This window comes from Tachyglossus aculeatus, chromosome 19, assembly GCF_015852505.1.
Source record: "Tachyglossus aculeatus isolate mTacAcu1 chromosome 19, mTacAcu1.pri, whole genome shotgun sequence".
NCBI classification, from domain to species: Eukaryota; Metazoa; Chordata; class Mammalia; order Monotremata; family Tachyglossidae; genus Tachyglossus; species Tachyglossus aculeatus.
Window position 1 is genome coordinate 17,946,853 of NC_052084.1, and position 144,179 is coordinate 18,091,031.

The 144,179-nt window shown below is 44.5% G+C and overlaps 2 protein-coding genes across 2 annotated transcripts in view; both read right to left on the reverse strand.

The window, feature by feature from the left end:
* Nucleotides 1-9,734: 9,734 nt before the first annotated feature.
* KIF6 (kinesin family member 6) lies at nt 9,735-92,663 on the reverse strand. The gene is made up of 9 exons (XM_038761192.1): nt 92,624-92,663; nt 79,523-79,631; nt 63,560-63,615; nt 42,877-42,927; nt 31,091-31,175; nt 30,556-30,691; nt 26,957-27,045; nt 15,783-15,889; nt 9,735-9,971 (listed from the first exon to the last, which is right to left on the reverse strand). Exons 1-9 carry the CDS (start codon nt 92,646-92,648, stop codon nt 9,952-9,954), a joined length of 678 nt encoding a protein of 225 aa, XP_038617120.1. The 5' UTR covers nt 92,649-92,663; the 3' UTR covers nt 9,735-9,951.
* A 51,436-nt stretch (nt 92,664-144,099) lies between these two features.
* LOC119940649 (kinesin-like protein KIF6) overlaps nt 144,100-144,179 on the reverse strand; it is a 112,878-nt gene continuing 112,798 nt past the window's right edge. Inside the window, exon 12 of the mRNA XM_038760868.1 lies at nt 144,100-144,144. Coding sequence (XP_038616796.1) covers nt 144,100-144,144 — 45 coding nt within the window. The remainder of the gene's footprint in view (nt 144,145-144,179) is intronic.

Sequence of the window (144,179 nt, forward strand, 5' to 3'; positions counted from 1 at the left end):
TGCTACGCTAAGTGCCTCCAAGGCAAACAAGTCTGGGTCCCCTCTCGGGGTTTTATTGAAGCAAAATACAAGTCCAGACTTCTCAAGCAGAGTCCACCTGAGGTCAGTTCGTCCAGACCCTTGCCCAGAGTGCAAATGGCCTTCACCCAGTCATGCCGCAGGGCCCCCATTTTGGGGATGCAGCATGGCATAGTGGATAGGGCCTGTAGATACTGTACTAAGCGCTGGGCTAGATATGGCAAATCTGGTTGGATGCAGCCCATGTACCAAGTGGGGCTCATATTCTTAATCCCTATTTTGCAGATGAAGTAACTGAGGCCCAGAGAAGTGAAATGACTTGCCCAAGGTCACTCATCAGGTCAGTGGCGGAGGCGGGATTAGAAGCCTCCCAGGCTCGTGCTCTTTCCACTAGGCCATTGATGTTCAATCCACTAGGCAGCGCTTTTCTCCCCTGGTTGGGATCCAGGAGGCTGATGCTTTATCCCAGCCCCAGACATCCACCTCTCTGCCTTTTCTCTTCCTTCTCGGGACATCTCCGGTTTCATCTGCCATATGTTCACTTGCTTCCCACGGGTCTGTCCTGGTTCCGGGATCAGTGACTCCAGGCCCGTCTCCCTCTCCTTTCGGTCCAGATCCCAGTGCTGGTCTAGGCCCCTGGGGCTTCCTAATTCGTGGTCTTCTCCCATTCCAGCCCCCCCTCCTCCCCTGTACACAGCTGCATTCCTTCTCTTTCAAATCCAATCTTTCCCAGACGAACCCCATGGACCCTAGCCACTCTGCTTTCTCCAATCCCTTCGGCATCTCTCTGTCTTCACTGGGAGAGCTTCCCGTGCCCAGATCACTTTATTAAAGTGGTATTAAATGCTTTACTACGTGCTAGGACCTTAGCTAAGCACTGAGGTTGATACAAGCTACAAGACACAGTCCATGACCCCATGGGACTCATAATCTTAATCCCCATTTTATAGATGTAACTGAGACACAGAGAAATTAGGTGACTTGTCCAAGGTCACACAGAAACAGAGTGGCAGAGCCAGGATTAGAACTCAGATCCTTCAGATTCCCAGGCCCTAGGCCATGCTTATGTACTTATTCCATTTTCTGTCATTTCTACTGTTTGTCTGTCTGACTCTGTTTGTGCCCCCCACAGTGCACTGAGATCTTCCAAGGGCTGCTTGCCTAAGTGGCATTCAGTACAAACCTCGGTTCCCAAGGCATTTACACCAGATTAAGTCCCCTGTGGGAATTCAATGTCTGTTCTTCCTGTTGGGTTCTAATCCCTGCTCCATCACGTTTACTGAGTGACCTTGAACAAGTCACTTCACTTCTCTGGGCCTCAGTTACCTCATCTGTAAAATGAGGATTAAGACTGTGAGCCCCATGTGGGAGAGTGACTGAATCCAACCTGATTAGCTTGTATCCACCCCAGCGCTTAGTACAGTGCCTGGCACATAGTAAGCACTCAACAAATACCACAATCATAATTATTATTCGACTGTGAGCCCCATGAGGGAAAGTGACTGAATCCAACCTGATTAGCTTGCATCCACCTCTGTGCTTAGTATAGTGCCTGGCATATAGTAAGAACTTAACAAAAACCACAATCATAATTATTATTAGACTGTGAGCCCCATGGGGGAAAGTGACTTTGTCTGACCTGATGGTCTTGCATCTACCTCAGCGCTTAGTATAGTGCCTGGCACTTAGCAATCAGCGTTTAGCAAAGACCACGGTTATTACTAGAGCTCTGCCACCACACCATAGCCCAGCCGGTGGTGGCCTTGATAGTCACTGTGGTCTCTGGTGTCCACATTGGCTGGCTATTTTTCAGGATTTGGGCTGGGCCCCAACAGCCCCTGCCATCAGCCTATCTGCTTGATTGACAGATCACTTTGGGGGGTTTCTCAGCCCCAGGCCTGCCCCAGAGCATGCCCCAGGCTGCTCACAGCTGGTCAGGGGGTGGGCTACCAGGACCCCAGGGCTGGCTGAAAGGCACACACGAGGATGGATTCCCACTGCCAAAATACAACTCGACCTTTCATACTCCCAGTTTTCACTCTGCCTGTACCAAACTGCTGGCTAACGAGGTGGGATTAATTGAAAGGTTTTTGCAGTTGGTAAAATGCTTTCAACCTGCCGTTCAGTTCATGCCCAGAAGAAGTAGCCAGCGAGACTTCCCTGAGTGACATAGATCCTTGCTCTCTCTCCCTCCACCCCTCCCATTCATTCATTCAATCGTATTTATTCAGCACTTACTGGGTACAGAGCACAGTACTAAGTGCTTGGGAAAGTACAATATGACAATAAACAGTGACAATCCCTGCCCACAATGAGTTTACAGTCCAGAGGTACCTCCCACACTCTTTCTCCATCCCTCTTTCCCTTTTTCTTTCCCTTCTTCTATCCCTCTTTCCCTTCCTCAATCGCTTCCTTCAGCATTCCAGGTCTGGCTGAGAAGCAGCATGGCTTAGTGGGTAGGGCATGGGTCTGGGCATCAGAAGGACATAGATTCTCTAATCCCGGCTCCATCACTTGTCTACTGTGCAACCTTGGGCAAGGCACTTCACTTCTGTGTGACTCAGTTACCTCATCTGTAAAATGAGGATTAAGATTGTGAGCCTTATGTAGGACACAGAATGTGTCCAACCTAATTAGCTTGTATTTACCTCAACACTTAGTACAGTAATGAAGATGACTCGTTGGCTCCTTCAGGAGCTGGGATGGCTCAAACAGCAGCTTCCCTTCTAATTGTGGTATTTGTTAAGCGCTTACTATGTGCCAGGCACCATACTAAGTGCTGAGGTAGATACAAGATCATCAGATTGGACACAGTCTATGTTCTACATGGGGCTCACAGTTTTAACCCAAATTTTACATATGCGGTCACTGAGACACAGAGAAGTGAATAATAATAATTTCGGTATTTGTTAAGCACTTATTAAGTGCCAGGCACTATTCTTAGTGCTGGGGTGGATACAAGTAAATGGGGTGGGACACATTCTCTGTCCCACAATGGGCTCAGTCTTAATCCCCATTTTACAGGTGAGGAAACTGAGGTACAGAGATGTGCAATATCACACAGAAGATAAGTGGCGGAGCAAGGATTAGATCCCATGTCCTTCAATTTCTAGGCCCAGGTTCTTTCCACTAGGCCATGCTACTTCTCTACTTCCCATGATCCTCTGTGAGAAAAGAAGGAAATCCTCCTGACGCTCGGTGTGAAAGGGGATAAAGACTAAGAAATGTCAGAGATTGGAGGTGAGGATGAGGAGGATATAGGGAAGCACTGAGCACCTGCCCTGTCAGGGATGGTTTTTTGTTCATTACTGTTAAAGCTTTCTGGTTTGAACTGCCATATTTTTCTATGGGTTTGTCTCCCCTTTCAGAGTAGGGGGCAGGGACTGGTCTAAGCCATTTTTCTGCCATTTCCCAGGGCTTCCATCAGAGCCCAGTACAAAATGGGTCCTGAGATGATAATGGATGATAGCAATGATAATGATATGGTAGATGATCAGATGGGAGTTCCCTCAGGGAAAGGGGTCCATACCAATTATCAATACTGGATCATACGTGCCTTGCTCAGGGCCTGGAGGCCTTGAAACTTGCTGACTGATGTTTAGGAAAAAGGAGAAAAGGATCTGGGATTGTTTTGAATAGCGATAACAATAATGATTTTATTAAGCACCTATTATGTTCCAAGGAACAAGATAAATGGGTCTGAGACAGTCCCTGTCCCACCATAGGGCTCATGGTCGAAGGAGGAGGGAGAACAGGGAATCTAAGCTCCATTTTTCAGAAGAAGAAAATGAGGCCCAGAGAAGTGAAGTGAACTTGCCCAAGATCACCCAGCAGGCAGGTGGCAGAGCAGGAATTAGCACCCAGGTCCTTTGACTCCAAGCTGTGGGCTCTTTCGGCTAGGTCACGCTGCTTTCCTTATTTCATTCATTCATTCATTCAATCGTATTTATTGAGCACTTACTGCGTGCAGAGCACTGTACTAAGCACTTGGGAAGTACAAGTTGGCAACATATAGAGACAGTCCCTACCCACCAGTGGGCTCACAGTCTAGAAGGTGGGCTCACAGTCTAGAAGACCACCAAAGACCTGGTATTAAGAAGCAGCATCGCCTAGTAAATAGAGGAGGGGCCTGAAACTCTGAAGGACCTGGGTTCTAATCCCAGCTCTGCCACTTCTCTGCTTCTCTGTGCTTCAGTGACCTCATCTGAGAATTTGGGATTGAGATTGTGAACCCCACGTGGGATGTGGACTGTGTCCAACCTGATTACCTTGTACCTACCCCAGCCCTTAGTACAGTGCCTAGCACATAGTAAGCGTTTAACAAATACCATAAAAAAAATAAAAAATAAAAAATAAATTGGGCTCTGGGTGTAAGATCTAATGGAAATGGCCTGGGGAGTGGGAGAAAGAGAACTTATGGAAATCTCTAAGGGTTTGTCAAGGCTCCGAGGGTTCTCCCCACTCTGAAACTTTCTGAGTTCTGCTCAGTCCACCCCGAGACCTTCCAGTGATGGGGAGGGTCACCAGCAGCCCGGACAGCAGGGTGATTTACAATCTGCTTTTACGGGCTGAATTATCGCCCATAATGACCCGAGTCAGTGGGCCTTCCCAAGAGCGGGAGCCAAAATCAATTAATGGAAAATAGTCTGAAGTCAGCCATGCGGAGAGCTCTGCCTGACATCTGGGAGGTGATAAGCAATGTTCTGAGGCTGAATTAATCAGCAGGTTTGAGGAAAAAGAGGAAAAACAAAACTCCCAGATCGATTGAGTGTACGATGGAGAAAATGCAGAGTAAATACAGCAGGGTCAGAGGGGGCCCCTTCCATCTGAGTGACGCCCGAGATAAGGAAAAGGACAAAACCACTATCCCTCCAACGCTCCACGTTGGTATGCTCCCGAGGCACTGATCCGGCACACATATTCATACAAATGATCAAATCGGCAGCCATGGAGAAAGATGAGTGCAGCCTATTTTGGGTCACCACTGGGCTTCCCCAGATGTGAGGAGAGCCACGTGAAGAGAATCCCCATCTCGGGGGAGACTGGCCTGAAGAGAATCAATGGCTTGGGGGACACCTACCTGAAGAGACTCCCCTGTCCCTGGGGAAGAGCCTTCTGAAGAGAATCCCCAGCTCATGGGAGAGCCACCTGAAGAGACTCCCCGGCTCGGGGGAGACACTCCTGAAGAGTATCCCTAGCTCGAGGAGAGTCACCTGAAGAGAATCTCTGGCTAGGGGGAGAGTCACCTGAAAAGAATCCATGGCTTTGGGGAGACCTACCTGAAGAGATTCCCAGCTCTGGGGAGTCCCTCTGGAAGAGAATCCCTGGATTGGGGGAGAGCCTCCTAAGGAGAATCTTTGGCTCAGGGGAGAGCCACCTGAAGGGAAATCCTGGCTCAGAGGAGAGCCTGCTGAAGAGACAAGAGACACGGGTAGACTCAACAGGCAGAGGAAGGTTGCTTGAGTGAGGAAGGCTGGGAATGGGGAAGGAATCTGGCTTCTCAGGTGGGACTCACACTCGGGGGCAGCTGCAGATCTCCTTCTGTCTTCGTTTAGGAATCAGCCTTCTCCATCCAAGAGCTGTGGGATCTGGTGGGCATTGGGAAGCAGGGGAGAGCAGCCAGGACACGGTGCTCAAGTGTTTGGCAAGTCTGAGTTCCGGTAGGTGGACAGCACCTTCCGTGGATCAGGAAGGGAGAGACCTGAGGTCGATAGGGTAAGAGACAGGAGAGATTAGAGATTTTGGAGATCTCGCTTCATCACCATGGGATTGCCTGTTTAAATGAGAAATGCAAGCGGGCACTCAATGCAAAAGCTCATGGTATCTCCAGGCAATGCCAGACACCTGGTTGTTCTAGCTGCATGGTGGGAGATTGGAAGAGTCTAGACTCTGACCAGATTTCCAGGGCCAGGGACTACTTTAGCCCCAAGATAATAATAATAATAATGGTATTTGTTAAGCGCTTACTAAGTGCAAAGCACTGTTCTAAGCGCTGGGGAAGTTACAAGGTGATCAGGTTGTCCCACGGGGGGCTCACAGTTTTAATTCCCATTTTACAGATGAGGTAACTGAGGCACAGAGAAGTTAAGTGACTTGCCCAAAGTCACACAGCTGACAGATGTCGGAGCCGGGATTTGAACCCATGACCTCTGACTCCAAAGCCCGTGCTCTTTCCACTGAGCCACGCTGCTTCTCTAGATGCTTCTGCAAGATGAATCATGAAGGAGGTTGCCTGGATCTGAGGGGGACCCAGCTTCAGCATGGTGTAGTGGATTGATCACTGGAAGTCAGATGGTCATGGGTTCTAATCCCAGCTCTGCCACTTGTCTACTGTGTGACCTTGGGCAAGTCACTTTACTTCTCTGGGCTTCAGTTACCTCATCTGTAAAATGGGGATTGAGACTGGGAGCCCCACGAAGGACAGGGATTGTGTCCAACCTGATTTGCTTGTATCTGCCCCAGCACTTAGTACAATGCCTGGTACATTGTAAGCTCTTAACAAATGCCACAGTTATTATTATTATTATTATGAATTGGAAACCCTCACACCTCAGCTGGTTCAGACAAGCTTGAGATTCGAATGGAAATTTGCCACAGCCCCATTGGTGGAGAGAAACAAAGGAGAGCCAGAGACATTATCAGTGTGTCCGGGACAACATTTCCAGTTGTTTGGCACGGTCACAACAAAAGGGACCATTTTTTAGTCTAAGGATGGGGTGGAGAAAGGGTGGAGTGTTTAGGTAGGGTGAAGACAGCTGGCAGGGGCCTTGGTGTGCCAGCCCCCAGACCCGTGGGCACGATCACCCCAATGACTGGATACCCGTGGGGGCGAGGGTGCCCACCGTGCCCGTGGAGCTGACCACGGTGGCCGTACTTGGATCCATTGTCTCTATTTCGCCCTGGTCAGCCAACCCCTCAGTGACTTGACTCTCCGTTTGGGCCTTCATTTGCCCCAGGACAATTGGGAGAAAATCTTTGTGACACTAAACTAAACCTACCCAACACATCTACGCAAACAAGGCCTTTGGATTCGGAAGATAATTTTCCCCGCATGGTGACCTTAAATCAACAGCCTCTACACTACAGTATCTCCAGAGTACACAGCCGTCAGCTAGATAGCACAGACTGTGGGCGGCAATCACTAATGCAGAGAAGAGGTTCTTTTCTTAGGAAGAGTGTTTCCCAGAATTCTTGGCAGCTGGAGCTTTCTGCCTAGGTGCAGGGTATCATTATTATTATTAATAATAATAATGATAATGATAATAATGATGGTATTTGTTAAGCACTTACTAAGCACTGTAAGCACTGCACTATACACCAGGGTGGATACAAGTAAATCAAGTTGGACACAGTCCTTGTCCCCTGCTGGGCCCAAGGTCTTAATCCCCATTTTACAGATAAGGTGACTGAGGCCCAGAGAAGTGAAATGACTTGCCCAAGGTCACATAGCAGACAAGTGGCACAGCTGGGATTGGAACCCAGGTTCTCTGATTCCCAGGCCCACATTTTTGCCACCAGGCTACTCTGCTTCCTCCCACATGGAAACTTCTGTTCTCGGGAGATTCCCGGTGTGAGCCCACTGTTGGGTAGGGACTGTCTCTATATGTTGCCAACTTGTACTTCCCAAGCGCTTAGTACAGTGCTCTGCACACAGTAAGCGCTCAATAAATATGATTGACTGATTGATTAATCTAGAGGACAGCTGCACTTGCTGGACGGAGGGGGATCTTAAGCCCCACCCTCACCACCCGGCCTAGGGAGGTCTGATGTGAGGAGGAAAGCAAAGCTGGTGAACATAGGCAGACTCTGACTGGATCCCAGGCTCTATCCTGAGAAGCAGCATGGTGTGGTCGATGGAACCCGGGCTCGGTAATCAGGAGGTCACGGGTTCTAATCCCAGCTCCGATTAGCTTGTTTCTACCTTGTTGGTCAGTACAGTGCCTGACACAAAGTAAGAGCTCAACAAAATCATAAAAAAAAGTGCCACCGGGACTTTAAGTCCCAGCAGCCCCAAAGGGACAAGACCACCTTCACCCTTCTGGATTTGAGGTTGGGCCTGGCCAGCTTTCAGGCCAGGCGTGGACCTTTCACTTCTGGGGCTTCGCTCAGGTTAGACTAGACCTCGGTGATCGGGTGATGCTGAACTGAAGCCCATGGAGATCCAATGGGCTCATTCACCTTAGGAGTTAAAACCATCGCCTCCTAGATCACTCACCTAAGCTCCATTTCCGAGTTTCTCATCTTCATCAACCAGGCTTCTTGTGGACAAGGAATGTGTCTACCAATTCTGTTGTAATTGTACTCTTCCAAGAGCTGAGAACTGTACTCTCCTCTAGACTGCAAGCTTCTTGTGGATCAGGAACATACCTACCAATTCTGTGATATATCATACTCTCCCCTGCACTTAGTAAAATACTCCCCACTAGATTGGAAATTCCTTGTGGACAGGGAATGTGGCTACCAACTCTGTTGGTATTATACTCTTTGAAGCACTTAGTTCAGTACTCCCCTCTAGACTGGGAGCTCCTTGTGGGAAGGGAACATGCCTAGCAATACTGGTGTGCTGTACTCCCCCAAGCACTTAGCACAGTGCTCTGCACACATCAGATACCACTGGTTGACTGATTAATTGAATGGGCATAGCAGTTTACTCGGTGAGTATGAGCTTTCAGGGTGCGACTTCTTGAGAACCTTCACTGGGCCATATTTCTCAAAGGATCTTCCAGGGCACAGTCATGCTTAACCCCGTAACTGGTCAGACTATTGTTCCATTGGCATGAATTCTTCGAGCACCCAGTAGTGTGGAGAAACATTGCTGTGCTCCGCTCATCTGTGGTCTGACTGGATCCAAGTACGCTGGAGAACACAGAGATTGCTTTACTGACTTGGGCGAGCTCTGGTCCCAGGCATTTTGCCATCCCCATCCATCCTCAGAGCTTTCTATTAAAACATCGCTTTGGGCCTGTGGGGAAACAGCCCTCAGGGAGTGCAAAGGGGCTCCTTTTAGGGAGTTTCTTATAATAAAGGTTTCTGCTGAAGCTATTGCTCTGCTTTCCAGCATCAAAACGGGGTGGGGGGGTGGGGGAGAGGGGGAAAGAGATGCTGTTTGAATTTGAGTTGGTCTAAACCAGTGCTATGGATTTCTCAGGCTTCCAAAATGATCTGAATTAGCCATCACGATAGTGCTGGATGTGGGGATTGTGCAGTGTCACAGTGGAGAGCTGTGCACAACTGTCTTTCTGGGTTGGGACAGGGTTACATAGATCCTCCTTCTCTGTACGCTAGACTGTAGGCTCGTTGTGGGCAGGGAATGTGTCTGCTTATTATTATATTATATGCCCCCAAGTGCTTGCTACAGTTCTTTGCACACAGTAAGCCCTCAGTAAATATGACTGACTGACTGAATGAATGGTTTAAGGTGGGCAAAAGTGACTAGTGATATCTAAAGACAAAATTAAATTAGTGTCATCTAGCCAGTCATCTCACAGGCAGAAACCTTCTTTCTTCTTGGAGTGGATTCATTGTACAAAACCTCAAAGGCAAATTAGCCCAAGAGGAACATGACTGCTTCTCCAACAGATAATATTTTTCTACTTATGAACAGTGATTAGTGAAGTTCAAAAAAGCACAAATGTTTTTACACTCCCAAAGTTATATAAGCATAGCACTGTCAGGGAGGAACAGCTCCCAAAGATTCACTTCTGAGACATCGCGTTATTTTTCATTTAGCTCCTTTTCTTTCCTTACAGAGCCACTGCCTTCTGAGCGCCCATTAGAGGACTGGATCAAGTTTCTTTCACCTACAAGACATTCACTCCTCCCTGCCATCGAGGTGGGCAGGATCTCAGGGACCCAGCTGCCATGAGAGGAGAGGGACTGAGCTCGTGTCGGAACATTTCTCTCAGTTGACAGAAGGGCGCAGCTGGACTGAGCCTAGAAATTCTTCCCCAGACCTGAAAGGAGATGAAGGTGCCGTTAATCAGACTCTCCAAAGGAACCAGGGACAAATAATGAGGTCTTAAGGCCATCCGCTGGCTCTTTCCACTGGCTCTTTCCACATTACGTACCGACACTTCTCACCCTCCATCTCCCAACTCAAACGCTTCACTCTGCTGAAAACTCATCTCCCTTCCAAGTTGGGGAAGCAGTGTGGAGAGGGGGAGATGGTGTGAGCCTTGAGAAAGAGGAAGAGCCAGAAGGTTGGCTAGGGAAGACTAAAGGCAGATAACTGCTGAATAGCAGGTGGAAAGAGCAGAGAGATAAGGTGGGGTCCAATGGTGCACAATCCTGAAGCCCCTTTTCAACACCTGTACATACATCTACTCATTTAAGCTTTCAATTTTGTTTATTCTGATTCCGCTGTTAAAAAATACAATTCAGCTCCAACTCCTTCATTTGAGGGTCAGTTCCTTGTGGGCAGTGAAGGTGTCTTTTTTATAGTATTGGTTAAGTGCTTATGATGTGAGAAAAATAACAATAATTGTGGTATTTGTTAAGCTCTTACTATGTGCTAATAATAATAATAATTGTGGTATTTGTTAAGTTCTTACTACGTGCACTGTATTAAGCACTAAGGTGGTTACAAGTAAATACGGTTGTGACCGTTCACATCCCACATAGGGCTCACAATCAATAACTTTTGCTGGGCAGGGTGACCAAATCTTGGAACAAGTTACTGATTGAGGGTATAGCCTTATTGCGGTCACATCTCCTCCAAGAGGCCCTCCTTGATTAAGTCCTTTTTTCCCCGGCTCGCTCTCTCTTCTGCGTAGTCTCTGCACTTGGATCTGTGAACTTTGGACATTTGATATTCGCCCCACCCCAGTCCCACAAGACTTATGTACTCATCTTCAAATCATATATTATAAATTACTTATTCATATTAATCTCTGTCTCCCCCTCTAGACTGTAAACTCATTAAGGGCAGGGAACGTGTCTGCTAATTTTGTTGTATTATACTCTCCCATGAGCTTAGTACAGTGCCCTGCACACAATAAGCACTCAAGAAATACGATTGAATGAATGAATGAATGAATGAATAAATACCTTGACTGAATGATTATCTGAGGATATTTTCCTTGAGGATATTTTTAAAAAAAGAAAGGATGCCCATCTCTTCTAAATGGTTTAAACACTCCCCTATAGGCAAGGGACTGGGCTATATGGTCGCTCATGATCTCTCCTAGCTTTAGGATTCTAAGACAAGAGGACCAAGAAATATGGGTATAATGTACAAGGAGAGAGAGGTAAAGTCTCCAAACTCAGGAAGAATTCATCAATTCACTCATTCACTCCTATTTATTGAGCACTTACTGTGTGCAGAGCACTGTAGTAAGGGCTTGGGAGAGTACAATATAACTGTAAATAGACATTCCCTGTGAACAACGAGTTTACAGTCTAGAGGGAAAAAGAGGAACAGAAGACCTTAAGAAAAAAACAGTTGATAGTGTTGTCTTTGGTTTAAATAAGCCTGCTTGGAAATGAATGCAAATTTGACATATTTTATAACTAATCATACCTACGTGAGGGTGCGCTCACATGCATCTTTATTCTCCAATCATATGTGGGCAGGGAATGTGTCTATCAACTCTTTTGCATGGTACTCTCCCAAGCACTTAGCACAGAGCTCTGCACACAGTAAGTGCTCAATAAATGTCACTGATTGATTGCAACATACAGCATGCTTTTGTGCAAATCGAAAATTAAACAGATTGATCATGGATGTTTGAAAACGGAAAGCGTCGGAGAGTTTTCTCAAATTTTTTTATGGTATTTGTTAAGCGCTTATTATATGTCAGGCACTGTACTAACCGTTGGGGTAGATACAATCTAATCAGGTTGGACACAGTCCATGTCCCACGTGGGGTTCACAGTCTTAATCTCCATTTTACAGATGAGGAAACTGAGGCATGGAGTAATGGAGAGTAGTAGAAGTAGAGAAGCAGTGTGGCCTAGGGGAGAGAGCAGGGGCCTGAGAATCAGAATAACCTAGGTTCTAATCCTTGCTTTGCCACTTCTCTGCTATGTGACCTTGGGCAAATCACTTCACTTTTCTGTGCCTCCGTTTCCTCATCTGTAAAATGGAGAGCAAGGCTGTGAGCCCCATGTGGGACAGGAACTGTGTCCATCCTGATTTGCTTGTATTCACCCCAGCACTTAATACAGTGCCTGACACACAGTAAGCACTTAAGAAATACCATAATAATTATTATTATTACACGAACTGTTATATTGTAATATTGTACTCTACCAAGCGCTTAGTTCAGTGCTCTGCACACAGTAAGCACTCAATAAATCCCCCTTCCCAACCCCCGACCTTACCTCCTTCCCCTCCCCACAGCACCTGTATATATGTATGTTTGAACGTATTTATTACTCTATTTTATTTGTACAAATTTATTCTATTTATTTTATTTTGTTAATATGTTTTGTTGTCTGTCTCCCCCTTCTAGACTGTGAGCCCGCTGTTGGGTAGGGACCGTCTCTATATGTTACCAACTTGTACTCCCCAAGCACTTAGTACAGTGCTCTGCACACAGTAAGCGCTCAATAAATACAATTGAATGAATGAATCAATGTGATTGACTGACCTGATGACAACCTTATCAGCTTGTCTCTATCTCAGCACTTAGTACAGTCCCTGTCACATACTAAGCACTTAATATACCATAAAATAAAAGTGACTTGCCCCCAAGGTCACAAGCAGTAGACAAGTGGTGGAGCCAGGGTTGGAACTCACCCTCAAGTGTGCCCCCCAGGTTAATAGCCGACAAATTCAACTTAATTAAGACTCTAGAAGGCTTCTGCTCTTCCACCAGTTTGGCCGAGTTAAGACCAGAGGGAAATGGGAACTAAAGCGTGTGGACTATTTGCTTCGGCTAGTGGAAGGTGGTTGAGTTTGCAATAGGGGTGTTTATCTGACAGCTTTCTCCGATAAGCGGCTGAAGATAAAGTATTCCCGGCTGATATCTCCCATCCCATCTGCCAGCTGCGGCCAGAGCACTAAGTGATCTCGTCCTCAGCACTCCATCCCTGATGGAAAGCTGTTTCTTTCATTAATCGCGGGCTCTCAGCTTCTTCTGCTGTCCCGGCGGTCACTAAGAAACCTGCTTTTTTTTAAAAAAAACAAACCCTCCAACTCCTGTTTTATTTATTATGTGGAATTACTTCTGGGCCACTGCTGGCAGCTCCTTTTTTTATGGTATTTGTTAAGCACTTACTATGTGTCAAGCACTGTTCAAAGCATTGGGGGAGATGCAAGTTGATTAGTTTGGACATGTCCCTGTCCCGCATGGGGCTCACAGTCTAAGTAGGAGGGAGAACAGAAGTGAGGCTCAGAGAAGTTGTCACAGCAAGCCATTGGCAGAGCTGGATTAGAACTCAGGTCCTCTGATTTTTACTTTCTGGGAGGATGCTAGGGCTGGGCTGGGCCTACTGGATCTAGCCTTTCTGGCCACCAAGGGAAGGAGCCCAGAAAGAGACAGTTCATTTTGAGTATGGGGGTGAACTTGGGGTGGAGGATTGAGGGGGTGAGAGGCCGGGGCCTGGGTTTCACCGAGGGGACAGGACATTAAGGGGTGGAGCTTTCAGGAGGTGAAGCGGGAAAGGAGATATAGAGGAGAGAGAGCAGAAAAGAGAGAGAGAGGTGGGGAGGAAGAGAAGGAGGAGAAAGAGGAGAAGGCAAAGGAGAGAGAAGAAATAAGAGGACGAGAAAGAGGAGAAGGCAAAGGAGAGAGAAGAAATAAGAAGACGAGAAAGAAGAGAAGGGGGAGGAAGAAGAGAAGGAAAAAGAGTAGGAGAGGAGAAAAGGAAAAGGTAAGAAGGCTCTTGAGATCACGTCTCTTTTTTAACAGTATTTGTTGAGCGCTTACAATGTGCCAGGCATTGTTCTAAGTGCTGGGGTAAATGCAAGCTAATGGGGTTGAACACAGTCCCTGTCCCACATGGGGCACATAGTCTCAATCTCCATTGTACAGATGCGGTACCTGAGGCCCAGAGAAATGAAGTGACTTGCCCAAGATCCTACAGCAGACAAGTGGCGGAGCCAGAATTAGTACCCAGGTTCCTCTGACTCCCACGCCCAGTCTTTATCTACTTAGCTCACACTGCTTCTTTCTACTGTACCCTCTCAAATTGCTCTGAAATACAGAATGAAGCACTGAATTCTGAAAACGGAAGTGCCGATTGAATTCACTCGTCCTTCCTGCTCTGCTGTTGCTCACCTCACCTTGGTCCCCAGCCTTCTCCTCCCACACCGTGGCCACTCAGCTCATCCTCATCAGGCTGTGGGGCCAGCCAGAGGTTTCTTGTGCCCCTGATCCTGGTGCCCAGAGGGACGAGGTGTCTGGAAGTGTTGTACCTCCTCCCGCTCTGGCCTGGTCAGCAGGGCGGGGGTGGAAACAGCACGGCCCTGGGCTCTAATTCCAGCTCCACTGCCTGCCGACTGTGTCACCTTGGATGGGTCACAACTTTTCTGGGCTTCAGTTTTCTCACCTGTCAACTAGGCATTTGATATCAGTCTTCCCTCCTAATTTAACTTGGGTGGGACAGGTCCTGCGCTCGATCTGATTATCCTGTACTGTGTTCGGCACATAATAAACCCCCCTCTAGACTGTAAGCTCATTGTGGGCAGGGAATGTGTCTGTTTATTGTTGTATTGTGCTCTCCCAAGCTCTTAGTACAGTGCTCACAGTAAGGGCTCAATAAATACGACTGAATGGACTGAAAGAATGAAATGCTGGCAAGAAATGTCCGGCAGGCAGGTGGCAAGCTATGGGTGCCATGCTGCCATCTTGACCCACTCTCCAACATGGCCCATCCTGCCCCAATTGCTGTGGGGGCAAGGCCGATTGTTAGTCAATCATATTTATTAAGCGCTTACTCTGTGCAGACCACCAGACCAAGTGTTTGGGAGAATACAATATAACAGACACACTCCATGCCCACAATAATAATAATAGTACTAATTATATTATTTGTTTAGCATTTGCTATGTGCCAGACACTGTATTAATCGCTGGGGTGGATACAAGCAAATCGGGTTGGATACAGACCCTGTCTCATGTAGGGCTCACAGTCTCAATCCCTATTTTACAGATGAAGTAACTGAGGCCCAGAGAAGTGAGGTGACTTGCCCAAGGTCACATAGCAGAGTCGGGAATAGAACTCATTACCTCCTGGCTCCCAGGACCATGTTCTATCCACCACGTGGATGAGCTTACAGTCTAGACCCCTCTTTAATAATAATGTTGTTATTATTAGGGTGGGTTCCCATCAGGGAAGGGGCATGAGTCTTCCAGATGGTTCATCTCCAAGGGAGCAGGATTGGAAGCTAGAGGGACTGTGTCCTTATTCATTCCCCCTCCCAGCCCCACAGAGTTGGGCACATATCAGTCATTTATTTATTTCTGTTAATATCTGCCTCCCCTTCTAGACTTTAAGCACTTTGTGGGCAGGAAATGCATCAGTTTATTGCTATAGTGTATTCTCCCAAGTGCTTAGTACAGTGCTCTGCACACAGTAGGTGCTCAATAAATACGACTGACAGACAACTGGCATTGACTAGGCTGCAAACTCTAGACTCTAGACTGGAAGCTCTTTATAGGCAGGGGATGAGTCTGTTAATTCTGCATTCAGTATTCTGTATTCGATAGTCCCAAGTGCTAAGTACAGTGCTCTGCACAAAGTCGGTGCTCAATAAATACCACTGATTGATTGATCGATGGATGAAATGATTAGTTGACATGGGGTGAATATGGATTTTACCTTTTTTCTGCATCAAGTTCTGCCTGGCCCTGACGAAAGCCAGAATGTCAGCGTCCGTCTGGCTGTCTCCGGTGAGGGGGATGGATGAACTGGAACTCTCTGACACCCTGAAATGATCCAAAACCATTGGAGAGATCAGTGACTGAGTGTGTTTTTTTTTTTTTAATCCTTTTTCTTTTTCCTTCGGTCTGCCTCTTGAAGCTTCCCAGAGGATCTCAGAGGGATTAAGCCGACATGGGGGTAAATGTGGTGGGGTCGCAGCTAGCTCCTGGGCAACAATTCTTTCTCTCTCCACCACTTGTGTGCTGTGTGAACTTAAGCAAGTCACCTCACTTCTCTGTGCTTCATTTACCCTATTGGTCAGACTGTGAGCGTCAACCTGATTACCTTGGATCTACCCAGTGCTTAGACCAGTGCTGGCACATGGTAAGCGCTTAAGAAATACCATTAAAAAAAATGAAGGCAGGGTAATAGAGCGCTCTGGGTTTAGCCCACTGACAAACAACAGGCTTGCATTTGAGAAAATACTCTGACTCAAGCTTACCACCCTGGTTTTTGTAAATATTTTGCTAGAGCATTTCGAAGGGTGGAAACATTTCCATGCCCATAGCTAGGGTAAATTCCTTTCCAGAATTTGCCTGTCTGTTGCCTGTCTTGTCTCCTCCTCTAGACTAAAAGCTCATTGTGGACAGGGAATGTGTCTCCTAACTCTATTGCATTGAGCTCTCCCAAGCGCTTAGTACAGTGCTCTGCACATAGTAGGCACTCAATAAATACCACTGATTATTGACTGCCTGTAGGCCTGACTGGAGAAAGCCTATGTGGAAATGTGGCTGAGAAGTAAAATGCGGATCGAGTCGGAGAGGGAAACGCCATGAACACGGCCAACTTCGCAATTGTTCATTCGACTGTAAGCTTCTGGAGGGCAGTGGTCCTGTCTTGCTTCTGTTGCAGAGCCTGCCTCTTGAATACTCACTTTTGTGAAGCTCAAGTGCTTAATACAGTGCTTTGCCCTTAGTAGGTGCTCAATAAATGCCTTTGACGGTGATGTTCTTCATTTCTGTGTCACAACTGTTGATCCGAAGAACTCCCAGGCCAACCAGAAGGTATCCGTGAGGATAGAATTTCCCATAAAAAGCCCTTTTTCAATCATTCTGTGCCAAATTGAGAGCATAGGAACCAGGAGCAAATCCAGAGGCAAAATCTATAGGCCTTATAAAGTCTGGCCTAAAGTATTCTCCCAAGCACACAGTGCTTACTGTGTTTTGCACACAGCACTCAATAAATACCATTGATGATGATGATGATGACAGTGTAGCAGATGTTTTCGGCATGACAAGTTTTAAGGCCAAAAAAAAAAGGTAATTGTCAAAAAGACTGAAAACATCGACCCATAATACAAGGTACCTGAATTGCATTTTACAACAGTGCCCTACGGAATATATGAGTATACTGCCACCAAGTAAAATATGGCCAGTATTCCTCATCTGAAATGAGTCTGCCTTAGGATCGGTTGCCTATGTGAAAAGGAGCACCCTTTTCTTTTATTCATCTTAATAGTGAGTGATGGCATAAAAGGGTTGAGGGGACCTCAATATAAAATAAACTAGCTCAAGGAAAAGATGATAGCGTGAAAGATGTGTTGTGATGGAATTATTGTCATTGATTTCCTATAACATCCTCCATTCATTTGTTGCAAGGAAAGCAAGGACTTGTGCCTTATAAATTTCAAAGACCTCAATGTGTATGTTTATTTTTTAAATGGTATTTCTTAAGCGCTTACTATGTGCCAGGCACTGTGCTAAGCACTGGGGTAGATACAAGATCATCAGGTCCCTATCCCTTGTGGAGCTCACAGTTTTAATCCCCATTTTATAGATGACGTAACCGAAGCAGGGAGAAGTTAGGTGACTTGTCCAAGGTCACACACCAGGCAAGTGGCAGAGCCGGAATTAGAACCCAGGATCTTATGGCTCCCAAGCCCATGCTCTATCCACTAGGCCATGCTGCTTCTCAAGTTTCTACCGCAAATAACAAATCCGTAATTATTAAACATGGGTGGCAAATGATAAGCCTGATCCTGAGCCAATCTGCTCATTATCAGTGGGCTTAGAAAGTCAGATTTCATTAGAGCTTTAAATGATCTCTGCATGAAATCTGTCAAGCAATCGCTGGTATTTATTGAGCACTTACTGTGTGTAGAGCACTGTACCAAGTGTTTGGGAGAGGACGATTCCATAGGGCTGGTAGACGTGTTCTCTGCCCTCAAGGAGCTTACACTGTACAGCTATGCTCATATAGTCTGTAGGGAGGAAGGGGATAGGTGGAGTCTACCCCAAGATGGATTAGAGGTCACTGTAAAGGTAGGCCGAGTGAATTTCTATCGGCTGCCTGACTTTCAATAGGACTACCGCCTGATTTCCTTTAAGTCCTGGTTATATTTCCCTGGCAAGACACGATGAGAAGCAGAGTGGCTTCGGAGATAGAGCTCAGACCTGGGAATCAGAAGGACCTGGGTTCTAATCCCAGCTCTGCCACGTGACTTCCGTATGACCTCAGACAGGTCGCTTCATTTCTTTTGGCCTCATTTACCTCATCTGTAAAATGGGGACTATGACTGTGAGCCCCATGTGGGACAGAGACTTTATAATAATAATGGCATTTATTAAGTGCTTACTATGTGCACAGCACTGTTCTAAGTGCTGGGGAGGTTACAAGGTGATCAGGTTGTCCCACGGGGAGCTCACAGTCTTAATCCCCATTTTACAGATGAGGTAACTGAGGCACAGAGAAGTTAAGTGATTTGCCCAAAGTCACCCAGCTGACAAGTGGCAGAGCTGGGATTTGAACCCATGACCTCTGACTCCAAAGCCCGGGCTCTTTCCACTGAGCCACACAGCTTCTCTAACCTGATTAGCTTGTATCTACCCCAGTGCTTAGTATAGTGTCTGGAACATGTAAATGCTTAACAAATACTATATATATATATATATAGTATAAAGATCTATATATATATATATAAAGATCTCTCAGGGATTGTCATGGAATACCTCTGCCTGAGGAGTCCCAGATCAATCAATCAATCAATCAATCGTATTTATTGAGCGCTTACTGTGTGCAGAACACTGTAGTAAGCGCTTGGGAAGTACAAGTTGGCAACATATAGAGACAGTCCCTACCCAACAGTGGGCTCACAGTCTAGAAGGGGGAGACAGAGAACAAAATCAAACATATTAACAAAATAAAATAAATAGAATAGATATGTACAAGTAAGATAAATAAATAGAGTAATAAATATGTACAAACACATATACATATATACAGGTGCTGTGGGGAAGGGAAGGAGGTAAGATGGGGGGGATGGAGAGGGGGACGAGGGGGAGAGGAAGGAAGGGGCTCAGTCTGGGAAGGCCTCCTGGAGGAGGTGAGCTCTCAGTAGGGCCTTGAAGGGAGGAAGAGAGCTAGCTTGGCGGATGGGCAGAGGGAGGGCATTCCAGGTCCCGGGGGATGACGTGGGCCGGGGGTCGATGGCGGGACAGGCAAGAACGAGGCACGGTGAGGAGATTAGCGGCAGAGGAGCGGAGGGTGCGGGGTGGGCTGGAGAAGGAGAGAAGGGAGGTGAGGTAGGAGGGGGCGAGGGGATGGACAGCCTTGAAGCCCAGGGTGAGGAGGTTCTGCCAGATCTGGCCTGTGAGCTTTCTCAGGATCAAATGGTCCCACTAGATGGCAGGACCTACTTTATTTTCTTTCGAAAACTCTCATTCTGGTGCTGCCTCGTTTTGTTTCTGGAGCCACTGGCTTAGACAGGGTTATTTCCAGCACAGCATTTGAGGAGGGGCTCCTTTTACAATCAATACCACATCCTGATACCTGTGCCCAGAGCTAGGCCCCTGTCAAAGGGCGCTTCTTCTACTACCACCTGGTCCACACTCTAATGCCAAGCTTCTCATGGTACCCCCATCTCATAATAATAACAATAATAATAATGGTATTTATTAAGCACTTACTATGTGCAAAGCACTGTTCTAAGCGCTGGGGGGTTCCAAGGTGATCAGGTTGTCCCACAGGGGGCTCACAGTCTTAATCCCCATTTTACAGATGAGGTAACTGAGGCACAGAGAAGTTAAGTGACTTGCCCAAAGTCACACAGCTGGCAATTGGTGGAGCAGGGATTTGAACCCATGACCTCTGACTCCAAAGCCTGGGCTCTTTTCCACTGAGCCACGCTGCTTCTCGTCTCATCTCATCTATCTTGCTGCCAACCTCTTGGCCACATCCCACCTCTGGCCTGGTACACCCTCCCTCTTCATATCCATCAGTCAATCACTTTTCCCACCATCAAAGCCTTACTGAAGGCACATCTCCTCCAAGAGGCCTTCCCTGACTAAGCTTTCCTTCCCTCTTCTCCCACTCCCTTCCGTTGCCCTGACTTGCTCCCTTTATTCCTCCCCCTTCCCAGCCCCACAGCACTTAGGTACATATATGTAATTTATTTCTGTTAAAGCCTGTCTCCCCCTCTAGACTGTAAGCTCACTGTGGGCAGGGAATGAGTCATTATATTGCTATGCTGTACTCTCCCAAGTGCTTAGTACAGTGCTCTGCACACAGTAAGTGCTTAATAAATACAATTGACTGGCTGAGTGACTTATGGTTGAACAATCCCCTGAAGATTGTTCCTTAAAACTGGTATCTGCCATCTCTCAGAGATTCTTTCATTCAATTGTATTTATTGAGTGCTGTGTGCAGAGCACTGTACTAAGCGTTTGGAAAGTACAATTCAGCAATAAAGAGAGACAATCCCTGCCCACAATGGGCATGCTCTGGGTATACCTTGTAAACCCATTATGATAATAATAATAATAATGATGGCATTTGTTAAGTGCTTACTATGTGCAAAGCACTGTTCTAAGCGCTGGGGAGGTTCCAAGGTGATCAGGTTGTCCCACAGGGGGCTCACATTCTTAATCCCCATTTTACAGATGGGGTAACTGAGGCAAAGAAAAGTTAAGTGACTTGCCCAAAGTCACACAGCTGACAACTGGCAGAGCTGGGATTTGAACCCATGACATGTGACTCCAAAGCCCGCGCTCTTTCCACTGAGCCATACTGATCCTTCGAAATTCCCCAAATTCCCAAATCAAGAGCAATAAGAACTTCTCTGGCTAGTTGCTGCATTTTTCTTTCAAATGTTTTGAAAAAAATTTAAAGGTGTATTCAGTCACCATGGTATGATGAGTCCTGCTTGTGGCCCGCAGCTCTGGACGAAGGGCAGATGTTGTGTGTGAGCAGACCCTTATGACAAACACCACTCCCAGCCCCACATCACTTACATCCATATCCTTATATTCTGCTGCTTCCTTGATCTGTCATTTAATCATCACACTTCTAGACTGTGAGCCCACTGTTGGGTAGGGAATGTCTCTATATGTTGCCAACTTGTACTTCCCAAGCACTTAGTACAGTGCTCTGCACACAGTAAGTGCTCAGTAAATACGATTGATTGATTAATTTCATGTCTTTCCCCCATACCTGACTGTGAGCTCCTCTGGGGCAGGGATTGCATCTACCCACTCCACTATATTATGCTCCCTTGAGCTCCATTTATTTTTTTAATGGTATTTGTTAGGAGCTTACTATGAGCCAGGAGCTGTATTAAGTGCTGGGGTAAATACAAGATAATCAGGTTGGACACAGTCCCTCTCCCACTCTGGGCTTGCAGTCGTAATCCCCATTTTACAGATGAGGCAACCAAGGCAAGGAGAAGTTAAGTGACTTGCTCAAGTTCACACAGCAGGCAAGTGGCAGAGTGGGGATAGAATTTACGTCCTCTAACTCCCAGGTCCGTGGTCTTTACACTACGACTCATGGCTTAGTACAGTGCTCTGCACACAGTAAGCGCTCAATAAGTACCATTATTTGGGAGGCAGTGGGGGAAATCTGGCCTGTAGACAGAGCCCCCTGTAAGGCTTCGAAAGGAAGTGAAAGATTGTGCTCCTTCCACACATGGACCTATGTTCCTCTCCATCTCGGCTGTCCATCCCCTCGCCCCCTCCTACCTCACCTCCCTTCTGTCCTTCTCCAGCCCAGCCCGCACCCTCCGCCCCTCTGCCGCTAACCTCCTCACCGGGCCTCGTCCTCGCCTGTCCCGCCGTTGACCCCCGGCCCACATCCTTTTCATGTCCTCCCTCCGCACATCCGCCAAACTAGTTCTCTTCCTCCCTTCAAAGCCCAACTGAGAGTTCACCTCCTCCAAGAGGCCTTCCCAGACTGAGCCCCCTTTTTCTTCTCCTCCTCCCACCCTACCTCCTTCCCCTCCCCACAGCACTTGTATATATTTGTACATATTTATTACTCTATGTATTTTCCTTATACATATTTACTACTCTATTTTATTAATGATGTGCATATAGCTATAATTCTATTTATTCTAACGGTTTTGACACCTGTCTACAGGTTTTGTTTTGTTGTCTGTCTCCCTCTTCTAGACTGTGAGCCCGTTGTTGGGTAGGGACCATCTCTATATGTTACCGACTTGTATTTCCCAAGCGCTCAGTACAGTGCTCTGCACACAGTAAGCGCTCAATAAATACGATTGAATGAACGAGTGTTCCTGGCATTTCCGATTATCTGCCTCAGTACTGATTCTGTATGGGTCTGTCTTGCCTCTCCCCAAGGAGGCAAGTCACTTCACTTCTCTGTGCCTCAGTTACCCTATCTGCAAAATGGGAATTATGTCTGTGAGCAGGGACTGTGTCCAACCTGATTAGCTTGTATCTACGCCAATGCTTAGTACTTAAGTAAGTGCTTAACAGACATCATTAAAAAAAAAGACGATCTCTCAATCCTCACACAGCAGACGAGTGGTGGAGCAGGATTAGAATCCAGGTCTTTCAGACTCACAGGCCCCGTACTCTCTCCACTAGGTCAGGCTGCTTCTCTGTCAATCGATCAATCAACTAGTTTTATTCATTGAGCACCTTGTCATGGCAGAGCTCTGTACTAAGCATAAGGGAAAGTACAATAATCAATCAACTGTATTTATTGAGGGCTTGCTGTGTGTGGAGCACTGAACTAAGTGCTTGGAAGAGGACAATACAACGATTGGAAGACACCTTCCCTGCCCACAGCTATCTTACAATCTACAGACAATAGAGAGAGGTAAACACACTCCCTGCCCTCAAGGAGCTTCCAGTCTTATCGGGGAACTTACAATCTAGAGGAGGAAATTAACTCCACTGTCACCAGGCTATTTGGCAGGGGATGGGAAGAAGGGGATGATCAACTTCTCTTCATGAACATCCCGTATCTTCCCCAGCGCTTAGAACAGTGCTTGGCAAGTACCATAATTATTAAATCCATCCGCCATTCGTGTCTTACAACTCTCAGACTCCTGTAGCTGTTCTTAGATGGTTCACGGGGTCACTCTTTTTGGCTGCTCCTCATTTAAACTTGCAACCCCTGTGAGTGGAAAACATCTAGAGGGCGGGATAACTGCTACCCAAGAAAAAGATAAACTTCTCAAATGAAAATCAGGGAGGGAGCCAGAATTGGGCAGGAATCCACGAGGTTGATGAAATCGTGTCTCCTGGTTTCGTAGCGCAGAGCCAAACGTACACACTCGGAGACTTTTCACAGACGTTACTGGATGCCACACAAAAATGTCTTCTTTAAAAAAAAAAGAAATGAACTTCCGAGCTTTATCCTGGCGGCAGCAGGAACGAGCAGACATGTTATATTGCACGCTTTGGGAATGTCTTTGGCTCCCTGTCTTAAATAACATAGGCCGTGGTGGGTGCTGAGAAGTCTGAAGCAATGAGGGGGAAGAGGAATAGAGTGCATGAGGAATTAGTGGTATTTTGAGAAGCAGCGTGGCTCAGTGGAAACGAGCACGGGCTTTGGAGTCAGAGGTCATGGGTTCAAATCCTGGCTCCACCAATTGTCAGCTGTGTGACTTGGGGCAAGTCACTTAACTTCTCTGTGCCTCAGTTATCTCATCTATAAAATGGGGATTAAGACTGTGAGCCCCCCATGGGACAACCTGATCACCTTGTAACCTCCCCAGTGCTTAGAAGAGTGCTTTGCACATAGTGAGCACTTAATAAATGCCATTATTATTATTATTATGAGGAAGGAGTTCATCCAGGGCTGCTTTTCAACATTTGTGGCCTGGATCCATTGTCCCCCCTGCATACTGGGGAGTCCCCTTCCCCCCACCCCCCGGCATAATGGGAAAGGATCCATCACCTCCTCATGAGGATGGAACACGTCAGACAAGGCTTGGGTTGAAAATTCTGCTCCCCTCCCTTCAAACTGCTCGGATACTTAACAAAACACCCGAGAGGCCTTCGACTGCACAATAGAGAGTTCCTTTCCTCTTTGTGTCTTAAAGTTCCCTTTCCTGGAGAGAGGTCTGCTGTTTCACCAAACTTCTTGGAGACACGTTCTCAGAGGACCTGACCCATCAGGGAATCTGACTATTCCTGGTGATCTGTACAAACTGCCTGGCTACTCTCAAAATCAATCAGTAGTATTTATTGAGCACTTACTCTGTGCAGGACACTGTACTATGCACTTAAAATGGAATGCGAGGTTATGACTAGAGCTGGAGAATTCCTCTAGAAGCCCAAGTAAGATTTTTTTTAAATGCTAATTTTAAGGGCTAACTATATGCTTCCACGTGCTGGGACAGATGAAAGAGCAACAGGTTGGATCCAATCCATGTCGCACATGGGGCTCACAGTCTTAATCCCCATTTTACAGATGAGGCGATCGAGGCACAGAGAAGTTAAGCCCAAGGTCACACAGCAGGTATTGGCAGAAATGGTCCATTTTTCATGGTATTGATTAAGCACTTACTATGTGCCAAGCACTGTACTAAGCACAAGATAAGCAGCAGGTTGGACACAGTCCCTGTCCCACCTGAGGCTCACAGTCTAAGTACAAGGGAGTAAGAGTTAATCCCCATTTTGCGGGTGAGGAAACGGAGGTCCAGATAAGTTAAGGAATTTGCCTGAGGTTGAAAATAATAATAATATTTGTGCTGAGCATTGTACTAAGCTTTGGAATAGATACAAACTAATCAGGTTGGACACAATCCCTGTCCCACATGGGGCTCACAGTCTTAATTCCCATTTTACAGATGAGGTATCTGAGGCAGAGAAGTGAAATGACTTGCCAAGGTCACACAGCAGGTACCTGGCGGAGCCGGGATTCATTCAATCGTATTTATTGAGCACTTACTGTGTGCAGAGCACTGTACTAAGCGCTTGGGAAGTCCAAGTTGGCAACATACAGAGACGGTCCTTAGAACCTTGGTCCTCTATCTCTCAAGTCTATACTTTTTCCACTAGGCTGCTTTTCCTCTACCCTGCTTACTTATTCTCCGAACATCACTCTCTACCTGGGATAGTTTACAAATGTTCTGGCAGTGTTTACACACAGTCAAGGAAAACAGAAATACAGTGAGTTGGAAATATTTGAGATATCTTGGACACTCTGTTTCTGTTCCGCTACCTCAGCCACACATTGACCTTTCCATTACATGTTTTTGCTTTCCTTAAGCATTACATCAACCATCTGGAAGTGGCTCAGAAGTTTCTACTGTCTGAGTACTGCAGAATAGTCCTGAGAGATACAGCCAGTTAAGAAACATGCAAGCAAACTGGAGATCAAGAATATATATATATATATATATATATATATATATATATATATATATTGCTTGGCCTTACGAACTGCATGCTGTAATTTCTGAAACATCAGTTTCAGGACTCTATCATTGACAGGAAATTGTCAATACAAAAAGGCACATGTAAAGGAAAGGCAGAGTTCATAGGATTTCCTGCTCTGTGCTTATAGACAACAAAACAGAAAACTGGAAGCTAGCCTCACTTTGATAACTATGGGACAGAGGCTTTAGGACAATCTGTCAGGGCTGGGGAAATAATGAAGTCCTGGGAAGTTTGATGTCCCTGGTGAATGGTAACTTAATTTTCTAGTGAGTTGGAGCCAACCTGAGTTAGCCTCACAGTCGAATCTATTCCAATGGGAAGAATGTTAGAACTAGAATCTGCCAAATTTCTAGGTGTCACTGGGAGGAAGGGGCTAGAAAATAGAAATCTGGTCCCAGTTGGCAAGAGAAGAGGGAGGACCAGGATTTAATTTACTTTTATCACAAAGAATTGAGGAAAAGGTCATACTAGCCTGTTCTATTATCCAGCATAACTCTAATTCCCTCTAGACTGTAAGCTTACTGTGGTGAGGGAATGTGTCTACCAATTCTGTTACAGAGTTATATTCTACCCTCCCAAGCGCTTAGTACAGTGCTCTGCACACAGTAAGTGCTCAGTAAATTCATTCATTCATTCAATCATATTTACCATTGATTTCACACTCCTGAATATTGGAAACAGCTGCTCTTCTCCCAGCTGTAGTCAGACTGTGACAATGGATTGTAAAGCAAAGGGCTGTTTCTGTATTGCTGTAGGGTCCCTTGTACTTTCCCAACAGTTTAGTACAAGGCATCAAATTTGGCAGGCCCTCAATAAAATACCATTGCTACTACTAATAATGGTGGTATCTGTTAAGCGTTTGCTGTGGGACAAACAGTGTGCTAAGTTATGGGGCAGATATAATAATAATTATTATTATTATTATTATTATGGTGCTTGTTAAGTGCTTACTAAGTGCCAAACACTGTTCTAAGCATTGGGGTAGATACAAGTTAATCAGGTTGGACACAGTCCCAGTCCCACATAGGGCTCACAGTCTTAATCCCCATTTTACACATGAGGTAACGGAGACCCAGAGAAGTGAAGTGATTTGCCCAAGGTCACACAGCTGACAAGTGGCAGAGCTGGGATTAGAACCCAGGTCCTTCTGACTGCTAGTGCTCTATCCGCTAAGCCACACTGCTTCGCAAGCCACACTGCTGTTATGCTGAAAGCAAACTTTCAATTAATTGGCCACAGAAGCAAACTGGAGAGAGGAAGAAAGTTTTACAGCTCCAACTGAGAACATACCCGCTGAGCTTCTAAACTGTGAGCTCGTGCGGTTAGAAAATCCATCTGTTTGTTGTTGTATTGTACTCACCCAAGTGCTTAGTACAGTGATTTGCACATAGTAAGAGCTCAAAAAATACAATCGATGAATGAATGAATGAATGAATGCATTACCTTCTGCCTTCTGGCTGGTGCTGGGACTCAAGAGTGGAGGGTGAAGACTTCCAGGAACTTGTTGAATGAGTTGTTGGTGGTGGGTTTTCCTGTTGGACCAAAAACATTCAAAATATTGTTATCCCCCAGAAATCTAGTTTTCCTATAGCTGCCTGTCTGGACATTCTCATTGTCATTCCCACTGAGAGGCAGTTTGGCCTCGTGGAAAGAGCACAGGTTTCAGAGTCAGAGGAACCGGGTTCTAATCCCAGATCTGCCACTTACCTTATACAGTGAGCGTTCAATAAATACCTACTTGTGTGACCTTGGGCAAGTTGCTTAACTTCTCGGTGCCTCAGTTCCCTTGTTTGCTGAATGGGGACTCAATACCTGTGCTCCCTCCTGCTTAGATTGTGTGTCCCATGTGGGATCTGATTATCTGGTATCTACCCCAGCAATTAGTACAGTCTGTGGCACATAGTAGATATTTGACAAATACCATGTTTATCATTATTATTATTATAACCGGCATTTGTCGAGTGCTTTCTATATTCATTCATTCATTTAATCGTATTTATTGAGCACTTACTGTGTGCAGAGCACTGTACTAAGTGCTTGGGAAGTACAAGTCAGCAACATATAGAGACAGTCCCTAACCAACAACGGGCTCACAGTCTTGAAGGGGGAGACAGACAACAAAGCAAAACATGTAGACAGGTGTCAAAATCGTCAGAACAAATAGAATTAAAGCTATATGTACATCATTAACAAAATAAATAGAATAGTAAATATGCCAGGCATTGTACTGAGCTGGGATAGTCACAAGTTAATTAGGTTGGAATCAGTTCCTGTCCATCATGGGGCTCACGGTCTTAATCCCCATTTTACCGATGAAAAAACGGAGGTACAGAGAAGTGAAGTGACTTCCCGAGGTCACCCAACAGACAAGTGGCGGAGTCAGGATTAGAACCCAGGTCCTCTGACTCCTGTTTGCCGGTTCTCTATCCACTAAGCCACACTCCTTTTCTATTATTTCAAGGCCCTTTTGAAAGGCTGAGTCCACCTGGCCTGAATTTGCAGAATAAATCAGTTCACTGGCAAAGTTGCATGCAGTAATAATAGTGTTTATTGAGTGCTTACTATGTGTAAAGTACTGTACTAAGTGCTGGGAAAGAAATATATAGATGAGGTAAATACCTGGTTCCTAGCCCCCAAAGAGTTCAGTGCCCTGAGGCCAAGCTGGAGAAGGTGAGATTCTTGAGGATGCCATTTCATAAACTCCAGGGAGCTTGCTGTTCAGATTGACTGGTCTCTTAGAACCCTTGTTAAGACTGCTGTTTCAGTCAATCGTATTTATTTAGTGCACTCTGTGTTGCAGAGCACTGTACTAAGCACTTAGTAGAGTACAATATAATAACAGCCACATTCCCTGTCCATAACGAGTTTACAGTCTAGAGTCCCCCCAGGACTCCTCACCTTATCCATCAATCAATCGGTGGTATTTATCGAGCACTTACTCCATGCAGAGCACTGTACTAAGCAGTTGGGAGAGTACAATATACCAAAGACAGGTTCCCTGTCCATAGCCAGCTTGCAGTCTAGAGTGGGAGACAGACATTAACATAAATAAATCAATTACAGATATGGATGTAAGTGCTGCGGGGCTGAGGGAGGGGTGAAGAAAGGGAGCAAATCCAAGTGCTTGGGAGAGTACAATACAACAGAGTTGGCAGACAAGAACCCTGTCCTCGGGGAGTTTACAAGCTTACAGTCTAGAGGGTGATCTTCTTGGAGGGCGAATCTTGGTCACCTCTACTAAATATCTCAATGGGAGGAAGTTCCCTCCTATAGAAGCGGTATGGCTTAGTGGAAAGAGCACAGGCTTGGAAGTCAGAGGTCGTGAGTTCTAATCCCGGCTCCACCACTTTTCAGCTGTGTGACCGTGAGCAAGTCACTTAACTTCTCTGTGCCTCAGTTACCTCATCTGTAAAATGGGGATTAAGACTGTGAACCCCACATGGGACAACTTATTACCTTGTATTTATCCCCGTGCTTAGAACAGTGCTTGGCACATAGTAAGCGCTTAACAAATGCCATCATTATTATTACTAAAATCCCTCCTTCTGTAAAGTAGGGCAATTTCCCTATGGTCTATCCCTATTTTTGCCGCAGCCACCACTACGATACAGATATGAAAATCAGCAAATCCCTTAGATGAAGAAGGGTCTCTCCAAAGGACTACTCCTCAGGGGAAGCACAGCAGCAGTGTGGCCTAGTGGAAAGTTCATGGGCCTCAGAGTCAGAAAGATCTGGGTTCTAATTCCAACTCTGCCACGTGTCTGCTGTGTGACACTTGGGTAAGTAAAGTGACTTCTTTGGGCCTCAGTTACTTCACCTCTAAAATGAGGATGAAGACTGTGAGCCCTGTGAAGGCCATAGACTGTGGTCCAACCAGATTATCTTGTATCTACCTTAGCGTCAAGTACAGTGTCTGGCATATAGTATATATAGCGCTTGTACTTCCCATACACTTAATACAGTGCTCTGCACACAGTAAGCGCTCAATAAATATGATTGATTGATTGATTGATATAGTAAGCACTTAACAAATACCATTAGGAAAAGAAAAAAACAAAGAAAGGTGTGAAGAGCAAATAGCAGGCAGGGACATTTAAAAAAAACTCCCCCTTCCTCACTCCTCCACCTTATCATCAGCTTTTCAGCTTTGTTTTAGTTTGGCTTGAAATGTATTTTATCATATAAGGTAACTTACTGCCCATGTCCATGTACACAGAGATATTTTCCAGTAAACCATTCCTGTGATGCTAAGACTGAATGGATGTGGTAGGGATCTTGAGGACTGACTGACATCACAAAGATGCAATCAGGAAGATGCAAATTGGAGTGCAAGAGACAGCTTTTCCAAGCCCCCAATCATGGGATTTTCCCCCACCCCCAACAAACAGAGGGTCATATGGGGGTGGAGAGATCATTTCTCCTTGGTGGCATGGTGGCCTAGTGGAAGGAGCACAAGCCTGGGAGTCAGAATATCCCAGCTCTGCCACTTGTCTGCTGCCTTGGGCAAATCACTTAATTTCTCTGTGCCTCAGTTACCTCATCTGTAAAATGGGGATTAAGACTGTGAGCCTCATGTGGGTCAACCAAATTACCTTGTATCTACCCCAGTGTTTGAAACAGTGCTTGGCACATAGTAAATGCTTAACAAATATCATTATTATTCTTATTCTCTGTGCCTCAGTTACCTCATTTGTAAAATGGGGATTAAGACTGTGGGCCCCATGTGGGACAGGGACTGTGTCCAACCTGATTTGCTTGTAACCACCCCAGCGCTTGGCACACAGCATACGCTTAACAAATATCACAATTATTATTATTATCTCCTGCTCAGTTTTCCAAATCCAGCATCCAGGTGGATGGAGAAAAAATTGGCATTCAACCCTCTTGCTCCCTCTTCATGAGAAATGGATGGGACTACTCTTCATCTCCAGAGTGAGACGGTTTTATTTCTTCATCCTGGACTGCTGAGCTTGGAAATACCGCCTGGACATTTCTGGAACAACAGACACACAGTAGTGAAGAAAAACAGGGGACTGAGATACCTGCAGATTGGAAGTCTCTGCTGCCCACCAAGCTTCAAATTCTTTCTGCAGCTTCACCTTGGCTTTCTCCATAAGCAGTTGCAGATGTTCGATTTCTACTTTCAGGCCTTTTAGGCGATTGAACATTGTTTTGTAGCTAGGGTGAAATAAAAAGAAATTACCTGTAACTTCTGCTTAGAGAGCCATCAGTGGAAATAGACTCAGGGAAACAGAGCAGTACATCTTTATCAGATACGATACAGGAGGCAGCTGGCAATATAACACAATGTTTCAAAGCACTGAAGAAATCCTGTGACACACTTGCTTAGGATTTTACATTTCTTAAATGACTGACAGGTTGGATTTTATGAAACAATCTGCTATTTGAGAGAGGATACGGCAGAAAAAACACAATTCCCAGATGCAACTATTTTGAAAACATGACAGGAAGTCCGGGAGGGGTGATTTTGCATCATAAGATCGGGGGAGGGAGGAGGGAGGAGTACCCATTTAATTTTCTACTAATGTGAGCAGACACTAAAAGAATCACTGGCACCTTTTTTTCTCTTCCTCCATTTGCGCCCGGAGTTTCTCTTCCACTTGATCTAAATCCATCGATTCCATGGGAATATTCGCAACACCTGTCAAATTAGTTATCCACACATTACATAAGATGCCAGGAGAAAAGCAGGAAAGAGGACAAGCCAAAGAGAGCCCTTGCAAAGATCGTGCCCATCCTCCTGTCTTTAGACAGGACAGCACCTGTTCCAGCCTGGTAGTAGCAGTCATCACTTTAACCAAGTGTTTCTGTGCACTAAGCACTATGCTAAACTCTGGCAAAGAATACATGGGTGAGAATTAAACACTGTCCCTGACACTCAAGAGGCTCACAATCTAAAACTGTAAGTTACTTGTGGTCAGGGAACGTGTCTTCCAACTCCATTGTGTTTTACTTTCTCAAGTGCTTAGTATAGTACTCTGTATAGAGTAAGTGCTCAATAAATACTATTGACTGATTGATGAAGATGATTATTCATTTTATTTTTAAAGACCTCCAGAGCAGATTCCGCAATTTTCCTTTCCGTAACCTTTCTTGATAACCTATTCCGGTGGTTGACAACTCTGAATGACACAAAATTCTTCTTTACCTATGAACTGGATCCTACCTGCTACGGTTAATTGACCTTCTGTGGTAATAATAATGATGGTACTTGTTGAGCGTTTACTATGTGCCAAGCACCGTGGTCTGAGTGAGAGTCCTCCTTATATTTCTGGTCCAATTCATCCCATTCTTTCAAAACCTCTCCCTCATTAACTTCTTTTCCAACCTTTCAATCATTTTTGGGACTCTTCTCTGACCCCTCTCAATGTTTTCCATTCTCCTCTTTCAGTTGAGGAGCAAAGAACTGGTGACAGAACTAGACAGGGTCTAACTGATTTTAGTACAATGTGAGGGTGGTCCTCAGGTTCTCTAGCTATATTGTGCTGGGGAATTGGCCTATCCCAGAACTACATGGCTTGAAATGGCAGTTGAATGCTGCATGCTTCACAACTCCTAGAATCCCCTAACTTCATCTTTCTAGAAATTCCAGGGCATTGCATTTATTGTCCATTTAGAGGGATTCTCCATCTCACTAGACCATTTCTTGATACCAGCTACAGCTTGCCCTGATCAGCCTCATCATGGGTCACAAGCTAAGTAGATTCATCCATGAAATTCTAGGTGCCACATTTAGTATTCGAAGGCCATCAGATGCATATCAAATGGGAAGGGTCGTGCCATTAGACAGGACAAGATGCAATTTTCTGGGGATCCCAGTTGCTCTGAAATCGTCGATGGCATATCACGCTGCATGAAGAATTCCTCCTCGTTTTTTGCTGCTACAGAACTGGTGATCAATTTGATAAACCCTCTGGTTCTTTTTGGCATCGGGGTGTCTCATAAAACAATACATCACTTTGGTTGGCAGGAGAAACCAAAATGGCATTTTGCAAAGGGATGTGCGGTGTCAGAAGCTCAATTTCTCCGATGGCCTGCAGCTCTTAGCAGGGAAGCAAAGGACTTGGTTTTCTGATCACATCATCTCATAGTGATTCAAATTCACTGTCAGCTGGAGACATTGCATTCTACTGGTCCTACGAGCCCGATTAATCATGGTGTTGCTTTTGTTAAACATCTTTGTGTCTCCTGGCAAATCTGAGCCCTGGATTTTATAACTCTAGGTAGCAGTATAACCCCTGTGCACCTCAGGTTCCTCACCTGTAAAAATGGGGATTCAATACTTGTTGTTCCTCCTATTTAGATTGTGAATCTTGAGCAGGACAGAGTCTGTGTTCAAATCAATTTTCTTGTATCTCTTCCAGAGCTTAGGACAGAACTTGGCACATAGTAAAGGTTAAAAAGCCTTTTTAATTTCCCTACCTCTATTGGATGATTTTGGTGAAATTGCCTGGAGACACAGGGGAATGGGAGGATGGGGATATATATTATTATGTTTTATATTATATATGTTGGAATTTGTTAAAGGCTTACTAAGTGCCAGGCATTGTACTAAGTGCTTGGTAAATTCAAGCTAATCAGGTTGGACACAGTCCATGTCCCATGGGGGGCTCACAGTCTTAATCCCCACTTTATAGATGAAATGACCGAGACAAAGAGAAGCGACTTGCTCAAGGTCACACAGCAGACGGGTGGTGGAGCCAGGATTAGAACCCAGGTCCACTGAATCCCAGGCCCATGTTTGGCTTAGAAGCAGCATGACTTTGTGGAAAGAGCACGGGCTTTGGAGTCAGAGGTTGTGGGTTCTAATCCCAGCTCTATCACTTGTCAGCTGTGTGACTTTGGGCAAGTCACTTAGCTTCTCTATGCCTCAGTTACCCCATCTGTAAAATGGGGATTAAGACTGTGAGCCCCATGTGGGACAACTCTGTACCTACCCCAGTGCTTAGAACAGTGTTTAGCACATAGTAAGTACTTAACAAATTCCAACTTTATTATTATTACCCCAGCACTTAGAACAGTGCTTGGCACATAGTAAGTGTTAAACAAATACCATTATTATTATTATTATTATTATTATCCACTAGGCCATGCTGGTTCTCAGCTATTATATTATCCACAGAAATTAGATTATCTCTGGAGTCTCCACCTACCACTAGTCTTTTTTTTTTTTTTTACAGCTTATGTTCTGGAATTGGTGCTTTGTGTGAACTTTTCCATTCTAAAGTGAGTCCTTTTTCAATTGTAATCAATCACTGATGAATTAATAAAATGTAGAATTCTAAAAGGGATTCAAAATGACCTTGAGAGGAAACAATGTGAAACTGGAGACTCTATTTGGAGGGAGAGATATGGCAGGGGCAACACTAGAGGTCAGTGGAGGAATTCTATGAGCTCAGTGAACAGTATATTCTGAGGAACTAAGAACTAAAGAGCCTGTACTTACAACACAGAGCCAAGAGGAGAGAGAGAGGGAGAGAGAGAGAGAGAGAGAGAAATAGGGAGCGATAGAGAAATAAAGAGGGGGAGAAAGAGAAACAGAGAAAGAGGGAGGGAGGGAGAATGAGAGAAATAGAAAAAGAGGGAGGGAGGGAGAATGAGAGAAATAGAAAAAGAGGGAGGGAGGGAGAATGAGAGAAATAGAGAAAGAGGGAAGGAGAGAGAAAGAAGAGAGGAGAAAGGAGAGGAGGGCAGAGAGAGGAGAAAGGAGAGAGAGAGGAGAAAGAAGAGAGAGGAGGGAGGGAAGGGAGAGTGATAGATAGATAGATAGATAGATAGATAGAGATAGATAGATAGATAGATATAGATAGATAGATAGATAGATAGAGATGGATAGATAGATAGATATAGATAGATAGATAGATAGATAGATAGATAGATAGATAGATAGATAGATAGATATACATAGATCTACCTATGGACCAGAGAAGATCATTCTCTGTGGGACCAGAGAAGCAGCGTGGCTCAGTGGAAAAGAGCCCGGGCTTTGGAGTCAGAGGTCATGAGTTCAAACCCCGGCTCCGCCAATTGTCAGCTGTGTGACTTTGGGCAAGTCATTTCACTTCTCTGGGCCTCAGTTACCTCATCTGTAAAATGGGGATGAAGACTGTGAGCCGCCAGTGGGACAGCCTGCTCACCTTGTAACCTCCCCAGCGCTTAGAACAGTGCTTTGCACGTAGTAAGCGCTTAATAAATGCCATCATTATTATTATTATGATAGATAGATAGATAGATAGATAGAGAGAGAGAGAGAGAGAGAGAGAAAGAGAGAGAGAGAGAACGAACGCCTCATGAAAGCCCTGCTGCCTGAGGTTATTGCTAATGTGTGCACAGGAGACCATTCTGTGGATCCTGCCTCACTCAGGGCTGAGAAACGGATGCCACTTCTGGGTGGATTCATAAGCGGCATGGAAAGAGCCCAGGCCTTTGAGCCGGAGGACCTGAGTTCTAATCCTACCTCTGTCACTTGCCTGCTGTGTGCCCTCAGGCAAATCACTTACCTTCTCTAGGCCTCAGTTCCCTCATTTATAAAATGGGGATTAATAATAATGATGGCATTTATTAAGCGCTTACTGTGTGCAAAGCACTGTTCTAAGCACTGGAGAGGTTACAAGGTGATGAGGTTTGTCCCACGGGGGGCTCACAGTCTCAATCCCCATTTTCCAGATGAGGTAACTGAGGCCCAGAGAAGTGAAGTGACTTGCCCAAAGTCACACAGCTGACAAGTGGCAAAGTCGGGATACGAACCCATGGCCTCTGACTTCAAAGCCCAGGCTCTTTCCACTGAGCCACGCTGCTTCTCATGCTTCTCATTCAATACCTGTTCTCCTTTCTACTTACAATATGAGTCCCATGTGGGACCTGATAATAATAATAATAATGATGGCATTTGTTAAGCGCTTACTATGTGCAAAGCACTGTTCTAAGCACTGGATGGCAGTGTGTCTATCCCAGTGCTTAGTACAGTGCCTGGCGCATAGCAAGTCCTTAGCCAATACCACGATGATGATGACAACGGTGATTAATTTAGACCATTGATCAGTGCTGAATAATAGTAATAATATTTATGGCATTGGTTAAGGGCTTATTATGTGCCAGGCACTGTACTAAGCACCGGGGTAGATACAAGCATTCATTCATTCATTCAATCATATTTATTGAGCATTTACTGTGTGCAGAGCATTGTACCACGTGCTTGAAAAGTACAATTCAGCAATAGAGACAATCCCTGCCCACAGCAGGCTTACAGTCTAGAAGGCGGGAGGCAGATATCAAAATAAGTAAACAGGCATCAATAGAAATAAATAGAATTATAGATATGTACATATATACACAAGTGCTGTGGGGCGGGGAGGGGGGGATAGAGCATAGGGAGAGAGTCGGGGCAATGCGGAGGGGAGGATGAGATTAGAACCCATGACCTTCTGGGGATCACATACCTAAGCCCTCCTCATCCATTAGGATCTGGGGCAGAAGTTTGGCTTCACAGCAGACCCTGGGGCCAATAGTAATATTTTGACTTCTGTACATGGAATCAGCGTACCGCTGTTTCTCTTGGGGCTTGTAAATAGCATGCACAGTAACCACTCCTTTACTCAGAAGTGAGGAGACTAAGCCAGATCATTCTTATTTCTGAATAAAGCCAGTTCTCTCTGTGAACAGCCTCAGTACTGGCCAGAGAATTCAGGATTTGACTGAGCTTGTTGCCCACTATTTTGTGATCGAAAGCACTTGTGCCTGCTGTTTCAGAAGGTTTGGGATAGAGGATATAGCTGCATTATCACATGGAGAAATCTGAATACCATCATCCTGAGTGGTATTTACTGAGTGCTTACTATGGGTAGAGCACCATACTAAGAGTTGGTGGACATGTTCCCTGTCCACAGTGAATATCTGGCATAAGAATTGAGATTGCCTGAGTATTTGCTTCTAAATTATTTGGCAAATAGCATAAACGGTATTACAATTGTGATCCTAGATAGGAAGAAAAGCTACATTGCACTCTCCTAGTCATGATGCTTTCCTATACCTCATTCCAAAGCATTTTCTTAAAATTAGAGCCTGAAGTGGTCGACGACAGTCCAGGTTTTTTCCTTTCTGTACTACAAGTCGGTCAAACTGACTCTTACTGAAAAATACAATTTAATACAATTCAATTCTCCTTCCTTTGCAGTGATTTCCCCAAGAAAAATGTTGATGTACCATAATCCAGGGATCTCCTTACCTGTCCGGCATTATACTACCTAATGATAATGATGCTAATAATAATAATAATAATAATACTTAAGAGCTGACTATGCAGCCAGCACAGTTCTAAGTGCTGGGGTAGATACAAGTGACTCAGGGTGGACACAGTCTTTGTCCCACATGAAGCTCACAGTTTAAATAGGAGGGAGTAGGATTGAATCTTCATTTTATAGATGAGGCGACTGAGACACAGAGAAGCTAAGTGATTTGTCCAAAGTCACATAGGAGACACATGGCAGAGAGAGGATTAGAACCCAGGTGCTAAGGGGGGATGTTGGAGGCATATAACCTATTCTAGGCTAGCCTGGGGGCCCATATTTGTGGTTGCCATCAGAAGAATCCCCAGGATTGAAACTAACTCTCCCTGCTAATGAGGAGACAAGTGGAATTAATTGGAATGCATGACTCAATCTCTTTGTCCTCTTCTAGATCATGGGTCATGAGCTGGCATGACACAGAGAGGAACTTCTTCTCCCCCTTCAGGGGCTGTAGATATTTTAGGATCACTTTATTCCCAAATTGAGCCTCCAGTATGGTCCCAAAAGGACCTCCGAACAAGTATAAGGAAGTTTAAGGGAATTCCCTATCTTGGTGGCTTATAAGCTACAGTCCAAAGTTTGGCAAGCACACTGCTGAGCAGATTGCAGTTGACCCTTGAATAGCAAGCCATTAGCATGGACTAGTGGACAATCAATCAATCAATCAATCAATTGTATTTATTGAGCGCTTACTGTGTGCAGAGCACAGTACTAAGCGCTTGGAAAGTACAAGTTGGCAACATATAGAGACAGACCCTACCCAACAGTGGGATCACAGTCTAGAAGGGGGAGACAGAGAACAAAACCAAACATATTAACAAAATAAAATAAATAGAATAGATATGTACAAGTACAATAAATAGAGTAATAAATATGTACAAACATATATACAGGTGCTGTGGGGAAGGGAAGGAGGTAAGACGGGGGGGATGCAGAGGGGGGGCGAGGGGGAGAGGAAGGAGGGGGCTTAGTCTGGGAAGGCCTCCTGGAGGAGGTGAGCTCTCAGCAGGGCCTTGAAGGGAGGAAGAGAGCTAGCTTGGCAGATGTTGGGAGGGAGGGCATTCCAAGCCAGGGGGATGACGTGGGCTGGGGGTCAACAGTGGGACAGGCAAGAACGAGGCATGGGGAGGAGATTAGCGGTAGAGGAGTGGAGGGTGCGGGCTGGGCTGGAGAAGGAGAGAAGGGAGGTGAGGTAGGAGGAGGCGAGGTGATGGACAGCCTTGAAGCCGAGGGTGAGGAGTTTCTGCCTGATGCACAGATTGATTGGCAGCCACTGGAGATTTCTGAGGAAGGGAGTAACATGCCCAGAGCGTTTCTGGACAAAGACAATCCGGGCAGCGGCGTGAAGTATGGATTGAAGTGGGAGAGACACGAGGATGGGAGATCGGAGAGGAGGCTGATACAGTAGTCCAGATGGGATAGGATGAGAGCTTGAATGAGCAGGGTAGCGGTTTGGATGGAGAGGAAAGGGAGGATCTTGGTAATGTTGCAGAGCTAAGACCGGCAGGTTTTGGTGACGGCTTGGATGTGAGGGGTGAATGAGAGAGCGGAGTCGAGGATGACACCAAGGTTGCGGGCTTGTGAGACGGGAAGGATGGCAGTGCTGTCAACAGTGATGGGAAAGTCAGGGAGAGGGCAGGGTTTGGGAGGGAAGACAAGGAGTTCAGTCTTGGACATGTTGAGTTTTAGGTGGTGGGCAGACATCCAGATGGAGATGTCCTGAAGGCAGGAGGAGATGCGAGCCTGGAGGGAGGGGGAGAGAGCAGGGGCAGGGATGTAGATCTGGGTGTCATCAGCGTAGAGATGATAGTTGAACCCGTGGGAGCAAATGAGGTCACCAAGGGAGTGAGTGTAGATCGAGAACAGAAGGGGACCAATAACTGAACCTTGAGGAACCCCCACAGTAAGGGGATGGGAGGGGGAGGAGACTGAGAATGAACGACCAGAGAGATAAGAGGAGAACCAGGAGAGGACGGAGTCTGTGAAGCCAAGGTTGGATAGCGTGTTGAGGAGAAGGGGGTGGTCCACAGTGTCGAAGGCAGCTGAGAGGTCGAGGAGGATTAGGATAGAATATGAGCCATTGGATTTGGCAAGCAGGAGGTCATTGGTGACCTCTGAGAGGGCAGTTTTCGTGGAATGTAGGGGACGGAAGCCAGACTGGAGGGGGTCGAGGAGAGAGTTGGTGTTGAGGAATTCGAGGCGGCGCGTGTAGATGACTCGTTCAAGACTCATCCCAGACAGAACACTGGCTGGGAGTCAGAAGGATCTGGCTTCTAAACCTGGATCTGCCACTTGCCTGATTTGTTGCTTTGTTTCTCTGTGCCTCAGTTACCTCATCTGTAAAATGAGGGCCAAGACTGAGCCCTATGTGGGACAGGGATTGTGTCCAACGTGAATAATGCACATCTACCCCAGCGCTTAGTACAGTACATGGTACATAATAAGTGCTTAGCAAATACCATTAAAAAAAATCAATCCAACCATGGTGGAACACTGAGTCCTTCATCCTTCCCCCAATTCAGCATCTAGATTGTTCTCTTTATCACAGATGCCTGTCTGACTTCCTCTATCATCAATACCTTATCAGGGAGAGTCTTAGTCTCCTCAATCTTTTGGAATATCATAAATTGAGGTTTGGGGGATTAGGGGGCAACCTGGTCTTGAAAACCAGGAAGAGTTTACCTTCCATCTTCCTTTCAATCAATCAAGTAATTGTATTTATCGAGCGCTTAATGTGTGCAGGATATTGTACTAAGTGCTTGGAAGAGTTTGATAGAACTGAGTTGGCAGACATGTTCCCTGCCCATGACAAGCTTACATTCTCTTGATCTTGCCTTCTTTCTCACAGTCTGTCCCTAACACACATCTAAGAGGAGATATAGGCAAAAGTAATAATAATAATAGCATTTAATAAGCGCTTACTATGTGCAAAGCACTGTTCTAAGCGCTGGGGAGGTTACAAGGTGAACAGGTTGTCCCACATGGGGCTCACAGTCTTAATCCCCATTTTACAGCTGAGGTAATTGAGGCCCAGAGAAGTTAAGTGACTTGCCCAAAGTCACACAGCTGACAAGTGGAGGAAAGTAGGTGAAAGAGGGGAAGGAAGAAGAATATCGGGGAAATAGCAGAAATAAAGAGACAGCTAAAGAAGGGGTAAGGAAAAGAAGACAAAAAATACAAGAACTCTTTACCAAAATAGGGTAGGAGAAAGGAGGAGAAATAAAAGGGGCAAGAAATGTAGAAGGGAAAGAAAAATAGAAAAAGTCTAGGGAGAAAGAAGAGATCAATATTTAGCTCCTGATCAAGGGTTTAGTACAGTGTTCTGAACACAGTAAGTGCTCAATAAATACGTTTGATTGATTGATTGACTGATGGATCATTTCTAGGGGCGAAACCGACTTTTCATTACCTGGCTTTTGTGAACTTTCCAGAAGCAGAATCTGCTGATCTGATCCCAGGTTAAAAGCAATGTTTTTTAACAGGGCCTTAGCTGACCTTCTGCTCTCTAAAATGCAGAATTTAAAGCAGGCAACCTCTAGAAAAAAATCTGCTGAGGAGAAAAGTTTCCTTCACCGAGAAATCCACATCTAAAATGTGGTTCCTTGGGAAGCTCTGTTGGCTCTGCTTTTGAATCTCCCTCCCAGCGGCAGTTTAAATTTAGATCGCAAGCTTGTTTGGGGCAGAGAACATGCCTACCAACTCTGTTATACTGTACTCTCCCAAGGGCTTAGAACAATGCTCTGCACACAGTAAATGGTCAATAAATATGATTGATTGAATGACTCATTGACCTAACAGTGATTAACCCCCGTAAGGTGGTTGGAGGTGGTCATAGTTCTTCTGTAATTGGAAGAGGATGCCTTTTTTAGGAAAAAAAGGGTAAGATGCTCTAAATGATCTTTGGAACCCAAAATTTTCATCATCAGTCATCATCAGTGGTATTTATTGCACACTTACTGGGTTCATAGTCCTGTATTAAACGCTTGGGAGAGTACCACAGAGTTGGTAGAAATGTTTCCTGCCATGGGTATTTTGAGTCTTTCATGACAAATTCTGGGTCAGCCAGTCAGTCAGTCCATCATATTTATTGAGTGCTTACTGGGTGCAGAGCGCTGTACTAAGCGCTTGGGAGAGGACAACAGAATAATAGAACAGATACGTTCCCTGCCCCGATGGTCCCCACCGTTCTTGGCTGACTTTCTGACAGTTTGGAAGACACCTCCTCAGCGGGATGAAGTAAAGGCATTTTGAGTCCCACTCTACGAAATAAACGATATGCCAGCCCAGAGACTGCTTCAGGATGCCAATGTTAACGGGGCAGTGTGAGTCTGGAAAATATTTTGTGTGGTCTGGAGTTGGTGATTGAAAACACACCGTTCCCAGGGCACTGAGCATTTACAGGGTCTGTTTCTGGCTCACTGAGGCAGGCTCACTCCAGCTTGCCTGCAACCGGGGGAAAACTCCATTCTTACCTTTGGTTTAATGAAAAACACTTAAATCGTTATTTCCAACTGTGTTTTCCACCTCGTTTTCTATATACAATATAGACTCATTAAATGTCCGAGACAAGGCCAGATGTTCCCCAAAGAGAGAACTCAGACCCTGAGATGCAGAACTGGAAATCACGTGGTTCTTCTTTCTTTGACTCGCTGCCCAGAGAATGACCTTGCATGGCCATGACAGAGCTCATCTTAGAGCAACTTCCAAATCCTGCCTGTGTCTGTCTCCTTCTACCGACCATTCCCTGGACTGGAGAAAATTGGGGTTCTTGCTGGGGAAACCATCATCATCCTCATCATCCCCCTCTAGTCTGTAAACTTGTCATAGGCAGGGAATGTAGCAGTGTGGCTCAGTGGAAAGAGCCCGGGCTGCAGAGTCAGAGGTCATGGGTTCAAATTCCAGCTCCGCCAATTGTTAGCTGTGTGACCTTCGGCAAGTCACTTCACTGGGCCTCAGTTACCTCATCTGTAAAATGGGGATTAAGACTATGAGCCCCCTCGTGGGACAATCTGATCACCTTGTAACCTCCCCAGTGCTTAGAACAGTGCTTTGCACATAGTAAGCACTTAATAAATGCCATCATTACTAACTCTGTTATACTGTACTTTCCCAAGCACTTAGTACAGTGCTCTGCACTCAGTAAGTGCTCAATAAATATGACTGACCAACGGACTGACTAAATGCCACTGACTGATTCTTGTCCCGAGCAATTAGTACCGTGTTCTGCACACAGTAAGTGTTCAATGTGCACCACTGATTGATTCATCATCATCATCATCATCATCAGTGGTATTTATTGCTTGCTATTTGCAGAGCACTGTGCTAAGTGCTAGGGAGAGAAAAATGCAACAGAGTTGGCAGAAAAGTTCCCAACTCAGAACAAGCTTAAGTCTAGAAGGGGAGACAGCCATTAATTGGTACATGGACCAATTTGAAAACTAACTGCTCAGAACTGAAAACCCCCTTGACCTGACCTGTGACCCCTAAGAGAAACCCTTCAGGAAAACCACTGACCCCAGTAGTGAAGTGTAACAGTGGCTTCTGGGTTGTTTTGGTTTTTTTTAGTGGTGCTTGTAAAGCACTTACTATGTTCTAGGCACTGTATTAAGCACTGGCGTAGATCTGGTGAGAATGGCTTTGACTTCCCCTGGCTCACTGCATTCCTGAATGGTTTTTTATCACGAGAAAACAAGGAAGGGCCCCAAACTCTTGCTTGCAATTTTCAACCGGGTCATGGGTGATTTTCCCACTTTCCTGGAGACCATGTATTACAATCCCAACTTTCAATTCTTGGGGCATTTTCCAAGAGGAGAAGGTGATAAACATTCAGCTAATCTCTTCAATTCACTTAAAGTTCAGTGGCCATTTAAAGCTAGTTTTCAGTACAGCCTCTTCAAATCAATCGATAGTATTTATTGAGCAGTTACTCTGTGCAGAGCACTGTTCTAGGGGCTTGGGAGAGTACAGGAAAGTAAGACCTCGTAAAAACCAGAAGACCGCTTCCCTGCCTTACTGAATTTGACATTCCTCATTAATAGATGGTCGGTCTGTGCTCACCGAATGCTGCTCTTTGCATCTGCCTCTGAGTAATTTCTCCTTTCAGGTGGCCTGTCAAGAACACAAGATGCAAATAATTAATTAGATGCGCAATAAATGGAGAGACTCCACCCTCAGCCTCAAAGCACTTTTGGTAATTTATTTATTTCCCAATCAATAATCAATCAATGGTATTTACTGAGCATTGTCTATATGCAGAACACCGTACTAAGAGCTTGGGAGAGTACAACAGATTTAGTGATGGATTCTTTGCCCCTAATGAGCTTACATTTATATTAATGTCTGTCTTCCCCTCTAGACTGAAGGTCGTTATGGGCAGGGAACGTGCCTGCTAATTCTGCTGTATTGTACTCCAACCGCTTAGCTCTGCACACATTAAGTACTTAATCAATAAATTCGATTGATTGGTATGCGAGAGGATTTTGCTGGAGAATCACTTTGCAGGATCAGTTCAGAATTTTCATGGACAATTTTGACCTGAAGGGCATCACTAAAATCTATTATTGGAGCAGCATGCTTTCCCATGATGCCTTAACTACCAAAGAACTAGAGACACACACCCACTATTTGTCAACTGCTCCCATCCTCTATAAGTAATTTGTAACTGCCTAACCTGCTGTGGGACTTTGGTCAGGTCACTTCACTTCTCAATGCCTCAGTTTCCTCATCTGGGAAATATAGATTAAATACTTGTTTTCCCTCCCTTGTAGACTGCGGATCCCATGTGAGTCAGGGACTGTGTCTGAGTTGATTAGCCTGTACTATTCAGAGCTGAGTACAGTCCTTGGCACTTAGTAAGTGCTTAACAAATACCACAGTTATTATTATTATTATTATTATTATTATTATTATTATTATTATTATTATTACATAAGTGTTATGGGGGGTTGTAAGGTGAAGTACCTAAGAGTGTAGGGGGTATGGATTCAGGTAGAAGACTAGGTGGGCCTTAAAGAAATCTATCAATTACCTAAAACGAAAGAATAAATGTATGCTCTCCCTGCCAGATGGTAATAATAATAATAATAATAGTAATAATAATTGTGGTATTTGTTAACTGCTTGCTATGTGCGAAGCTCTGCACTATGCACTATAGTCTGCACTATGACTTGATACCTGCCCATATGTTTTGTTTTGTTGTCTGTCTTCCCCTTCTAGACTGTGAGCCCGTTGTTGGGTAGGGACCGTCTCTTAATGTTGCCAACTTGTACTTCCCAAGCGCTTAGTACGGTGCTCTGCACGCAGTAAGTGCTCAATAAATATGATTGAATGAATGAACAGTGCACTGGAGTAGATACAAAGCAATCAGGTCCCACATGGGGCTTACAGTCTAAGTAGGAGGGAGAAAAGGTATTGAAGCCCCATTTTGTAAATGAGGGAACTGAGGGCCAGAGAATTAAGTGACTTGCCCAAGGTGACCCAGGAGGAATAATAATTATGGTATTTGTTCGCGCTTACTTTGTGTCAGGCACCGTTTTAAGCAATGGGGAAGATACAAGGTAATGAGGTTGGACAAAGTCCCTGTCCCATATAGGGGTCATGCTCTTATCAGTATAAGCTCCTTGTAGACAGGGAAGATGTCTACCAACTCTCAGTTAGTACGGTGCTTGGCTCACAGTAAGTGCTCAATAAATATGATTGATTGGTTGATTGATAATGAGAGGAAAGAGAGAGAGAGAGAGAGAGAGAGAGAGAGAGAGAAAAGGAGAGAGAGTGTGTCATGGCACTATGTTTGAAAATGAGCAAATTGACCATGAAATTTTGTTCAATGGGGGCCTTCGGGACAAATGACAGTTTGGCCAGGTAACTGGGAGGGTAGTCTGAGTCAAATCTCACTTGCTCAGGAGCCGGCTAGCTCCCATAAAATTAAGGCTAAATGGGTTGTCTTTGGGGAGGCAGTAGGGGTCTCACCCAATTTAGGAGATCTGTGTTCTTTGTGCTGGCAGATTTTCTACTGCTTCTCAGCAAATCCTTACAAAAAACCCCCAGGCAAGACCCTGATCCATTTTGCTTTCTCCCCTAGCCCCGGCCCCCTTCACTAGCAAATGCTGAAATCGAGCCCTAGTACATTTGAAAAAGGGAATACTGGCTTTGTAAAGCTGCCTCTCAAAACCGCAGACCTTCGGGGAATTGGCCAAACGTGAGGATCGCTGTCCAAAGAGTCAGATTTGCTTCATGATACCGTGTGGGCCTGGTATTTTGGGGATGCATTCAAGAGTTCTCCTGAGTGTCAGAGGTCCCTGAGTAGAACTCAGGGAGGCATATCTCCTTATCTATTAATCTTATTGGCCCAATTCAATCCCTGGGGCTTAACTTTCAGTTATTCTCCTGAGCATTTGGCCAAATCCAGATGTTTTTACAGGAAAATAGTCTTCAAAGCTATCCTTGCCCTTGGTAGAATTAATCACTGACAGGAGAGAACAGATGACTTTATGGCAGCATGAAGAATTGGATTACAGGGAAGTGGAGACTGTAGGGGGAGAAGGTTGGGAAATGAAGACGTTGTGAGAGCCCAGCAAGGAGTTAAGTAGAGATGGGGGTGAGGGATTTGCCAAGGGAAAAAAATCTAGGTGATACTTTTCACTTCAGAAGCATTTAGTACAGTCCTAAATGCTTAGAACAGGACTCTGCACACAGAAAGTACTCCATAAGTACCATTGATTGATTGGTGGAAGAAGTGGCAAGATTTTGTGATGGTCGGGATCTGAGAGAAGGATAGGGAGGACTTGAGGTGAATAATGAGTTTCCTTGCATGGAGACAAGCGAAAGCATGGCCTTAAGGACATATTTTGGACTGAAGGGTCAAAACGCTGTGCTAATTGTCCACCTCAAAGTTTTGTCCAAATAGGATGCCTGAAGATTATCAGAAGGTTAAAGTACTTTTGGAAGGATAATACATCTAGGGATGGGAAGCCGTGCAGCCTAGTGGATAAAACATGGGCCTGAAAGCCAAATCAATCAATCAATCAATCAATTGTATTTATTGAGCGCTTACTGTGTGCAGAGCACTGTACTAAGCACTTGGGAAGTACAAGTTGGTAACATATAGAGACAGTCCCTACTCAACAGTGGGCTCACAGTCGAAGGACCTGGGTTCTAATCCTGGCTCTGTCACTTGCCTGCTGTGTGACCTTGGGCAAGTCACCGGACTTCTCTGACCCTCAGTTTCATCAATAGCAAAATGGGGATTCAATGCCTGTTCTTCCTCCTTCTTAGACTGTGAGCCCCATGTGGGACAGGGACTGTATCTGGCCTGATTAACTTGTATCTACCCCAGTGCTTAGAAGAGTGCTAGACTCATATCATTAAAAAAAAATGTCAGACATCAGTTTCCCTACATTCATTCATTCATTCAGTTGTATTTATTGAGCACTTACTGTGTGCAGAGCACTGTACTAAGCGCTAGGGAAGTACAAGTTGGCAACATAACAGTGTGTGGAATACTCCACACCTGTATTCCACACAAGTCACTTAACTTCTCTGTGCCTCAGTTCCCCCACCTGCAAAATGGTGATTCCAATACCTGTTTTCCTTCCTATTTAGACTGAGCCCAGTATGGGACCTGATTATCTTACAGCTACCTCAGCTCTTAGTACAGTGCTTGGCACCTAGGAAGTGCTTAATAAATACCCCAGTTATTATTATTATTGCCTTGACTAGAAAGGTGAATTGATTATGTAACGTTTAGCAGGCTGTAGAACAATCAGCAGGCACTTTGATACTTCCTAGCACAAGGCCCAAACCCTGGTGAACCAATTATAAGCCTGAAGTAGCAGCAGCAATGTGATTCCTTGGTCTTCCCGTCATCCACCAAACCACTAAGTCATGACACCACCCCGCTAGGTAGTCTTCGGGTGTAATTCCTCTCCTGCATCAGATCTCCTCCGAGAGGCCTCTTCCGTCTAACCCCTCATTCCCCTCTCTCCCTCTCCTTTCTGATTCACCGTAGCACTTAGATCTGTATCCTTTAAGCACTTGATATTCACTCAACCCTCAGCCCCATAGCGCTTACGTACACATCTCTAATTTATTTTAATATCTGTCTCCCTTCAGGGAGCAGGGAACATGTCTCCCAAATTGGTTGTACTGTCCTTTCCCAACTGTTCAGTACAGCTCTCTCTTCACACAGTAAGTATCTGATAAATACCAATAACTGATTGATTGATTGAGGGGTAAAGTAAGAAGACTTTTGGGGGGACAGAGGAGCAATGGATGTAAACCCGTAACACAGGAGTTCAAGTTATGGACTTGGCATGAAGGGTGACCTCGAAAACTAGCCAAAGGGTTCTGGCACATGTCTTCCCTTTTTATTAAACGCAAGCACTTTTCCCTTCCTAGACAGAGTTAGAGTCCGCGGGTGGGAGGGAGGAGGAGGTGAAATGGGGACTTTTTGCAGAATGGCTTCCATGGAAGTCTTTCAAGTTAATTCTGTAGAGGGTTAGCAGAACTTTCTGGTCCTTGACCCGAAAAGAGATAGCTTTATAAATACATAGAATTGAATTTTGGGTACTGCCAGTTCTGTAAACTTCACAAACACAAATATTTACTCTAAGAACAACTAACTATCCCATGCTCATTCAGAAACATGTCTCTCAGTCCCCGGCACGTAACATGTAGGCAAGGTAGTTTTCAGCGAGGTTAATAAAGATGGAATGCAAGGCTTAGCTAGCGTCTCTTTTTACGTGGTTAATTATGTTCTCTGAAACCTGACCAGACAACCTTCTATAAATAGCCCCATGGCTGATACCAAATCATTTTTTTTTTCCAGTAAAATCATTCTTCATTTGGAGATAACAGTCTCAATAAAATGTTAAATGCTACAACTCTGCAGGTTTTGGCTAAAAAAGAGGTTTAAGGGAATTTAAGAATTCACCCAGCTTGCGGCTGACTGTCATTAGCTCTGTGATAAATCTGTTGGTTTTGGCGTGGGCTTCTGGACACATACATACCCCATCCTGAGGTATGGAAAAGAGATGAAACAGTCACCAAAAAAACTCCAAGCTGGAGACAGGAGGTAAAGTCATAGAGGACAAATTGGGATGAAGAGGGAAAGGAAGAATGCAACGGAGGGGGAAAAAAATGCGTCTTTCATGATTACCCTGGTAACTGGCCATTGTTCTCAGGTTGTAGGTTTTTAACTGATTAATTCAGGCCTCGCCTCATCAAATGATGGCAGTGGAGTCCTGAAAACAGCTGTTGTGAAGCCACTCTGGCATTGGAACTCTTCTTTGGCCTTCAGGTTCTGGTGGCCCCACTTGAAAAGGCATCTTCCCAAATGCCTGAAATGTCTTCCCACCGGCCAGAGCTCCTTGCCCAGAAATTCATGTCTCCACTCGGCAGAGTTTTCTGGTCCACTGTCCCGCGGTGGCCAGGCATCTGGCTCTTAGAACAGTGCCCAGCGCTTAGAACAGTGCTGTGCACCTAGTAAGTGCTTAACAAATACCATTATTATTATTATTATTATGAAACCTAGAAAATTTGACCATGACATTCAGGGTGAGGTACTGCAGACTTCAGAGCTCTATACAGAATGAGCTTTGGGCAATATCTTCCAGGCAGATCAGCCGGTCCATTGTATTTATTGAGTGCTTACTGTGTGCAGAGCACTGCAACAAGCACTTGGGAAAGTACAATATAACAGACACATTCCCTGCCCTCAACAAGTTTACGATCTAGAGGCAGACTAACTTTACTGACTGGTGATTTATAAGTGAATGTTGCCTCTCTAAGCTGCTTGTTTCCGAATGCGTCGGAATTCTGGCTTAGCCTGACTTGCAATGCACATCACCAGTGGCCTAGTGAATAGAGAACTAGCCTGGGAGTTAAAAGGTCATGGGTTCTAATCCCTTCTCCTCCACTTGTCCGCTTTGTGAATGAAGAGAGTGAGCTAGTGGGGGTAGCAGGCAAAGAGAGCCAACTGTAAGATAAGTACCGTAGGTGTAATTTATTTATTTATATTAATGTCTGTCTCCCCCTCTAGACTATAAGCTCGTCACATGCAGGGAATGCCTCAGCTTATTGTTGGATTATACTCTCCCAAGCACTTAGTACCATGCTCTCCACAAAGTAAGTGTTCAATAAATATGACTAACTGGAGAGCCTTGAAATCAATATCATCATTAATTGTATTTACTGAGTGCTTACTGTGTGCAGAACATGGTACTAAGAGCCTGGTTGGTAGTCACAATCCCTGACCACCGAGAGTTTACAGTCTAGATTAGAGGGACAGACATGAATAGAAATAAATAATTTGTAGATATGTGCAAGTGTGGGGCTGAGGTGGGGTGAGATAGTTGATGTTCCCCAGGGTAAAAATCCAAATACTTGGTTGCTTTGTACACAGTAGGCGCTCAATAAATATGATTGACTGAATGTCGCAGAAGGGAGTGGGAACTGTGGAACAGAAAGCTTAATTGGGGAAGAACTTTTGGAAGACATGTGATCTGTATAATAATAATAATTTTGGTATTTGCTAAGCGCTTACTATGTGCCAGGCACTGTACTAAGTGCTGGGGTGGTTACAGGCAAATTGGGTTGGACACAGTCCCTGTTCCACTTGGGGCTCAAAGTTTCGATCCCCATTTTACAGATGAAGTAACTAACACAGAGAAGTGAAGTGACTTGCCCAAGATCACCCAGCAGACAAATGGTGGAGCTGGGATTAGAACCCATGACCTTCTGACTCCCAGGCTTGGGCTCCATCCACTAAGCCATGAAGGTAGGAAGAGTAATGAGCACTTGGCAAAAATAGTACAATGGAGTTGGTAGGCCCAATCTCTGTCCACAAGGAGCTTACAGTCTACACCGGGAGCCAGACATTAAAATAGATTTGGGATAGAGGAAATAACTGATTCCTCTCTTGCAACAGAAACTCCAGGAAATGGCTCCTGCAATGGAAAACTGAGACAGAGAGGACAAAGAGTAGTCTCTCCGGAGTGAAGAGTTAGGACAATCCTGACTTCAGCAGAGGTTGGAAGACATTTTCTTTCCATTCCAGGTGAGCTGAGGCGTGGTTTGGAAGAATAAACTTTTAGAGCCGTGGCCCTAAAAGTTGATGGACAACAAGAACAGCGTCAAGCAGGGATCAGGGAGAAACAGGTCGGCTGACTGAAAAATGGCAGAGCCGGCTAGGACAGACTGACGATCCACACCGGTTCCAGCTGACAAGCCGCTGGGGGAATTGAATCTGTTGAAATTCAGCTGCTTTCCTGGTTCTTTCTTCCCCTTTTCCTAAGAACACCAAAACGTAACATTTTACAGACAGACTTCAGACGATCTCCAGTCACGTTGGCCACGTGGTGTGCTGGCCAATACAAACACATCCGATCTATATTTTTTCAGCTTCACAAAGCCAAAGGAGCGGGCCAGGGAATTAACAAGAAGAATCCGCAGATTATTCGCCAACCTGAAAGACTTCGACTCAAAATGGCTCCAGCTGGAGGGAGCCTTCCAAACACACCTGGTTTATTACAAAAAGGGCCTGTGGGATTAGGAGACCTCAGTTTTCTGGCCTCAGGTCACATGGAGAAATAGTGTCCAGGAAACAATCTGTACTTCTGTCTACCGGCTTGCTTTCTGCGAGAGGAGTATTTCTCTTGGAATGACCCTTGACTGAGTCAGGAGTGACAAAGTGGGAAGAAGATCCTACATCCGATTCCCCAACAGGAAGTCTGTCCTCTAGCATCAGCCGGGTAAGGATTGAGGGGAAGAGCGCAGGCTGCAAAACCACCCGTCGTTCAGAAATCCGCCATCCCCCTTCTGTAGCCGGGGGAAAAGTGACCGTGTCAGTGAGAGTGTCTTCATTCTGCACCCTGGTCACTGGTCGAGAAAAGCAGCTTTCTCCCTCAGTTTGTTTATTTTTATCCCAGCTTGGGAGCTACTTAGCCCCTGGAGATAACAAGCAGCAGGGAATGATAAGGGGATGGATCATTTAGAAGCCTGTGCGGGTGTTTGCTTTTGCAGGGGAGGAAAGAGCAACATGTTTCCAGATTGGCAACACCAGCAGCAGGACGGCTTCTGTCTGTCCAACAGCCAAGGGATCGCTGAGGGCAAAGAGGCAAACACATTTTTACTTTTTGCTCTCAGGGAGGCTGGTGAGAAGGCTGGAGGTGTGAGAGATCCAATCCTGTCACACCCCTCCGGGCAAACAAATTCCAATTGGAACTTAATACCTGCATCCCATCCTGCTTGCTTTTCTTTAGTACTGCACCGGAAGGTGGATGCTTTTGTCTGCTTTTGTCCAAGATGGCTGTGGTGATAACCGGAGCAAGGAGAAGAAAGTCCCTGTTCTATGTGGGACAGGGACTGTGTCCTGCCCAATTACCTTGTCTCTACCCCAGGGCTTAGTACAGTACCTGGGCATAGTAAGCGCTTAATAAATACCACAATCATTATTATCATTATTAAGGAGAGAGAGGGCTCCATGGGGCTGCTGTGTGACCTTGGACAAGTCACATCACTACTCTGGGCTTTAGTTTCCTCTTCTGTAAAATGGGATTTAAAGTACCAGTTCTTCCTCCCCCTTAGACTAAGCATCTGATCAGTTCTAGACTGTCTGATTTGCTATCTTCAACCCCAGTGCTTGGCACATAGCACTTAACAAATATCACCGTTATTATTATTGTTGCTATCATCCCCATTATCAACAGTGCTTGGCACCTAGTAAGTGCTTAACAAATACCACGGTTATTATCATTATTACTATTCTATCCCAGGAATGTTTGCCTGCTGGTTTAGACAAATTCTGGTCCCTTTCTATTTGTGATAAGCAAAATATTCTTAAACTGAATAGAAAGTCATTTCAATCGCACTGACCCTCGCCTGCGAATGACCCAGGGGTTTTCCGGATGACTGAAAGATTCCTCCCTCTTTCCAGCCTTCCTGACCAAGGGAGTTTGGCAGATCAATGGCAGTTCTTTTCCCTGTGGAAAGTCCCTGTCATGAATTCTAGGAAACATGGAACTGTTTAGATGCTACATTACACAAAGGCGCTAAGTGCTGAACATTACCACCACTTGTCTTTTGAAGCCAATGGGATGCATGCAAAAAAAAAAAAAAAGGTTGCAGGATCCAAACCCTGATACTTTGAGGCACAGTGGGAGACAGAAGTTTCTGCTGGAAGCCCAAATCCCATGCACCCCAGCAACCTTCCCTCATGGTTACCTCTTTTTTATTTTCTTAAATAGTACTTGTTAAAGGCTTACTAAGTGCCCGCCAGGCCCTGAGAGACATTCAAGACAATCAGGTTGGACACAGTCCCCATCCCACCCAGCGCTCACAGTCTTAATCCCCATTTTATGTGAGTTAACTGAGGCACAGAGAAGCGCAAGGTCACACTGCAAACAATGGCTCTAGCCATTATGTTACATTGCTTCACGAATAAATGAGGAGTTGCGTAGCTCTGGCTCATACCCAAGTGTGATCTTTGAGTGTCTGCTCACTCAATACCAACTGGCCCAGAATTTCTGCTTCCAAGAGGAAGGAGTAATTTCAACAGAGACTAATCGAAGAATGTAAAATCACACCACCACCCAGGCTTTCCACATTGTTTTAACAGGATTTCTCATTTTCTTTCTATGATTAACATGCCGACAGAATTGTGAGAATCTCAAAGTAAGACATGGGACGGAGCCAAGAAGGAGAACAAGGAAAGAACGATGGAGAGGTGGAGTAAAAACAGAAGCAGAAAGATACAAAGACAGAGGGACAGACCCTTAGGGAGACAGACAGAAAGAGAGACAGAGAGAAAAAGAAGGAAAGGAAGGAAGGGACTTGGAACAGAGAACTGAAGACACACAGAGACAGAAAGAGAATATACTCCAAGCGCGAGACTGTAAGCTTACCACTATGGTTCCTCTGCCATTACACCCTTCTCTTTCTCCTCCTCCCTCCCCCAACCCCACTGCAAACATTTTTTGTAAGTTTCCATTAAAAAGCATCTGAGGAAATTCTGACCATACCCACCCCTTCTTGACCTTTACTGCCATTTTGGCCGAAGGTAGGACATCAAACAGTCCCGCTGGCAATTTTAAGAAGAGACAGACTCTTCAGATTTGTATTTACTACCATTTGACCTCTGGTGAATTTGGACTGACATTTCTATTAGAAGCACTGTAAAACCTGATGTAAATGGGACGTTCTTAGAAATGGCTTTTCTTAAATCTACTACAATGGGTATTATACATGCGCACAAAGGCAAGAATTGAATCCCTAAGAAATGATAAATGCTTCTTCAAAGGGTTTAATCTTCCTCTTTGAAATTTACCAATCAGTGCAGCACAGCTTTGTTTGCAGAACTCTCATTGTACCTTTTTCTATGGTATTTAAGTGCTTACTATGTGCCAGCCACTGTGCTAAGCACTGGGGTAGATACAAGAATGGACACAGTCCATGTCCTACGTGGGGCTCACAGTCTCCCCTATATTACAGATGTAGTAACTGAGACTCAGAGAAGTTAAGTGACTTGCCCAAGGTCACACAGTAGACAAGTCAGGGAGTTAGGATTAGAACCCAGGCCTCTGACTTCAAGGTCTGCGCTCTTTCCACTAGGCCATGCTGCTTCTGGTGTCTGAGAAATGTTCTCCTTAAATGGCAAGGGGCCAGGACAAGCACAATACTATATTTTCACTGGCACAGTGGGCAAAAAATTCTCAGAGTGTCACTCTTGCACAGATATTCAATTTTTTTAAATGGTATTTTTTAAGCGCTTACTATGTGCTAGGCACTATACTAAGCACTGGAGTGGATACAAGCTAATTGGGTTGGACATAGTCCCTGTTCCATATGGGGCTCATAGTCATAATCCCCGTTTTACAGGTGAAGGAATTGAGGCATAGCGAAGTAAAGTGACTTGCCCAAGTGGTGGAGGTAGGATTAGAACTCAGGTCCTTCTCACTCCCAGGCCACATCACTTTTCTTTCTCTTTCCCTGTTTCATCACCTTCCCACCATAAGCTAACTCTTCCACAGCCTTCAACCCCTGAGGGAAGGTTTTGGTCCTCAGAGGAATGTTAAAACCAGCAATTTAGTCAGGCACTTTTTTGCACTGGCAAAGATTCTTATCCCAGCTCCGGTACTTGTCCGTTGTGTCACCTTGGGCAGGTCACTTAACTTCTCTGTGTCTCAGTTACCTCATCTGTAAGACTGTGAGCCCTATGTGGGTCAGGGACTGTGTCTACCCCGATTATCCCATTTCTACCCCAGCAATTATTACAATGTCTCACATTTTAACTTTTAGCTTAACAAATACCATGAAAAAAAATGAAATGTGCTATTTGGAAAACACCATCATCATCAACAATGGTATTTAATGCTTCCTGTTTGCAGAGCACTGTACTAAGTACTTGGGAGAGTACACTACTGCAGAGTTGGTAGACATGTTCCCTGCCCACAAGGAGCCTACAGTCTGGAGGACCACCAGTGACGGAGATGATTCCTTGCAGTGATGAGGTCGATTTTTTTTTAAGAGGGGTGTTTTGCAGCATCAAAGCAGCACAGACTGGGAGAAAGGGTCCCGTCATGTTCAGTGGAGTTGGAGGAGATAACATTGTTTCTGGAAAGGAAGAAATTATGGAGATTTGGAAAGTCAAGGTCCTCTTTACCACTGGTACTCAGAGTCAAAGCTCTAGAGTCTTCCCATGTTTGTTTTGTCTCTCTATTATTTCATTTTCCCTATTGGGTCTGTTACCAAACTCCTGCTCCCCTAATTCTTACACTGAGAGCCCCTAAGAGGGCCAAGGACCCCTAAGAGGGCCAAGGACCCCATCTAATTCTGTGTAGTCTGTGTATTAGACCCTATCCAATTCCTGTGCATTTCCCCCCCAGAGCACAGTACAATGCTTAATAAATACTAATATTTACTAGGCACTTGATAAATACTATTACTACTACTGCTATACTACTGGGGTTTGAAAATAACCTGGTGTACTTCATCAGTGTCGAAATGACCCTAGATAATGATAATGAAAATTGTGGTATTTGTTAAGCACTTACTATGTGCCAAGCTCTGTACTAAATGCTGAGGTACATACAAGATAATCAGGTCCCACACATGGGCTCACGGTCTAAGTAGGGGGGAGAACAAATACTGAATTTCCATTTTGTAGATGAGGGAACTGAGGCACAGAGAAGTTAAGTGAAATACCCAAGGTCACACAGCAGTATGGTGCAAATTGGTATTAGAAAGCATGTTCTCTGACTCCCAGGCCTGTGGTCTTTCCACTAGGCCACACTCTCCTATTTTCATTTTGCCTCCGGGATTTCATGTGTTTTAGAAACCCAAATCTACTTTACTATAGGTCTAATCTGTGCTATGACTTGTAGGAAAATAACTTTGGGATCCTTGGATGAAAAAAGCCCTGTTGAAGGAAAATATTGTCCCCCTTCTACTTCATCTTAGATTGGGTCCAGTATCGATCTACAGGATTCTGCATTTTTATTGAACAATACTGCACTATTTGATAGAGGAAATGTGATTTTAATCTCATCAGACTGTATTAGAGCATTAAACTGCGGCAGTCTAATGAAGCATCTGAAAATCACATTTCAAGACACTTCATTAGATGGCCACTTCATTATACGATCCTCTACCACACACAAACTCAGTTAAAATTTCAATTTTCCTTTGTTTCATCCTGCTCCACTATTCAACCATTTTATTCTAATTTAATGTACTGCTGTCAGAAGTACAGAATAATTAAAGCAAGACTCTGGGGAAATCGGTCCCACATGAAACAGATCATTTGGCCTCATTTAAAATGCTCTGTCGTCTCTGCTGTTTCTCATTGTCTCTCTTTGCCATCTATGGGAAATGCGAAGTAGCGACGCAATTAAATCGCTCTGTTCTTCAATCCGGGCGCTTGCGGTACTGTTTTCCACAGATTCATCCTCACCAGAAAACTCCTGGGAGGCGAGTGGATTGGAGAGTTAGGGCTTTCTTCAGGTTCCAGAAAGGAGGCTTCAAGGAAACAATTCACGGAACACAAAAATGAACACACACACACTGTCCTCCTGGCCCAGCACGGTAGCCTGTTATACATCACAGTAACCTACAATGTGCTATGTGCTTACAATGTGTAAGCTTGTTGTAGGTAGGGAGTACGTCTACCACATCTGTTACACTGTATTCTCCCAAGTGCTTAGTACAGCGTTATGCACACAGTAAATAAATACAATTGATTGACTGAAGTTAGGGATTATACATTCATACACGCCAAAATATAGGTGTGTGCTTAGGCGCATCTACTAGAGGTGAGCTGTATCATCATCATCATTATTAGAGAAGCAGCATGGAGTAGTGGAAAGAGCATGGGCCAAGGGGTCCGAAGGTCATGGGTTCTAATCCAGCTCTGCCACTTGTCTGCTGTGGGACTTTGGGCAAGTCCCTTCCCTTCTTTGTGCCTCAGTTACCTCACCTGCAAAATGGGGACTGAGACTGTGAGCTCCACATGAGACAGGGACTGTGTCCAACCCAATTTGCTTCTATCCACCCCAGCGCTTAGTACAGTGCCTGGAACACAGTAAGAGCTCAACAAATACCACAGTTATTATTATTAGCATCTAGGAATACTGCTGCACAACCAAAGTCCCTTCCACAATGTGTGCCCAGAATCCGGATCTAGGTTTGGTCTCTACAGAATCTGGTTCATTTTTCTATTTTGCCCCAGCTCACTCTGAGCAATTCAGGAAAAAAAAAAAAGCATGTTTGTCTAATTTAGAAAATGCCTTTGGATGAGGATTTCTTAGTTTTATCAGATCACCTATGTAATAATAATAATGATAATAATAACATTTATTAATGCTATGACTCTGTACCAGATCACCTCTAATGACTCTGTCAGCCAAGGAGCCTCTTATCGGGGCTCCCAAAAATTCTAAGCTCAGACTGTGAGCTCCTCCAGACTGTAAGCTCCTTGTGGGCAGGGAACAGGTCTACCAACTCTGTTGTACTCTCTCAAGTGCTCAGTATGGTGCTCTGCACACAGTAAGTGCTTAGTATATACCACTGATTGATGGATTAATGTTGGCTCCCTTGAGGCTGTGCTTCTGTGTGCCCTTAAAACATTGACTTTGTTCTCTTTCCTTGAGAATCATTATGGCTCAGTGGAAAGAGCCCAGGCTTTGGAGTCAGAGGTCATGGGTTCAAATCCCAGCTCCGACAATTAGCTGTGTGACTTTGGGCAAGTCACTTAACTTCTCTGTCCCTCAGCCCCCTCATCTGAAAAATGGGGATTAAGACTGTGAGCCCCCCGTGGGACAACCTGATCATCATCATCATTATTAGCGAAGCATCATGGAGTAACCTTCCCAGCACTTAGAACAGTGCTTTGCACATAGTAAGCACTTAATTAATGCCATTATTATTATTATTATTGTAGATTTTCATCATACAGTAGCTAATACATCAGCCCACCATGAGAAGCAGCATGGCCTAGTGGAGAGAGCACAGACCTGGGAATCAGAAGGTCTAGGGTTCTAATCCCGGCTCTGCCACTTGTCTGCTGCATGACCTAGGGCAATTCACTTCACTTCTCTGGGCCTCAGTTACCTCATCTGTAAAATGGGGATTAAGACTTTAAGCCCCATGTGGGACAGGGAGTTTGTCCAATCCCATTTGTTCATATCCACCCCAGTGCTTAGTACAGTGCCTGGCACATAGTAAGCGCTTAACAAATATCACAGTTGGCTGCTTTGGAACCCTGTGGTCCATCCTCCCAGGACTGCAGCACCGAGATGGACATCATTTAATCAATCAACTGATGGTATTTATTGAGCTCTTTCTGTTTGCAGAGCACTTTACTAAGGTCTTGGGAGAGTACAATATAACAGAGGTGAGAGACACCTTCCCTGCACACAATAAGTTTACAGTCCAGAGGAGGAGACAGCTATTAACATAAATAAATAAATTACAGATATGCACCTAAGTGCTTTGGGGCTGAGGGAAAGGTGAATAAAGGGCGCAAATCCAAGTGCAAGAGCTGTGCAGAAGGGATAGCAATAGTTACTTGAGCACAACACTCTACTAAGCATTTGGGAAAATTTAAGTTTTTCTCCCTTAGGCCACAAATTAGCAGGTTTAAAAAGATATATTTCTGCTTTGATTACGCTAATGCTGGGAGACTGGGGAACTCCTTGTTAGCAATCCTGACTTGCTCCTTAATACTAAAAATAATAATGACAATGATTGTGGTATATATTAAGCGCTTACCATGTGCCAGACTCTGTAATAAGTGCTGGGTAGATGCAAGCACATTGGGTTGGACAGTCCCTGTCTCACATTGGGCTCATAGTCTTAATCCCTATTTCCTTTCTACTTGTTTTGCTGTCTGTCTCTCCTTTCTAGACTGTGAGCCCATTGCTGGATAGGGATTGTCTCTTTCTATTGCCGAATTGTACTTTCCAAGCTCTTAGTACAGCGCTCTGCACACAGTAAGTGCTCAATAAATACCGCTGAATGAATGAATATTTCACAGATGAGGTAACTGAGGCATAGAGAAGTGAAGTGACTTGCCCAGAGTCACACAAAGCTGGGATTAGCAGTCAGGTCCTTCTGATTTCCAGGCCCGTGCTCTATCCACTAGGCCATGCTGCTTCTCATAAGGAGCACTTAAGGATCAGGAGGGCTTTTAGTTTGCTCTGCTGCTGGATGGGATATTTATCCCAAAGATAAAGATCATATACCACCATTCTCATGATAATGTTCCTATCATCACTCTTCCATGAGAGCTCTTAGTATTACCAGCACTTTATCAATATAATCCTGCATAGTTGACTTCCTTTTAAGCCATTCTCTTTCCCTCCTTTTGAAGTATATTATTACTGCTGTCACGGTATTTGTTAAGTGCTTACTATTTGTCAAGCGTGATTGTATTCTCCCTTGATGGACTGATTAAAGCCCATTTCAATTCTGAACCAGATACTGACATCGACTTAACATAGATAATTAATGGCACCTAGCAAAGGTAGTAGAAGTGCTGTCAGTTCAAAGTGCCTTTTTGCGGTCTAGGATGTGGAAAAACTTGACTTTGAAAATTGAGTATCCAGTTTACACGCGCGGCACACAAAAAAGGAAATTCAAAACCATTCACTGTTGGTTCATATTTACACCGTTATTTCATCATTTAACTATAGAGTGTCTTTGAATATATTTATAATGTTTTGGGAACACATTAATGCACTTTACATTAAGTCTTATAGGACAGCGTTTTCCACTTAACAGTCTATTTCCATGGAATGAAAGAAGCAGCGAGACCTTATGGAAAGAGCATGGGCCAGGAAATCAGAAGACCTATTCCATCCTAATCCTCCTCGACCCCTCTGCTGTCTTCTACACCATGGACCACCTCCTTCTCCTGGAAACATTCTCCAACCTTGGCTTCACTGACACCATCCTCTCTGTGACTCCGTCTTTCTCTCTGGCCATTCCTTCTCAGACTCTTTCTCGGGCTCCTCTTCGGCCTCTCAACCCCTAACTGTGGGAGTCCCTCAAGGCTACGTTTTGGGTCTCCTTCTAGTCTCCATCTACACCCACGCCTTTGGAGAACTCATTTGTTCCCTCGGCTTCAACAAGCATTTCTATACAGATGTTCTCAAATGATGATGACGGGATTTGTTAAGCGCTTACTATGTGCAAAGCACTGTTCTATAATCTACTTCACTTCTCCAGCTGTGCTGCCTTCGGGACATCTCTGCTTGGGTGTCCCACCAATACCTCAAACTTAACACTCCCAGAACAGAACTCTTCATCTTCTCACCCAATCCCTGTCCTCCCTCAGATTTTCCCATCACTGGAGACCACACCACCACTCCCCCATCTCATAAGCCCATAACCTTGGCATTATCCTTGGGTTCTCTCTCTCATTCAACCCACACCTTCAATCTGCCACCAGATCCTGTTGGTTCTGTTTTCACAGCATTGCTAAAATCCACCATTTTCTCTCCATCCAAATGGTTATCACGTTAATCCAAGCATTTATCTGATCCCGCCTTGACTATCAGCCTCCTCTGTCTCCCCCTCTAGACTGCAAACTCCTTCTGGTCAGGGGGTGTATCTCCGTACCCTGCTGTATTGCACTCTCCCAAGCTCTTAAATACAATGCTCTTCCTATAATAAGAGCTCAATAAGACCATTGATTGATTGATTGACATGAGTTCTAATCCTGGCTCTACCACTTACCAGCTGTGTGACCTTGGGAAAGTAACTTCAGTTCTCTGTGTCTGTTTCCTCATCTGTAAAATGGGGATTAAATGCCCATTTTCCCTCCTACTTAGACTGTGAGCCCCACGTGTATCAGAGGACTATGTCTGACTGGATTACCTTGCCTCCACTCCAGTGCTTAGCACAGTGTTTGGCACATAGTAAAAGCTTAACAAATGCCACAGTGAATCTGGAATCCATTGAAAACATTAACCAGGATAGAGTAATCCTCTTTTAACATTCCACAACACTCATCTTTTTATAGGTTTGCGGGGAGTTACTGTCTTTTCCAGGTTTTGATTTCTTATCCCTTGCCCAAATTCTCCCTTGGGCCAGGAGCTCCCCCTGATTGATATCCAAGAATCCACTGCTCTCCCCATCTTCAAAACCCTCCTAAAATCAAATTAAGCCTTTTATTTCCCCTACTTACCCCCACTTCTTTGTCAACTGTGCATTTGGCTGTGTATCCCTTATGCACTTCAATACTCACCCCAGTCCCATAGTACTTTCGTAAATATTCTTACACTCTACTATTTCTCCTATCTCTAATCTATTTTTATGTCTATCTTCCCCTGTAGACTGTAATCTCCTTGGGGCAGGGATCACATCTACAATTCTGTTGTACTGAATTTTCCCAAGTGCTTAGTACAGTGCTCTGAACACAGTAAATACTCATTAAATATGATCAATTAATTGATATCCCTGCTTTCCCTTCTAGTCTGTAAGCTCGTTGTGTGGCAGGGAACCTGTCTACTGACTCTCTTATATTGTTCTCTCCCAAACACTAAGTATGGTGCTCTGCATGCAGTGAGCACTCAATAAATATGACTGATTGATTGATTGATATCCCTGCTTTCCATTTTTCTTATCTGCCAAACTTGACCTGGAGAGCAAGGGAGAAGGATGGCAAGTATCTGAGGAGATTACAGGAAAGGACAATACTATTAATTGTGGTATTTGTTAAGGGTTTACTATGTGTCAAGCACTCCGTTCTAAGCACCACTTTTTGTGGTATTTGTTAAGCATTTACTTTGTGCCAGACACTGTTCTAAGTGCTGGGGTACATACAAGCTAATCAGGTTGGACACAGTCCATGTCCCTCATTGGGTTCACAGTCTTAATCTCCTTTTCATAGATGAGGTAACTGAGGCACAGAAAAGTGAGGTGACTTGCCCACGGTCACTCAGAAGAGTGGCAGAGCCAGGATTAGAACCCAGGTCGAACCCTTTTCCTGATGATCAACAGCTCCAAATGCGGTGGTCTTTTATCTTAGGGGCCTTGAGAAATCCAGAAAACAGAGGAATGCTAAGAGTAAAACAAGTCAGAGAGACAGTAGTCCTTTCAACTTTCAAGCTCTATTTTCCTTATTTATAACTGCCATCTGGATGTGGGTGGGGAAAAAAACAGACTTCATCTGCTTCTGAAATGATGCTCTCATTGATATTGGAGGATAATAATAATAGAATTTATTAAGCACTTAATATGTGCAAAGCACTGTTCTAAGTGCTGGGGAGGTTACAAGGTGATCAAGTTGTCCCACGGGGGGCTCACAGTCTTAATCCCCCATTTTGCAGATGAGGTAACTGAGGCACAGAGAAGTGAAGTGACTTGCCCAAAGTCACACAGCTGACAATTGGCAGAGCCGGGATTTGAACCCATGACCTCTGACTCCAAAGCCCGGGCTCTTTCCACTGAGCTACGCTGTGTCTTTTGATACTATAAAACCTTCTAACAGCCATCATTCTTTATTGCATCTTTAATAATTGCGGTATTTGTTAGGCACTTAGTATGTGCCAGACACTGTACTAAGCCCTGGGGTGGATACAAGGTATTTGGGTTGGACACAATCCCTGTCCCACATAGGGTTTACAGTCTTAATCTCCATTTTACAGATAAAGGAACTACAGAGGCCCAGAGACACGACATGACTTGGGCACGGTCACTCAGCAGATGCGGCGGAGCCGGGATTAGACCCCAGGTCCTTCTGATTCCCAGGCCCATGCTCTATCCATTAGGCCACCCTGCTTCTTTACAGATGAGGGAACAGAGGCCCAGAGAAGTGATGAGACTTGCTCAAGGTCACACAGCAGGCAAGCGGCGGAGCAGGGATTAGAACCCAGGTCCCTTTGACTCCCAGGCATGACCCTATCCATTAGGCCATGCTGCTCCTCTGCTGCTTCTCACATCTTTTAGAATGAGGGAGGATATTTCAGTAAAGCATACTTTCCTTGCAGGGCCCCGTCCTTGAGTCAACATCACATGCCCTGCAATCCGCCCACCTCGTCTAGAGGAACAAAGGCCCACATTTTCGCCACCCTGCCAAAGGGCCTGCTATTTCTCCTACATGACACCTTTCCCGTGCCATCCCAGCTTTGGAAATCGGGTCAGCTGATTTCTGGACTCGCCGAGAGGGGAAAAGATGAATCCCTGTGGGTCGGCAAATACCACTTGGATTAATTTTTTCCTTAGAAAAAACATTCCAAAAGATAGTCTAAACACCTCTAGGAAAGCCGACTTTTCCAGTGCCTTTCAGAGGTCTGTCTGCTTACTCCATGCCTGGGAGAATCAAACCATCCAACTCTGATGAGCAGGCTGCATCCGCAAAGTTAATGTGAAGTACACTATTTACACAAACTCTGAAAAAGTTCGGAATGTCTATTCTAGTTTGGTATTTTATTTGCAGAAATCCTAGAGAGCGCGCCACTGTTTTTTTTGCAAATAATCCACCCTCCCAGTATAGAAAGTCCAGATCCACTCAAGATTTGGCAAATAAATCACTTCTTTTTGTCTGGGTACAAATGACCATGTCATTTGTTCATCCAGTTGGATTTTCTCACCTACTAGCTGAGAGCCACACTTTGCTTTAATTGACCATTAAATTAACACAATCCTAGAGCACTTCAAGAGGTCATCTGGTCCTTTCTCTAGCCACCATGGGAGTGAATGTACTAAGTGCTTGGGAGAGTACAACACAATGGAGTTGGTAGACACATTCTCTGCTCACGAGGTGCTTACAGTCTAGAAAGGGAGCACAGATATTAAAATGAATTATGGCCCTCTACCTAAGTTCTGTGGGGCTAGGGGTAATGATGATGATGATTGTCACATTTATTAGGCACTTATTTTTGTGCCAGGCTGGGGTGGATATAAGATGATCGGCCCTGACCCACATAGGGCTCACTGTCTTAATCCCCATTTTACAGATGATTAAGTGAGGCCCAGAGTAGTGAAGTGACTTGCCCAAGGTCACACAGCAGATGTGTGACAGGGCAGGGATTAGAACCCAGGTCCTTCTGAATCCCAGGCCCGTGCTCTACCCATTACACCACAATTCTCCTTAGAACCTTTCTTTGGTCTCTCTCTCAATAGCAGTCACTGTTCACCCAAAACCCTTGCCAAACAGCAGCCAATATCCATCTCTCTGGCTGAACAGATCGATTTTAACCACAAAAAGCTACAGGAAAGATGATCTGAAACACAATCAACTTACTGATTTTATTCCTTGTTTCATTTACGTTTTCTCCTAGGGCCTTTGCTTCAGCAAACCTAGAGAAAGAAACACAATATAAGTATTAGTGGTTTTTAACAATTTTAGCTTTTGTCTAGTGATCAGTCAGTCAATCAGTGAACATGTTTCATATGCCTGTTGTGTGCAGAGGGTACACTCAGTTCTGCCAGAATGTGCAGTCATTCAATCATTATTTATTGAGTGCTTACTGTGTGCAAAGCACTGTACTAAGCATTTGGGAGAGTGTGTGTATTCAGGCACATGAATACTGAAATGAGAGTCAATCTTAATGCAGGATTCTGCAATCAAATGATTAATCAATGGTATTTATCAAGAGCATACTACATGCAGCACACTGTTCTAAGAGCTTCAGAGAGAAAGATACAACAGAATTATCCCTCTCGTGAACTTGGCATACAATAAAGTCAGAAGACGTGGTCCCTGCCTTCAAAGAACGTAGAATCTAATGGGGAAGTCAGAAGAAAATAAACACCAAAACTATACCTGAGCAGAGGAAATGTATGGAAGATGAAATAGATGAATTTATAAGTCAGCGTGGCTCAGTGGAAAGAGCCTGGGCTTGGGAGCTAGAGGTCATGGGTTCTAATCCCAGCTCCACCACTTGTTAGCTGTGAGACTTTGGGCAAGTCGCTTAACTTCTCTGGGCCTCAGTTACCTCATCTGAAAAATGGGGATTAAGACTGTGAGCCCCATGTGGGACAACCTGATCACCTTGTATCCCCCACAGTGCTTAGAACAGTGCTTTGCACATAGTTAGCACTTAACAAATGCCATCATTATTATTCTAAGTCATGCGTGTAGAACTGTACATACCCACTACTCAGTCACGCAATCAATGGCATTTATTGAGTGCTCACTATGTGAAGAGCACTGTACTAAGCAATCTGTGTGAAGAGCACTGTACTAAGCAATTGGGAAAGGACAATAAAATTCAGTTGGCTTACATGGTCCCTGCTCTCAAGGAGTTTACAATCTAGTAGATCTAAATGCAGATTGATTGATTGATTGATTGAGTGATTGATTTAAGAGCTGAAGATATGGTAAATAGAACAATTCTAAGGTGGGGCTGGGCTGGGCTGGGGTTGGGGGGATTGTTGTGAAAGAGGATTTTAATTGAGGAAAGCTTCTTGGAGGAAGAGGAGGACACTGAAGAAGGGTAGAGGTACATTTTTCTGGATTTGCAAGCTCATTGTGGGAAGGCAATGTGTCCACATTGTGGGAAGGCTCTCCCAAGTGCTTAGTACAGGGCTCTGCACACAGTAAGTGCTCAATAAATATGATAGATTTATTGATTGATTGGGAAGGAGTCCTGGCCGGGGAGAATAACGCAAGTAGAGTATCAGATGTGAGATACTTCAAAGGTGAATTTGGGAGGACTACAGAGCAAACCGAAGAGTTACAGGCGAAGAAGGCCGATGTGTAAGAAAGAGAGAGCTGGAGGAATCTTCTGAAGCCGATGGCAAAGCGTTTCTTCTTGATGTGGAGGGAAATGGGGAGACAGGAGAGGCTGAGGAGTGGAGAGACGTGTGCTGAAGGACATTTTAGGAAGACGATCCAGGCAATAGACTGAGGTGGGAGAGGTTCGAAGCTGGGAGCCCAGAGAAGCGGCTGATATAGCAGTCTAATCATGATGACATTTTGAATCAACCAATCGGTGGTATTTATTGAACACTTTAATAGGCCCTTGGGAGAGTACTGTATCAATCAATCATATTTATCGAGCCCTTACCGTGTGCGGAGCGCTGTGCTAAGCGCCTGGGTGAGGGCAATACACCAGAGTTGGTGGAACCGTTCCCTGCCCACAAGGGGCTTACAATCTAGAGGGGAAGAAAGGCATTAAAAGAAATTAAGGCTCTGGACATAAAGGCTGTTAGAGGGTACAAATCCAAGTGAAAGGGCAACACAGAAGGACAGAAAGGCAAAGGAGTGGGGAGAATGAGGTTTTAACTGGGGAAGGCCTCTTGGAGGAAATACGGATTCAGGAGGGCTCTGAGGTTGGGAAGAGAAGTGGTCTGTCAAATAGGAAGTGGAAGGAGTTCCACGCTAGAGGAAAGATTCTCCACCATCTTTTCCCCCTTGCTTAGACCTAATAGTTTTCTCTTCCTCTCTGTGTCTATGGCTAAATATTTGGATGCAGTCATCATATACTTTCCACCGTAGTTTTCTCTAATTAATACCGTGCATGCCAATTGTTTTCTATTGTTTCCCTTTGAAAAGCTCAGAGGACACAATTTCCATGACAGTTGCTATAGTGAAGAAGCTTGCATTGTGCTTCTGCCATTTGAGACATTCCGATTCTCCAAGCATGACCTGAAATGAGAATTGGCTTCAGGGATGTGGACAGAGATACACGGGGAGACTTCCAGGTACTGAGGAGGCTCCGGGCATGCGAGGAAACCCTGGGCCGCATGGACAGAATTCAGAGCACCGGCCCGGGAGTCGGAGGACCTGGGTTCCAATTCCGGCTCTGCCACTTGTCTGCTGTGTGACCTATGACAAGTCACTTACCTCATCTGCAAAATGGAGATGTAAAAATAATAATAATAATAATGATATTTGTTAAGTGCTTACTATGTGCCAGGCACTGTTCTAAGCGCTGGGGTAGATACAAAGTAACTGGGTTGTCCCACGTGGGGCTTGCAGTCTAAATCCATTTTACAGATAAGGTCACTGAGGCACGGAGAAGTTAAGTGGCTTGCTCAAGGTCACACAGCTGACAAGCTGGGATTAGAACCCACATCCTCTAACTCCCAAGCCCGGGCTCTTTCCGCTAAGCCACGTTGCTTCTCATGCACACTGTGAGCCCCATGTGGAACATGGACTGTGTCAGACTTGATTAGCTTGTATCTACCCCAGCGCTTAGTACAGTGCCTGGCACACAGTAAGTGCTTAACAAATACCATAAAAAAGGAAATAGTGGCCAGATCCAACTGAGCGCAGTCTGTCAGGAAAATAATAATGATGGCATTTATTAAGCGCTTAGTATGTGCAAAGCACTGTTCTAAGCGCTGGGGAGGTAACACGATGATCAGGTTGTCCCATGGGGGGTTCACATTAATCCCCATTTTCTAGATGAGGGAACGGAGGCACAGAGAAGTGAAGTGACTTGCCCAAAGTCACACAGCTGACAAGTGGCGGAGCCAGGATTTGAACCCATGACCTTTGACTCCAAAGCCTGGGCTCTTTCCACTGAACCATGCTGCTTCCCTAAAGCAGAAAATGCAGAGATATGGAATTTTCCCCGGCATTCTGAGAACACTGGAACTTAAGTCATCAAAATAATCCTAGTTGCCACCCTCATCCTCCTCCTCATCAGCATGGTTCATTGAACACCTCCTACAAACCAATCAAACAATGGTATTTACTGAAAGCTTATTGGGTCCTCTAGATTGTAAGCTTGTTGTGGGCAGGGAATGAGTCTGTTTATTGTTGTATTGTACTCTTCCAAGCGCTTAGTAAAGTGCTCTGCTCACAGTAAGTGCTAAATAAATACGATTGAATGAATGATTGAATGCAGGGCACTGTACTAAGTGTTTGGGAGGGTATCATACAAGAGAGTTGATTCAATCTAGAGGGCTGTGCAAAGGACGTGACATCTACAATAATACATATTTATTGTTTACCTGTGGCCCTGCGGGGCTGCTGGTTTAACCAGGGATAAATGGGCTCATCAATTGCAAACGTCCGAACCAGGTGGGACTCTTGCATTATGAATGACAGATAATAATAATGACGATGGCATTTATTAAGCACTTACTATGTGCAAAGCACTGTTCTAAGCACTGACAGATGAACCTTGATCCTGAAACTCCAGGACAGAGAGCCTCCATAGAGGAACTGATAAGCTTGATTAGGGAAGAAGCATGATCTTCCCAAGCTGGGAACATCCCGGCAGGACCGGCACTAGAACCCATGTCTTTGGATGCCCAGGAGAGAGCTCTTTCCACTGGGAAAACTGCAGGGTTGAAGAAGCAAAAGAAGCAAGAGTAAACGCATTAATACACATGGAAAAAAACAATAGGCAATGCACCCCTCAGGGTTAAAGGTGGCCCGTGGGATGGTCTGGTTAGAGAGAAAAAGATAAACTGATAGAAGGATAATTGGGGTATTCGTTAAGTGCTTACTGTGTGCCAAGCACATTTCTAGATACTGGGGTAGATACAAGATAATCAGGTCCCACTTAGGGCTCACAGTCTAACTAGGAGAGAGAACAGGTCCTGAGTTTTAATTCTGCAGATGAGGGAACTGAGGTACAGAGAAGTTAAGTGACTTGCCCAGGGTCACATAGCAAACAGGTGGCAGAGCTGGGATTAGAACCCAAGTCCTTTGCACTCTCCACTAGGTCATGCTGCTTCTCATTTCTCCTAATGTTCAAGAAAATTAACTATAAATGCTTCCTGAGATCTTTGAGGTAAAAACTGCAGGGAATCAATCTATCAGTCATTCGATCATCTTTATAGAGTGCTTACTGTGTGTGCAGAGCACTGTACTAAGCGCTCGGAAGAGTACAGTATAACAGAGTCAGACACGTTCTCTGTCCACAAGGAACTTACCGACTAGAGGGAAGTAACACTCTTTCCGCTGGAATAATTTTTGGGAAGCAGCGTGGCTCAGTGGAAAGAGCATGGGCTTGGGAGTCAGAGGTCATGGGTTCAAATCCCGGCTCCGCCCCTTGTCAGCTGTGTGACTTTGGGCCAGTCACTTAACTTCTCTGTGCCTCAGTTACCTCATCTGTAAAATGGGGATGAAGTCTGTGAGCCCCCCGTGGGACCACCTGATCACCTTGTAACCTCCCCAGAGGTTACAGTGCTTTGCACATAGTAAGTGCTTAATAAATGCCATTATTACTTTTAGACTGTGAGCCCACTGCTGGGTCGGGACTGTCTCTATATGTTACCAACTTGTACTTCCCAAGCGCTTAGTACAGTGCTCTGCACACAGTAAGCGCTCAATAAATACAATTGATGATGATGATGAATAAGTTTTCTCCTGCAAAAAAGATGCAGATCCCCTGGAGTGAAATGGTGGGTGGGAGCAGGCCTGGTGGAGGGGAGGAGGGGGCTCAGATGGGGTCCACTAGAGCCCCAGGAGGAGAAGCGGTTCGGCAGTTAACTGGGTTCAGAGAAGATCTGGATGGTGGCAGTTCTGGCAGAAGCTGCAGGCGAAAGCCACAGGCTGTATTTCTGTCTCTCAGGCAGCAGAGTTAAAAACAACCGTGTTCCCGCCAGAGAGGTGTGGTCCGAGGATCGTAACGAGCCAAGTTTTCCTTTCAAGCTGGAAGCCATCACCACTCCGGGCCTGTCCACCCGCACGGTGCCTGGGTCTAGCCTGAAGAAAGCCAGATGGGGAGAGGCCTCCATGGTCATCCTACGATGGGAACGAGGGGAAGACCATCTAAATGTCTGGCAACCCCGTTGCTTTTGAAGGGCATTGCCCTGATTCCCTGACTCAGCTCCCTCAGTTGTAAAAATGGGGATTAAGACCATGTGCCCCGTGTGGGACGGGGACTGTGTCCAACCCGATTATCTTGTGGCTACTCCAGTGCTTACAACAGTATCTGGAACATAGTAAGTGCTTGACGAATACCATTTAAAAAAAAAAAACGCATGGAGAAATCCACTTGGGAACAGAAGAACATTATGGGAGATGGAAAAATTTACATAGACTGTGATCCTCATCAATCAATCAATCGTATTTATTGAGCACTTACTGTGTGCAGAGCACTGTACTAAGTGCTTGGGAAGTACAAGTCGGCAACACATAGAGACAGTCCCTACCCAACAGCGGGCTCACAGTCTAGAAGGGGGAGACAGAGAACAAAACCAAACATACTAACAAGATAAAATAAGCAGAATAGATATGTATAAGTAAGATAGAGTAATAAATACGTACAAACATATATACATATATACAGGTGCTGTGGGGAAGGGAAGGAGGAAAGATGGGGGAGATGGAGAGGGGGACAAGGGGGACAGGGACTGTGTTCGACCTGATTATCTTGTACTTACCCCAGTGCTTAGTACAGAGCTTGTCACAGAGTAAGTTCTTAACAAGTACCACCATTACTATTATTCAATTCAGGCCAACTTCCCCCTCAAGCTAGCTGATATGCCCAGGAAATTCCCAGAGGCACTGACTCTCCTCTAGTGGCACTTGGATTTAAAGGCATACTATGTGCAGAGTACTTCATTCATTCATTCAGTTGTATTTATTGAGCGCTTGCTGTGTGCAGAGCACTCAACTAAGCGCTTGGGAGAGTACAATATGACAATAAACAGACACGTTCCCCTCCCACAATGAGCTTTCAGTCTGGAAGGGAGGTGAGGTGACCCCAGTGATTACTTGTTTTGATGTCTGTCTTCCCTCTTCTAGACTGTAAGCCTCTCGTGGGCAGGCATTGTCTCTGTTGCTGAACTGTACTTTCCAAGTGTTTAGTACAATGCTCTACACGCAGTAAGCGCTCAATAAATGCGACTGATTGAATGATTGAATAAACCCCAGGATTGCAGAGAACTGGTGAAATAGTGGGGGATTTTATAGTTGTTGTGGAAAGCGGATGCTTTGAAGGAACTATTAATCTCATTATCTCCTAAACAACTTATCCTTCAAGGATCTAGTGAGGCAAAGGGTGGAAAGTGCTTGGGGCTTCTCAGGAATGTGATTACTGATGAAGATAATAAAATGCATGCCATTAGAGGGGAGCCTTGAGGCTATATAAAGGCAGTTTTGGGGATGAGGTTAATAAATGGAGTGGGCAGCAGTTATAATAAGACAAGTGAAGCGCTTACTGTGTGCAAAGCATTGTACTAGTAGTGGGAAAGAGGACAAGAGTGGGGAATTAGACATGATCCCCGCCCTTTAAGGAACTCACAATCAAAGTATAAAAAGGGGTCAACGGGACTGGTTGCGGACACAAGGAAAGATGAAACAAAAAAAGTACTAAAATAGCACAAAACAAAAATACCTACAATTTTTTCAATGGTATGTGTTAAGCGCTTACTGTGTGCCAGGCACTGTACTACGCGCTGGGGTAGATGCAAGGTAATCAGGTTGGACACCGTGAGGACAAGGTAAGTGAGAAGCAGCATGGGCTAGTGTTTTGAGCCCAGGCCTGGGAATCAGAATCAATCAATCAATCATATTTATTGAGCGCTTACTGTGTGCAGAGCACTGTACTAAGCTCTTGGGAAGTACAAGTTGGCAACATATAGAGACAGTCCCTACCCAACAGTGGGCTCACAGTCTAAAAGGACCTGGGTTCTCACGCTGGTTCCTCCATTTGTCTGCTGGGGCAAGTCACTTAACTTCTCTGTGCTTCAGTTACCTCACCTGTAAAATGGGGATTAATACTGAACGCCCCGTGTGGGACAAGGACTCTGTCCATTTTGATAAGCGTGTATCTATCCCAGTGCTCAGCACGGTGCCTGGAACATAGTACGTGCTTAATAAATACCATAGAGAAAAATCAATGTGACTTGCCCAAGGTCACACAGCAGAAAACTGGCAGAGCTGGGATTAGGACTCCGGTCCTTTGATTGCCAGGCCCTGGATTTTTCCACTAGCTCCTGCTGCTTTGTTAAAAAAGAAAAAAAGAAAAGAAAGCAAAGAAATTAAAACAAATAATAAAAAAAAAAGCAGCTGCATGCTGTGGCCGGAGGGACAAAAGTTCAGGCTCTTTGCAGTTCATTCATTCATTCATTCATTCATCATCATCATCATCATCATCACCATCAATCATATTTATTGAGCGCTTACTATGTGCAGAGCACTGTACTAAGCGCTTGGGAAGTACAAATTGGCAACACATAGAGACAGTCCCTACCCAACAACGGGCTCACAGTCTAGAAGGGGGAGACAGACAACAAAACGAAACATGTGGACAGGTGTCAAGTCATCAGAATAAACAGAAGTAAAGCTAGATGCACACCATTAACAAAATAAATAGAATAGTAAATATGTACAAGTAAAATAGAGTAATAAATCTGTACAAACATATATACAGGTGCTGTGGGGAGGGGAAGGAGGTAGGGTGGGGGGGATGGGGAGGGGGAGAGGAAAGAGGGGACTCAGTCTGGGAAGGCCTCCTGGAGGAGGTGAGTTCTCAGTAGGGCTTTGAAGGGAGGAAGAGAGCTAGATTGGAGGATGTGTGGAGGGAGGGCATTCCAGGCCAGGGAGAGGACGTGGTCCGGGGGTCGACGGCGGGACAGGTTCAGAGTCTACATTCACAGTTGCCAACAGAAGACCAAGAATAAGCAGAGAAATAGCGTGGCCTGAGTGGAAAGAACACAGGCCTCCAAGTTTGGGGACTTGGGTACTACAAACTGGCTCTGCCACTTGCCTGCTGTATGACCTTGGTCAAGACACTTTATTCTTCTGTGCCTCAGTTTCCTCATCTGTAAAATGGGGATTAGATCCCCAAGATCTCACCCTCAGCCTAATGTGGGACAGGGATTGTGCCCGACCTTATTGTCTCGTACCTGCCCCAGTGCTTGGCGTCTACGAAGCGATGAACAAATACCACTATCATTTATCATTAACCAACACTACAAGTTTTGTGGAGGCCTCATGTTGTAATAATAATAATAATGATGGCATTTGTTCACGCTTACTATGTGCAAAGCACTGTTCTAAAGTGCTGGGGGGATACAAGGTAATCAGGTTGCCCCACATGGGGCTCACAGTCTTAATCCCCATTTTACAGAGGAGGTAACTGAGGCCCAGAGAAGTGAAGTGAGTTGCCCAAAGTCACACAGCTGATAAGTGGCGGAGCCGGGATTAGAACCCAGGACCTCTGACTCCCAAGCCAGGGCTCTTTCCACTGAGCCACGCTGCTTCTCTGTAGCTGTAGCTGCTTCTGTCCTTCCCACCATGTTGTAAAGCAGGATGGGATTGCAGGTCTGCAAAGATGTATCAGTTCCTCAAACCGGTATCATTCCTCGCTGCTTTTAATATGTAGTGAGAAGCAGCGTGGTCTAGTGGAAAGAGCACAGGCCTAGAAGCCAGAAGGACTTGCCCAAGGTCACAGAGAAGACAGGGAGCAGAGCCAGGATTAGAATACAGTTCCTCTGACTCCCAAGCCTGTGCTCTTTCCAGTAATTCATCTGAACTGACGACGATGAATCGATAGACCGTTAGGATTATTTTAGTCAAGGCAGTTAATAATTGGCCAAGTCCCTCTGAGCTAGCTGCCACCTCTTCCTCTGTGCTCTGTGAAATCAGTCCACACTGACTTGAGCTGGTTCAGGATGGGGAAGGTTTGGGCCAAGAATTTTACCAGCAGCACAAAAGCTTTAGGCTTTCGGGGCACTTAAAAGAAAAGATGCTGGGATGATTGTAATCTCCCCTCGTCTTGCAGCTGGAGACGCTGTTAACATCGGACTAGCAGAGGGAATGTCGGGCTGGCATACAGGCGATTAAGGAGGTGCCAGAGGGCAGCTTCTGTTTTTCATTTGGGGCCCAGAATTCACGCGATTCCAGCATTGGCCGGCCTGCTTTTTTAGCTTTCTGCAAAGTCTCTCCGATGGGAGTCCCTAGCAGTGGGGAAAAACTTGAATTTCTATATTCTGAGTAGAAAACTAACAGATCCCTTTCATTCAAGAAATATCTCGTGTCTTCTTTCTCCAGAAACATCGATGAAAGGCCAAAACTCTCATGAGAGGTAAAAGGGAAAATAAGAAGCACTTCACCGCTCCAGACATGCATTTCTGGTTGTTTCAGTCCATTCTGAGCTGAAAATTCTTCCTTCGTAAGCTTGTTACGTGGTCAGGGAGCATGTGCTAATTCTGTTGTGGTGTACTCTCTGAAGTGCTTAGTACAATGCTCTGCACACAGCAAACACTCAATAAATACCATTGATTGATGGATTGATTAATCAGCCCCACTCCTTCACCTTTCAGGCCTAATTAACTTGTATCTACCCCAACGTTTACAGCAATGTTTGACATATAGTAAGTGCTTAAGAAATACCATTGAAAAATCATGTAAGCACAGATCTCACTGTGGGCTGGGAATGCGTCTGTTTATTGCTATACTGTATTCTCCCAAGTACTTAGTACAGTGCTCTGCACCCAGTAAGTGCTCAATAAATACTACTGACTGACTCCCATAGCATCAAACAGAAACAGCATTTATTATGTGCAAAGCACTGTACTAAGCGCTTGGGAGAGCGTGGGACAACAATAAATGGAAACATTCCCAGGAGGGGGTTTAGGGCATCACTGTCTGGGGGTTTGTCTGTTTTGAGCCTTGTCTTCCCTAGTTCCATCCTGTCACTTCCAGAGTGGATTTTGGAGTCTGTTTCCCTAGGGATGGGTCCCATTGGACAAGACATACACCAAAAGCCAGAGGGACAATGCCGGGGAGGAGACAAGCCCTGTTTGCTGTTCTCATTATAATAATAATAATCATCATCATGATCATGGGATTTGCTAAGTGCTTACTATGTGCAAGGCACTGTACTAAATGCAGAGTACAGCAAGCAAATACGAGCAAATTGGGGTGGACACAGTCCCTCGTCCCACTGGGGGCTCACAGTCTCAATTCTCATTTAATAGAGGAGGTAACTTGAGTCCCAGAGAAGTGAAGTGACTTGCCCAGGGTCACACAGCAGACAAGTGGTGGATCCGGAATTAGAACCCATGACCTTCTGAGTCTCAGGCCTGTGCTCTATCCATTATGCCATCATCCCCATATCTTGCCTGCAGCTCAGGGGACCTTGAGGAAGACACTGTTCACCAAGCTGGCCTTAGGCCAGGGGGAGAGAAGGTGGGAACTGTCCAGTTACACTATTATTTCGATGTGCATTTCATTCCCATTCATGAATTAAAACAAAATTAGTATGATTCCTAAAACCAGGAATGTATTTCTCTCCAACTATGAGAAAGAAGTTAGTATGATTCCTAAAACCAGGAATGTATTTCTCTCCAACTATGAGAAAGAAGTTAGTATGATTCCTAAAACCAGGAATGTAGTTCTCTCCAACTATGAGAGAGAAGCAGGATGGCCTGATGGAAAGAGCACAGGCCTTGGATTCAGAGGACCTGAGTGCTAATCCTAGCTCTGCCACATTTTTTTTTAAAGGTATTTATTAAACACTTATTGTGTTCCACTCACTGTACTAAGCACTGGGATAGATACAATCTAGGCAGGTTGGATACAGTCAATGCCCCACATGGGGCTCATAGTCTAAATCCCCATTTTACAGATGAGGGAACTGAGGAACAGTGAAGTGACAAGGTCACATGGCAAACAAGTGGCCAAGCTGGGATTAGAACCATCATTCATCCAGTTGTATTTATTGAGTGCTTACAGTGGGAAAAGCACTCCCCCTTTTAGACTGTGAGCCCACTGTTGGGTAGGGACTGTCTCTATATGTTGCCAACTTGTACTTCCCAAGCGCTTAGTACAGTCCTCTGCACACAGTAAGTGCTCAATAAATACGATTGATGATGATGATAAGCACTTGGGAGAGTACACTATAACAATAAGCAGACACATGATTACCGGGCCCATGCTCTAACCATTATACCATACTGTTTCACTGTTCATCAAATGGCCCTGGGTGCAGGGGGAGAGAGGGTGGGAATTGTCCAGTTACACCATTTAGTTCGGGGTGCATTTCATTTCCATTTATGAATTACAACCAAAGTAGTATGATTCCTAAAACCATGAATTTATTTCTCTCTACCTATGAGAGAGAAGCAGCATAGCCTAGTGGAATGAGCACGGGCCTGGGATTCAGAGGACCTGGGTTCTAATCCCGGCTCTGCCGCTAGCCTGCTGGGTGACCACGGACATGCCACTGAAGTAATCTCAGCCTCAGTTTCCTCATCTGCAAAATGGAGATTAATGCCTTTCCTCTAGACTGTGAGGCCCATGTGGGACAGGGACTGTATCCAACCTGATTATCCCATATCTACCACAGCACATAGTAGAGTGCTAAGCACATAATATATATGTATATCCTGTATATATGTATATATGTTTGTACATATTTATTACTCTATTTATTTATTTATTTATTTATTTTGCTTGTACATATCTATTCTATTTATTTTATTATGTTAGTATGTTTGGTTTTGTCTCCCCCTTTTAGACTGTGAGCCCACTGTTGGGTAGGGACTGTCTCTATATGTTGTCAACTTGTACTTCCCAAGCGCTTAGTACAGTGCTCTGCACACAGTAAGTGCTCAATAAATACGATTGATGGTGATGATGATGATGATAATAGTGCTTAAAAATACTCCACTTGTTATTATTACTAGGAAAGCAGCAACTGTTTCCCAATAGAATTGTGCTCGAAAAGCCCAGAATCCTTTTTCATTTTTGTTGGAAGTAGTTGAGAAACCAAGGGGAAGCATTTACGGAAACTAGGAAGGAGCGTTTATAAGGTTCTGCAATATGAACTCCAAGGAATTTCACAGTCATTCCAGACAATGTTGGCCTTGAGTATTCCATGTTATCCTCAAAAAAGAGCATGAAACCAAGCTCCCTCTTCCCCCCAAGCAAAGGAGTCAGAAGGACCGAGGTTCTAAACCTGGCTTTGCTACTTGGCTGCTGTGTGACCTTGGGCAACTCACTTCACTTTTCTGGGCCTCTGTTATTTCATCTGTAAAATGAGGATTAAGACTGTCAGCCCCATGAAGATTACCAAACATTGTAGCATCTCAATGATTCTGAGCTGCCATACTGGGCACTGGGAATCTAGGCATTTAGGAAAAAAAAACCAGAGAGGAAGGCATCCAGTGTCATATCTGGACAGGACAGGAAACAGTCTGGCTGAAAAATGGGACATCTGTTATAAAATAATAAAAACTGTGGTATTTGTTAAGCACTTACTATGTGCTAAGGACTGGGGTAATAATAATAATGGCATTCATTAAGTGCTTACTATGTGCAAAACACTGTTCTAAGCACTGGGGAGGTTACAAGGTGATCAGGTTATCCCAAGGGGGGCTCGCAGTCTTCATCCCCATTTTACAGATGAGGGAACTGAGGCACAGAGAAGTTAAGTGACTTGCCCAAAGTCACACACCTGACAAGTGGCAGAACCGGGATTTGAACCCATGACCTCTGACTCCAAAGCCCGTGCTCATTCCACTGAGCCGTTCACAGTCTAAGTAGGAGGGAGAACAGGTATCGCATCCCCATTTTACAGAGGAGGTAACTGAGGCATGAAGAAGTGAAGTGACTTGCCCCAGGTCATCCAGTAAACATGCGGCAGACCTTGGGCAAGTCACTTAAGTTCTCTGGACCTCTGTTACTTCATCTGTAAAACGGAGATTAAGACTGTGAGTCCCATGTGGGACAGTGACCGTCTCCAACCCAATTGGCTTGTATCCAACCCAGTGGTTAGTACAGTTCCTTGCACATAGTAAGCACTTAACAAATACCCCAATTTTTACTATTATTAGGCAAAGATTTCAGGCATTTTTTGCTCCCACCAATGACTCTTCCACCCTTATTCTCACTGAAAACGCTGGTGGGGGAATGGGACTGGTTTGTAGGAGGTTCTAATAGGAAGGTCCTAATTCCCAGGTTGAAGGAGTCTTCGTCTTTTGCAGTGGTGGAAAGACTTGAACTCGGAGCTCTTAGGGGTTGGTGATAATGGCAGTAGGTTCAGCCTCATGGAAAGCCATCATAGACCGCTCGTTGCCAAGCGCTTAGTACAGTGCTCTGCACACAGTAAGTGTTCAATAAATATGATTGAATGAATCTGTCTGGTTTTATGAGAAGCAGCGTGGCTTAGTGGATAGAGCACGGGCCTGGATGTCAGAAGGACCTGGGTTCTAATCCCAGCTTTGCTGCTTCTTTACTGGATGACCTTGGGCAAGTCCCTCCACTTCTTTGTGCCTCAGTTACCTCCTCTGTAAAATGGGGATTCAATACCTGTTCTCCCTCCTACTTAGACTGTGAGCCCCAAGTGAGAACAGATCATCCTGTATCTACACTAGTGCTTAATAAATACCACAGTTTTTATTATTTTATACCAGATAGCCCACTTTTCAGCTGGAATGTTTCCTATCCTGTCCAGGTATGACACTGGATACCTTTCTCTCTGGGGGTATTTTCCTAAACACTCAGCTTCCTAGTGTGGGCAAAGTGTGTGCCATACTTGGGTATGGCTGCTCAGAATCACTGAGATGCCACAGTGTTTAATAATCCTCACTGGTGCCCACAGCATTTAGGAATTTGGTTAGAATTTAAGTCTCTTCTGTCAAATCTAGATCCCAGGTACATCAATTTTCTTAAATGAAGGTGAGGCAGTGACATAGGAATGACATAAGAAATGAGCGCAGGTAAAAATTAGTCCTTTGATCATGGACAAAGCTTTGTTCTCTAAATTATTTATATTAATGTCTGTGTCCCCTTCTAGACTATAAGATCACTGTGGCCTGGGAACATGTCTACCAACTGCGTTGTACTCTCCCAAGTGCTTAGTATGGCGCTCTGCACACAGTAAATGTTCAATAAATATCATTTATTCATTTAAAGTCTCAATAATAATAATAATAATGGTGACATTTGTTAAGCGCTTACTATGTGCAAAGCACTGTTCTAAGCGCTGGGGGGGGCAACAAGGTGATCAGGTTGTCCCACTTGGGGCTCACAGTCTTAATCCCCATTTTACAGATGAGGCAACTGAGGCACAGAGAAGTTAAGTGGCTTGCCCAAGGTCACACAGCTGACAAGTGGCGGAGCCAGGATTCAAACCCATGACCTCTGACTTCCAAGCCCTCGCTCTTTCCACTGAGCCACGCTGCTTCCCCAATGCTGGTTAGGCTACACACACACACACACACACACACACACACACACACACACACACACACACACACATCTCTATATATTTACCTATATATCTTTATATACACACACAATGCACCCTCTCAGGATCACACCTGGAGACTTTCCAGTATTCTACCAGTCTCGGCTATGGGAGGGAAAGTCAAGCCGAGGTCTATCCATTCCATTCCTATCTTGGCCAGTGGCTAGCGAGTGTCAGGCAATCTGCTAGAAGTCAAAACTCACCCGTGCTGCGCGGAAGGAGGCAATGGTAAACCACTTTTGGATTTTGATCAAGAAAACTCTATGGATCCACTACCAGAATGTTTGCAGGTGGAGGTGGGGCACTCTGGGAGAGATGTGTCCATAATGACGTGAAAGCATAAGACAAAACACACAAATGCACACATATACAAATACATGAAGGCTCTCTCAGTCACTCTTTCTTCCTCTCAATATATATATATATAGTGAGTATAGTCATCATCATCATCATCAATCGTATTTATTGAGCGCTTGCTATGTGCAGAGCACTGTACTAAGCGCTTGGGAAGTACAAGTTGGCAACATATAGAGACAGTCCCTACCCAATAGTGGGCTCACAGTCTAAAAGGGGGAGACAGAGAACAAAACCAAACATACTAACAAAATAAAATAAATAGAATAGATGTGTACAAGTAAAATAAATACATAAATACATAAATAGAGTAATAAATATGTACAAACATATATACATATATACAGGTGCTGTGGGGAAGGGAAGGAGGTAAGATGTGGGGGATAGAGAGGGGGATGAGAGTCCTTTGTATTTGAAGAGAGAGAGAGAGAGAGAGAGAGGAAGTCTACTTGAACCCATCCCAGTGCTTAGTACAGTGCCTTCCACATAGTAAGTGATTAACAAATACCACAATTATTATTATTATTTATATATACGGAGGGAGGGAGAGTTAGAGAGAGAGGGGCAGAGAGAAAGTGAGAGAAAAAGAGGGAGAGAGTGTATGAGCGATCCTTCATATTTGAAGACGACCCTGAAACCACTGAGGCTGAAGTTCATTGGCTGTGAAGGTCAAAGACGTCAGGCTCTTTTCCATAGACAATTCCCTCCCAGGAAAGGAGGCGTTTCTTCCTAAAGCATCTTACCTCTGTTTCAGAAGCTGTTTGTTGTCATCAATGGTTATGCTGTCAGCGTGATCTCTCTTGAAGATTTCAAAAGCCTCTTGGCATCCAAGGGACATTTCTTCTCTTATTCCTGTTCAGGGGAGACATCAAATTGGCCTCATTTGCAGCATGAGTTTGGTATTTACTTTGTTCTTCCTTTAGGCAAGCACTAAAGCCAGCATATGGCTCCTTTAGCATATAACCGAAAGGATTATAGCAAACTGCTCTCTAGGCCTGCCAAGAGTCTGGAGGCATTTTTGAAGGAGGTTGTTTCAATGACACACATTTCACTTCATTTTGTTTCACTCACTTGTGCATCCAAGGAGCCTTGCCTAAATTCCTGGAATTCCGGGTTTGGGGAAACAGCATTAAGTTCTTTCAAAATTAAAACCAGAGTGTTCAAAATTGGATCACTGAAGGCAATTGAAAGTGAAAACAATTGGCATTTTCACTATTGTAAATTGCACATTTTTTCCATTTTTGTTTCATCTCCCATTCTGAGGTTTGGATTACCTTCGCTCTCTAATGCCATTGAAAGAGTCCATAAATAGACTGTTGGTATGACTTCAGGGAACGATAGTGATTACTTTTTATTTTCTCTCTCAAAAAAAAGGACTTCCATTTAATTGATGCATTATTACCAACTGTTTGTGAAAGCTAGCATTTTGCATTAGCTACCAAATTTCCTGCCAGATAGCTCACCAAATACCTCTTGCCTAGGAGCACAGCACACAAAGTCTTGAATTTTCTTAACAATTGTTGTCTGAAATCTTTCAATGCCTCACAATGAATTCATGTTCATTCCGCTAGATTGTTCACCCTATTGAGGGCAGGAATTGTTCCTACCAAATTTATTGTACTGTACTTTCCCAAGCACTTTGTAAGTGGCTCAATACATATTGCCGATTGACTGATGTTCATTCTGGTTCAAAATCCCAGGAGTAGCAATTTTAAAGTTAGGATCACCTGTGCTTGCCATAAAATTCAAAATTCAATTTGGATTGCCATGGAATGTAATTTTTAAGCTCCTCTCTAAACTATAAGCTCCCTGTGGTTCATGGAACATGTCTACCAACTCTGTTGTACTGCACCAAGTTGTACCAAGCGCTTAGTACAGTGCTCTGCTCACAGGAAGTGGCTCAATAAACACCACTGGTTGATGCTCATTAATGGGCATTTTGGCTCAAAGTCCCATGTAGCTGCAATTTTAAAGTTGGGATCACCTGTGCTTGTCATAAAATACAAAGTTCAATTAGGATTTCTAGGGAGAGTAGCCTTTAAGTCTCTCTCCTGGCTGTGAGCAGGAAACACGTCAACCAAATCTGTTATATTGTATGCTCCCAAGAGCTGATATTACAGCTGTCTGTTCATTCATTCATTCGGTAATTCATTCATTCAATCGTATTTATTGAGTGCTTACTGTGTGCAGAGCACTGTACTAAGTGCTTGGGAAGTACAGGTCATATTTATTGAGTGCTTACCGGTGCACAGCACTGTACTAAGCTCCTGGGAGAGTACAATGAAACAATGAACAGACACATTCCCTGCCCAAAATGAGCTTAATGTTCAATTAACAATACTGATTGATTGAGTGCCTTTGATATATGTGTCTATAATAATAATAATAACGATGGCATTTATGAAGCGCTTACTATATGCAAAGCACTGTTCTAAGTGCTGGGGAGGTTACAAGGTGATCAGGTTGTCCCGGGGGTCTCACAGGCTTAATCCCTATTTTACATATGAGGTAACTGAGGCACAGAGAAGTTAAGTGACTTGCCCAAAGTCACACAGCTTACAACTGGTGGAGCCAGGATTTGAATCCATGACCGCTGACTCCAAAGCCCATGCTCTTTCCATTGAGCCACGCATGGTATGTGTCTACAAATATACATATATATCTGTTATGCATATACGCTACCAGAACAATTGCAGATGGAGGTGGGGCGTTTTGGGAGAGATAGATGTATCCATGGAGCCGCTATGGGTCGGAGATGACTCAACAGCATAAGACAAGACAATGCATAGGCATCACTACTGAATTTACCTAGACCTTCAACTCATGGTTTCCCTAGCTGATCCAGCTCTTTCAAACCCAGGTTCAAAGTGGTTTCGGCAGGATGGGCTTGGACCTTGTTCAGGCTGTCTGCTTAGGTGGATCGAAAAGGCGTTTAACTTATGCAGCATCTCAGAAGAGTTTAGTGGTCAGCCTTCAACAGGAAAACCCTACAGATACTCCTGCCCCGTGACAAAAGTCTCAGTTTTGGGCATCACCACGGGCACATCTGACACCAATTTAATAATTTCGGCTGATAAAAATAGCTCTGCGAAGAATGTTTGAACGGTGAAGTGCACAGAAACACTCCACCCTTCTCAAATAAAGAATCAAACGTCGAGGCTCTCTGAGAGATTTCCACATATATATTCCCCACACATCTGAAGGGGGCAACAGTGAAGGATTCGAACAGTGTAACTGGGATACTCACCCCTGCCTGAAGCAGATCAGTTTTACAATGGAATTTCCCCCCGACCCCCATGGCTCTACATCTGACTCACCCCCTTGTGTCGCTCCTCCGACTGGAAGCCTCATGTCTAAATACGGCTGACTCCTCTTCCGTTTTTGGTTTACAAGTAATATGAGATCTGTTTTTCTTTTCTCATAAAGCGGCATAGTCGATAAGGAGTTCTCTTTGGGAAGGGTTTAGGAAAGGGAGTGATGCGGGGAAGGGAAGCTCGAGGGATCATGTTTTCCTAAAACTCCCCGGGGTAGCAGTTGAAGAGGATTTAAGACAAATGGCTTGCGAGTATATTTGAGGCTCTGAAATCAAGGTTGGGGATGCCTGCTCCAAGCTTTCTTTTATCGGCTATGGCCAATTCCAACAGACGTGTGCTTGCAACTAAATATTAGTTTGCCTATTCAACTGCACACACACACACAACCTCCCTCACCCCACCACCACATATCCAGTTGTCCTTTTTAGTCAAAGAAGACACCACTGACGATGACGTTTGCCTCTGAGTGTGTGTGTGGCTGAAAAGGCCAATGAGGGATTGACCGCCCTGCCAGTAATAACAATAATAATAATAATCATGGTACATGTTAAGTGCTTACTCTGTGCCAAGCACTGTTCTAAACTCTGAGGTAGATACAAGTTAATCAGGTTGGACACAGTCCCTGTCCCACATGGGGCTCTCCCTCTTAATCCCATTTTACAGATGAAGTAACTGAGGCCCAGAGAAGTGAAGGGACTTGCCCAAGATCACATAGCAGACACATAGGGAAGCCAGGATTAGAACCCAGGTCCTTCTGACTCCCAGACCTGTAAACCTCACTGCTACTTGTGAGCACACAAGCAAACTGAGCACATAAACAAATCTGAAAAGGGGGCAGTTTCCAGGAAGACTTAATCGTAAGAATCTTGCCCCATGCAGACTTGGAAATGGATTGATCCAAAATAACATTGTCTTAATAATAATGCCAAGCACTGGGCTAAGGCTTGATAATCAGATTGGACATATTTCCTGTCCTATGTGGGGCTCATAATGTAAGAGAGGGGGAGAGCAGATATGTAATTCCCATTTTACAGATGAGGAAACTGTGAAGTTAGACATAAGGCAGTCATCATCATCATCAATCGTATTTATTGAGCGCTTACTGTGTGCAGAGCACTGTACTAAGCGCTTGGGAAGTACAAGTTGGCAACATATAGAGACAGTCCCTACCCAACATTGGGCTCACAGTCTAAAAGGGGGAGACAGAGAACAAAACCAAACATATTAACAAAATAAAATAAATAGAATAGATATGTACAAGTAAAATAAATAAATACATAGAGTAATAAATATGTACAAACATATATACATATATACAGGTGCTGTGGGGAAGGGAAGGAGGTAAGATGGGGGGATAGAGAGGGGGATGAAGGGAAGAGGAAGGAAGGGGCTCAGTCTGGGAAGGCCTTCTGGAGGAGATGAGCTCTCAGTAGGGCCTTGAAGGGAGGAAGAGAGCTAGCTTGGCAGATGGGCAGAGGGAGGGCATTCCAGGCCCGGGGGATGACGTGGGCCGGGGGTTGATGGCGGGACAGGCGAGAACGAGGTACGGTGAGGAGATTAGCGGCAGAGGAGCGGAGGGTGCGGGGTGGGCTGTAGAAGGAAAGAAGGGAGGTGAGGTGGGAGGGGGTGAGGTGATGGACAGCCTTGAAGCCCAGGGTGAGGAGTTTCTGCCTGATGCGCAGATTGACTGGTAGCCACTGGAGATTTTTGAGGAGGGGAGTAACATGCCCAGAGCGTTTCTGGACAAAGACAATCTGGGCAGCAGCATGAAGTATGGATTGAAGTGGGGAGAGACACGAGGATGGGAGATCATAGAGAAGGCTGATGCAGTAGTCCAGACGGGATAGGAGGAGAGCTTGAACGAGCAGGGTAGCGGTTTGGATGGAGAGGAAAGGGCGGATCTTGGCAATGTTGCGGAGCTGAGACCGGCAGGTTTTGGTGACGGCTTGGATGTGAGGGGTGAATGAGAGAGCCGAGTCCAGGATGACACCAAGGTTGCGGGCTTGTGAGACGGGAAGGATGGTAGTGCCGTCAACAGAGATGGGAAAGTCAGGGAGAGGGCAGGGTTTGGGAGGGAAGACAAGGAGTTCAGTCAGACAGGACACATTCCCTGCCCAGCATGGGGCTCACAGTCTCAGAGGGAAGGAGAACACGTATGTACTGATGAGGAAACTAAGGCTTGAACAGGCAACTGTCAGAGCCAGGATTAAAACTGGTTCGCTGACTCTGGTCCTGTGCCCTTTCCAGGAATCCTTGCTAGGAGCTGGAGACTAGTGAAAAAGGCTGGGAAAATTAAAGAACCTAAGCCTCATGAAGAAAGGTGTCAAATCTTCACAAAATCTCACAAAGAAGATGAGGAGCAGTGTGGCCTAGTGGACAGAGAGCAGGCCTGGGAGTCAGAAGGACCTGAGCTCTAATCTTGGCTCCATCACTTGTCTGCTGTGTGACCCTGGGCAAGTCACTTAACTTCTTTGAGCCTCAGTTCCCTCATCTGTAAAATGAGGATTAAGACTGTGAGCCCCATGTAGGACATGAGCTGTGTCCAACCTGATTAGCTCGTATCGACTCCAGTGCTTAGTAAAGTGGCTAACGATACCATAAAAAATATATTTTTTGGGTATAAGAAAGGTGAGGCCACTGAAACCAGGCAATATATCACAGTGCCTCCTAACCCTGATCGAAGGGATGCTACTAGAACCCTGTGTCATGGCAAAACAACTTTTACAGATGAGGAACAGAGACTCAGATTTGTCACCAAGAATCCAAATTCAACAGGCAGATTGCTATGGGTAGCATCTGGAAATGTTTTTAGGATTTCCCACCAGATGCCAGATCAGTGCTGCCACGCACTCCCACGGAAGTGAAGAGGCAGAAGTGGAAAAGGTATAAGATGTAGCCTGCAAGCAGTACTGCCTAGATGCTGGACTCTCTTTTCATTCATTCATTCATTCAATCATATTTATTGAGTGCTCACTGTGTACAGAGCACTGTACTAAGCGCTTGGGAAGTACAAGCTGGCAACATATAGAGACGGTCCCTACCCAACAATGGGCGCAGTGGCCTCATGCAAAGACTCATCCACAAGTGATCAATCAGACAATCAATCATATTTATTGAGCACTTACTGTGTGTAGAGCACTGTACTAAGCACTTGGGAAAATACAACAATAAACAGACACATTCCCTGCCCACTACAAGTTCTCCGTCTGATGGGGGAGACAGACATTAATGTCAATGAATTAAGGGTATAAGTGCTGTGCATCTGGGATGGGGGATGAATAAAGGGAGCCAGTCAGAGCGTCGCAGAAGGGAATGGAAGAAAAGGAAGAGAGGGCTTATTTAGGGAACGCCTCTTGCAGGAGATGTGCCTTCAATAAGGCTTTGAATGTGGGGAGAGTGACTGTCTGTCGGACATGAAGAGGGAGGGTGTTTCAGTCCAGAGGCAGGATACGGGCGAGAGGTTGGGGGTGAGATAGATGAGATCAAGGTTCAGTGAGAAGGTTGGCATTAGAGAAATGATGCCACACTACAGTGGGTTGTAGTGTGCAGGGCGGTGAGGTAGGAGGAGGCAAGTTATTCAGTGTTTTAAAGCAGATAGTAAAGAGTTTCTGTTTCGTGCATAGGTGGATATGCAACCACTGGAGGTCCTTGAGGAGTGGGGAAATATGTTGTTTGCAAAAGCTGTTAATCAATCAATCATAATTATTGAGTGTTAACTGTGTGCCCAGCACCATACTAAGCACTTGAGATAATTCCTTATAACACAGTTGGTAGACATGATCCCTGTCTCCCCCTCTAAACTGTAAGCTCGTTAATGTTGGTATTTATTAAGCGCTTACTTTGTGCCAAGCACTGTTCTAAGTGCTGGGGTAGATACAAGGTTATCAGGTTGTCCCACGTGGGGTTCACAGTCATAGTCTTAGTCCCCATTTTACAGATGAGGTAACTGAAGCACAGAGAAGTTAAGTGACTTGCCCAAAGTCTCACAGCTGACAAGTGGCAGAGCCGGGATTCGAACCCATGACCTCTGACTCCCAAGTCCGTGCTGTTTCCATTAAGCTACGCTGCGTCTTGCGGGCGGGGAACATGCCTACTAAATCTGTTGCATTATACTCTCCCAAGCTCTTAGTACAGGGTTCTGCACCCCAAAAGTGTTCAGTAAATATGACTGACTGATTGATGAATGAAGGGATACACAGCCAAGCGCGTAGGGTGACACAGAGGGGAAAGTGGATGGGGGAAATGAGGGCTTAATCAGAGTAAGGCCTCTTGTAGATGTAATTTTGGGAGGATTTGGAAACTGGGGAGAGTGGTGGACTGTTGGATATGAAGTGGGGGCGGGGAATTGCAGGCCAGAGAGAGGACATGGGTGAGAGGTCAGGGATGAGATAGATGAGATGGAGGTGCAGAGAGTAGGTTGGCATTAAAGCCAAGTGTGCGGGTTGGGTGGAAGCAGGAGTTCAGTGAGGTAAGGTAGAGGGGCAGCCCTGATTGAGTACCTTAAAGCTGTAGAAAAGGAATTTCCGTTTGATGGGGAGTTGGATAGGAAATCACTGGAGGTTTTTGAGGAGTGGAGTGACTTGGACTGAAAGGTTTTTTAGAAAAATGATCCAGGCAGGAGAGTGAAATGTGGACTGGAGATAGGAGAGGCAGGAGGCCGGGAGGTCAGTGAGAAAGCTGATAAGGTAGTCAAGTGGGGTAGTGGTTTGGATGCAGAGAAAAGGGTGGATTCGAAAGATGCTGTGAAAGGTAAGATTTCCTCTCTGTGTCAGTGAGTCAGTCAGTCAAATGTATTTTTTGAGTGCTTACTGTGAGTAGAACACTGTACTAAGCACTTGAGAGAGTATGATATAACAATGATCAGACACATTCCCTGCTCACAAAGAGCTTATGGTCTAAAAGGGAAGACAGACACGGATACAAACCAGTGGTGCTGCAGTTGTGTGAATATCATCAACTTTCTGTTTCGACTAACCTTCCCTGGATGTGCCTATGTCTTAGCTTGATTTTCTAATTGTGTTGTAGGTTTTGAAGGCCATCTGCTAAGAATCAGTGGCGCTTACTGAGTGCGCACTATGTGTAGGGAACTGTACTAAGCACTCGGGAGAGTACGCCATAACAGAATTAGCAGGCACTTTCCATGCCCATAATGAACTTACGGTCTAGAGGACGAGTTTACAGTCTTCATGGAATGCTTTGGCTTTCCACTATTGGTGGTGCCCATTTTCACCTTGACTTCTTAGTTAGAATGCAGATCTCGTAGGCCTTCGGCTAATCACGAGTCACTGCAAGACATCGACAAGGTATTTTTTGCTCGGCTGCAAATGTCTTTTTTCATCTCTTAACCGTGTTTCCCAAACCGGGGTTGCTGGTGTCTCCTTGTCGTCCTCACCAGTCTTGGCCGCTTCCTGGAAGACTGGAGTCTCAGCGAAGTGACCATTCATTGTTCACTTGGTTTAAGTGCTCTGTTGAACAGCTATGTTTTTTCTAAAAGTCAGCGAGTAAACCAGCGCCAATTTGAGGGGGAGGTAGGGCCAGTGCAGTGAAGACAGGGAATCGGAGACTGAGGGAAAATATCCTTTTTCGCCAGGACTAAAGCAGCTGCAGATGTGAAGAGGGAAGGACAGACATTTCTGGTGAAGAGAACACTTGCTTCTTCTCACTGGGCTTAGGTTATACCCTGAATGCAACAGCTGGATGCCTTGGGGTTTGGTGGATTTAGAGCCGTACACCTATATTAGCCCGTCTGTTACCTCAGGGCCACGTGAAGGATGTCAAAAGATAGCACTTAATTGGTAGGTTCTGTCGGCACGATTGAGCCAGGCTCACGAACGGCAAGCTTGGCAAACACTCTAGGGAGGGGATGGAAGGGAAAATCTGAAGTCAAACCCACATTAAGAGACCCACCCTGTGGAGCCACCACATCTAAATAAATAACATGGTTTCAAGACTGCCCAGTCCAGAAATCACACATCTCCTTCCATTCCTGGCAAACAGGGGGATGCCTCATAGACCGTGTTGCTGAATGGGAATTAAGGGCACAGCGTTAAGGTGGATTTTGCTTTATTTTCCTCTTAGTTAACGGCATTCGATTCACTCTCCTGTTGCCACAAACCGAATCATAACCTAAGTAGGTTAAGGAGGGCCTAGCAAGTTGGCCACATGTGGAGAAACAGAAACCTACAAAAAGGTCTAGCTGGCTATGGTTGTTTTTCCATTTCCAACAGAAACATGAGTTCCTTTTAAAATTATCCTGAAGATTTACTGAATTAACTTCACAGTCCTCAAAGTATTTCTGGAGTTCATAGCTTCTAATTTTTCTTCTTCAAAGTTAAAGGCTCCCGTTATGTGAAGAGTTGTTCAGAAATGCCCAGATTGATAACCAACATTAAAACTCGAAAAACAATTTGTATCATGTTGACATTTCTGCTTTTGAAACTGACAGGAATTTGGGGCACTGGAACGTTTCCAGGGGGTATGTATGAAAGCACGTGAAGGGCCATATTATCATGTTGCCGGGCCACATTGGATTTGTTGATTTTTTTTTTCCCTCATTGATCATCATCAATCATCATCAATCGTATTTATTGAGCACTTACTGTGTGCAGAGCACTGTACTAAGCGCTTGGGAAGTACAAATTGGCAACATATAGAGACAGTCCCTACCCAACAGTGGGCTCACAGTCACTGATGCAGTAAAACAAAAAGATTCAGGGTTGAGGGGGGCGTCATAATCTATCTCCATCACTGTACTACCTCAAGGAGTCTCTGGGTCTAGATTCTGGGAGTTTGAATGCCTGTTTTTGAGCAAGCAGAATGTCACCTGGAGCTAATGGGTACTTACGGAGGAAAGATTTTCTTGCTTTCCATCTATTTCTCTCTCAGTGACAGAAAGGGATTGAAATTCCCAAAGAGCAAAATAGAGAACATCTGCAACAAATGATTTCTGGTCTGATGCCTTGTCTTGCCTTACACCAACCAGTTGTCTTTGACCCATAGCGATGCCATAGACACATCTCTCCCAGAATGTTCAACCTCCATCTGCACACGTTCTGAAGGTGTATCCATAGAGTTTCCTTGGTAAATATACGGAATTGGTTTTCCATTGCCTCCTTCTGCACAGTAAACTTGAGTCTCTGACCTTAACTCTCTCCCATGTCGCCACTGCCAGCACAGGTGAGTTTTGACGTGTAGTAGATTGCCTTCCACTTGCTAGCCACTGGCCAAGCTAGGAATGGAATGGGTAGGCCTCTGCTTGACTCCCTTCCAGAGTCAAGACTGGTAGAGAACTGGAAACTCCCCAGATGTGACCCTAAGAGGGGGTCTGATGCCTATTCCTCAATAATAATAATAATTTTATGGTATTGGTTTGTTAAGGGATTACTATGTGCCAGGCAGAGTACTAAACACTGGGGTAGATTCAAGCTAATCAGGTTGAAAATAGTCCATGTTCCACTTGGACCTATCTAGACTGTGAGCTCCACGTGGGACCTGATTATCTTGTACCTACTCCGTCATTGGTAATAATGATAATAATAATAATGGTAGTTCTTAAGCGCTTGTTACGTGTCAGGCACTGTACTAAGCTCTGGGGTGGATACAAGCAAATCACCCCCATTTTATGAGGTAAATGAGGCACAGAGAAGTGAAGTGACTTACCCAAGGCCACACAACAGACAAGTGGCAGAGCTGGGATTAGAACCCATGACCTTCTAACTGCCAGGCCTGTGCTCTATCCACTAGGCCATGCTGCTCCTCTATGGTGCTTGGCACTGCACAATAACAAATTTGTATGATAAACAAATATTATTATTATGATGAAGCAGGTATCAAACCAGAAATCATTTGTTAAAGGTGATCTCTACTGTGTTGTGGGAGAGTTTCAAACCCTTTCATTCACAAAGAGAGAAATCGATGGAAAGCAAGGGAAGCAGCATGGCCTAGCAGATAGAGCATGGGCCTGTGATCAGAAGGACCTGGGTTTTAAACCTGGCTCTGCCACCTGTCTGCTGTGTGACCTTGGGAAAGTCACTTCACTTCTCTGGGCTTCTGTTACCTCATCTGTAAAAGGGGATTAAGTTAGCCCCACGTGGGGCAGGGACTGTGTCCAACCTGATTAGTTTGTATCAATCCCAGAGCTAAGAACTGTGCTCGGCACATAGCAAGTGCTTAACAAATGTCATAAAAAAATTACTAGCAATTTTCCATTTGTGGATTGTTTCCCAGAAGCAGCATGGTGTAATGGATAGAGCATGGACTTGGGAGTCAGAAGGTCATGGGTTCTAATTCTGACTCCACCACTTGTCTGCTCTGTGAACTTGAGCAAGTCATTTCACTTCTCACCACATCTGCAAAATGGGGATTGAGGCTGTGAGCCCCACAGTGGGCAGGGACTGTGTCCGATCTGATTTGCTCATACCCACCTCAGTGCTTAGTACAATGCCCGGCACATAGTAAGCACTTAACAAATACCATAATTATTATTACTACAGTGCTCTGCACCTAATAAGCGCTTTAATAAATACTATTATTTTTCCTGACATTGTCTTTCCTTACAGCTCCATGGCTTTGTGTATATTTTTGCTTCCTGCTTAGTGATTGCCAACACCAGTCTTCCCAGTAACACCATAAACCAGAAGGTTTTAAGATCGATTTGCCGTCATGAGACGAAAACTGGCTCATTAAAACATCTATTTGGTTTTAGCAATTCCTTGTAGTTGACATTCAAATTTCTTTGTTTTGGCTTCCTTTCCTCATTACCAAGAATGCCCTCTGCATTTTTCGTGGCTGGAGGGTCCTGATTCCTGGGAGAAACAAGTCTTCGGGTTTACACTTTCTACTGGCGGGGGATACGCGTATCGTTAAAATGGGTCTTGGAGATACTACTCGAGGTGAAAATTGAAGGAACGGTTAATTCTATATGGTGACCACGAATGGAAATTGGGTAGCTTCGGCCAGGCCAAACTCACCTGAATTGTGCAAGACTGCCAGTGGGCTACCGGCCATAATTTATGGCTGCCAGTTTCCCTTGAAAATATTAAAGGTGGTTCTAGAATCAATCAATCAATCAATCAATCGTATTTATTGAGCGCTTACTATGTGCAGAGCACTGTACTAAGCGCTTGGGAAGTACAAATTGGCAACACATAGAGACAGTCCCTACCCAACAGTGGGCTCACAGTCTAAAAGGGGGAGACAGAGAACAGAACCAAACATACCAACAAAATAAAATAAATAGGATAGAAATGTACAAGTAAAATAAATAAATAAAGTTCCACTAGAATACTTTTTCTCATCTCTGGAGGTGAGGGGTGGATGAAGGGGGCTCTGTGTACTTTTGCATGCAGATCCCTATATGCTCATCTTCTAGACTGTAAGCTCGTTGTGGTTAGAGAATGTGTTTGTTATATTGTTGTAGTCTACTCTCTCTAGCACTTAGTATAGTACTCTGCACACAGTAAGCGCTCAATAGATATGGTTGACTGAAAGACTGACTTCCCAACATGAGCCTGTTGAACCGTATTTGTATCGCAGGATGCATCTCGAAAAGCAGAGTGGCTTAGCAGATAGAGTACAGGCCCGGGAGGCAGAGGATGTGAGTTCTAATCCTGGCTCGGCCATCTGTCTGCTGTGTGACCTTGGACAAGTCACTTCACTTCTCTATGCCCCAGATGCCTCATCTGTAAAATGGGTTTTAAGACTGTGAGCCCCATGTGGGACAGGGACTGTAACCAACCTGATTATCTTATATCTACCCCGGTGCTTAGAACAGTGCCTGGCATTCATTCATTCAATTGTATTTATTGAGCGCTTACTGTTTGCAGAGCACTGTACCAAGTGCTTGGAAAGTACAATTCTGCAACCGATAGAGGCAGTCCCTACCCAACAACGGGCTCACAGTCTAGAAGCCTGGCACAGTCAGAGTCTGGCAAATAGTAAGTGCTTAAAAAAATCATTTTTTAAAAATATGTTCCACCCCGAAGGTCCTTGACTAAGGGAAGTTCAATCAACCAATCAATTGTATTTACTGAGCACCTACTATGTGCAGAGCATTGCATTAAGTGCTTGGGAGGATACCTTGTAACAATTAGCATGCATGTTCTTGAGTGCATGGTTGGCTTTGTATGCTCACTATGATGCTTTCTTAAATCCAACCAATTCCTTGCCACACCTCGAGAGGTGAACACAGCTCTGCTCTTCTGCAAATATATTCCCAGGATTCTCACCCCCGAGATTTTAGTAGTTGGATGCTGCAGGATCTCTACAAGTCACACAGCGGGTGGTTATCCTATGGGATTCCTTACCTTGCAAAGTTTGGCAGGTTGGGAATATCAGGAGATCCAAGAGGGGTTAGGATACGTTCGTGGACAAAAGGTACATGAAGGGGTCTGGAGAGGGGGATGGTTTGGTATACAAGAGGATCCTTTTACTACTCTTGGAAGGAGAAAAGTAGTCTCAACGGTCCATTGGGCTATTCTGGTATTGGATTATCTTAGGTTCTTAGAAGTTAATAAATTAATATCAGCTCACCAAACACTCTTAAAGATGGTGTCATGGGGCATGTGACAGGCCTTTTCCCATGGTGTCATCAGAGGACTTAAATTTTCACCGGTCCATGAGTGTATAGACTCCCCTTGACGGAGTGTTTTCACCTAGACTGAATAATAACAATGGTGATATTTGTTATGCACTTACTATGTGCTAAGCACTGCCTTAAGTGGTGGGGTAGATAGAAGATAATCATGTCAGGCCCAGTCCCTGTCCCACAAGGGGATCACAGTCTAAATAGGTGGGATAAAAGGTATTAAATCCCCATTTTACAAATGAGAAAAACAGAGGCACGGAGAAGTTAAGTGACTTGCCCAAGGTCACATGGCCGGTGAGTGGCAGAATTGGAGTTAGAACCCAGGTCCTCTGATTCCCAGGCCAGTGCTCTTTCCATTAGGCCACACCGTCATGCTACAAATTGAAACACTTCCATTTTGCCTCACTGACTTTAGAAAGAGGGGGCATGAATCAGGAGAGCAATGTTTGTGTTTGAACAGGGGGCCAAGCTTGTAACAGGGTGACAGAAAGTTGATAAATCACTGGAAAGATGGGATCTTTTGAGAGGCTGTGCAAGGGGTAGTGGGGGAAAGGAAAACATGGAGGAAAAGAGAAATAAAGCAGTTAAAATGAGAGAAGGTTGCTACCAAGGAGAAGGGATCGTGGGAGAGGGAGTTAGAGAGAGGATAATGAGCACAGGGAGAGAGAAGGAGGAGACAGAGGTAGAAATTAGGAAGCAGTGTGGCCTATTGGTTAGAGCACGGGCCTTGGGCTCAGAAGTCTCTGCTTCCTAATTCCAGCTCCGTCACTTGCCTGCTGTGTGACCTTGGACAAGTCACTTCACTTCTCTGGGCCTCAGTTACCTCATCTGTAAAATGGGGATTAAGACCGTGAGTCCCATGTGGGGTAGGGAAGGTGTCCACCCTGATTAACTTGCATCTATCCCAGTGCTTAGTACAGTGTCTGGCATGAAATAAGCACTTACCAAACACCATTAAAAAATAATATGGGGTCAGGGGAAAGGTAGTGGAAGGTGGGGATTGTCTCTATTGCTGTATTGTATTTTCCCAAATGCTTAGTACAATGTGCTTAGAACAGTGCTCTGCACGCAGTAAGCGCTCAATAAATACGATCGAATGAATGCTCTGCACACTAAGTGCTCAATAAGTGCAACTGAATGAATGATATTCACATCATCCACATCTTGTTTTATAATAATAATATCATTATGGTATTTATTAAGTGCTTACTATGTGCAAGGCACTGTACTAATCATTTTCTCTCTCCCTCCCTGGGCTCCAAGACATGGGAGAGGGAGCCATTGGCTGTCTCACTTCCACCTGCCTCATTCCCTATCCCACATGGGGCTCACAGTCCAAATAGAGAACAGGTATTGAATCCACATTTTGCAGTTGGTGAAACTGAGGCACAGAGAAGCTATGTGACTGGCCCAAAGTCACACAGCAGGCAAGTGGCAGAGCCAGGATTTGAACCCAGGTCCTCTGGCTCCCAAGCCCATGCTTCATCCACTAGGCCGTGCTGCTTCTCAGTCTAACAAGTCTACTGGCACACCACTTATTTCTTTAGACTTGTTGAATCAGCCTTGCGATGCCTTGAGGCGACAATCAGGTTTTCTGGTTGAAAGGAATTTAAAAGTCCCCAAGAGCAGAACCTCTCTCTGGTGGGGCTGCTTCCTGTGACAAACAGCCCAACTTCGAACTTGTAATTATGAGTCATTGTGCTCACAGTTTGGAAGCCATCCTGTGAGTTTTTGAGCAAATGATCGGTTTTCTTCCCGTTACCAAACCCTGGGCTCCGTCATTACAAAAGAAGGAATAATTTCATTAAAAGCGCAGGAATGCTCTATTCTTTCCAGACATATGGACCAACGTCAAAGTCCAGCCTAAATGTGAGCCAAGCAAATCGAACTAGTAAATGGCGCTGGAGAGCATTTGAACAGGAAAATTAACTTGAGAAACAGATGCAAAACCTATCTTCCAGGCCAATGCCAAAAGGATGCTATAAATGTACAATTTCAGATTATTCTTTAGCCCCACTTCCCCTCCAATGCCCTGAATGAAGCAGAGGTAAGGGGGGGGGGGAAATATTGTACAGATTCACATCTGAGAGGCTAGGATTTTTGGCTAACTGGACAGAAAGACAATTGGATGTTCTGACGGCTGGAAAGGACACAGATGAGAACACAGAAAGACAGATGAGAAGCAACGTGGCTTAATGGACAGGGTACGAGTCTGGGAGTTAGAAGGATCTGTGTTCTAGTCCCAGCTCTGCCACACGATTGCTGTGTGATCTTAGGCAAGTCACTTCACTTCTCTGCGCCTCAGTTACTCCATCGGTAAAATGGGGGATAAGAGTGCGAGCCCCACATGGGACATGGACTGTGCCTAATCTGATTAGCTTCTATCTACCCCAGCTCTTGGCATATAGTAAGCGCCTAACAAGTACCGTAATTATTATCAGTATTACTAATTTAAAGATTCCAAAATGTAATATTGTCCTTTCGGGATCCAATTCATCCGTTTCACTTGCACCTGCAAGCCTGAGTCAGGGAACTGCAACCAAGATGGAAAACGGAAAGGCCATATCATTTTCCCTTTCATTTGTACAAGGCCGGCCAGGAAAGATGTGGTATTTTTGGAGAGAAGAGAGGGCGTTTAGGACAGAGACTTCCTGACCCAGTTTTCCAATACAGTCATTTTTGTGGGGAAGTGTTGCTAGGGTAAAGCATCAGCGATGGAGTCGTCTTGCCCTTTTCATCCTTATAATTGGCTCCTTACACTTAAAAATGAATATCATGATGAGTGTAACTTAAAACCAATCATCAGCTAAAAATGATGGGTAGAAGCTGACCTCTGAGGAGGGACTAGCCATGGAGAAGAACTAAAGCCGTTTCGTGAATATTGTGGATTTCCTTTGGGTTTTTTTCATTCATTCAATCGTATTTATTGAGCGCTTACTGTGTGCAGAGCACTGTACTAAGCGCTTGGGAGGTACAAGTTGGCAACATATAGAGACGGTCCCTACCCAACAGTGGGCTCACAGTCTAGAAGGGGGAGGCAGAGAACAAAACAAAACATATTAACAAAATAAAATAAATAGAATAAATATGCACAAATAAAATAGAGTAATAAATACGTACAAACATATATACATATATACAGGTGCTGTGGGGAGGGGAAGGAGGTAAGGTGGGGGGATGGGGAGGGGGAGGAGGGGGAGAGGAAGGAGGGGGCTCAGTCTGAGAAGGCCTCCTGGAGGAGGTGAGCTCTCAGTAGGGCCTTGAAGAGAGGAAGAGACCTATTTTTCATCTGCAAAATTCACATTTAATATTCAAGTGTGATAGAATAATAATAATAATAATGATATGATGCTTGCTAAGTGCTTACCATGTGCCAAACAGTGTTCTCAACACTGGAGTAGAAGCAAGTTAGAACCGGAGCCGGGATTAGTACTCAGGTTTCACTCGAACAGATCAGCAGTATCACCGATGGTGTTTACTGAATGCTTACTATGTGCAGAGCACTGTACTAAGCGCTTGGGAGAGTACGATACAACAGAGTTGGTGGACACATTCTCTGCTCACAACGAGCTTACAGTCTAGACCAGGTCGCTAGTCTAAATAATAATAATAATAATAATAATGGCATTTATTAAGCGCTTACTATGTGCAAAGCACTGTTCTAAGCACTGGGGAAGATACAAGGTGATCAGGTTGTCCCACGGGGGGCTTACAGTCTTAATCCCCATTTAACAGATGAGGGAACTGAGGCCCAGAGAAGTTAAGCGACTTGCCCAAAGTCACACAGCTGACAAATGTTGGAGCTGGGATTTGAACCATGACCTCTGACTCCAAAGTCCGTGCCCTTTCCACTGAGCCACGCTAAATGAGTCAAAGCCCTCCTTAAAATCCCACCTCCTCCAACAAGGCCTCCTTGAATACTGTTTTGATCTTGGTCATACTTCCTCTCTCTTCTTCATCCTCCAGGCCCCACTTGATATTCACCCCACCCTCAGCCCCACAGCACATATCCATAATTGATTTTAAGGACTTTCTCCCCTTGAAGACTGTAAATTCCTTTTGGGCAGGGTGTGTGTCTACCATCTCTATTGCACTTTCCCAAGTGCTTAGCACACAGCAGGTATTTACTGAGTGCTTACTAACTGCAGAGCACTGTACTAAATGGTTGGGAGAGGACGACAGAATCAGCAGACACATCCCCTACCTATAACATGCTTACATTCTACAAATGAGTCACTTTTCTCTTCCAGCCTCACTCTTTCCTTTTATTCTTTTTTGCCCTTTGGAGCCAGACTTCTCTTTCCTTGTTTCCAGTGACAGAAAAGTCCAGCTTTTACCAAGGAAGTGTTTCCCTTTAGGAAAGGAGGGAGGAGGCTGTTTTTTCCACCACGGTTTTTGGCTCTTCCCTCATTGTTTTTGGTTTCTCCTGTCTTTACTTTATGTGCCCTACACCCGACATTCTCTCTTTTCCTGTTAATTTATTCATTCATTCTGGGGTGCTCCCAATATTCCCCGCCACATACCAAATTCTTCTGTCGTGTTTTCTTGGAATTACAATCGACGAGGGGGCCAAAGTCGGTTTCACGTTCTCCCGGATTCAGCATGTTTTTGTCATGTGTTTTTGTCTTTCAGAAAATCGCAAATGGATATTCCTGGCTAAGGCATGTTAAGCCAACTGGTCCATGTTGTGGGTGAAAACTTTAGAATTTTTAGTCTTCCTTTTGCTCAATTTATCTTGGGTAGGATCTCTGGGTAAATGCCCTATGTAACCAACAAATCCATGAGAGACCAGGTGCTCCTTAACCTCCAGATACTTCCAGGAGATAATTCTATCTCCCCGAACACCGAAGAAACGTGTCCAATTTTATATTTTGAAATGTGCTCCACTGACCAGCTAGAGAGACCAGCTTTGCAAAATGGAGAATTGATTATATTTCTAATCAATAGTTACTAAGTGCTTGCTGTGTGCAGAGCATTGTACCAAGGTTTTGGGAGTGTATAATGTAAGAGAGTTGGTAGACACATTCCCATATACATGTATATATATATATATATGTTTGTACATATTTATTACTCTATTTATTTATTTATTTATTTTGCTTGTACATATCTATTCTATTTATTTTATTTTGTTAGTATGTTCGGTTTTGTTCTCTGTCTCCCCCTTTGAGACTGTGAGCCCACTGTTGGGTAGGGACTGTCTCTATATGTTGCCAACTTGTACTTCCCAAGCGCTTAGTACAGTGCTCTGCACACAGTAAGCGCTCAATAAATACGATTGATTGATTGATTGATTGATTCCCTGCTCACTATGACCTTACAGTCTAGAGGAGAAGAGGATTTAGTGTAATTTTCAGGATGCTAAAAGCTGGGATGTCTGCCCACTAATTCCTTAGGGACTTAGAGCAATGGAAATAAATAACACCACCGAATAAAATACATGCAAAAGCTAACAGTGAGCGGAGCACTCCGGATAATGAGAAGCAGCATGGCCAGTGAGAAGCAGCTTGGCTTATTGGATAGAACACAGAACTGGAAGTCAGAAGGATCTGGGTTCTAATCCTGGCTCTGCCACTTATCTGCTGTTTGACCTTGTGCAAGTCATTTCATTTCTCTGTACCTCAGTTCCCTCCTCTGTAAAATAGGGATAAAGACAGTGAGCCCCTTGGGGAATAGGGACTGTGTCCAACCCAATTCGCCTGGATCCACTCGAGCACTTATACTTGCACTACGCATGGCTTACTGGATAGACCATGGGCCTGGGAACCAGAAGGACCTGGGTTCTAATCCTGGCTCCATCACTTATCTGCCGTGAAGTCACTTCTCCATGTCCCAGTTACCTCATCTGTAAAATGGGGATTCCCCTCTGAGAGTTTCCAGTCCTCTACCAGTCTCAGCTATGGGAGGGAGAGTCAATCAGAGGCCTATCCATTCCATTCCTAGCGTGGCCGGTAGCTAACGAGTGGAAGGCAATCAGCTACAAGTCAAAACTCAACCGTGCTGGGCAGCAGCAGCAGTGTGGGAGAGAATAGAGGGCAGAAACTCAAGTTTTCTGCATGGAAGGAGGCAATGGTAAACTACATCCATATTTTTCCCAAGAAAACTCTAAACATACATTGCCAGAACGATTGCAGATGGAGGTGGGGTGTTCCAGGAGAGACGTGACCATGGTATCACTATGGTTTGGAGATGAAAGGATGGCATAAAACAGGAGAAATGGGAATTAAGACTGTGAACCTCATGTGGGACGTGAACTGTGTCCAACCTGATTATTTCGTATCATCCTAGCACTTAGAACAATGCCTGGCACATAGTAAGCACTTAACAAAAATAATTAAAAAAACCCAAAACCCACCTGTTTAAGGCCCTTACATCCTTTCTTAAGTTTCTGCTCTCTCGCTCTAGACTATTAGAGAAGCAGCGTGGTTCAGTGGAAAGGGCCCGGACTTTGGAGTCAGAGGTCATGGGTTCAAATCCCAGCTCCCACCAATTGTCAGCTGTGTGACTTTGGGTAAGTCACTTCACTTCTCTGTACCTCAGTTCCCTCATCTGTAAAATGGGGATGAAGGCTGTGAGCCCCATGTGGGACAACCTGATCACCTTGTAACCCCCTCAGCGCTTAGAATAGTGCTTTGCACATAGTAAGTACTTAACACATGCCATTATTATTATTATTATTATTATTATTATTATTATTATCTCACTGTGGGCAGGGAACCATGTTTACACACTGTGTTGTATTCTCCCAAGTGCTTAGTACAGTGCTCTGCATACAGTAAGTGCTCAACAAATACCATTGATTAATTGACTATTCCCCTTACTTTCTCCTTCTCTAACCCTCAACCAACTCCCAATATCTAGCTCTATCTCTGAGAAGATAAAGGCCAAGAGGTATGAAATTCCCCCCGAATCCCTTTTCTCCCATGGTATTATCCTCTTTTCATCCATCTCTTCTTCTTTCCTTGGAGAGGAAGAGGGACAGCCAAAAGGAGGGTGGGAAGAAGAAATGATGGAACGTAATAAGCAAAACTGATGCAGCATAACTGAGAATCGCTGGGAGACACTTATGCAGACTAACCAGCCTGCTGGGTGGAAATTCAGAAAACTATTGCGTGGACTAACGCAAAGAGCATTTCATATACAAATGAATCCCACTGTTTTGTGTGTGTGTGTGTGTGTGTGTGTGTGTGTGTGTGTGTGTGTGTGTGTGTGTGTGTGTGTGTGTGTGCTCATGTATTTGATTGCTGCCCTAGCAGTGGACATCAAAGTTCCAACGCTGACCACAAAATTGAGTGGCAAAATTCTGTCAACTTCTTGGCTTGTGTTCAAAGCCCGACACGCGGATACAAATGACAAATACGCAGATGTATGTGTGATATAATGCCAACATAGAATGGGGGCATGTATGTGTGTGATGGAAAATGGTGCTAGATAACTGAACAAAATCGGGCTTTCTCTGTCCAAGACAGTCACACTCTACTGCGCTTGGTTATCGAAACTTCTGATGGTCTGAATTAGTCATAGGCCAAGGGAGTTCAGATAATTGGGCACCATCTGTAATATGAAGTCATGAAAGCTGCCATTTGGACAGATGACTGGGGTAATTATCCGTCCCTATTAACAGATTAAGTATGCAGACTTCAGACCCTTTGAGACTTCTTATTTTACTTTTATGAAAGGGAAGCAGCAAAGGGCATTTGGCTGGGAGTCAGGAGCTCTGGGTTCTAAGCCTGGCTCTGCCATTTTCCTGCTGTGGGACCTTGGCCAAGTTATGTGACTTCTCTGTGCCTCAGTTTCCTCACCCATAAAATGGGGATAAAATACCTGTTCTCTTTCCCTCTTCACCTCTGAGTCCAATGTGGGAAAGGGACTGTGTCTAACCTGCTTATGTTCTACTATAAGTACTATTTTATGAAGAGAAGCAGCATGGATTACTGGATAGAGTACAGGGCTGGGAGTCAGAAGGACCTGGGTTCTAGTCCTGGCTCCGCCACCTGTCTGCTGTGGACCTTGAGCAAATCACTTCACTTCTCTGTGCCTCAGTTACCTCATCTGTAAAATGGGGACTAGGATGAGGACTGCGATTGTGAGCTCCTGATTATCAGATTACCTTTTATCTCCCCCAGTGGTTAGAACAGTGCCCAGCATGTAGTAAGAGCTTAAAAAAAATGCCATTACAAAAAAAATAAAAGGGTTCACAAGATGCTAGGGAAACAGATGATGGCAGGCAAATTTTAGTCCCAAACCGTGGCAGGGTGGAACCAAAAAAAAAAAAAAGGAGAAGGAATAATGAACGGCTGACCATGGTGATATCATTAGATAGATATCAACCGATACCGAGGGTTGTACATCCAGCTGGGAGGGTTTAACACTTTGTGCAGCTGTTTCAGCTGGCCAACCTGCCCACAGTGCTGCCCATTGTCCCTTTCTGTATGTTTATGCTGTTTGAATGACTTGCAATTAGAGGACAAAGGGTGGACATACAATTTGCGAACTTATGGGGTTTTGCACAGCATTACAGGAAGCCCAGATTATTTGCTAATGGCAGAACTCAAGGCAAGTAGAATAAGATGCTTTATTTTCCACTAGACTGTACAACTTTGTGCCTGCCAAAATTCCAACTCCTCCCTGAAATACATCATCATCACCAATGGTATTTACTGCATGTTAACTAGGAGCACTGTACTAGGAGTTTGGAAGACTACAACACAACAGAGTTGGCAGGCATGTTCCCTGCCCACAGCGAGCTTAGAATGTAACTAAACAGACCTTAATACAGATGCTAAAATTCATATTCTCCCTGCTTTATATGGACACTGAACCTGAATTTGTTGTAATTTGTTTTTATGATACTTGTTCCGTGCTTACTATGTGCCAGGTACTGTACTAAGAGCTGCAAAAGATACAAGATAATCAGGTGGGACACAGTCCCTATCCCACATGGGCTAACAGTCTTAATCCCCATTTTACAGATGAGGTAACTGAGGCACAAAGAAGTGAAGTGGCTTGTCCAAGGTCACACAGCAGACAAGTGTAGAGCTGGAATTAGAACCCAGGTCCTTCTGACTCCCAAGTCCATGGCCCAAGTTCTATTGGGACAAGTTCTCAGAGCGGATGGGGTGCAGTGAATAGCAAATGCTTAAAGGGTACAAAGTGCCTAGGCAAAACAGAAGGCAGAGGGAGTAGGGGAAATGAGGGTTTAGTTGGTGAAGGCCTCTTTGGAGAAGATGCGATTTTAATAAGGCTTCGAAGGTGGGAAGAGGGGGGTCTGTCACAAAGCAACCATGTGGGACAACCTGGTGACCCTGTATCTACCCAGAGAGCTGAGAACAGTGCTTGGCACTGTCTACTTGTTCTGTTTTGTTGTCTGTCTCCCCTTTCTGGACTGTGAGCCTGTTGTTGGGTAGGGACCGTCTACGTGTTGCCGATTTCTACTTCCCAAGAGCTTAGCACAGTGCTCTGCACACAGTAAGTGCTCAATAAATACGATTGAATGAATGAATGAATATAGGAAGCAGGAGGGGTTTCCATGCCAGATGGTGGATGTGGGCAAGCGGTCGGTGGTGAAATAGACCTAATCCCGTTCTTGCTTTACCTGGGAGAAGGGATCCATTGGCTGTAATGGACACACCAGTGATTTATGGCATCTGCTCTAGTCAGGGCTGTCTCTAGGGGAGGGGACACTCAAGGCCCCCTGCTCCAAATGGCCCCGTCATTTCTGGCCAACAGGACCCCGGAGAGCTGCCATTCAATGGGATAAAGAGGAAGGTGGGAGGATGGGTCACATAGTTTTTTAAAATAATATTTGTTTTATGACTGCCATGTGCCAGGCACTGCAGTGAGCACTCCGGCAGATAGGAGACAATCAGGTTGGACACAGTCCCTGTCCCACATGGGGATCACAGTCTTAATCCCCATTTCACAGGTGAGGTAACGGAGACACAGAGAAGTTAATTGCCTTGCCCAAGGACACACAAAGACCCCAACCAACCTCTAATTTACAGTCCACCCTGTCACGCCAGCTACCTCTTCACTTCTCTCTGCTGCCCAAATCATTTTTCTACAGAAACGTTCAGGCTATGTTTCCTCACTTCTCAAGAACCTCCAGTCGTTGCCCACCCACCTCCACATCAAACAGAAACTCCACCATCAGCTTTAAAGCAGTCAATCACTTTGCCCCCTTATTACTCTCCTACTCCAACCCAGCCCACACACTTCACTCCTTTGAACTCTAACCTTCTCACTGGGCCTCCCCCTTGGTGGTTAGAGAGGCAAGAATGAGGCACAGTGTGAGGGCTGGCTTGAGAGAAGCCTTAGTCTTTTTGGAAATCGAGCAACAAGAAGCTTATCCATTTCAGCTTACAACTGAGTCGGAGAGACAGACATTAAAACATATTACAGTCAGGGGAATCAATCAAGTACAAAGAGATGGACAGAATAATGATAGTAATAATGATTGGCGTATTTGTTCAGTGCGTACTATGTATCAAGTGCTACCCTAAGACTGGAGTAGATATGACATCTGCAAATCAGACGCAGTTCCTGTTCTTCAAGGGACTTGCAGTCTTAGAGGGAGGGAGAACAGGTAGTTCATCTTCATTTTACAGATGAGGAAACTGAGGCAGAGAAAAATTAAGTGACCTGCCCAAGATCGCACAGTACGCAAATGATAGAGCCAAGATTAGAACCTAGGTCCTCTGACTCCCAAATCTGTGCAGTGGAGGCCCAAGTGCTTAGGTGGCATGGAAATGCTGAACTGCCAGAAGGGGGTAAAATCGGGTGGGGAGAGGAGAGATTAATCGGGGAAGGCTTCCTAGAAGAGATGACACTTCAGAAGGGCTCTGATGCTGGAGAGAGCCTGTCAGATTTGACGTTGGAGGGTAATGAAGACAGGAGGTAGGGTGTAAGCAAGAAGTTGGCGGTTAGAGAGGCAAGAAGAAGGCACAGTGGGAGGGCTGGCTTAAGAGAAGCCATAGTCATTTTGGAAAATGAGCAACAAGAAGCTTATCCATTTCAGTGATTTTTTTTCGGTGGGGGGGAGCCGGTGGTGGAAACTTTTAGACTTGCAGACATCATTTTGGCAACATGCCACCTTTCTTGACTGTTTAGGGGAGGTCTAAAAACTGAAGAGGAGAATGGATACTGACTTTCTGTGACATGTAGGACCCGGAATGGTTCTTGTCAACAGTGATCGGAAGAGGCAACTAAAAGGTTCTGGAGCCCGAAATCTGTCTTGCAGCATTTGGTCTGAGGAAATTCAATCAGCATTTCAGAACAGGGAAATATCCCCAGTGAAACCACATTCCATTGGCACTGATAGTTTTCCAAGTGCAAATTGAGAAGTCAAGTTTTTTACAGTTATTGTAAAAGCTGGGAGTCCAAGCATTTACCATTCTTCATTGCAAGTCTTCCCCAAACATTGAATTCATTCCCAAAAGCTGCTGAGATAAAAGCAATAATAGAAAGGGAAAGAATCAAATGAATGAAAAGAGAGGGATGACTTTTTTCTTATTTTAAATAGTTCTCAACTTGGCAACAAGTCATATGGGATTTCACCTATATTCCTCAAATATATTTTGGAATTTTACGCTGTCTGGATCGTATCCCGGAGAATACTGACAATGAGAGCTTTAGTTTGTGATGTATTGGGGGGTGGTTTGCTAATCAAAACAGCTACTAAGAAAGAGGCGGGATTTCCCTAATGGTGGTGCCAACCATTACCGGGTAGATTCAGCAGGGAAGTCAGAGCTGGGAAAGGACTTGTCTTGTCTTAGGCTATCGAGTCATCTCCGACCCATAGCGACTGCATGGACACATCTCTCCCAGAACACCTCACCTCCATCTGTAATTGTTCTGGTAGCATATCCACAGTCTGAGGCAGAGACTAGTTGAGTACTGGAAACTCTCCAGAGGTGATCCTGAGAGGGGTGGAAAGGACTACATTGACTTTAAGGGGACAGAGGTTGGGTCTACATCTTCCGCTCTACTGTCCAAGTGCTTTGTACAGTGTTCTGCCCATAGTAAGCACTCAATCAAAGCCATTAATTGATTGAATTAGAACAGAAGTACAGATCTTTCAATTATATATTATACATCTTTTATATGAATGCCTTTCTCCCCCACTAGATGAAGCTCATAGGCAGGGAACAGCTTTGCTAACTCTGCTATACTGTACCCTCCCAAACATTCTGTACAATCCTCTGCACATAGTAAATGCTCAATAAATATCATCATCATCATCAATACAGCCCTCTTCTCTCCTCATCTTCAAAGCCCATCTGAAAACACATTTCCTCCAGGAAGCCTTCCCTGACTAACATATCTCACCCCCACACCCCATTTTCCCTCCTGTCTTAGTCCCACCTCCAAGGCACTTAGGTAAGCCACTCCACTCCTTCCCCCCCACACAGTGTGTATGTACATAATCCTTAAACTTGGTTGCTTCCCTTTGTACTTTCCCAAGCGCTTAGCCTTTGTACTTTCCCAAGCGCTTAGTACAGTGCTCCGTACATAGTAAGTGCTCAATAAATGCCACTGATCGATTGATTGAATGTCTCTGTTGAGGCTGCAAATGGCTGGCTGAGGTAGGACACTGGTGAAAAACCTGGAAATCCACCCCCAAAATGGTGACTGGTATCTCACTCCTGGGACTCAAGCAGTGTATTTATTGAGCGTTAAACTCTTGTGGCGGCAGGTTGGTGTTGGGGGAGAGAGAAGGGGCTATAACAGTACAAAGAGGCAGACACCCGTGACTAAAAGGTTCCGCTTCATACCAAGTCTGTGGGCTATGACAGCAAATATTTCTATATGTTTTGTGAGTTCCCTAAGCCCTCCTTTCCTCTTCTTTCACTCCCTTCTGCATCACCTTGACTTGCTCCCTTTATTTATCTCCCCTCCCAGCCCCACAGCACTTATGTCCACATTGTAATTTCTTTATATTCATGTTTGTCTCCCCCACTAGACTGTAAGCTCGTTTTGGGTAGGGAATGTGTCTGTTTATTGTTATATTGTACTCTCCCAGGTGCTTAATGCAGTGCTGTATGCACAGTAAGCAATCAATAAATATGACTGACTGACTGCGGGTTATCAGGGAGGGTACGGAGAGATACTGATCTTTGGTGGGTAGTCTTTGGGTAGGGAATGTTTCTGTTTATTGTTATACTGTACTTTCCCAGGTGCTTAATGCAGTGCTCTACACACAGTAAGCAATCAATAAATATGACTGACTGACAGGGTTATCAGGGAGGGTATAGAGAGGTACCAACTTTTGGTGGGTAGTCGCTTATTCTTTAATAATAACTGTGGTATTTGGTTAATGCCAAGCACTGGACTAAGCACTCAGATACAACATAAGCAGATCAGACTCAGTCTCTCTCTCTCTCTCTCTCTCTCTCTCTCTCTCTCTCTCTCTCTCACATGAGGCTCCTAGTGTAAGAGGGAGGGAGACCAGGTATCAAATCCCCATTTCACACATGAGGAAACGGAGGCCAGAGTAGTCAAGTGACTGGTCCAGGGTCCTACAGCATGCAAGTGGTGGAGCTGGGATTAGAACCCGGGTTTCCTGACTCCCAATCCCTCTGAGTCACACTTGTCCTATATATTCATTCATTCATTCAATTGCATTTATTAAGTGTTTACTGTGTGCAGAGCACTATACTAAGCGCTTGGGAAGTACAAGTCGGCAACATATAGAGATGGTCCCTACCCAACAACGGGCTCACAGTCTAGAAAGGGGAGACAGACAACAAAACAAAACATGTAGACAGGTGTCAAAATCGTCGGAACAAATTACAGAAACGTTAGGCGACGGCAGCTCAGTGGATTTTAGTCTTCAGGGTGAGTACAAGCAAGGAAGTGCTCAGAGGCACGCACATTTCCGCAAACACTGTAGTTCTAACCCCAGAACCCTCAGACAAAGCCCAGGCTTGGGAGTCAGGAGGGCCTGGGTTTTATTCCTGGATCCACTACTTCTCTGCTGTGGGACCTCGGGCAAGTCGCTTCACTGCTCTGAACCTCAGTAACCTCATCTGTTAAATGGGGATTAAGACTGAGCCCCCTGTGGGACAGGGACCATGTCCAACCTGATTAGCTTGTATCTACCTCAGTGCTTAGTACAGTGCCTGGCACATAGTAAAAGCTTAACAAATGCCACAAAAAAAATGCATCGAACTAGGTGTTTTGGGCAATTTCACAGGTCAAACTCTCCCTTAGGTCTTGGCCTGAGACCCCTTCATGTCTTGACTTAATAATAATAATAATAATGATGGCATTTATTAAGCGCTATGTGCAAAGCACTGTTCTAAACGCTGGGGAGGTTTCAAGGTGATCAGGTTGTCCGACAGGGGGGCGCACAGTCTTAATCCTCATTTGACAGATGAGGTAACTGAGGCCCAGAGAAGTGAAGTGACTTGCCCAAAGTCACCCAGCTGACAATTGGCGGAGCCTGGATTTGAACCCCTGACCTCTGACTCTAAAGCCCACGCTCTTTCCACTGAGCCCTGCTGCTTCCCCTCTTGTTTTTTTCTCTTTCAGGAGATTGCTCTGACTCAGTCTCTTCTCCTTCTCTTGCCATTTTAGTCACGTGCTCTTCACTGGAGGCACTGCCTCGGATTCAGTTTCATTTTTCACAGTGAGCCCCATATGGGGCAGTGACTGTGTCCAATCTGATTAGTCTCTATCTACCCCAGTACTAAGTACAGTGCCTGGCACATAGTATGTGCTTAACAAAAACCATTTAAAAAAAAAATTGATCAAGGTGACTGCACCTTAATATCGAACCTAGGCGAACACACCACCAATCGCTGCTGGCTACTGTCTTTACCACCCACAGAAGCCAGCAGCTTTTAGAAGACTTTCTGAACCTGTGGCCCTTCCATAGCATTTCCCTCCTCGTAAGTTCCTTGTAGGCAGGAAAAGTGTCTTCCAACTCTGTTTTCTCCCAAGTGCTTCATACTGTGCTCTGCACACAGTAAGTGCTCAATAAATACAGTCGATGGATTCTAGCTCTTACTGTTGTCCCTTCCCACTTAGAACAGTGCTCGGCACATAGTAAGCGCTTAACAAATACCAAAATTGTTATTATTCCCCCCCTGCCAAACCAGACGCCAAATAGCTTTAGGATCAGTCCTACTGATTAGATTGAGAAGCAGCGTGGCTCAGTGGAAAGAGCACGGGCTTTGGAGTCAGAGGTCATGGGTTCAAATCCCGGCTCTGCCAATTGTCAGCTGTGTGACTTTGGGCAAGTCACCTAACTTTTCTGGGCCTCAGTTCCCTCACCTGTAAAATGGGGATTAGGACTGTGAGCCCCCCGTGGGACAACTGGATCATTTTGTAACCTCCCCAGTGCTTAGAACAGTGCTTTGCACATAGTAAGTGCTTAATAAATGCCATTATTATTATTATTGAGGATTTGTATTGCTAATTAACAACTAATCATGGTGCATATTAAGCACTTACTAGATGCCAAGCACCAGCCCTTTCACGTACACAATGTAGGGAAAGCAGGCATCTTACAGATGAGAGTACTTAGAGTCAATCACATTTATAGAGCACTGTACTAAGCGCTTGGGAGAGTTCAATATAACAACAGACACATTCCTGCAAAGCCCATGTAAGACAGGGACTATGTCCGACCTGATTATCTTGTATCTACTCCAGTGCATAGTACAGCGCTTAACGGATACCACGGTTATTATAACTAAGGCTAAATGACTTATCCAAGGTCAAACAGCAGGCTAGTGGCACAGCTGGAGCATGAAGCCGGGTCTCTGTATTGGACCTCGCTACCTCCCTACATCAGAAATCCTAATGCCTAGTGCTTTCCAGTAGTCAGTAGAATGAGAATGTCTAATTAAATGGTTTTTGTGGTATTTTTTTCCACAGAAAATCTGCAAGTATTACCAGTCATATTTATGGACAGCTTACTGTGTGCAGAGCGTTGTTCTAAGCACTCGAGAGAGTCCGATATAACAGAATTGGTAATAATAATAATGATAATAATGATGGTATTTGCTAAGCGCTTACTATGTGCCAAATATTGTTCTAAGTGCTGGACATGTTCCATGCCCATATATTCTCTCCCAGCATTTAGTACAAAGCTTTGCACACAGAATGCGCTTAATCATACTATTTGTACTATTACGACTAGGAAGCGCTTAACAAATACCATCATTATTACTGCTGTAGCAAAGCCAGATGAAAATTAATCCAGTAACTCTAATTCCAGGGAAGTAGTATGGCCTAGTGGAAAGAGCACGGGCCTAAGGAGTCAAAGGATGTGGGTTCTAATTCTGGCTCCGCTGCACGTCTGCTGTGTGAGCTTGGCCAAGTCAATTCACTTCTCTGGGCCTCAGTTACCTCAGCTGTGAAATGGGAATTAAGACTGTGAGCTCCACGTGATATGGGGACTGTGTCCAATCTGATTACCTGGCATCTATTCCAGTGCTTAGAACAGTAACAATACTGATTACCTTGCTTCTGCCCCAGTGCTGGGAGAGAATATACAGGTGTAAATTAGACATGGTCCCTGCCTCTAAGAGGGCTCACAGTCTAGCGCTGAATATGATTGATCGATTGAAGTGAGAAAACATTCAATTCCTGGGTACCAAATAATCTAACCAACCCAACTTGATAGAAGACCAGAAAGATGTTGAGAGAACAGTGGAACAGCCAGTTACCATTATTCTAACCTACCATGCTTCCCATTTCAAGTTAAAATCCTTAATCCCCCTTTTAAAAATTCCCAATCTTTTCAACGAGTACTGTCTTTTGAGGAATCTGGAAATGTGATTTCTAGTTTAATTTGGAGATCTGATTACACTGAGTGCTGCACAGTGCACAGTGATATAAAACAGCAGTCCGAGAAACTGCCATTTTCAAGACTGCTGCTTTCCAACCCTCTAGCCGTTGTTTATTCCAGTTTATATTTTAGCAGCAACGGGACTTCTACCAACATTTTCTTCTGAGGTTATGTTTCAGAAATGTGGGAATCAAAGACCAGGCACTTTACCCCACTAAGGGAAGCAAAGTCTTCCCTGGTCATCTAGATTCTTCAAGTCTTTTCTGGCTTCCATCTCAGGGCGGAAATCAGAGTAGAAGGCCACCAGGACCCAAGATTCCCAATCTCTGAAGGATAGAAGGAAGAAAACCGTGCTCATCGTGGGCAGGGAATGTGTCTGCTTTATTGTTCCACTGGCCTAGTGGGTAGAGCATGGGCCTGGGATTCAGAAGGACCTGGTTTCTAATCCAACTCTGCCACTTGTCTGCTGTGTGACTTTGGTCAAGTCCATTTACTTCTCTGTGCCTCTGTTCCCTCATCTATAAAGTGGGGATTAAAACTATGAGTGGGACAGGGACTGTGCCCAACCTGATTAATTTGTACCTACCCCAGCACTTAGAACCGTGCTGGACACATAGTAAGCGTTTAACCAATACCATTATTATTATTAGTCTCCCAAGCACTTAGTACAGTGCTCTGCACACAGTCAGTGCTCAAGAAATATGATCGATTGATTGAAGTGAGAAAACAATCAATTCCTGGGTACCAAATAATCTAAGCAACCCAACTTGATAGAAGAAGACCAGAAATATGTTGAGAAAACAGTGGAACAGCCAGCTAACATCACTCACTGCTTTCCATTCAAGTGAAAGAAACCATCTTTTGTAAAAGGCCAGGTATATAATAAAGTCACAGTGAAGAACAGACCGACATTATTTCATTCATTCATTCAATCGTATTTCCTGGGTATTCATGCCCCTCCACAATTCTATTTTTATGGATTTAAGAACTTACTATGTGTCAAACACTGTTCTAAGCACTGCAGTAGACATCAAGTTACTTAGGTCGGACCCAATCCCTGTCCCACATGGGGGCTCACAGTCAAAGCAGGAGGGGGAGCAGGAAAACTGAAGCACAGAGAAGTGAACTGACTTGCCCAAGATCACAAAGCAAGCAATTGGCAGAGCTGGGATTAGAACTCAGGTCCTTCTGACTCCGAGAAGGCTCTTTGCTCTAGGTTCTTTTCACTAGGCTATGCTGCTTCCCCATTTTCTGCTGAATTCTCCAGAATGCTTCACCCTATTCATTCATTCTTTCAATCATATTTATTGAGCGTTTATTGTGTGCAGAGCACCGTACTGAGTGCTAGCTGGGTGGAACTGGTCACATGGTATTCTTACATTCCTCCGTGAGCAAACCATCACACAAACTACTTAAATAAATCAGCAATTGTTTCAGCTTGGCTCTCTGGTGCAAACAAAGATCAGAAAGCAGGGAGCGAAAGAGGGGACTAGCCACAGAATGGAAAAAAAAAAAAAAAGATTCATCTCCCCAACCATTCCTTGTTCTTCATTCAGCTCGTCCATGCAGGAGCAAGCTGCAACTGATTAAGGCTCTAGCTAGGAAGAGTCCTCCAAGTCCTTTCAAGAGCATTTTCATCTGGGTCTCGTTTCCCAGCTTTGAATACTTTAGCAAAGGGAAACTTTCAGCATTAGCTAGTCATGAAACTTCTCTATCCGCTATCCAGTATAATCCGACATCAGCGTTGGGCCCAAAACAGTTACATTCTGAATCGTTTTAGAGAGCTTGAATCTTGCGACTACCGCGGGTTTCTTTGAATTCGGCTTTCGGGGTGTCAGCGCCCATGGTTACCCTCCTGAATCTTTGTCTTTGATGTCGTGTCTCTTTGACATAAACCTAAAGCGCTCAGTATAGTGCTCTGCACACAGTAAGTGCTCAATAAATATGATTGAATGAATAAAGAAGGTCATAATTGGCATCACAGCCACATTGAGTATTATTTTTGAATGGTGTTTTTTTATTGGCATTTATTAAGCGCTTACTATGTGCAAAGCACTGTTTGTTAAGCGCCTACTATGTCCCAGGAGCTGTATGAAGCACAGGGATAGATACGGGACAATCGGGGTGGACGTAGTTCTGGTCCCACATGGGGCTCGCAGCTATAATCTCCATTTTACAGAGGAGGTAACCAAGGCACAGAGAAGTAGAGTGACAGGCCCAAGGTCAAACAGCAGACACGAGGTGGAGCGGGAATGGGAACCCAGGTCCGCTGTCTCTCAGACCCGAGATCTTCATGCATTCATCATCATCATCATCAATCGTATTTATTGAGCGCTTACTATGTGCAGAGTACTGTACTAAGCACTTGGGAAGTACAAATTGGCAACATATAGAGACAGTCCCTACCCAACAGTGGGCTCACAGTCTAAAAGGGGGAGACAGAGAGGGAGAAAAGGGGGAGATCATCCATTCGATCACATTTATTGAGCATTTACTGTGTGCAGAGCACTGTACTAAGGAATTGGAAAGTACAATACAGCAATTAAGAGAGACAATCCCTACCCACAATGGGCTTACAGTGTAGAAGTGGGGAATCCAGGCCTTCCCTGACTAAGCCCTCCTTTCCTCTCCTCCCACTCCTTTCTGCATCACCTTGACTCGCTCCCTTTATTCATCCGCCCTCCCAGCCCCACAGCCGTTACGTACATAGTCGTCATTTATAAATGAATACTTATATGCATATTAATATATTAATATAATCAATATAATATATTTATATTATATTAATATATTAATATAATTAATATAATTAATATAATATATTTATATTAATGTCTGTCGCCCCTTCTAGACTGTAAGCTCGTCATGGTGGGGAATGTGTCTGTTTATTGTTAGATTGCGCTCTCCCAAGTGCTTAGTACAGTGCTCTGCACACGGTAAGTGCTCAATAAATACGACAATGACTGACTGACTCCCTCCAGGCCCAGAGAAGGCACTTTCTCTCGTCACTCCTCCCTGCAGGAAAATTGGCGCCTTGACCCACCCATAACCTGCTGAAATATCACATGTGGCTTGACGGCAGTTTCTTCTCATCGATACAATTTGTGACTTTTACTAAAATATCAATGTGCCTAGAGATGGCTGGCAGGCCTCCTTTGCTTTCTGCCTCACCCTATTGTGGTCTGTAGGGCGATAGATTTTTCAGACACTTCATAGGGCTCTGCTTTTGCATTCTTGCCAGCTGCTTGCCGTCATTTGCAGTAGTAGTTACCACCCGCCAAATATTTGTTCAGTGGTGAACAAAGAGAGTTCTAACCAGCCAAGATTTGAAAGAAGAGTTCCCAGTTACTTCTTTCACTTCAGACGCCGTGATTAACCCACAATCGGGCTGGAATGATCACCCCAATTCAGATGCAGGCCCCAGAGAGCGGATTTAGACCACGACCCTTCGTGAAGAGGCCATACAATCAATCAATCAATCGTATTTATTGAGCACTTACTGTGTGCAGAGCACTGTACTAAGCACTTGGGAAGTCCAAGTTGGCAACATATAGAGACAGTCCCTACCCAACAGTGGGCTCACAGTCTAAAAGGGGGAGACAGAGAACAAAACCAAACATACTAACAAAATAAAATAAATGGAATAGATATGAACAAGTAAAATAAATAGAATAATAAATATGTACAAACATATATACATATATACAGGTGCTGTGGGGATGGGAAGGAGGTAAGATGGGGGGGACGGAGAGGGGGACGAAAAATATATGAGCAGAGAGGGCAAGGAGAGCTATCTTGGCTTAGTGGAAGAACATGGGCTTGAGAGTCAGAGGACCTGAGTTCTAATCCTGCCTCTGCCACTTGTCTGCTGGGTGACCTTGGGCAAGTCCCTTCACTTCTCTGGGCCTCAGTTACCTCACCTGTAAAATGGGGATTAAGGCTGTGAGCCCTATGTGGGACAGGGACCATGCCCAACCAGATTATCTTGTATCTAGCCCAGCGCTTAGTACAGTTAGGCACACAGTAAGTGCCTAACATATACCACAGTTATTATTAGGAGATGGAATAACAATAGGAGCATAGCCTCAGATGCGAGTGGTGGTATTTATTGACTATTTACAGCTCTGTCTAAATAAATCTAATTAAGCAGACATATCTGCATGAAAGTTAAGGAGTGTGTTAAGGAGTTCCTAAGTCCTAGAGATGACTGATGTGGCTCAGTGCACTGAGAAATTCACCGGCAAAGTCTGGTGGAAGAGGTGGGATTTTAGGAGGGATCTATATGTGGGGAGAGCTGACATCGGTCAGGAAGCAGCATGGCTCCGTGGAAAAAGCACAGGCTCGGGAGTCAGAGGTCATTTGTTCTAATCCCGGCTTCGCCACATGTCAGCTGTGTGACTTTGGGCAAATCACTTAACTTCTCTGTGCCTCAGTTTCCTCATCTGTAAAATGGGGATTAAGACTGTGAACCCCACGTGGGACAACCTTGATTACCTTGTATCCCCCCTAGTACTTAGAGCAGTGCTTGGCACATAGTAAGTGCTTAACAAATATCAACATCATTATTATTATTATTATCTGTCTGACATGGGGTTCTAATCCCAACTTCGCCAGTTGTCTGCTGTGTGACCTTGGGCAAGTCTCAACTTCTCAGTCCTCAGTTTCCACATCTGTAAAATGGGCATTCATTACCTGTTCTCCCTCTTTGACCCCTGTGTGGAACAGTGACTGCGTCTGACTCCATTAAGTCATATCTGTTATTATCATTACTATTATTCTGCAGGGAGGGAGGGAGTTCCAAGCTTGGGGAACAGCAAGGAGATGATGTCCTATAGACTGTAAGCTCATTGTAGGCAGGGAACGTGTCTACCGATTCTGTTATACCGTACTCTCGCAAATAATAATAATAATAATAATGATGGCATTTGTTAAGCACTTACTATGTGCAAAGCACTGTTCTAAGTGCTGGGGAGGACACACAGTGATTAGGTTGCCCCACTTGGGGCTCACAGTCTTAATCCCCATTTTACAGATGAGGTAACTGGGCCCAGAGAAGTGAAGTGACTTGCCCAAAGTCCCACAGCTGACAATTGGCAGAGCCGGGATTTGAACCCATGACCTCTGACTCCAAAGCCCGGGCTCTTTCCAATGAGCAGTGCTCTGCCCAGAGTAAGTACTAAGAGAAGCAGCGTGGCTTAGTGAAAAGAGCACGGGCTTGGGAGTCAGAGTTTGTGGGTTCTAATCCCGGCTCTGGCACTTATCTGCTGTGTGACTTTGGGCAAGTCACTTAACTTCTCTGTGCCTTAGTTACCTCATCTGTAAAATGGGGATTAAGACTGTGAACCCCATGTGGGACAACTTGATTACCTTGTATCTACCCCAGCACTTAGAAAAGTTCTTGGCACATAGTAAGCACTTAACAAATACCATTATTATTACTATTATCATTATTATTGAATAAATATCACTAATTGAATGATTGTCCCCTAATAGCGGTATTTGTTAAGTGCTTACTATGTGCCGGAAAGTGTACTAAGCCCTGGAGTAAATACAAGGTAAGTGGGTTGGACGCAGTCCCTTTTCTGCATTGGGCTCATCGTCTTAATTCCCATTTTTTACAGATGAGGGAACTGAGGCACAGAGAAGTAAACTGACTTGCCCAAGGTCACGCAGCAGACACATGGTGGAGCCGAGATTAGAACCCAGGTCCTTCTGATTCCCAGGCCCGTGTTCTATCACTAGGCTTTGGTGATTCCTCTAGACCATAAGCTTGTTGTGGGCAGGAGGATACCTACCAATTAATTCTGTTACATTGTAACACTGTACTCTCCCAAGTGCTTAGTACAGTGCTCTGCACCCAGTAAGTGCTCAATAAATACCACTGATTGCTTGACTGATTGATTGAGAGTCTGAAGCAAGGCATAGTTGGAGGTCATCTTGGGAGGAGCCAAAGGAGATGATCTCTGCTTCCCTGGAGAAATGTCTTCCATGGAGTTAAGCGATGGAGGACAGAAGAGAGGTGGGGTCAGCCCTTCTGGGGAAGAACGCTTCAGAGCAGAGGGACAGAGGGGACTAGAGCAGAGGGATCATATTGGTTTTATTTTTTGGCAGATGCAGTGGCATCAGGACAATAATTAAACTCTGATTTCCCAAAGTGGGAGGTGGAAGGGTCGAATAAATCTGCCTAATCTTGCTTAACACATTGCTCTGCACCCTGTAAGAGCTCAATTGATTCTTTTATGGTATCAGTTAAGCACCATACTCATCACCAGAGTAGATACAAGTTAATTAGGTAGGACACAGTCCATGTTCCACATGGGGCTCACGGCCTTAATCCCCATTTTACAGATGAGGGAACTGAGGAACAGAGTAGTGAAGGGATTTGACACCTGTCCACATGTTTTGTTTTGTTGTCTGTCTCCCCCTTCTAGACTGTGAGCCCGTTGTTGGGTAGGGACCGTCTCTATCTGTCGCCAACTTGTACTTCCCAAGTGCTTAGTAGAGTGCTCTGCACACAGTAAGCGCTCAATAAATACGATTGAATGAATTTGCCCGAGGTCACACGGCAGACAACTGATGGAGACAGATTAGAACCCAGGCCCTTCTGACCCTGGGCCTATGCTCTTATCCACCAGGCCATGCCACTTCAAAGTCAAATCCAAAGACGTGGCCAGTATGAAAAGTTAATTCAGGAGAAAGAAGCTCTTCACAGACAGTGAGTCTCTCCCTCTTGGCTCAAGAAGTTGGAGTCAACTTAAAAAGTAATGGTATGAAGTTAAGGAGAAAGATCATAAACCTAAAAAACCAGATTATCATCTCTGAGCATGATGCCATAGAGAATCCTCCAAGAGGATTGCCTCCTCCAAGAGGCCTTCCCTGACTAAGCCCCCCTTTCCTCTTCTCTCACTCCCTTCTGCATCACCCTGATTTGCCCCCTTTTATCGTCCCCGCTCCCAGCCACACAGCACTTAGGTACATAGCTGTAATTTATTTACATCAACATCCGTCTCCCCACCTCTAGACTGTAAGATCGTTGTGGTCAGGTAATGTGTTGGTTTACTGTTGTACTGTACTCTCCCAAGCGCTTAGTACAGTGCTCTGCATCCAGTATGCGCTCGATAAACATGATCGACTGACTGACCGACAGAAGTCTCTAGGTGGGCTGACTCAAAATACCATTGCCAGACTCCACCCGGTTTGGATCTCCTTTCATCTTGAGATGGGCCGCGACAAACTGTTGGTAAACATCCTGAGTCGGGATGGAATCCAGTACAATTCAGCGGCAAAAAAAATTCAGACAAATCCACCTCGCTCTGCCCGCGACTGAGGACGCCCTGATGAGAAACCACAGAGAAAACAAATCTACCGGCCGCAGCCCGGGACTTCAACCAACCGGCAGACCCTCCTTACCACGGGCGTCCACTGCCGAACTAGTAAATTAGTTCCAGGCAGGGGAAATGGATATCTGAATGAATGACCGCAGCTTTGGGCTTCTATTTCTGACTTGCTGTTTAGTCTTGGGCATGTCACTTTACCTTACTGAGCTCCCATTCAGTCTGAAAAAGAAACAGCCCACAGGGCTTTACGCAAAGCCTGGACAATGATTTATCCCAGCATTCAAAGTTAATGCTATTTTTTAAATGATATTATTAAGCTCTTACTATAGGTAAGCTTATTATGGGTAGGGAACATGTCTGCTAATTCTTTTGTACTGTCCCAAGTGCTTAGTACAGTGCTGTGCACATAGAAATCACTTGGTAAATATGATTGATGTGCCAAACACTGTACTAGTCAATCGTATTTATTGAGCGCTTGCTGTGTGCAGAGCACTGTACTAAGCGCTTGGGAAGTACAAGTTGGCAACATATCGAGATGGTCCCTACCCAACAGCGGGCTCACAGTCTAGAAGCGTGGCTCAGTGGAAAGAGCACAGGGATGGAGTCAGAAGGTCCTGGGTTCTAATCCCAGCTCAGCCACTTGTGTGCTGTGTGACCTTGGGCAAGTCATTTCACTTCTCCATGTCTAGGTTCCCTCATCTGGAAAACGGGGATTAAGACTGCGGGCCCCATGTGGGGCAGGGACCGCGTCCAACCTAACTTATATCGACTCCAGCGCTTAGAATAGAGCTCGGCACATAGTAAGCACTTAAAATGTACCATAATAGTAATTATTATTATAATTCTCTGGATAACACTGGCACTGTGGCTCCAGAGACTCTGAACTTGGGGTCTTCTCATGGCTTCAAGTACCTTGGATTTTCTGGGGGTTTTAGGAGTTTTAAGCTGTCTCAGAGGACAACACCATGTTGTCCATGATAAGCAGCTTGGCGTAGTGGATCGTACATGGGCTTGGGAGTAAGAATTGCATAGCTTCTAATACTGATTCCACCAACTAGTCATCTGTGTGACCTTGGGCAAGTCACTTCACTTCTCTGTGCCTCAGTTGCCTCATCTGGAAAATGAGAATTGAGACTGTGAGCCCCACAAAGGGCAGGGACTGTGTCCAACTTGATTTGCTTGCATCCACCCCAGCGCTTAGTACGGTGCCTGGCATATAGTAAGTGCTTAACAAATACTATCATTATTGTTATTATTATTCCAGGAATGGGAATCTAGGTCAGACTAGTTTCTAGTTTGGGGGCACTGAGGTGGGTCTTTGCGATCATTCCAAACTTTGCATTGATGTCTCTGAAACCAGGAACCAACTCAGCTCAGATTCTGCAGCTCAATCAACATATTGTTGTAGTCTCCCAAGCTCAATAAATACTGTTGATTGATTGACTGATATTTATTGAGTGCTTATTGTGTGCCAAGCACTGTACAAAGCACTTGGGAGAGTACAATGTAACCGAGGAGGTAGACTTGTTCCCTGTCCGCAATGAGCTTACAGTCTAGATGAGCTCCCCCAAAGACTTTTAATATAGTTGTTAAAATGCATATTTTCCCACTTTAAATGCATGAGTTGGATCTCAGGAATGTGCATCCAAGCTGCTTCCGACTCTCCTGGCAATGCAGGATTGAGACAGATGAGTTCTCACTTCAAGGGGAGGGGGCAAGGAGAGGATGCCTGGTAGAGAAGCAGTATGGCTCAGTGGAAAGGGCACGGGCTGCGGAGTCAGAGGTCATGGGTTCAAATCCTGGCTCCGCCAATTGTCAGCTGTGTGACTTCGGGCAAGTCACTTAACTTCTCTGTGCCTCAGTTACCTCATCTGTAAAATGGGGATGAAGACTGTGAGCCCCACGTGGGACAACCTGATCACCTTGTAACCTCCCCAGCACCTAGAACAGTGCTTTGCACATAGTAAGTGCTTAATAAATGCCATTATTATTATTATTATCATTATTGTCCAAGTGCTGGGTCACGGAAACACGCTGGGGTTTCCGCCCCAAGAACTGGGGTCAGGAGGAGGAGGAAGAGAAGGAAAAGAGGAGGAGGATAAAGACGGACTGATTTGACTTTGTACTCCTTCCAGCCTTTGTCCACCCTCTGGTGAAATTATTCATGGGCAATGAAATGGTTCTACAGTGGATGCCTCTCCCCCTCTAGACTGTAAGCTCGTTGGGGGCAGAGAACGAGATTGCTAATTCTGTTGTCCTGTCCTCTCCCAAGAGCTTAGTACGATGCTCTGCACATAGCAAGCGCTCATTAAATGCCACTGATTGATTGATTGGAGGAGGAGAAGAAAGGGGTCTGGATAATTAAATAAAATGGTTATCACCCATCAAATAATCACGACAACTGCACTGGCAAATACTATTTCATTCTCCCAAATACAGGAATCTTTTCCACATTGAACACATTACGGTTCACCACTTTGTCTTTTATGTCTTCATCATCCACACCTCTCTCTCTGTCTCTTTCTATCTCTTTGTCTCTCTCTCTCTCACCCCCAACCCCCCCACAACCTCCTGGCTCACAGTGTGATTTAGGCAGCTGCGTTTGCAAGGAAACAGTGCTTTTTTTCTTGCAAGATTCCCCACCTGATGCATCACAGTGTGAGTCACCAGATTAGGTTATGTCTTGGTTTGAAATGTCAATTTTTCTTTTTTAGCATTTATAAACGGTCTCTCGTTCACGATAACCATTTAAAACCCCACTGATGCAAAGCAGGTTTAAATGGATATGTTAAGTTACAAGCAGCTGAAAGGAATCTGAGCTTTGACCCTAAAATTAAGGTACTAAGCACTTAAAGAGTCTGCTGATGTTCTCCAGGACTTGGGGCAGAGAGTCTATGCCTGTTATTACGACCATCGGGATATCTGCCTTCTGAAAAAATTAAAAAGAAAACACCAATTCACCAAGGATTCAGAAGGACTTCAAGAAATTACACAAAGTACCAATGGAAAAATATCCCCAAATGCATCACGTAACTAGTAATAGCCTTTGCAAATCAGGGTCCTTTGATTTCAGAGATCATAAACTTATGAAAACTGACAGTGTTATGAAATATATTGATATAGGCTATTATTGTGTGTGGCCTGATGACATTTTTACTCATCATCATCATTCTTATTATTATCCATCTCATCTATGTAAATTGTTTTGACTGCTAGCACAATGACATGTAGTCATGCACTTTGGAACTTATTTCGGGCCTATTAAAAACACCTCTAGCCCCACATGTCAGCTTTTTCTCTCTAGTCTGAACACATTTTTTGTTCATTTCCTCATTGTTCTGAAACTACCACTTAGGCATTTCACTTTTGAAAATTTTCTTTTCCCTGATTCTGAAAGAGCACAGTTTTCTTCTTTGACTGAGATGCTTTTTGATGATAATGAAGAAAGCATTTTAGGAGTTGGTAGGATGCTTTCTCTAAGTAGTCCTCCACAACAAAGCTACTGTGAAACCAACAGACAGTCTGATTTTATGTTAACATTTAGGGTGATCATTTCAAATGGAAAAATGTACTTTTCCCTCATCCAGAATTTGGGAAACATAGAATTACTGACAGGGCAATACGGGTTTATAAATGAAATACGAGCAATTTATGTTGCACTGACACTTCTTTTCCTCTAACCTGAAGTTTTTACCTTCAGCCCTATTCTAAAAATATGTCCAATTTTCAGAAACAGATTCTGTCTTCATAGCAACCAATCGATGGTATTTATTGGGTGCTTATTGTGTGTACGGCATTCTATTGAAGGTTTGGAAGAGTACAATACAACAGAATTGGCAGATACATTCCCAGCTCACAGCAACCGTTCAGTCCAGAGGAGAGACAGATATTCATCTAAATTAATAATTCACACTATTCTCCTATGCTCTAAGAACAGAGGCTTCCACTACCTTGAAGGAAGAAACACATAAGCAATTGTCTCCTTACTTTACTTGTCCCTGTACGAGGGTACGGAATCTGTGAAAGATTTCTCTTTAGATGGAGAAAACACGGTTAATGAATTGAGAGGCTGGCCTGATTCAAAACAGCTGAGTTCCTTGATGTGCTTGCTCCAGCTAAAAACTGGGTACGCGTCCAGTAAAAAACAGAAAGGCAGGCAGAGTTTTCCAAACTGGCTAACGCAGAAAGCACCAGGAGAGGCCAATGGCAACTTTAACGAGCTTCCAAACGGACGTTTCCCATCAGGAGAGTTTCTCAACTGAGAGCTGGCTTTGGGGGATGTGATGAGCACCTCAGAATAGCTAAATCTATTTAAAGAGGGGAAGTAAATGCAGGAAAAAAAGCACCATCGGTGGCGGTCACTGACCAGCCAAGTCCAGACCGAATACATTCTTGCCAGATGAGGTAACTACATTTAAAGATCTCCCTCTCCTCAGCCCCCAACTCCAAAGAATAAACTATCCTAATTAAAACGTGATTTCAACAGCATCGTTCAAAATTAAATGCAACGGATCTTTGATCTTGCCAGTGGAGGAATGGTTCCAAAGTGCCCGATTACCAAAGCGGGGGTTGAGCAATTAATAAGAATAGTAATAATAATTGTGGTATTTGTTCAGCGCTGTGTGTCAGGTACTGTACTAAGCGCTGGGGTGGGTACAAGCTAATCAGGGTGGACACAGTCCATCTCCCATATGGGCTCACGGTCTTAATCCCCAGTCTAAATCTGAGGTCCAGAGAAGTGTCTTGCCCAAGATCACGCAGCAGACAAGTGGCAGAACCGGGATTAGAACCCATGACCTTCTGAGTTCCAGGGCCGGTCTCCATCCACTACACCAAACTGCCCACAATGAGCTTACAGTCTAGAGTGAGTTGTGGCCAACAAGTATGTGTGAGTGGCTGTGAGTGGGGAGGGCTGGGGACAGGAGGCTATGTACTGGCTGCTCCAGGCCTGGGATTCATGATCCACAGGCTATCAATCCAAGGTATTTATTGAGCGCTTACCGTGTGCCCAACACTATACTAAGCACTTGGGAGAGCAGAATACGACAGAGTTGGTAGACACATCCCCTGCCCACAATGAGCTTACAGTATAGAAGGCTACCTGCTAAACTATAAGAAATCTTTACCCAGGACTTGGACATATGAGACATCATTCATTCATTCAATCGTATTTATTGAGCGCTTACTGTGTGCAGAGCACTGTACTAAGTGCTTGGGAAGTACAAGTTGGCAACATATAGAGACAGTCCCTACCCAACAGTAGGCTCACAGTCTAGAAGGGGGAGCCAGACAACAAGACAAAACATATTAACAAAATAAAATAGACTAAATATGTACAAATAAAAGAGTAATAAATATGTACAAACATATATACATATATACAAGTGCTGTGGGGAGGGGAAGGAGGTAAGGCAGGGGTAATGGGGAGAGGTAGGAGGGGGAAAGGAAGGAGGGGGCTCAGTCTGGGAAGGCCTCCTGGAGGAGGTGAGCTCTCAGTAGGGCTTAAAAGGGAGGAAGAGAGCTAGCTTGGTGGATGGGCAGAGGGAGGGCATGCCAGGCCCGGGGGATGACGTGGGCCGGGGGTCGATGGCGGGACAGGCGAGAATGAGGCCCAGTGAGGAGATTAGCGGCAGATGAGCGGAGGGTCCGGGCTGGGCTGGAGAAGGAGACAAGGGAGGTGAGGTAGGAGGGAGCGAGGTGATGGACAGCCTTGAAGCTGAGGGTGAGGAGTTTTTGCCTGATGCATAGGTTGATTGGTAGCCACTGGAGATTTTTGAGGAGGGGAGTAACATGCCCAGAGTGTTTCTGGACAAAGACGATCCAGGCAGCGGCGTGAAGTATGGATTGAAGTGGGGAGAGACAGGAGGATGGGAGATCAGAGAGAAGGATGATGCAGTAATCCAGATGGGATAGGATGAGAGCTTGAACGAGCAGGGTAGTGGTTTGGATGGAGAGGAAAGGGCGGATCTTGGCAATGTTGCAGAGGTGAGACCGGCAGGTTTTGGTGACGGATTGGATGTGAAGAGTGAATGAGAGAGCGAAGTCGAGGATGACATCAAGTTTGCGGGCCTGTGAGATGGGAAGGATGGTAGTGCCGTCAACAGTGATGGGAAAGTCAGGGAGAGGGCACGGTTTGGGAGGGAAGACAAGGAGTTCAGTCTTGGACATGTTGAGTTTTAGGTGGCGGGTAGACATCCAGATGGAGATGTCCTGAAGGCAGGAGGAGCTGCGATCCCGGAGGGAGGGAGAGAGAGCAGGGGCAGAAATGTAGATTTGGGTGTCATCAGCATAGAGATGATAGTTGAAGCCATGGGAGCAAATGAGTTCACCAAGGGAGTGAGTGTAGATCGAGAAAAATCCTATTTTATTCCATTATATTGTATTCTCCCAAGAGCTTACTACAGTGCTCTGTACACAGTAAGCACTTGATAAGTACGACTGACTGATTTATTTTCAGTGAATGTTACAAACACACTTCACTCATTGGACAGATGCACTTTTCCTGCTTTCTTCCTTTTCCTCATTTCTGTTCAGTAATTTTCTCTGGGTTTGGTTTCCCTGTATTTCTCCTCTTCTCGCCTCTAGACAGCAACTCTTCTATCTTTCTCTTCCTTTTGCCTTTAAATGTAATTGTATTACTCCCCATCTTCTTTCTGTCTACTCTCATTTACATGGTATTTGTGAAGTAGCTACTCCAGACTGTGAGCTCGTTGTGGGCAGGGGATGTGTCTGCTGTTGTATTCTACTCTTCCAAGCACTTGGTACAGTGCTTTTCACACAGTATGCACTCAATAAATACGATTGAATGAATAAACACTGTTCTAAGCCCTGGGATAGGTACAAGTTGATTGTTGGATACCGTCCCTGTTCCACATGGGGCTCACAAAGTAAACAATTATGCACTATTTTTCCTGAGTACTGTATTAAGTGATTGGGAGAGTACAAGAGATTTAAGTGATATAGTCCCTATCCTCAGGGAACTTACAATCAAAGAAGGGAGGTAGGCAGAGACAAATAATTTAAAAATAGTGGATGTAAGAGGAAGGATAAAGAAACAACTGGTAATAGCAAGAGTATGGAAAGCTGAATAGATGGATAAACGAGTAGAGTATTAAAATCAATATACATTATCATATAATATAAAATGAATATATATTGTTATATAATGTAATAAAGGTAGCTGTTGAGGAGTCAAATTTAGGATGGTGGACATAAATGGGAGGAGATGGAATTTCAGGATATGGAGGGATGTTGGAGATGGACAGAGCTGTGTCATCAAGGACTTGAAAGTGTAGGGAGTTCCAAGTGCTTAGTACAGTGTTCTGCACACAGCAAGGGCTCAGAAACAGGAGAACTAAAATTAGTTTGGGAGAATCCTATTTTAAAGTACATTCTTTATTAGAGGAAATTTATTTTGCCTTTCCATAGACAAGTGCATTGAAAAAGAAAACAGCTTTAAAATCACGAGAAGAAACTTAAAAGTGAATCATTAGTCTGTTCACACTACACTTGCAACAACAACTATAAATCCAGATCATTTACTATGGGTGATTTAAAAACTCAAAGCCTGCATAAACACACGGTTATAACCCAATAATTCTTTACATTTTCTGATCCCCTAAATCTTAAATTATTTTGATATACTGATGGTTTCTTCAGGTTTAATATATCCCCATCCACAAATGAGAGACTAAAATGGCTAAGCTTTATTTTTGCATCTTGCTATTTCTATGACTTCCTTCTTCCCAAAAGGCTTGCTCTTCTGCGGATATCAGGAAGCTGAATAGAATGTCTTCAAGGGGCAGAAGTTAAATTCCACTACAAATCTTAGATTGTTCACTTTAATTTGACTTTCTTAAGCAATCTGTCTAAGTTCCTCGGTGGCAAGAGCCAGCCTGCCAAACTGTCAACTGGAGGGTATGTTCCAATATAAACAGATAGCATTGTGCTGCTGACTTGACTGTAGCAGCAAAGACTACTGGATAGAGTATGGTCCTGAGAGTCAAAGGACCTGGGTTCTAATCCTGCCACCAACATGTCTCTGCTGTGAGACCTTGGGCAAGTCACTTCACTTCCTCTGTGCTTCAGTTCCATCATCTGTAAAATGAGGATGAAGACCGTGAGCCCCATGTGGGACATGGACTGTGAGTAACCTGATTTGCTTTTATCTACTCCAGCTTAAGCGCTTAACAAATACCATTAAAAAATAGAGTTTGAATGCTACCCATGATTCCTACTCAAAAGAGGTATGCAGGATCCAAGAATAACAGATGTCTCAGCAAGTTAACTGGTATATTTTTCAACTTGAGAGGCCTGTATATAAATAGTCTAACCCCACTGTTGTTAGCCACATCTAGCAAAGAGCTGAAAGAAGTATATGATGCAGCTGCCTCTGCTATTTGGATTCTCCCAAGATTCTGTGAGTGATAATCCTACCAAGAATTTGTGAGAAGCAACGTGGCCTAGAGGAAAGAGAACAGATCTGGAAATCAGAAGACCTGGGTTCTAATCCTGCTCTGCTATGTGTCTGCTGTGTAACCTTGGGCAAGTCACAACTTCTCTGTGCCTAGTGACCTCGCCTGTAAATGAGGATTAAGACTGCGAGCCCCACGTGAGACATGGAGGCCAACCTGATTAGCTTGCATCTACCCCAGTGCTTAGTACAGTGCCTGGTACATAATAAGTGCTTAATAAATACCAAAAAAAAAAAGAACTTGGAGTTTCAGATGCACTGAGAGGCCACTTTTCCGTCAAGAAGGCCCCTTTAAACAGGATCTCATTTGGCCTCATAACATGCCAGTGAAATGGTGATGGGAAGGATAAAGGAGTTATTGAGTCTATTTTCCTGATGAGAAGTCTGAAGCTAAGTGATTGGTCTGAGGAGAGTCAGTTGGATAGCATGATGATGAAGGGACCGTAATTCTTTTTAAAACTTTGCTAGAGATAATGAGCTTTCTCCAGAGTTTATATTGGTTACAAATGCACTATCACACAACCTAGATTTTCATGAATTCTCTATGTATTATAGATATTTTTAGTGATTTCTCGTACAGTAGACCAAGTCCCAGTATAAAAGAGGTACTAATATCAAGTGCAAGGAAAATATGAAGTTCTTCTTCACGGATGATTTTGCAGGAGACTGGACCAGTCCTGGATCAGGAATCTGGCCTGGACTGGGACTAGAGCAAAGACTAAATAGAAGGCAGTAAGAAACTACAAAATCTTCGTGGTTGGACATATCAATCAACCAGTGGTATTTATTGAACATTTACTGTTTGCAGTGCACTGTACTAAGCTCTTGGGAGAGTACAATGCAACAGAGTTGGTAGACACATTGCCTACCCACATCTCTTTAAATTATATAACCTATTTTAAAAATTTATATATCATATTTAAAAATTGTATTTATAAGTTACTTATTCCCCCCTTTAGACTGTGAGCCCACTGTTGGGTAGGGACTGTCTCTATATGTTGCCAACTTGTACTTCCCAAGCGCTTGGTACAGTGCTCTGCACACAGTAAGCGCTCAATAAATATGATTGATTGATTATTCATATTAATGTCTGTTTCCAGTTCTAGGCTGTAAAATCATTGTGGGCAGGGAACATGTCTGCTCATATGATGATGATAATGATAATAATGGTATTTGTTAATCACTTACTATGTGCCAAGCACTGTTCTAAGTGCTGGGGTAGATACAAGGTAATTAGGTTGTCCCACGTGGAGCTCACATTCTTAATCTGCAGTTTACAGATGAGGTAACTGAGGCACAGAGAAGTTAAATGGCTTGCTCAAGGTCACACAGCTGACAGGTGGTGGAGCCAGGATTAGAACCCACATCTTCTGACTCCATGCTCTTTCCACTAAGCCTAGCTGCTCATTCTGTTGTACTGTACTCTCCCAAGCGCTTAGTCCAGTGCTCTGCACATAGTGAGTGCTCAATAAATACCACTGATTGATCAAGGAGCTTACAGTCTAGATGGGGAGACATATCTGGGTGAAGAAACTGGGGAAACCTCGAGAACCACATGGTTAAGGGGGCTAGATGCCCCAATTTCAGTGGGACAGTGGAAAGTCCTTTCTTATTGCATATTTTGGCCTCTTGGGACCCAGTTGTAGCTCGAAAAGCCCAAATATACCTTGGTCTTGCCACTTACAAACAACCAGATGGTTGGCGGCCTATTTTAGCAAATATCTCCCTCCCAACTCAGGTCGGGGAGAAGAAGAACGTAGGGGTGTGGAGTGGAACAATGGGGTCAAGTGGGGTAAGGGCAACATGAGAAGGAGCATGGCTTAATAGAAAGAGCACTGGCCGGGGAATCAGAAGAACCTGGGTTCTAATCCTGTCTCCGCCACTTGTCTGCTGCATGACCTCAGGCAAAGCACTTCATTTCTCTGCCCCTCAGTTCCCTCATCTGTAAAATGGGGGTGAAGAACTGCCCCGGGTGAGGCAGTGACTGTATCCCACCTGGTTAGCTTGGAGCGTGGCTCAGTGGAAAGAGCACGGGCTTTGGAGTTGGAGGTCATGGGTTCAAATCCCGGCTCCGCCAATTGTCAGCTGTGTGACTTTGGGCAAGTCACTTAACTTCTCTGGGCCTCAGTTCCCTCATCTGTAAAATGGGGATTAAGACTGTGAGCCCCCTGTGGGACAACCTGATCACCTTGTATCCTCCCCTGCACTTAGAACAGCGCTTTGCACATAGTAAGCGCTTAATAAATGCCATTATTATTATTATTATTATCTACCCCAGTGCTTAGTACAGCGCCTGGCACATAGTAAGCACTGAACAAAAACCATTAAAAATAAAACCACAAAAAAAGAAAAGGGCAGGGTGTCCCACAGGTCCAGGGCCATAAACTCGTTGTGGGAAAGGAATGTCTGTTTATTCTTGTATTGACCTCTCCCAAGTGCTTAGTACAGTGTGCTGCTCACAGTAAGTGCTCAATAAATACGATTGAATGAATGAATGATCCTCCACCTGAGTTCTGGGAAGCTGGAAAATGGTGGCCACTTTCCCCTTAGACCCAAGGGGGTTTGGGGTCTGTTCTAGCAGCTGGGCAACAGATAGAGACAATCCCTACCCAACAATGGGCTTACAGTCTAGAAGGGGGAGATGGACAACAAAACAAAACAAAACAAGTATTGTTTGTGTGCAGAGCACTATACTAAGCACTTCCTCTAGATTGTAAGAAGCTTTTTGGTCGGGACATGCCTACCAACTCTTATGTTTTACTTTCCCACATGCTTCATAGAGTGTGCGGCACACAAACACTCAAAAAATACCTTTGGGAGAGTATAGGAGAGTTGGCAGGAGGGGCCGAGTGCAATGTGCTGCCACAGAAGTTCTTGAACCCAAGACCCCAGGCCCCCACTCCGAGTAGAAATCAGGACCACCGCTCTCTGCTGCTGAAGTGAAAGGGGCTCCAGTTTTAAATGGTGCTTTCTGAAGCAGCTGTTCTTTCCTCTCCCATTTTTCTCTCTCCACCCCCCTCCTCTACTCTCTGCTGACCCTCTTTCCCTCTACCTCCTTCCCTCTACCTTTCCCTTTTTCCCAATCCCTTAATCTATGAATTTAAGATTTTTGAGGGAAGAGATTGAGTCCACCTACTCTACTGCACTCTGTCAAGTGCTTAGTAATAGTGTTCTACCTGCATTAAGTGCTCAATAAATCCCATCGATTGACAGAGGTTACTCAAGCATGTCTAGCCATCCTAGGCTCGTTGGAGAAGATGAGACAAATTGAAGGCCCTCTAATCTTTCACACTATTCTCAGAAAACATTTTATCTTGTTGGTATTCATTCATTCATTCATATTTATTGAGCGCTTACTGTGTGCAGAGCACTGTACTAAGCGCTTGGGAAGTCCAAGTCGGCAACATATAGAGATGGTCCCTTCCCAACAGCAGGCTCACAGTCTAGAAGGGGGAGACAGACAACAAAACATATTAACAAAATAAAATAAATAGAATAAATATGTGCACATAAAATAAATAAATAGAGTAATAAATACGTACAAACATATATACATATACACAGGGGCTGTGGGGAGGGGAAGGAGGTAAGGCGGAAGGGATGGGGGGGAGGATGTGTTCATTCATTCATATTTATTGAGCGCTTCCTGTGTGCAGAGCACTGTACCAAGCACTTGGGAAGTCCAAGTTGGCAACATATAGAGACGGTCCCTATTCATTCATTCAATCATATTTACTGAGCGCTTACTGTGTGCAGAGCACTGTACTAAGCGCTTGGGAAGTCCAAGTTGGCAACATCTACAGACAGTCCCTACCCAACAGCAGGCTCACAGTCTAGAAGGGGGAGACAGACAACAAAACAAAACATATTAACAAAATAAAATAAATAGAATAAATACAAATAAAATAAATAAATAGAGTAGCAAAGGGAAGGGGTTTTGACTTTCCAATCTGCACTCTTAGTTTTTGTCCTGGGATGACTTCCTACTGTTTCATAGAGACTAAGGAGGAGCATGTGAGATCAAAGAGACTGGTTAAAAGAATTATTAAAAAGAGAAATTTGAATGTGTTTCTTAAAATACCCATAATGCATGCAATAAAATTTATATACAAATTTTTTTGAAGTCCTGGTATTCAGAATAATGGTAAAATATAAGGATATCAAGTTATTCAGACTTCAAGAGACGCCTAGCTATGCTTTCCTTGAGAGCAAACATGTACAAAGTCACATGTAATACCCACATGGCAAAAAGACTTAATGAAACACATTTGGTTGATCTCTCTTCTGAAACCACTCGAGTAAACGTTCCAAAAATAATCATTCTAACCAAAATTTTTCTTACTATAGATGATTTTCCTGGTTCTTTGGTCTAATCATTTTCAGGTCACAGGAATGACTGGAGAAATGGAAAATGACATCACATTAGTTTGAGCATCAAAATTTGATTAATGATGGAAAACCAACATTGTTTGCACCAATGATTAAAGTGAATAAACCATGTAAAGGCTCAACAATGTTGTTTATGTTAAATTGTCCGTGATGAAACAGATCTATACTATACCAGATTCTCTGAAAACCTCAGTTGGAAAGGGAAAGTTATTGAGCCCACTAAGTTGTTAAAAGATATGAAAAACCTTCCATATAGTGAACACTAAATTCATATGAAACCGAACAAGGAATGGAAAAAAATTTAAATTATGAGGAACCTTCCTTAAATTATGAGGAATTTCATGAACTTTGAGTTCTTCTTGCGAATTGAGTTCTCTTTGCTCAGACAAAAGGTATTCTTCACATCTTTATCAAATCCATTATGTCTAGAAACAGGAACACATATTTTTACAGTTCAGCAGGGTTTAAAAAAAAGGATTAGATGACTTCACAAGTCCGAAGAACATCTGCTGCACGATGATACAAGTGAATTATTATCGATCCGACTTGATACGGAGCCAAAGCAAACTGATCAGATCCTCATTCTCACCAGTGTGTCTGGTGAATTATGACGAAAGTTGAACTTCCAAGTCCTGCCTCTAATCTATTTCCACTTCCTTCACCACCAATCCCCTCCTTGCTCCTTCCCCTCCATACTAAGTACTTTTTAAAGAATCTCATTATACCTCCCTTTGTTGAAATATCTGCTCCCTGATCCACACTTGACCTGTCAAATACCTGCCAATTTTCTAACCAATTTCAATATTTACTCCCTTTACCGTCATGTGTCAGCTCCACGGCTCCCTCCTTTAACTGGGGAAAGTTTTTTTTTTTTAAGGAAAATTGGGAGATGGACTTTTCTGCCATGAATGAGGGCTATTTCCCTACCACCTGCCACTATCCTTTGTCTATTCATTGGCAGGAATCTCAGGAAATTTTCAGTCAATCTCCCTATCAACCAATGGCATTCATTGAGTGCTTACTGCGTGCTGGGACTTGGGAATACACTATTCATTAGAGATGGTAGACACAATCTGTGCCCACAAGGAGCTTGCAGTCTGCCAGAGGAACTAAGGTCAATATACAGCAATCAAGTGACTTGGACCCAGAAGAATCACTTTCACCAATCTAAATTTCACCAATCTAAAATGTTCCAATTAAAAATATCCAATGAAAAGAAGAGCTCTTGAGAAGCAACATTCCTTACTGGAAAGAGCCCAGGCTCGGGAGTCAGAGGTCATGGGTTCTAATCCCGGTTCCGACACTAGTCAGCTGTGAGACTCTGGGAAAGTCACTTAAGTTCTCTTTGCCTCAGCTCCCTCATCTGTAAAATGGGGATTAAGACTGTGAACCCCCCCGTGGGACAACCTGATTATCTGTATCTATCCCAGCACTTAGAACAGGGCTTGTCAATCAATCAATCATATTTATTGAGCGCTTACTGTGTGCAGAGCACTGTACTAAGTGCTTGGGAAGTACAAGTTGTGCTTAAATACCATTATTATTATCATTATTATTATTATTGTTAAGACACTATGAAGCACTTCCAAAAACAGATCGGTTCTATAAAATAAGGGGGAGTCAATTCACCTTTTAAATATATCTTTGGCTAACGGAGCATTCTCTTCAAAGAATCAACACCTTATTGTGACAGGAGAATTTGCATTTGCTGATGAAGCTTGGAGTTGTGCCATACAAAGCTACCCATAATGGAAAAATCTAAGCCGAAGTCAGACAAAGCTGACTCACCTGTGGTGGTCAGTGACAGCACAGGAAAGAGTCAAAGGTGGGTGACCAAATGATCGAAACGTTCATCACAGACAACGGCAGAGACTCAGGTTTTTACTGTGTGGAAGAAGGCGATGGTAAACCACTTCCGTATCTTTACTAAGAAAACTCTATGGCTGCACATATCAGAATGACTTTATGACAGAAGATGGGATGTTCTGAAAAGAGTGTGTCCATGGAATCGCTAAGGGTTGGAAACGACTCAATGGCATTTGAAGAACTGAGCATAAATCTAATCTCTAATGGCAGGAGTATATAGAAATCCTATAAGATGATCAACAAATCAATGGCATTTATTGAGCACTTACTGTGTGCAGAGCACTGTACTAAGTGCTTGGAAAGTACAATTCAGCAACAAATAGACACAATCACCACTCAACAACTGGCTCACGGTCTAGAAGGGGGGAATAATAATGATAGTATTTGTAAAGCCCTTACTATGTGCCAAGCACTGTTCTAAGTGCTGGGGTAGATACGAGGTAATCAAGTTGTCCCACACGGGGCTAACATTCTTAATCCCCATTTATTTTACAGATGAAGTAACTGAGGCCCAGAGAAGTTAAGTGACTTGCCCAAAGTCACATAGCTGACAAGTGGTGGAGCCAGGATTAGAATCCATGACCTCAGACTTTCAAGTCCGTGCTCTTTCCACTAAATCACATCAACAGTGTCTGCAGCTGCGGCGATTTCAGGGAGCCCTGACTATGTAAGGAGCATTCATTCAGTCTTATTTATGGCCCTGCTGAACTGAACCTCTTAAGCTATTTTTTTTATGATGTGTGTTAACCATTTGCTTTGTGTGAAGCACTGTTTTAAGCGCTGCAGTAGATCCAAGCAAATCGGGTCGGGCACAGTCTCTGTCCCACGTGGGGCTCATGGTCTAAGTCAGAGGGAGAACCAATTAACCTTCAGCTACTGCCGACTGTGAGCCCACTGTTGGGTAGGGACTGTCTCTATATGTTGCCAACTTGTACTTCCCAAGCGCTTAGTACAGTGCTCTGCACACAGTAAGCGCTCAATAAATACGACTGAATGAATGAATATGGGAAGCAGCATGGCTCAGTGGAAAGAGCACGGGCTTCAGAGTCGGAGGTCATGGGTTCCAATTCTAGCCCCGCCACTTGTCAGCTGTGTGACTTTGGGCAAGTCACTTAACTTCTCTGGGCCTCAGTTACCTCATCTATAAAATGGGGATTAAGATGGTGAAACCCCCATGGGACAGCCTGATCACCTTGTAACCTCCCCAGTGCTTAGAACAGTGCTTTGCACATAGTAAGCGGTTAATAAATGCCACTGTTATTATTATTAGAAACAGCATCGTAGTCACATGCAAGGTGCTGAGGGTCACTGTTGCAAGCCTGAAGCAAAAAAGAAGTCATTTCGCTTAATCTGTGAAGTCTTCGGAAGGGGAGAGTAAAATTATGGACTGGAAAAGTTCTGTGTTGCAGGATGTAGGGGGTGCAAGAAGGCACCCCGTGAGCCTGGGCTGTGTCTATTTATGGTTATATTGAACTCTCCCAAGCACTTAATACAGTACTCTGCACAAAGTCAGTGCTCAAGAAATACCATTAAATGAATGAATCTTGTAGGCCAATGTAGCTGCCCTTTTCTCCTCCTCCCTTTTCATTTCGACAATGAAGCAGCATGGCCTCATGGAAAAAGAACAGGCCTAGGAGTCAGAGGGCCTGGATTCTAATCCTGGCACTGCCACTCGTCTGCCATGTGACCTCGGGCAAGTCATTTCACTTCTCATCACCTCAGTTTCCTCAGCTGTAAAATTTGGATGAAATCCCACTCGCTCCTACCTAGACTGTGAGCCCCATGTGGGGCAGGGACTTTGTCCAAATGGATAACCTTGAATCTACCCTGGTGCTTAGAACAATTCTAGGCACACAGTAAGTGCTTAACAAATACCATCATTATCATTATCTGAGGAATATTAAAATTCTGATTCCAGTGATGCCTAGGTCCAGGTTGTTTTTTAAAGGCTTGATCTCTCTTACGCTATCAGTCAATGGCATTTATTCATTCAGTCATTCAATCATATTTATTGAGCTCTTACTGTGTGCAAGGCACTGTGCTAAGCACTTTATGGGGTGCTTACTCTGTTCAGAGCTGTACTGAGCACTGTGAAGAGTACAATACAGCAGAGTTGGTAGATACGTTTCCTGCCAACCATAAGCTTTGAGTCAGGAGTCCACAGTCTGTATCAAGGAATCTTACAAATGTTGGATGGATCAGATGGGTGAATTCTGGTTTTTGGTTGTCAAGGCAATTGATTCATTTTCTTTTATCATGTCTTCCTTAACGATTAATGGCAGGGGCCCTCTACTCTATGCTATAATAAGTTCCCTATTGACCTCAACACCAGGCCTGAAAACATTTTCGTCTTTGTGGGTACAAATTCCAGGTCATCAGATCTGAAGCAGTGGGGATGGAATCCTGAGTCCAGGTTGAATGCCTGTGTTGTAACATGGGGTGATTATCGTTTGTTAATACATGACAGATTCTGGTTACATGACAGTTAGTTGAATGTAACTGACTTCAACATTTCAAATGGAAGATTAAAGGATACTAAACACTGGGTTTGGATTAAAGAGCCAGAGGCCAAAATGGGATTTCCTCAATTTAACCGATGGTTCCCCGAGGCCATTCTAAGGTGCCTTGAAGAAGAGTCCAAATTTCAGAGAAGGCCACAGGTCTGTTCTTAGAGGCCTTAAAGTCTAGTGTCCTCAACCTGACTTTGCTTCTTTGGTTCTAAATGACTATCAAAAGCTTGATAATCCCCATTCAAATTCAGTTCTTCCTACAGCTGAAATATGAAATTTTGAAGGCAATAGGAAACTTTGAGATTTCTGTAATTTATAATAATTCTGGTATTTGTTAAGCACTTACTATGTGCCAGGCACTGTGTTAATAAATACTATGGGCAGGGAACATGTCTACTAACTCTGTTGTACCGTGCTCTCTCAAGCACTTAATACAGTGCTCTGCACCCAATAAGCACTCAATAAATACCACTGACTGAGTGATCAACTGGCTTCCCCTCTGAGGACTGTAAACTCCTTGTGGGCTGCAATCGTGTCTACCAACTCTATTACACTGTATTTTCCCAATTAATCAATTACATTTATTGAGGACCTACTGTGTGCAGAGTACTATTCTTAGCCCTTGGGAGAGTACCACTACAACATATTCGCTGCCTGCAGTCTAGAGTGACAGACATTAATAGAAATAAGTAAATTACAGATTTGTACAGAAGTGATATGGAGCTGGGTGTGTGTGAATAAAGGAAACAAAGGGTGACACAGAAGAGAGTGAGAGAAAAAGAAATGAGGGCTTAGCCAGGGAAGACCTCCTGGAGGAGGTGTGCCTTTGGTAAGGCTTTGAAGGGCTGGAAAGCAAGCACTTCGTACAGTGGCCTGTACCCACAAAGCTCTCAACAAATTCCACTGACCGAGCGATTGCCACTAATCATCATTTCCACTAACAAAGGTTGCAGAGCTGATTGTGTGGATGAAGCCCTGACTGATGGAGTCTTCAACAGTTCCTCCACCAACACCTGGGAGAATGGCTTCTTTGTGTCAGCCTCTGGAAGAGTTAAAGGATGGGCGCGTCATCTGGGGGCCATTGGGAGGCTGAATGCTTCCAGGTGACGGTTTGGAGCGCACAGACAGGGAACGTAGAAAATACGAAGACCCGCTGCTATTTTAAAGAGAACAGCATGGTTCTTTTCAAGCAAGGAGTTGAACAGGCTTTCTCATTATTTCAATAAAACAAAAACAGACATTTAAGCTGAAAAACAACAACCACCCAAAATCCCTAATCCTTTTCTCCTTTAGCGGGACTCAGTGAAAAGACCGAGTAGGAGGTACCATTGTTCCTTCAGTAAATCAATCAGTGGTATTTATTGAGCGCTGACCTCGTGCAGAGCCCTGTACTAAGCACTTACGATACAGCAGAGTTGGTAGACACGTTCCCTGCCCACAACCCAGCATTTGTTAAACTCTTAATCCGTGTCAGGCACTCTAACAATCTTAACAAAAGAAGAACGTTGAAATAAGGCTTAGCCCCCAGGGTTGTGCACATATGCAAACACACACACACACATATACATAGGCATATGTATATATATGTATATACCTGCTTACTCCCCCATGGGAATGTAGGAATAGGGCCAGGTATGGGTAAGGAATATTTACGTTGCTTTCAACATGAAACGGCTTTTGGAGGTTGGTCCTATTTGTAACTGCAGCCTCTCCTATCTGTCATTTATTTTAACATCTGGCTCCACCACTACCTCCCTCTCAAGATGGCACCTAGAGAGTTTCCAATGCCCTACCAGTCTTGGCTACAGGAGGGAGAGTCAAGCAGAGTCATGCCCATTTTATTCATCATCATCATCAATCGTATTTATTGAGCGCTTACTATGTGCAGAGCACTGTACTAAGCGCTTGGGAAGTACAAATTGGCAACATATAGAGACAGTCCCTACCCAACAGTGGGCTCACAGTCTAAACGTGGGAGACAGAGAACAAAACCAAACATACTAACAAAATAAAATAAATAGAATAGGTATGTACAAGCAAAATAAATAGAGTAATAAATATGTACAAACATATATACTGAGTTTGAATGGGGATTATCAAGCTTTTGATAGTCATTTAGAACCAAAGAAGCAAAGTCAGGTTGAGGACACTAGACTTTAAGGCCTCTAAGAACAGACCTGTGGCCTTCTCTGAAATTTGGACTCTTCTTCAAGGCACCTCAGAATGGCCTCGGGGAACCATCGGTTAAATTGAGGAAATCCTGTTTTGTCCTCTGGCTCTTTAATCCAAACCCGTGCCGGACAGCAGCGGCATGGGAGAGATTCGAGGGTGGAGACTCAAGTTTACCATGTGGAAGAAGCAGTGGTAAAGCGGTTCTGGATTTTTTTAACCAAGAAAACTCTCTGGATACACTACCAGAGTGACTGCAGATGGACGTGGGGTGTTCTGGGAGAGATGTGTCCATGGAGCCGCTATGGATCGGGAAACGGTGGGACAGCATAAGACAATGATAATAATAATAATAATGGCATTTATTAAGCACTTACTATCAATCGTATTTATTGAGCGCTTACTGTGTGCAGAGCACTGTACTAAATGCTTGGGAAGTACAAGTTGGCAACACATAGAGACGGTCCCTACCCACCAGTGGGCTCACAGTCTAGAAGGGGCTCACAGTCTACCGTGTGCCAAGCACTGTTCTAAGCGCTGGGGAGGTTACAAAGTGATCAGGTTGTCCCCACCGGAGGCTCACAGTCTCCATCCCCATTTTACAGATGAGGTAACTGAGGCCCAAAGAAGTGAAGTGACTTGCCCAAAGTCATACAGCTGACAATTGGTGGAGCTGGGATATGAACCCATGACCTCTGACTCCAAAGCCTGGGCTCTTTCCACTGAGCCAAACTGCTTCGCTAAGACAAGACAAGACCACCACTAGACTGAAGTTCTCTGAGGATGGGGATCATGTCTACCAACTCTGCTGTAGTCCCCCCAAGGGCTTAATATGGTGCTCCTTACTAAGTAATCACTCGCTCAGTGAATACAGTTGATTGATTGATTGATTCTGGAGGCTGTTAACCAAAGCAGGACTTTCAAAATGGAGAGGAAAGCTAAGTTTCCCAGTTACTCCAACACCGTCAATTTACAACAGGTGGGGGCTTTGAAATATTAAAAGTCAGGGCAGCATCAATAACAATAAAAATGGTATTTGTTAAGTGCTTACTATGTGCCAGGCACTGTAGTAAGCACTGGGGTGGACAAAAGCAAATCAAGATGGACACAGATATTGTCCCACGTGGGGCTCACAGACTCAAATCCCCATTTTACAGATGAAGTAATTGAGTCACAGAGAATTACTCAATGAATGAAGTGACTTGCCTAAGGTCACACAGCAGACAAGTGGCAGAGCTGGGATTAGAACCCATGACCGTCTGATTCCCAGGCCCATGCTCTAACCACTAGGCCACACTGCTTCTCTGATGAAAGTTTTCCTTCTCGTTAGCTTCTAGATATGACAAACCTTTTGGTTGAACCCCAAATGGGATTCCATTATTGTCTGGTGCTTTGTAAGACTGTTGCACATGTGATGGCAAAAATTATTTTTCTACCTTAAAAATTCTAAAGAAGATGGAAAAATATAATAATAACCATCATAATAGTGGTCTTTGTCAGGCACTTACTATGTGCCAAGCACTGAATTAAGGAAGAGTGTGGATCCAAGATAGAGTGAATCAAGTTTCTGCCCCACCTGGGGCTTATGATCTATGTAGGAGGGAGAACAAGTATTTTGGAAAGAGCATCAGCTTTGGAGTCAGAGGTCATGGGTTCAAATCTCTGCTCTGCCAATTGTCAGCTGTGTGACTTTGGGCAACTTTTCTGGGCCTCAGTTCCCTCATCTTTAAAATGGGGATGAAGACTGTGAGCCCCAAGTGGGACAACCTGATCATCTTATAACCTCACCAGTGCTTAGAACAGTGCTTTGCACATAGTGAGCGCTTAATGAATGCCATCATTATTATTATTATTTTTGCTCCATTTTACAGGTGGGAACTGAGGCCCAGAGAAATGAAGGGACTTGCCCAAGGTCACAGCGGCAAGTGTCAGAGCCAGGATTAGAACCCAGGTCCTCTGACTTTCAGATATATGATCGTCCATCCTGCCTCTCTAACCAAATAACAAAATGATCGCATCATCCTTAAAAGTATGAAATGAAAAAGCTTCTGCTTTATTAAATGATAGGCCAGGCTGCTTGAGAGGTAGCACAGCTGTTGGAAATACCCTGGGCGTCAGAAGACTTGTGTTCTAATCCTGACTCTGCCAACTGGATGCTGTGTGACCTTGGGTAAGTCATAACTTTTCTGTGGCGCAGTTTTCCTCATCTGTAAAATGGGGGTTAAATACCTGTTCTCCCTCCTCCTTAGGCTGTGGAGACCGGGACAGCATCCGTGTCTGACCTGATTAACTTGTATCCATCATCATCATCAATCATATTTATTGAGCGCTTACTATGTGCAGAGCACTGTACTAAGCGCTTGGGAAGTACAAATTGGAAACATATAGAGACAGTCCCTACCCAACATTGGGCTCACAGTCTAAAAAGGGCTTAGAACAGTACTTGACATGCAGCAAGTGTGTGACTCCAAAATTATAATTATTATTCCTTTTAATTTGCTGCTGCAGTAGTATCGAGGGACATGTGCGATACACACACACATAGACACACACACACACACACATATACAACAAATCCCACTTTTCAAATATAAGGCTTTTTTCCAAAAACCTTTAAACTAATTTGTACTTGGACTTGACGAGCAGTTTCCATGATTTCTTTTTTCAGTGGTTTTTCTATTCAAGAAAATTTAACTCATTCTTCCAACCAAACTGTCACCTAAGTTTTTATAGCAATACCTTGGTGCAGGGAAGGGGAATTCTTCAGTGAGCTGACACACTTATGAAGGGGAAAATGAAAGGAAAGGAGATTTAGTAGTAGTTATTGTATTTATGAAGTGCTTATTGTGTGCAGGGCTCTGTACTAAGCGCCAAGCAATGTATTAAGCACTGTTGTAGAGGATGGATGGTAGCATGAAGGAAGAGAAAATGAAAAGGTTTGCCCATGAGTGCTTACTGGGTGCAGAGCACTGTACTAAGTGCTTGGGAGGACAGAATATAAAAATAAAAGAGCCACATTCCCCGCCTACAATGAGCTTACAGTCTAGAGGGGGAGACAGACATTAATATAAATAAATAAGGACTAAACATAGAAATCCGCGGCAATTTCTCTGAGGACACAATCAAGTATCCTCTTCAGGGACACCACCATAAACACAAAGTTTTTCCCACTGCCACGAGGAACGTTCCACACTCCAAGCTGTTTTAAATCCATAATTTATTTATTTATCCATATTAATGTCCGTCTCCCCCTCTAGACTATAAGCTCGTTGTGGGCAGGGAATGTGTTGACCAACTCCATTGTACTCTCCCAAGAGCTTACTAGTAATAATAATAATAATAAGGATGGTATTTGTTAAGTGCTTACTATGTGCCAAGCACTGACCTAAGCGCTGGCACTGTTCTAAGTGCTAGTTCTCTGCACAAAGGACTCGATAAATATGATTGATTGATTGTTTTGAGCAATCTAGCCCCTTTGAGCCCTAAAATGACCCAACCTATTTGTTGCTGTCAGCCACATTCAGCTGGTTCGGTTGTACTGTCCTCGCCCGAGTGCTTAGTGTAGTGCTCTGCACAAAGTACATAATCAATAAATGGTATTGATTGATGGATTTGGGAGCCAGAAGGAGGCTAGACAGTCTCCAGGGAAGGGTATAGCTGACCTCTCTCGGGCTGCTCCAGAAAACCTGGGCTTCCCATGAGAAAAGCGCCCTGTCTTGGAGTTGGAGGCAACAGATGTTCACTAGACTGAAAGCTCACTGTGGGCAGGGAACATATCTGAAAATTCAAGAAGCAGCATGGTCTAATGGATAGAGAATGGGTCTGGAAGCCAGATGGACCTGGGTTCTAATCCCAGCTCTGCCACTTGTTTGCTGCGTGACATTGGGCAAGTCACTTCACTGGGCCTCGGTTACCTCATCGATAAAATGGGGAAGACTGAGCCTTATGAGGGAAAGGGACTGTGTCTAATCTGATTAGCTTGTATGTACCTCAGTGCTTAGTAAGGTACTTTAGTGCCTTAGTAAGGTACTTAATACAGTGCTCTGCACACAGCAAGTGCTCAATAAATATGACTGGCACGTAGTATGCGCTTAAGAAATACCATTAAAAAAACAAAAAAAACCCTCTCATGTTTTACTCTCCTAAGTGCTTAGTATAGTGTTGTGCACACAATAAGTGCTCAATGATTACCAGTGACTTACTGAAAACCTCAATGGGGTAGTGATATTTAACCTCCGGAACCTTTGCTCCGTGGACAGATCTTTTGCTCTGAGCCAAAATCTTCCCTGTGAACCAGAATCTTCGCTCCGGGTTGGAACCTTCTCACTAATGTGGCACCTTCACTCCAAACCAGAAACTTTGCTCCGAGATGAATCCTTCAGTCCAAAATGGAACCTTTTCTCTGAGCCAGAACCTTCAGTCAGAGATGGAAGGAGCGTGGCTCAGTGGAAAGAGCCCGGGCTTGGAAGTCAGAAGGTCATGGGTTCTAATCCCAGCTCCGCCACTTGTCAGCTCTGTGACTTTGGGCAAGTCGCTTCACTTCTCTGTGCCTCAGTTCCCTCATCTGTAAAATGAGGATGAAGACCGTTAGCCTCACGTGGGACAATCTGATTACCTTGTATCCCCCCACCCAGTGCTTATTACAGTGCTTGGCTCACAGTAACCACTTAAATACCATCATCATGGAAACTTCACTACGAGATGGAAGCTTCACTCTGAGATGGAAACTTCACTTTGAGATGAAAACGTCACTCTGAGACGGAACCTTTGCTTTGAGATGAAACCACTGTTCCAAGATGAAATCTTTGCTCTGAGATGGATCCTTCGGCCCAAGATGGCATCTTTGTTTGAGAAGGAAACTTCGTTCTGAGTCAGAACCTTCTCTCTGAGACAGAACCTTAGCTCCGAGATGGAACCTGCACTCTACACTGCAACCTTCACTCCACACTGCAACCTTCACTCCACACTGCAACCTTCACTCCAAACTGTAACCTTCACTCCAAACTGTAACCTTCACTCTGAGTTGGATCCTTCAGTCCAAGATGACCACCTCTGCTCCAAGAAGGAACCTTTGCTCTGAGCCAGAACCTCCACTCTGAGAAAGAACCTTCACTGTCATAGAGAAGCTTCTCTCTGAGATGAAACTTTCACTCTGAGCCAGAACCTTCACTCCACCTGGAATCTTTGTTCCAAACTGGAACTTCCACTCTGAGAAGGACCCTTCGGTACAAGATGGCATTTTTGTTCCAAGAAGGAACCTTGGCTCTGAGCCAGAACCTTCACTCCAAGATTCATTCATTCAATTGCATATATTGAGTGCTTACTGTGTGCAAAGCACTGTACTAAGTACTTGGAAAGTACAATTTGACAAGAAATAGGGGCAATCCCTACCCAACAATAGGCTCACAGTCTAGAAGGGGGGAGAGGGAGTCAGACAACAAAACAAGTAGACACGCATCAATAGCATCAACATAAAGAGAATTATAGATATATACACATCATTAATAAAATAAATAGAATAATAAATATGTGTGTGTGTATATATATATATATATATATATACACAAGTGCTGTTGGGTGGGGAGGGAGATAGAGCAGAGGGAGGGAATCGGGCAATGGGGAGGGGAGGAGGAGCAGAGGAAACGGGGGGCTCAGTCTGGGAAGGTCTCCTGGAGGAGGTGAGCTTTCAGCAATGCTGATACAGAACTTTTGCTTTGAGCTGGAGCCTTCTCTCTGAGACTGAACCTCCTCTCTGAGTCAGAACCTTTGCTCCAAGATGGAACATTCACTCTGAAATGGATCCTTTGGTCCAAGACTGAACCTACCTTAGAGATGGAATCTTTGCTCCGAACCGGTACCTTAGCTCCGAGACATAGGGCTCCCCGTCTTCATCCCCATTTTACAGATGAGGTAACTGAGGCACAGAGAAGTTAAGTGACTTGCCTAAGGTCACGCAGCAGACAAGTGGTGGAGAACCACTTGCTAGAACCCAGGTCCTTCTGACTCCCATGCCCATGCTCTATTCACTAGGCCACACTGCTTCTCACTAGGCCGCATTGTTATATGTTTCATGCATCCATATTTTTGAGTGGATTTCATTTCAGAGCTTGTGATAGAAAAATTTAATGTTAATGCTATGCTATGGTTTGAATTACCTTAACGAAGATGAAACACTAATTTGGTGATATTTAACATTACAGTATAAAGCACACGGAATTTCATATTCCTTTTCCAGAGATTCTGGATTGGATCTTAATTTATACCATTTAAGTCTAAGGAAAACTCACCTCTTGAAACAGCCAACTTTTTAAGAGACGTGAACCAAGCTGTATCATAACATCAGGATGTACTGGAAATTTTCTGCCTTTTTTTAAGGTGGTATTTTTTCAATGGCATTTGTTAAGAGCTAATTAAGTGCCAGGTACTGTACTAAGCGCTGGCATAGCTAGAGGATAATCAGATTGGACACTAGTCCCTGTCCCACATGGGGCTCACAGTACTGATCCACATTTGACAGATGAGGTGACTGAGGCACAGAGAGGTTAAGTGACTCGACCAAGATCACGCGGCAGACAGTGGAGGAACCGGGATTAAAATCCTGGTCTTTCTGATTCCAGGGCCTATGCTGTACCACTAGGCCATGCTGCTGTCTGCACCTCACTCACTGTATCTCAATCTTGTCCATCTCACCAATAATAATAACAATAGTAATAATGATGATGGTATTTGTTAAGCGCTTATCATGCGCCAAGCACCGTTCTAAGCGCTGGGGGGATACAAGGTGATCAGGCTGTCCCACGTGGGGCACACAGTCTCAATCCCCATTTTACAGATGAGGGAGCTGAAGGACAGAGAAGTTAAGTGACTTGCCCAAAGTCACACAGCTGACAATTGGCAGGGCTGGGATTTGAACACTTGACCTCTGACTCCAAAGCCCGGGCTCTTTCCACTGAGCCAAGCTGCTTCTCTAATGATCAATGACCCCCTAGTTCCTGCCCTGCCTCTGGCCTGGAGTGCCTTCCCCCTTCATATCCGACAGATGATCACTTACCCCACCTTCAAAGCCATCACCATCTAAGCCCTCATTTCCTCTTCTCCTACCACCTTCTTAATCTCCCTTGACCCTGGATTTGCACTTTTATTCACCCCACAGCACTCATGCACATATCTGTAATTCATTTATTTATATTAATATCTGTCCTCCTCTAGGCTATGAGCTCTTTGAGGGCAGGGAACATATCTACTAAGTCTGTTATACTGTGTTCTCCCAGGTGCTTAGTACAGCACTCTGCATACGGTAAGTGTTCAATAAATACAACTGATTGATTACGTTCTGGTTGAAAAACTCGGGTTCATGTAGCTGATTCTAAATCACTAAAGAAGGACTATTTGGCTCGGGAATTAATACAGGTGAAGGGCAGAGGGCAGAGCACAGGAATAGAGTGTCAAGAAGAAAGAAAAAGGACATGGCAGATGAGACCACAGAGTGATTTGGGGCGAGGAGGAAAGCAGCAGGTGCAGAACACAGGAGAAAGAAGAGAAGAAAAAGCCATCATCGATAGAAAGTGTTGGAATATTGCCATTTAAACCCAAGCTAATGTATATTCCCAGTAGTAAAATACATTGTATTACATAAAACTAAATATTTATCTAATATTATTATTCCATTAAGAAATGTAAAAATGACTTTCTGTTTAAACAGATAGTACTCACCGAAACATACTGACAACATACTGGGTCATCAGGAAACACAGTTAAACTGAGAAATAAACCCAGTCAGAATAAATATCAGCATTACACAACAAATGCAAGACGGCACTAAGATTGAAGTCCTCCTCTTTGATTAAAAAAAAATTTAACGTTCAATGTTAGGCTAAAGTTAAAAGTACATTGAAAAGGCTAAAGGATCACTGGCAAAGAATTTCTGTAATACCAATAGTTTTTGACGGGTATAACAGA

Coding starts and splice junctions, on each gene's coding strand:
- KIF6 (XM_038761192.1), bottom strand. CDS start 92,648: ATGACACCATCTTTAAGAGTGTTTG. Junction 31,176..42,876: donor GATGCAAAGAGCAGCATTCG/GTGAGCACAGAC, acceptor CTAATTTGACAG/GTGTTGCGAATATTCCCATG. Junction 30,692..31,090: donor ATGGAGGAAGAGAAAAAAAG/GTGCCAGTGATT, acceptor ATTTCACCCTAG/CTACAAAACAATGTTCAATC.